This window comes from Ricinus communis, chromosome 8 (genome assembly GCF_019578655.1).
Source record: "Ricinus communis isolate WT05 ecotype wild-type chromosome 8, ASM1957865v1, whole genome shotgun sequence".
Taxonomy (NCBI): domain Eukaryota; kingdom Viridiplantae; phylum Streptophyta; class Magnoliopsida; order Malpighiales; family Euphorbiaceae; genus Ricinus; species Ricinus communis.
This window is the reverse complement of record NC_063263.1, coordinates 10443633-10565528: the sequence shown is the minus strand read 5'-3', so window position 1 is coordinate 10565528 and position 121896 is coordinate 10443633. Positions and strand designations below refer to the sequence as shown.

Sequence of the window (121896 nt, the reverse complement as noted above, 5' to 3'; positions counted from 1 at the left end):
AACTCATAACTTCATACCCCGAGAAGGGCCAATGTTTATATTTTCAGGCCATGGAATATTAGGTGAAGCACATGAGCAATGCAGCATCGTTTCAGATTTAAGCATGTATTTGTAATGTTTTGCCATCTCTAAGAAGTAAAGCATTAAGCATTATGGATGTAAAAAATGACCCACCAGTGAAAGAAGCTCAAGTTTATGTTGCTTGCTAACTTCAATAAAACTCGAAGAGAATTGGATTTACATGAAATATTGTTTACACTTACTCGCTGTTGCTGCTCAGTATACAAACTAATAAGTTGGAAGAGATTAATCTGTAATTGTTTACCATGTACTAAATTTACAGTAGGGAAAAAAATGAAAAGAATCTCCACTGGGGAGCGATCGAGTTTTCTTCAGCTCAATGCTGAGGAACATCAAACGATGCAATCGAAGTTGGCTTGGCCCTTAGGCCCGTGTCTTGAGGGGAACAAAAATTCTAATGGCTAATCTGAAACACAAAAGATGGCACATTAGTGACTTCAGATGTCAAGATCACCTAGTGAAGACTTCAAACTTAAAGGTTGTCTTTGAGCCATTTCATAGCGCCATTTGCAACAGACCTGTCAATATGATAATTTATTCAGTTAATGCATCTAAATATATAATTGATGTCAGAAATACATGCAAAGGGTTTTATTACATTTTAGAGGGCATATCATAGAAAGACTGTAAACAAAGTGAAAACACAACATCGTTATGGGAAAAACAAATCAAGTGGCAAACTTTTGCATGCCAGTGCTGTTAGACAAGCGCAAATAATTATATGCGCAGTTATGCATGTCATTTGCATAACCTAGACAAAAAACATCAAATAGAATAGAAACATGCCACAGTTGCCCAAGATCTTGAGAGTAAACATGTCAAAGAATGTGACAGCAGAACAGGAGCTGAAACTGATAAACAACCTTACACATTAAATAGCAAACAGTAGGAATCAGAACAAGAAACAAAGTACCCGGCTAAATCTTTTACTTTCTGCCACAGGTCATTTTCCTTCCCTGATTCCTCACTTTTCTCCTCTACAGTTTCCACTGGGGGGCTCTCCCGGCTTCTACCTAGAAAAGCAAAATATAGCGGTCACCTCACATTTTGAGCTTCAAGTCATATTCAAAACTTTAACCAAGTGTATGCACCATGCTTGCTTAGGAAAATAAAGGCCATGTTTTGTACACTTCATAATTGGGAATGAAATATCACTAAATTTTATTTCGATAAAACAAAAACAATTTTGGAATAGGAATCCTTGGACCAAACATTCATTTCCATTCCCATTCCCATTCCAAGGTGTACCAAACATGACCTTACAAGTAACAAACAGTCAGCAATTAATACATCATTACTTCAAATGAAAAATCATCAGCAAATGAGAAACAATTGCTTACTTGCAGGTGGAGTTTTGGTGCGAGTTCGAGATCGAGAACTGGTGGTATTACTCAGAGAAGCAAGCTCTTCAAGTAATTCACGCTCTTTCGCACTGTAAACGTGAACAGAAACTTAGGACATTAATCTTGAGAAGTTATATAAGTTAGATTGGGCATCACAGCATAACCATAGGGAATGTCGAACAAGTTTAGTACTTGGAAGTTATCTATTAATATGACAAGGTCGCAGACAATTACGTAAAATGTATAAGCATCAAACACATTGTCAATACTAAAAAGAAAAACAAAAGAACATTATCCAATGTTAGCAGTACAAAGATAAGTGATAAAGTATCACATATGCCGTGTTTGGTTAAAATCCATAAAATAATTCATTTTATTTGAAAAAAAAAAAGACATGAGAGAGAAAATAAAATGGAAATGATAAAATAGAAAAAGATATTTTGATCTTATGGAATGTATTGATTTACTAATGTGGAAACCATTTGAAAATTCTATCTATTTTATTAGAATTTAGTTTAACTATAACCAATTCCACAAAAATTTGATTATATAAAATACTACATTAACTTTTGCTCCATTTAAAGCATATAAATTTTAAATTCGCAAATAAATTCCATAAATTTTACGGATTTCGACCAAACACTATGTTAAAGTATTCATTACACTTCAGATATTAATTATAATCACCTTTATACTAATCTGCATCTAATCTTATAACAAGAGACATATCATTGTTTAAACAAGTGGAAACTAAATATTGCAAAATGTAACAGAGAGGGAGGTTGCGGTAAAGAAAAAGCTATTGAAGCCACAAAACATAACCAAAAGGCTAACCAACTTGAGGTGTCTCATGATCTATTACCCAAAAGCACCAGAAATCTAAAAGAACAAAACACAAGACAAATGAAAAACTACAGCAGAAGTGACAGACAGTTATCAATGAGAGCAATTAGTAACAATTGCATTGAGATCTAAAAAAGTAACTACAAGATATGAAGAAAATAAATGCATACCTTGTTCGACTTGGTATAGTAACTTTGATTGTAAATAAGTGATCACCGCGTATAGATGGTTTATTCAGCTTAGGTGCACCTTTTTTTGCCAGGACCAATACATCTCCAGGCTGTGTACCTGCCAGAATCTGAAGATCACTCATTCCTTCCACCGTCTTTACCTGTTTTAAATGTCAAGATATCAATTCAGTCAAGCAAGACAGACCATGCATTGTGGCTTTTAATGCTGCAAATGCACCTATGCAAGGGAAGGAACAAATGATAACTAGATAAAACTACATCTTTCAGCATAATATCTTTCTTTGCCTGTTTGAGTTATTTCAGGTAATATTGAGCTGACTGCTCTCTCTTTCTCACTCTCTATAGAAGTGGCAAGACACAGAAAGGACAGTTGAATTCCATGGAGTTTGCAAGATAATACAGCACCAAATTTAATTTTTGCAGAGTACACACGAAATAGTTTTGGCTATCAGAGGTACGTTCATCATAAATTTATGACTTATTTGAATAGCATATGTCCTCTTCTTGTGCATATCTATTCTGCAAAAAAGATGAAAGTGCTTCAAGTTCACACCACATCCACCAAGCTTAACAGCTAATATTAGATTGAAATTTGAAAGAACCGCATTAATAGGAAGGCGTACGTCTAATTGTTAACCAAAGAGCCACCTATGGAAGCAGCTGATTTTGGTCCTTGTTATGATTTACACCTATGCTGAGGTTAGTTTATGTAGTGTTGATGAAATCTAACACTATCTTTAACGCAGTACGAAAATAACAAGGAAAGTCGAACATTGCACTAAGGAGTTTCTAATTTCAATCTCAAAATAAGCGATTTGTAGCAGAAACATTTTGAACATTTAAAATGAAACAGCATGTTTTGTACCCTATAAAGAAAAACCTAGTCACTTACTTTTCTTCTGTTTAGAGAATAACTTTCATATATACTGTCGGCCCAATCCTCAATAGCTTATGCTTTAGGGACTAGCAACAAGCTAACAAGATTTCAGGTCCTGCATGGATGGATATCTCGATACCCCTACTTCGATGGAAAATAATTATTGGCTCTGTATCTCTTTTTAAATCTTTATGTTTTCTGGAATAGGGCCTTTTTTTATAGACTTTAAATCAATCAGAAAATGCAGATAACCAGAATTAATTTAAATCACTAAAAAATGACCTTAACTACAGCCCCCAGAATTGCATCAAGATAACTGATAGTTATTGTTGAGTTGAGATTTATGCCATCTCTCTGGATTCCACTTATTTCCTGGACATCAAGATACACAAAAAGATCTCCTGGGGGACCACTGCAGAAACCAGAATTAATTAGTGATTTAGAAACATGCAAATCAGTGAGATATCTAATTAAGATGTGCACATTGAGTGCAGTTGCTATTATGCAATCAGTGAGTGAGTATTATCAGAGGGAGATCATGCTTCTTTGAGACATTTAGTGCTTAAAGACAACAATGAAAGCAAAGCAGTAATATTGTTGAAGAAAGAATAAGCAAACAGGGCCAGGTAGTAGATTAAGAAATGTCAAAAGAACTGAGAAAGCTGAAAAAGCAGTTGGATGTCTGCTCCAATGACAAGAATGTGCTATCCAATAACTGGATTTAAGGGAAACGAGAAGCCTTCAATATTTTCCTAATCAGTCTTAGCATCTATACTGCGCTCATTTGTAGTAAAATTGCACAGTAAGTTATTAGAAGGACATCTTTTCTCATCAGAAACAGGAGCAAGCTTTAGTTTGTTGATTTGCAAACATGTGGGAAAACCATATGCTTATTCAAGCAAGTAATGGCTTATAAGATCCAATGCCAGCCCTATATGTGAAGGTATAAGTCCTTTCTGAAAGATGAGTTATTGTTTCTAATGGGAAAAGGCCAAAATGACGCTGAAAGGGACAATTAAAATTCCCTCCAACAAATTTACCGAATAACATAGTGAAGCTTCAAGATCTGAAAAGCAATGTTCAACAACATACCCTCTTGGTCCAGCATCCCCTTCTCCAGCCACTCTAAGAATACTGCCTGTGCTAACTCCAGGAGGGACTTTGACTTTGATATTTTTCCTAACACGAATTCGCCCTTCGCCGGAGCATTTTCGACAGTATTCAGAAATCACTTCCCCTTCCCCACCACATGTGGGACAAACAGAAACCTAACATATATAAAAAGATAGTAAGAAACAAGATATAGCAAGTCCTCATGTCAAAAGTCATGATCAAAGGACAAGCACAGAAAGGAAAATAAACAATTTTAAGTTCATGAACTTGTTGATATGTATAACAATTTAACTGCATATGAAGCCCGATAACTGTTCTTCAACAAGAACTAAAAGTTCCTTGGCATGGCATGATTATCATAATGATGGCATGGATGGTTGAAGTACAAAAATCACCATTCGTCACCACCACTATTATAGCATAAAATTTGGACTTGGCTTTCAGATGACTACTTCAGATGAATTTTGTGGCAGATAAGCAAATGGATTGGAGATCTACTTATTAGTTTAGTTTCCTTTTAAGCTGCTTTCATATGTTGCAGAAAACTTTGTTGTCTTGTTTACTCAGAATATAACATCTTTCCATCAGACTTCTATAACCATTACCTCAAGCCATATTGTATTCATGTGATCACTTCTTTTTTTATGCAGTTCACACTGGATAAATCAATTCTTCTAATTAAATAACATAACTGCACATAGTACAACTACTGCTGCCATTCAATTGTTACACCAATTTAATGAAATTGTCATTCTTGTTGCTACCGTATTATATGCCATGTTCGGTCTAATCACTCAATGCCCTCACCTTAATGCCCTTCTTTCATAAAGCTCACTAAACTTCCTATAAACTCATACAAGCAATCACATATCTACCATTCTTTTGAACAAACCAGAATATCATATTTTGGCTTAAAGCAGTGACAATGTCAAAAAAGCAACATTTTAAGAAAAAAATCTGGCGAATTCTTATGATTTGGATTTCCGTTCTAGAAAGGCCATGAATAGGGTAGAGGATGGAGGAAGCTTAGCACCTGTGAGAACAAGCCAAAGGGTGTTTGCTCAGTTCTCATGACTTGACCCCTACCACCACAAGTTGAGCATATCCTCATCTTGGATCCTATCTTTGCTCCAGTACCGGTGCAAACTTCACAAGTTTCCAGATGAGAAAGGTCAAATTCTTTCTCAGCTCCAAATATAGCCTCCGAAAATTCTAATGTAATGTCATAACTGCAACACGTTTAAATAGCAAGTCAAATATATTCTAGCATTTAACAGCTCATCTTGTAAAAAACATCAGAACAGCAAATATTGAGGACATGGCATCTTATGATCCACCCAGGATATACTACAGAGACTTGAGCACAAACACATAAAAGTAATTTATTACCACGCTGTTATAAGATCCACTTATGCAAATCAGCTAAGTTTATCGGGAATTCAGAAATTAGACGTGTATAAGCTTAACAAACAAAATAGAGACACAACACCATGGAAATACAAAATGAAAAAAATATTAGTCAGTACTAAGTTCATTGTTCTATCATTTGGAAATTTTTTCTTGAGGAGCCTTTACCAAACATGAATTTATAGGACTTATGATAAGATTTTTAAGAAAAATTGTAACCTACTGCAAAGAAAAAAGCATATTCCCTTTTGTACTATCCTAGAAAAATTAGACAAACATCACTTTGAACCCCACTTCAAAAAATGTGACAAAGAAATTTTAAATAAGCATATCGCAGAAAAGTTAAAAGTGAGGAAAAATGGAGAAATATGAGAGAAAATGGATAAGTTATAGCTTCTAGTGTTCATCCACTGAAACTTGCACCTAAACAAGTGAAGTAAATTCATAAGTAAGACTGCATCTGACCCAAAAGTCTAAGCTAATGAGGGATTAAGACACATGTCAGCCGAACAGAGTTAAAAGGCAATCAGTATCATTATTAGTTCAAACACAACATGCTTAATGGAAATAATAGATGAGGAACCAATTGTAAACTCCAATTTGTAACAGATGCTCATTCCTCAGCACAAAGTTTAACGCCAGATATCAGTTGTTTGAGAAGGGGGTATTGAAGAAATGAAGTAACAAAACCGAATATTTTAAAGCCTTCTCTTCTATACTTTTGCCCTTTACAACCACATTATGCTTAAAACAAGCAAGAATACCAGCATATCTGGACTTTTCTCCCTTCTACCCTCTCCTCACCCTCACCCTCACCCTCACCCCCTCCCTTTCTCTTTTTCCCTCTTTCAGATAGGTAAGTCCTAGATTACATTTAAATTAAGCATAGATACGAATTTACCTTGAGCACAACTAAACTACCATTTTATCAGATAATCTATAGTGCTGTACCATACTAGTGAGAAAATAACAGAGAACCAGAATACATCAGATAAAACAAAAGCAATTACCAATTTTATAACACTTGCTGCTGCGAAATGTTGATACAAACATTTTTAATTTAAACTTAACTCACCGTAAGTCTTCACCCTTAGTAACGGTACTACGACGGCGTGTCCCAAACCCAGTTTCCACACCAGGAAAACCACCCATGCTTGACCCAAAGAATGTCTCAAACAGATCAAAAGGATTAGTCTGCACGCAAAGAAATTATTTTGTAACTCTTAATTTTAGACATGCAGATAATGGTCTGTGCCAACTCAATTAATTTAAAGTTCTAAAAATTTACAGTTATCTATAACCTCTGGAAAGAACACTATTTTCTTCTCTCTCTCATTCATTTGAGTTCAGCAGTGACTAGAAACTGGTTTTTGATTTATACAATGGGAAAAACCTTCAATTTCATTATATCCATTTCACCCATATTCATTTATAAGATTGCTGCTTTCATATTCATCAAGAACAATAATGAAAAAAATAAAAACCTGATCTCCAAAAGAGTATACCACATACCAAAGAGTAAGGACTATAAATCTATAACAAAATAAAGCATACAGTACAGGTGAAGGATATATCAATTTTCTCGACTCCATACACCTAATCAAACATTACAGGGACGATGTAGTACCGTATAAGCACTTGATGCCCCCCCTACAGCACTCTTAACGCCAGCTTCACCATACCGATCATACATAGACCTCTTGTTATCATCTGATAGAACCTGACAGTGTTGTACTTCAGAATTCAAAACAAGGTATGACCAATACAACAAGTAGAACTGCACAACTACTTCACAGAAGCATTAGCTGACATTGCGCAGATAAAAAAATCAGAATCAAAAGAGGGAAAGGTATGAAACACAGGCCAAAGTGAATTCCTGAAAACTGGCCAGACCATGGCCACAGGTGCCATCGATTGTTAAAGTAAAAATTCTAATGCATACCTCATAAGCAGCACTTATCTCCTTGAACTTCTCAGTAGCTCCAGGTTCCTTGTTAACATCTGGATGATACTGGAATAAAAAAAAAAGAATTCAAAAAAATATATATTAAAATTGAGTATTCTATGGAAAAGTACACCAAAAATGTACACAATTCAGAAACCTCCTAAATCATAAAGGAAATTATATTAGATAACGAATGACACAGGACTACAACAGAATACCCACTTCAACTCAAACAAAAGAAATGTCATTGCAATACACAAGAACCCCATCATAATTTAGAATAATGAGCAATCAAATAGCCATAAAGAAACAAATCTTATGTGAATAGATAAATAAAACAAGCAAAAGAGAGAGGGAATGGGGAAATAGAATAGTACCTGGCGTGCTAACTTTCGATAAGCAGCTTTAATTTCTTTACTAGTAGCAGACTTGGGGACACCAAGAGTAGCATAGTAATCACCTGAAGCATTAATCTCAGGTCCGTAACGATTATTTGAAGAAGAAGAAGAAGAAGAAGAAGCAGTCTTAGTCTTGAACTTGAGAGGAGAAGTTAAAGCTAAAGAAGAGAATTTCTTGTGGGACCATAGGTGGTGGGTCCCACCTGTAAAGAATGAAGAAGAAGAAGATAATGAAGTAGAAGAAGCAGAGGATGATGATAATGATGATGAAGAGGACGTAGAAGTGAAACCAAGAGAAGGGAGGAGAGAGAAAGTAGTGGCGGTGGTTGCCATTGAATTGAAGAAGAGATTGATTAAAAGTATTGGGTTTTTAGTAAGACGAGTGTTTGATGATATTGATCATTACCAATGTTTGTGATGATAGCCTATGTTAAGAGAAGGAGAGAGACGGAGTTTTGAGTTTTTATGGTGAGAAGGAGAGGGAAGAGAGAATCGAAGAGGAGATTGTGTTTGTCTGTGGCGACTCTTTTCTTTTTTTTTTTTTTTACCACTGTGCACGTGCTATTTTCTCTACCTTTACTTTCTTTCTTTTTCCTTTTCCTTTTCCTCTCCTCTTGTTTATTGGCAAAAGGGTAGAGATGACCTTTTTCAATTCTTGGCAAAAATGTAATTAAATTTTAAACATTTTAAAATAATTTAATTATTCTTCTAAAACTAAAAGATGAAATAATTACATTTTTAATAAAAAATATATTCATAATACCTAATAACCTTCGGACTATATAACATTTATAGTCTCTTCTTATAAAGCTTGAACTCAAGACTTTTTATTTCTGAAAAATAATCACTTTTTAAATTTCAAGCGTTTTACATTCTTAAAATTAAACCTATTTATTTCATAATATAATAATATGATAATTAATTAATTAATTTTAAATGCTAAAAGAAATTATTTTAACTTTATCACATTTGTCTTGTAAAATGTTAAAAACATAAATGATAATTTATTTTTTATTTTAACCAAAAAAAAAAAAAGAATCAAACCACCACCCTAGTTAAAAAAGAGTATTTCAATGAGATATAATTGTTATATTTTAAAACTTTAAATATATAATTAAATTATTTAAAAATTTAATTATACGTTGACTAAAAATCTAAAGACTTATATATAGGACTTGCCATTTTTAATTTAGCTAAGTTGTCTTTCTTTCTTATATTATAGACTTAAATGCAAAGTCCCTTTTGTAAAGAAGCAAGCCAACGTGGCAGATCATTCTCTTGCTAGAGAATGCATGTTCTTATGCTAGCTTCTCCTCTTGGCAAATAGGAGTACGAATCTTTAAACCTTCTATCTAATTACTCTCCATATTTTAATTTTATATTAATAACATGTAAATTTGGTCGTTAATCTTTTCTAAACTACACATTTAAAGAAATCAACAATAAAAAAGTTATGAGGGCCAATTTAATTTCTCCAAAACTACATATGGAGAAATCAACAATAATCTTTTTTACACTACACATTTACAGAAATAAAGAATAAAGAAGTTATAAGGGTCATTTTAGTTTCTCCCAAACTACATATTTAAAGAAATCAACAATAAAGGAGTTGCAAGGGTCATTTTGATTTTAATTGATTTTGGGTTTGGCTGAATTGAATATGCTGAGAAGAAAAGGGATAGGATCCATTTAGTTGCCAGCTTAATTAAATATAACCAACATTTCCTCTATTTGATCTCCAACCAAAGCAAAAGCGCACATGTCTGTGGGGGCTTTTATAATACTAAATATTTAAAAATATCTTATATCTTAAAATCAATAACAAATATCGTTTTTATTGTATAAATTTTATTTTAAAATACTTTTGTTATTTTTTTAATACAAAAATAATCAATACTGTATTTAAAAAAAATAAAATACCATATTTTTAAAATTTTTACACAGAAAGTGAAAAAATAAAATAAAAATTTAAAAACACAGATTTTTTTTATTATTTTTCCTATTAAATATGTCCAGTTAAATATATATAAAAAAAAAAAAGTTAAATCTCTAAATTTTTCAGTAGCTTTTTAATTTCTATTTTATTCAATTAGTTCTCATATTTTCATTTTTATTCTGATTAAAAATCGCTAAATTATTTTCGATATATTGATTAGAAATTAGAATTATAGAAATCTCATTGAGCATGTATAAAAATTCTTTAATACAAAATTAAAGTAAGAGGATTCATCATATAATCTAAGACAAAGAAAATTAAGTCCTATCTCCCTTTCTGAAAGGAACAAACTAAACATAAGTTGTCAAAAACAAAAATGATTTAAGAGTTGCATCATAGAAGAACTACAAGATGCTATATTGTATGACAATTTGTATCAAAAGTAATTCAAAAGAAAAACCAGTAAAAATGTATATCCCTTGTGAAATGCCATACCAAGCTTGAGGCCACCTTTACACATAATAAGCCGCATTTATAAGAACTGAACTTTGACTAAAGCATATATTTGTAGATCTGTTATTGTAAATTGAAAGATATCTTTATTAAAAGACATCAGGATGGAAACGTCCTGGAATGGGGCTGCTTTGCTCAGCCTGCCTCAAATGCATCATCAGTGTATAGTTATTAACCTGTCATCAAAAACCATCAAAGCAGACTTGTTAGATGCTGAAAGCGTGAAATAAAACGTTCCTGCTACACAATGTTTAAACTAATCCCTTTCTTGCCTGAACTAATAATAAACCCTCAGTGCACATAAAACAAGATGTAAGATAGAGAAAGGGAAAATTTCTTTGATACTGACCTCAAGCGATTTCAACTGTTCTTGATATTGGGACACCAACTGCTTCAACTGCTGCAACTCCCGGTTTTTTTCCTCAAACTCTTTCTGGCGCTCATGCTGGATAGCTACAGCTCGTTTAAGTATCGTGTTATCTCGAATCAGTGCTTCAATTTGCTCTTTCAGCATCACACTTTCCTGAAATAGAAATGCCAGAATTGCAGATTAGTATAAAAATATTGTCATAAAGTCTTAACTATATTCTATAATTCTAATTGATATATCAAATAGTAATTCTGACCACAACTTCAACATGGTTTTCAAAGAATGTTCCAAGTACAAATTTTTTAGTTCAATATGAATAAATTCAATTAGGTGAAAATAATTTTTTGAAAAAAAGAGAAAGAGAAACCATAGGAGATATCATGATAACTACATTAGTAATTCCAATGCAGACCTTCAACTTTCTTTAAGAAGAAGAGGGATCACTAACACGACACTTCTATTCCTGCAGTTCCAAAAATGATATTCCAACAAGCTTGACAATAATCATATTTTGGAGAAGTTAAGAAACTGACATGTTCCCATCATTATTGTTGTCAGATGACTATCTTTGTGATACAAAAGACTATTACCAACATTAGTAGGGCGTCCACAACATGGCTTTCTCTCTATCAAAAGAAAGTTATGCATACATACCTTCTCAAAACTCTGTGCAGTCTCATCAGCAGCATGCATATGGATAGATTTCTCCAAAGCCTCCAGCACTCTTGAGGCACGAGATTTGGCGTCATCAACACTTGTAGCACTCATCATTTCCCTTACAAGCAAGTCCACCCATTCTGCACCATCCACAGGAAGGTTGGTTGGTGGTGCTACATTACCAGAAGCAGTAGCATCTCCTTCATCCGGCAATGCATCTAGCAATTTTTAAAACAGCAGTAAGCTTTTGTTCCCTTTAGTTGACATCAAATAAGGAAAGCATGAAGCAGAAACAAAAACCGCCTCAATAAAACAATAGAGTTCAACATTCAAACATATAATAGTTTCATTTATTATTGCAAGTAGAATGTTGCAAAGTAGAAATGACAAAATTGGATGCTACAACTTTCAGGAACATAAGATATTATGCAAAGATCATGTTTATTGGTTAGAAGTACTCTCGGTTTTTTATACCATCAAAATAAGGGTCAATAAAATTGACACATACCTTCCATCGATTGTTAATTCAAAATAAAGGAAGCAAATTCAGTCCACAAAATATCGCAAGACACACCCTTTGCCCATCAAAAATTCAAACTCTCAATGCACAATCAAGATTACTAAAAGATTGCTATATGAATATAAAATCATGGTTATCAACAAGTCCAAAGCCATGATGCCCGAGTAATACTGCTAACACAATCAAAGTAACATACCTTGAACGGGTTTTGGAGCAGCTTCTTCAACAAAACATGAATTCTGTTCATTCAGACTTTTGATAGCAGATTCTAAATCATTACCACATTCTTCCAGAGCCTTCTCAAGCAGCTGCAACGTTTTTCCTTTTTTTTTTTTATAACATTACATAATTAAAGAACCAAAACTATGATATTTCATATTTGCATATTTATTTATAAATTATTATCTAATGGATGGATATAATTTATATGTATATGAATATACCTGAGGATCGAGAAGAGGGAAAAGAGATTTAAGGTGGAGGAAAGGAGAAGGAGGAGGAGAGAAGCGAACATGAGGAGGAGAAGAGGAGCTGCAACGATGCCGTTTCGATACAGGTGTAGAAGGAAACTCTTCATCAAAGTAATAGTGTGATCTTTTGCTTCCACAAACAATCGCTGACATTTTTTCTAGGGTTTCTTTTCTTTATCGGAATTTCTGGCTTGGGGTTTGGGTTTCGTTTGGCGTTTCTCTCTCTACTTTTTAGTACCGTGTTTGTGTTTTGGGTTTGGGTTGGGGTGGGGTGGGGGGTTATTTATATAGATTGGTGCGATGGATTGATGCAGAAGAAATGAAAGAAAGCGGTGGTGCCCTCAAACTTTTTTAAATTCACCAGTCCTGGCGCGTGTAGTTGTTACCCGTTTGGGCACACTACAAACGGCGACGTTTCTATATCACGACATTCAACCGGCGAATCTTGAATTCAATTTGTCCGTTGCTGATATGGGCGGGTCGGAGCTGGAGCCAGTTGGTCAATGCATCATTAGAGAAAAGGAAAAAAAGAAACTTATTTTCAAATCTTATATTGTTTGCCGTTAAATCCAAAATTTGGAATTTCTTTTATCTTTTAAAAAATTTTAATTCTAAATTTAATGTCAATTTTATAGATTTTATTTATAATACATCTTACCAAACTTATGGACATATACATATTATATTGATGTATAATTTTATATTTCATAAATAATTAATTATTAATAAACAAATTGTTTTTTCCAATTATACAATAATTTTAATTTTAGAAATAAAATTTAAATTACAACTAGTGATTTAAATACCTTTTCATATTCATTACATTAAATAATTCTTGGTATATTAGGAATTTATTAAAAAATAATCTAAAAATATTTTCAATTATCATTGCTATTTAGAATATAATAAATATCAAAATTTATATTAAATTTTTAATAAATTTATTTGTATCATTATTTATAATTAGAATAATAACATTGATTAGATAATTAGTATATAGAAGTGTTAAGACATAAAAAATATTGGATACATATATTTATTTTTAATATAACTATTATGCTGATATATTTTTTTATGTTTTTTTGTATAAAGTATACCTCAAATATAATATCATTATTTATAATATATAATAATTTTAATCTTAATAACAATATCTACTTAATGTATATTTTTAAATATGACTATAATTCTTGATTATAATAAATATTAATTTTATTTTAATATTAATTTAATTTAGATATAATTTATATGCTAATTAATAAATTAGTAATTTTTTCTTATTTTATATGATATATTATTAATAACACTTTTAATAATTATTATTATATATTCAATTTATACTAGTTATTTTATATTTATGTAATTTTATGATATTAAAAATAATTACTTGTAAGCATCTTATAAGTTGAAAAATATCAATTTTAGATAAATTTTAATTAATTTAAAATTATAATTAAACCTACACTTATTCTTTTTTTTTTTAAAGAATTTTCTAATTTGATATCAATTTTTTTTATCAATCTATACATTGTTAAAGTATATATTTTTAACAGTTTAAAAAATATATAATAGGACCACTTCAAATTTTTATAATATACTATAATTATTATATGTTGTTAAGAATATATTTCATTGAATAATATATTAAATTAAATTTGTCTGACATGTCTTAATATTAAGGTCCAAAAGGTGCTAGAAAAAAATTGTTAAGCTCTAAATTGAAATGAGTTAATGTACTTATGATTTACTAACAAAAAGTACTAATTTGTAAAGATACTCAAATTCAGGGACCAATACATAATGTTTATATTTAAACAAACGGGTTAGGCTCCGAAATCGAGTAACGAATTTCTAAAACCCTCAAAAGCCACCATCACACCGCCATTAGCCAGCTGCTTCTTCCAAGTTCCGAAAATTCAAGGTAACATTCTTTCTCTTGCTCTCTTGCAAATCTTTCAAATTTTTATTTTATTGAACTTTGATTATATCATAAAACACTGTAAAAAGGGAAAAAGAAAAAAAGAGGATTTCAAGTGAACTCTGCAAACAATGCAAAGAACACTAAAAATTTTAATGTAGTTTGAAAATTTGAATATTTCCTAGCTCAATAAACCCTAAAATTTTTTTATTTTTTTTATTTTTTATGGCTTACCACTCAGGATTTTTCTAAAGGAAGAAATAGAAGAAAGGGAAAAATGTCATCGTTAAGGAATGCTATACCAAGGAAAGCTCACAAGGAGCGATCTCAACCGTGAGTTTTTTTGTATTCTTATTATCATAATCTTTATGGTTTCTCTTGTTATATTATTGTTACATTTTTTTTTTTTTGGTTATGAATTTCAATTTTTTGTAATGCAAATGTCAGGCAATCAAGAAAGAAATATGGACTTCTTGAGAAACACAAGGACTATATTGTCCGTGCAAAAGCTTTCCATAAAAAAGAGGAAGCTTTACAGGTACACTTTGCATTTTACCCCTTTTTAATTGTATTTAGTGTTTAAAATGTCTAAAATGCACTCAGATTGGTATCTATTTAGTCAATTGTTAGGCTAATTTGACATGATTTGCAATAATTCAATTACCGTAGCAGGTTCTTCCACATGATTTATTCAAAAGTTGGGCCTTGTTGTTTTATTGTTTCAGTAGCTAATCTATCTTTGCCTTTATTCATGGACGCGCTTATGGTTATGTTTTGCAGAGGCTTAAAGAGAAAGCTGCTTTCAGGAATCCTGATGAGTTCTACTTTAAGATGATTAAAACTAGAACTGTCGATGGAGTTCATCGGCCAGAGTAATATATTTTCCCTCTCAAAATTTTGTTGCTTCTTTCCTTCTTTTTAGTCATTGTTTTAATTTTTCTCTTGGCTTTGCACCTTTTGTTTTGTAGAAGTCAAGCAAATAAATACACTGAAGAAGAATTGTTGTTGATGAAAACACAAGATATTGGATACATTCTTCAGAAACTGCAAAGTGAAAAGAAAGTGTGTCATTGATTAAGTTTGCTGTTTCATTTAGGTTTCCAGTTAATTTGGAATTTTGGTTACTGTGTGATTCTTTGCTATATTATAGCCATGATGGAGATCATTTTATTTGCTGCAGAAAATTGAAAAGTTGACTGCCACATTGCACTCTCTCAAGAATCAGCCATCAAACAGGCATATATACTATGTAGAAGACAGGTTTGAGCTTTTCTAATCTCTTCTTGTTGCACCAGACTGTCATCTTCTCTGTTGATATTGAAATTTAAGTTTTGTTTATTAAACAGCACTCTAAGGAGCTGAACGAAGTGGCTTGTTGATATTTAAATAACATAGTATCCATGCTGTTTTGATTTAGCTCACAACATGCTTTTTGTTCAGGGCTATGCCTCATTTTATATACATGTCCAAATAGCATGTAGCACCACATCCTCTTGTGTTCTATTTCGTGCATGCTACTTATTTTTTGCTAAATGACCTATAGCCTTATATTCGATATCTTATTTTATTCTTCCTGTGAATCTTTGCAGGGAGGAGGCTAAAGAATTAAGATCTCAATCTTCAGCAAATGAAATCGTCCCTGCATTGGAACATGTTCCTGAACAAATTAAGAGGTAAAATGACTTGTTCACGCCACCCCCACAAGTGAAAATAAAATATTCTATTAAGAGCTGTATTTGGCATGATTATAGAACTGATACTGCAACAGCTTATGTTTCTAACAGGTTTGAAATCCACTTGTTTTGGTAAATAATTTTCTTTATATAGTTCTGCATGTTAAGTTGTTGACCAAGTATTTGGAGAAGACAAATTCTCCACCATCTCGCCTGTTTTCAGTTGTCCTTTATGCAAGCAAGAGGTGAATGAGAGCAGGGAGTATTCCTGCTTCTGTCATTCAACAAGTCACTTTTGAAGCTCTATTCATACTAGATTGTGTCATTGGAATGAACTTCTCTAAAATCCTTACTGAATGATTTCCGTGCTTGGACTTCATTGATTGGATTTGGTGCATAGCCACCAATATTCCTTCAACTGAAACTTGAAATGAGAAGTTTGGGTCATTATTCATGTTTTCTTCCTAATACTTGATTAATAGAGGGGTTAATCATGTGGCCTTGTAGATTTTCATTCTGGGAAATTTATGCTTTGGAGAGTCGGATTGTTGGATATATTAACATGAATTTGTCTTGCTTATTTGTCATTTCAGAATTATGCTCCCATGAATTACGTAACCAGAATAAATTACATGCATAAATGGTTTGTTCACTCAGTTGATTCTTCCTCCAATCACCTTATTTTATTTCTGTATCCAGGAAAATGAACAGTTCCTACAGAGAGCTAGAGGCTCGGAAGAAAAGGGCGAACCAGTTGGAGAAATTATATGCCGATATGGCTTTGCAGAAGGAATTACAGGTCTGAGTGGTTTAAACTTTCTTAGTTGTTACAGGATTGTTTGATTGGGTTATGCATTGAAGTTTCACACAAAAGTTGCTTCTTAATAATCAGAAAAAGGGTAAAAAGCGCAAACTACGTGAAGATGAAATTGTCTGTCCAACTTCCAAACCAATATATAAATGGCGATCAGAAAGAAAGCGGTGAAAGGTGTGTATCCTGTATTATGGCACCTCTGCTCATTTGTTTGCATACTTCTGTTATCCTTTTAATTTATTAATTTTTCAGGAATTACTGATTCTTGTGAATGAAGTCTGAAGATTATGTTTGAAACTCTGAAAGTTTAAGCTCTGAGTCAGCTATAAGGGAAACTGATGAGCCACCTAAACAGGTGGGATGCGATGACAATGCATTCAAATCTACCCATCTATTTCTAAATTTTGACTATTATACCATTCAACTTATTTGTCAGTTGGAAAAATGAGTTTGATCTCATTGTAGTTTACGAGTTCAATTTGCTGGCTATCCGATAAATTTGGACCTACTGCATATTTGTTTTTGGTGCTCATTAGGAAGCCTTCTCTTTATCTACGTTAATTTTAGTTGTTTTTGCAATTTCTTCTGGAATAGCAAAACAAAATATTGTGACTAGAATATTTTCAAAGCTAAGCTGGATGACTGTTCTTGCCTTGGAATTGCATCAGTGTGAAAGAAGCCCCAGCGCTGAATTAATGGCATTTTGAATTACTGATTACACCTCTCTCCACTGAAACAATAGAGTTGAATCTATGGCACCTACTGGTTTAGGAATTAAAGCTTGAGCATTTAAGAATCTTAGAGGGTGTTTGGTTTAACTATTCAGTGCTAGCTTGTTGTAGTTCAATGCCAAGATGCTGGTTGAAGAGAATTTGAGCACTGCAATTGACGAGACTAGAGATCTTTGAACTCTATTCAGCTGAAAACTCTAGAGCATGTTGGGTTCCTCACTTTAATGATTTTCCTTCTAGTCAGCTCATGAACACATTTTCTAGGATCAGACAGGTAAGGCCCATGAATTTATTTAGTTTTTTCCCGTTTTCCACGTTGGAGATTTCCAAGAAAAAGAAGCTTTAATCATTGCACTATTAACCCATTTAGGAATATCAATTATGCAATTGAGGAGATGTGAAATCTATTTGACAAATTTAAGGGCAAATGGCTACCAATACATGAGATAAGCTATCCTTAGCTTATCTTTGGAAGTTCAAAGAAACAAACATAATTCTTAAAAAGCATAAATACATCTTGTTGACACCTATTTTCTTGAAAGAAGGATATAGCAAAAAGGAGTAACCATCAGAAGGCAGGCGATCTCTGTTCAAAGTGGTGGACAATAAACGCCGCGTTATGGTAGTTTGAACTGTTGATTGTCTGCAATTAATTCTGTAAACTGGAGAAAGAAAGTGAATTGCCAGGATAAGAAAATTCTCAATATTATATCATGTCAAAATAAAAATGTAGTGATACATCTAATGTAAAATGTTACAAGTGTAATGAAATAAATCATTCGTTCCAGTTGGCTTCATAAGAACATGGAATTACCAGAACAATTTGTTCACTGACGTGGCTCCACAAGAATGTACAATGGCTTTCCATTTAGCCTGCACTGTCCCTGCAAAAGAAACAGTGATTCACCCTTAAAGCAGCATTCTGAGTTTAAATCAATGTACAAATTTCAGCCAACCAGGAGGTTGATTTAAGTTTGGATACATAAGAAATGAAAAACACACAGGTGAAAATAACACCGCCAGTACCTTAAACTCTGGCAACCCAATAACGCATGCACATTCGATAACTTCTGCTCCAACGCGTTCTAATCAATGGCAGTTTTGAATATATGAATCTTTTAGTCAGGAACTAAAACACTGACAGAAGTAGAAATGTGAGAACAGAAAGAAAGAAGAAATCAGCGAGTCCGCAGCTTTACCTAATAGTCTTATGGCTGCAGAGAGTGTGCCACCAGTAGCAACTAAATCATCAATGATGATGGCACGTTCCCCATGTTTGACAGCACCAATGTGCATCTCTAAACAATCAGTTCCATATTCAAGTACATATGCTTCAGAAATTACTTCTCCTACATAGACATGGTTAAGTACAGAAAGATTTAACTTGAAAATTCACACAAATTTGACCCCAAATCATCCAGAAGGTCTAACGTAGTTAAGCTTAATAACAACTGGCGTCGCATAATAAGTTATATCTCCTGGTTTCAGTTTCCACAGGAAAGACTGATGAACCACTCGATATATATGGCATTTCCAATGCACAACAGTCGGGAGAGGGTCGCCCATTAAGGGTTCTCAAGTGCTCAAATTACTTGGCTACTTGACATAAAATTAACCTTCCCTAGACAAATATAAATAGGATTATACAGTCTCTTTGAAATCAAGTTCATGCAAGTTTTTTGAGCCTAACTACCATGTATCAGAGATGAGGTTCAAGGTTCATGGGATTTCTGTGCTTCCTGTCCTTAGGTATGATTTATAAGAATTTCTATTTATGTGTACATTTTCAAACACTAAGTTTCCTCCTAGAGTGACGCTAATCCTATCCATCTGTTGCATGCCGTTACATTTCCTGTGCATACGCTGTTGCAGCTTTGAACCTACCTCAAGTTTTTGTACAAGTATCAAGACATCAGAACCCGGTTCTTTAAATTCATCTCTCTAAAGCTCAAGCATAAGAGGCTTTTTTGATCCTCACAATGCTTGATATATATATATATATATACTGATAACTTTGAGCAAAACAGAAAACTCTGTTAGCATTTTGACAAACAATCGTCGAAATGCCTCATGCTGTATTTTAACAAAACATGTACCCCCCACACCCACTCTCCCTTCTTTGAACATTCACTTCATCTGCCATAAAAATACTAGAATTTGCATGTAAGAGCATACCTGGCAATTTTTTAGGTTTTCGTAGAGGAACAAATTTTGCACCAATAGCTAATGCAATTGAAGGGCCAAATATAAAACCTCTAGCTTCCACTCCTAGAAAAAAAAAAAAAAAAAAAAACACTCGACTTTGTAACAAACCATAATAATAAGACATGCACCAAGATATGGCTACTGCAGGTTCCACAACAGAAGGAAATGTAAACAAGCATAGGGTTTAATTCCAGAGTTAGATGAGTCAATTAGGTAATCAAGATTGTAGCTCTATAGCAAGACCTTGCACAGGAATAAATAATATTAGGTACCATATTTTTGTTCATAATTCATTGAGATCTCTGCATAAGTATATTATTTTCTTGAATGTTTCTTCTCAGGGAAAAAACATTTTCTCTTGACTGTTTGGGCACAGCAATAATTCCTTATACCTTGATATGATAAATACTTTTCTTGGAAAACTAAAATGACATTAAATTTCATCTACGAGGACTGCATTTGGTTTCAATCAAAGAAGAAGAAGAATTTTACTTGGAGTTTGAGGGTACAATAAAAGAAAATTATGGACCAAAAAAAGAAAAGAAAATAAAACTTTTCCTTATGGAAAATAAATAAATTCTCCATCTTCCCCACTACAGATTATTTATGGACATCCCACAACACCAACTTGTTTGAGATAAAAAGAAAGTATATATAATAGCCACAACTTGACAAACATATTAATTTGCTGCCACTGTAAAGGGCAGACCAAGAGCACCCACAAATCTATAAAATATGTGACAGTGTGTGTAGGTGAGAGAGAGGGAGAGAGAGAGAGAGAGAGAGAGTACCAGCAACAACAGAGATATCCATATCTCTATAGCGATCAACAAAAATATCCACAGTGTATTTGAATGCCTTGGGATCAAGCAGAAGTGTAGTTATGTCTTGAAACATAATTCCTAACAAGAACACCATTAAAAGAACAAGAAAATTAAAACACACAACAAGAACATGTTTAACTACTAACAACCTTAACTTGGACACATTTGCAAACTGGGAAAAAAAACTCTTCAAGAACTGCTAGTTAGCTGCTTATAGCTTCTGCAAGGAAAAAAAAAGGAGAAAGAAAAGAAAAGCACTTTCGAACTCTAAAAAAATCAAAGAACCAAGATTCAGAAACATTACCTTGTTTTGGGAAGTGAGGGACTACTCTAATGGCATCTGATATGGCCTTCAATCTTGGGTCTCCTTGTAGGCCATTTTCAACTGCAAACATTTTTGTTGCTTACTTTTTGCTTTCTTTATTTTCTTGAAATGAATGTGGGGGTTACTGTAATTTTTTTCCCTCTATAATAAGACCAGCCAAGCAGAGTTGTTATGTTTCCATCTGTTGAATAGTTGTTTGACACAGGCAAGAAGAGAGAATGACAGTGTCATTAAAGAAAGTGTATCTTTGTTGGCCAAAGCACCACTGAAGAAGATCCAAGTGCTCAGTGCTCTATATTTATAACCTCACTCTCACTCACTTTCTTTATTGTTTTACTTCCTCATTAATTATTATTTCATCTTTATTATCAACTTTTATTATGTCAACCAACTGATCTATATTATATATATCATGCAAAAGGAAAAGTAAACAATAATAATAGTAATAATATATGTGCAACTTCACTTTATTTTAACTAACTAATAATTGATGTCTTAGGTTCTTAGTTAATTAATCTAATAGCAAAGGCAAGATTATTTGGATAACTTTAATTAATAGGATCAGATACAGATAACTAAAGATGCAAAAGTGGATTTAATAATAATAAAAAAAGTAGTCATAATTATATATTAAAATCATACCCCAAATTTAATTTTTATTTATACCTTAGAAAGGGACATCATCATCAAACTAGGCATGACCTATATATTAAAGCTAGTACCAATAAGAAAAAACTTGCAAATGTTTGTTTGACATTAAAATTATTCTTTTTTCTTTTGTAAGAAAAGAGGGATACATATTATTGAAAATATAAAGGAAGTTTGATTCAAAGGTATGATGCGGCTAATAATTATTTTTCATTGAACAGTTATATTAAAACGTTTGGTAAAAATTTAAGAAATAACAATCAACTGCTAATTCTATCAGCTCTATTTTAGAGCTTTTTCTCATAAATTAATAATTAATTTAATTTTTTTATTTATTTAGACACAATTATTATTATTAAAAGAATTATTAATAATAATTTATTGATCTTATATAATTAAATTTTTTTATTTTATAATAAATAATTTTTAATTTAAAATTATCTTTAATAATTAAATAATTATAATATTTATAATCATGATATTTGAAATTATAAATTTTTATTAGTAGAATTTAAATTTTTATTTTTAGTTTTAAAATAACTTTTATAAATAATTTTAATAATAAATACAATTGAGCTAAAAACATTAGCTATAATATGTATAATTATAAGTTATTTTTATTATTTTATATTATTAAATATAATATAATAAAATATAAAATTATATTTAACGATAAATTACAACATCTATAGTCATTTAACATACTAACAGCATCTGCTAATAAAATTTTACCAAATGACTTAATTTATCAGTCATCAGCTACCAGTCATCAATTATCAACACTAACTACCAGTTATATTTCAACATTTAGTCTTGTTTCTTTTTTCTTAAGAAATTATGAAATTTAAAATTTAGAGCCCATTTCTAAAATAGTGTCATGTTACTGTGGATTAAGACATTAATTTTTATTCTCATTTTTCTTATAGTGCCAATCCATTAAGAAAAATTTGATGTCCTTTTAAGTTTGTAATTTTAACAGAAATTTTAGAAAAATTTGATTGAGTAGGCTAACCCTACTTTTGGAAACAAATTTAGTGAGAAGGAAAGTGGAAAGAATGAAAGTAGAAGGGATAAAATTATTCTTTTGCTTTTGTTTGAATTGAAAGGAAAATGACAAGGGACGAAAATGAGTTTAAAGTTCTCTTTATGATAATAAAACAAAAGAAATTAACTTTTATATAATTTAAAATATATATTCAATTTCTACTTATTTTTCTCTTTTTCAAGTGAGAAATAGTGGGTTGTTCCTTTGGGTCTTTACACTCTACCTTTTTTATCACATTTTTCTTTATTGAATAGGATTTACCATAAAATTTTATACATTGCAATATTTAGATATTTTGATTAATATTGTCTTAATTTTTATTCACTCAATGTGACATAATATTTTTATAATATTATCATTTAATTTTAAAAAATAAAAAATTAGTAAATATATTAGAAATCATATCAAGCGAGTAAAAATTGAGACAAATATTAATAGATTGTGTAACATTTCTTTAAAAATTTACAATCAGAAAAAGATAAATCAATACAAAAAGATGGTTAAGAGTTTAAGAAAGATAAAAAATTTGAGAATTATTGAGTTTATAAATTTAGTTTCTTACCATAAAATTCAACTAAAAATTGGGGGGAATAACGATTTTTCCTTTATGGACAAGCAACCGGAGGTCAAATTGAGTCTTAAGGACACTAATAATACTGTAAGTAATAAATAATAAATAATAAATAATTTAAATAAAAATTAATTTTATTTAATGTTTAAATAGAAATGATAAATTATATTATACAACATTAGTTATTAATTGAGGATTAATGATTGAAATTTCTTATTTGATAAAAATTATTTATTTTTAGAAATTTATAGTTTAATTTTTCAATAAAAAGTAAATTATTTTATTCTAGATTAAAATATAATTTACTAATAATAATAATAATATTGTATTCATAAACAGCAAGAAAAAGGTAAATTTTTTTATTTAGATTGGGTAACTTCGAGAAATTACGGCTGGTGTGGTGGGATTAGTAAGTAAGCGAATCGAAGCGTCAGGGAGATTTTTTTTTGGACTGTTATGGTAATACCCAAAAAGATATTGATTCGATGACGTGGCATTGTTGGTATTGGTAATGGTAATGCGGGACCCTACATATTGAATGGTCAAGATCAACTGCAGATTGTTTCGACCGTTGGGCTCTGATTCTCTGTAGCATTTGATCATAAATTACTACGCCCGCATGCACATGATGCTTCATAAATGTTGTCCTTGCCATTTCTTTCTCCTCTTCCCACGACACTGTCGTTTAGTCATTTTATCTCTAAATGAGATACAACTTGAGATGTTATTTAAATTAATATTTATATTTATTATTGAATTAAAATTTTGAATATATAATATTTTTGATAACATTTTTAAACTCGACTAAATTAAAAAAAAATAAAATTAAAATTCAACTTAAATTTATATTTTATTCTCATAATAAAAAAACTAAATATAATTTAATTAGTATAAAATTATTAATTAATAGATATTTTCCGTTTTAAGTAATTATAATTAAAAGATAAATTCTCGTATTGTCAATTACAAAAGATATTTTGAATTCTATGAAAGGCATCGGCACATTAATTGATAATATAAGAAAAAACAAAAAATGAAGAGGGAGCTTTCCAAATAAAGAAATAAATACAAAATACAATAAATAATTACAATGGTAATTTCTTTGTATCCAACTGTTAAAATGCACGCGTGTGTACTATTTTTGTGATACGCACACGATTATTTGGATTTTTACCTTCTTTCCTTTTTATTTGTCATCATTCTCCAATTAACTCTTTTGGACACTGCACAATGCTGATTTCTCTCTATTTTTTTTTTTCTTATTTACATATTATATATATCTAAATTATTAAAAAATCTAAGTTCTGGGATCTTTATTAAATAAATTATATTAAAAGAATTGTTCATATTATATAATTCTAAATCAATATACTTTTTTTATAAACAAAATAAAGATAAATTAGGGGATGTATGCTCAAATACAATAGTGGATTCTTTTAGTTTGATAAATAACATAATCGGTTAGAGTGGTTAGTTTATCTACTTGGGTTACCAACTATAAACATAATATATATGTTATTGATTATTGATTAAACTAATGGGGGGACTCCATGCAATAAAAATAATAAGTAGTTTAGTCAACCTAATATAAGAGGATGTCAGGGTTATGAGTGACTATTGATGTCCAAAATCAAGTCTTAAGGTCTCAAAAAGAATATTAGTATTGATCATCTAAATAATACATAGAAAATTAACTCAAATATGGACCATTTATTTCTTCACTCAAATGATTTCTTTCTTATGCTTAAAAAAGAGTTAATTTTTCTTTAAAAATAAAAAAAGAAAAGAAAGAAACATGGGAGAAGAAAGGCACACGTAATGAAGCAACATAAATTAATAGGTGGTAGGAAGGAGTCCTTTCATGCTGTTTATCTTTTCCAACACAAGCTAGTGACATGAAATTTAGTCTTTCCAAAACAAAAAACCTTGAAGCCATTTTTATTGTATATACTCATGAATTTGAAGAAATTATTTGTAGGTATTGGATATGTAAATATATATATATATATATATATATATATATATATATATATATATATATATATATATATATATATATATCAAATACCCACAAATGATCACTAGATACGTGCATGGATAAAGAGATCTTGGTATAGGTACATTGGATTAAGCAAATGACTTAATTTTTAACTTTAGCAATCAATAGATCAAATCCAATTTCATAATGTTAGGGACAATAATCAACAAGTGATATCCCTAAGGATTTTGGTAGGTCCATAAATCCAATAGGTTTCTCATTTTTATAACTATGTTCAAACCCACAGTACTTAATTCTCTGTTTTTTTTTTTTTTAACCAATCAAAATAAAATAAAAAAGAAGACATCTTAGACATATGATAGCTATTGATATGCATTTTGGATTTCAATGATCCCACTACTTATGTTGCTCAGAAGATTTGAAAATGAAAGCTCAAAATCTTATCTCATGTCATGTTTACCTTAAAAAGACGAGCCTCCTTTGGAATTAATTCTATATATTTTATTAAAACTAATAGCTCCTAGAAATTTAAGTATTCATATTATATTGTCTTGTTTAATTCGTATATCAAATCAATGAATTTTAGTTGGAATAAGAAAATAGTTAGCAACACTTCTTTATTTGTTAAACCAAAAAAAAAAACCACTAAAATTCATTTTATACGTAAATTTTAAGAATTTTTCATTTTGAAAGTTCTAAATGAATTTTACAATATTATATTTAGTTGAAATTCATAAAATTTATTTATAAATTTAAAATTTAGATGCTAAATAAAGAAAAAATTGATTTAAAATTCTACATATTCAAAAGTTTATAACAACAAAACTAGAATTTCTAAATGAATTTTACATTACTTTATCAATATATTTCATAACACCAAAATATATATTTTTATTTTATTTTATCTCTCATGTTATTTTTTTTTTCAAATGAAATAAATTATTTAATAATTTTAACCAAAGATAATCATGCATTTTACATAATTCTTTTGAACAACTGTTCTTTATTTTGGCATTTGGAAGAAAAATATCTCAAAGCTTATGAGGTTATGCTTGATCTTATAGAATTTGGACTTCTAGGGATTTGTGGTCAATTTCTTTTAGCAATATTGAGGGATTTTTCTTTTTTCTAACCTTGTATTTGGTATGGTTTAGATAATAGTATGTAACACTAACAAAGAACAAAACTTCAAAATTATTTTAATTTTTAAAACTTCATGATTATTTGAATTATTTTCAATTCTCTTTTCCTTTAATCACTGAGTGGGAGAATTACTCTTAACTTAACTTTTATTATTAGGCTAAAACTTCGATTTTTGATGATTTAAAACATCAAATATTGGTTCCTTTTGTCATAAGAAGTAATAAGAGGTTCAATATAACCCAAATTGGAAGAGACAAGAGGTTGAGCATTTGTAATATTATGGTTGTGGAAGACCCTCTTGTTAACTATAAAGAAGCTATAGACCCCAACCAGTAGCTAGTGCCAAGGTATCGTTGCTGATATCCACATGCTCTAATGGGGAAAGCATGGCTTGAAGGCCCCCCACCCCACCCTACTCTTTGGTTCACAGTAGACTTTGACAGTAGACATTTGATGGTGCTATAGAAACATGAAAGTACCTTTTAGGCAAAACATGACTGTAAAAGTCTATGGTGTATGCCTTACATCAATACATCCCAGACATCTTTGGTAAAAGTACTCAACACCCTAATCCTTCTCAGAGAAATAAATTCAAACCTTCAAGATTTAGTTCCTTGCATTTGAAGTATCATCGAAGGATAATAAATCTCATTTCTTTGTTCAATCTGACTCTAACTTGGTACAAATATATAGGCACAAAAGAAGTTGCAGAAGGAAAAGAAAAAAGAGTTATGTGTTGTTAGTTACTTTCAGTTACAGGTTGAACAACAAGCTGTTATCCTGCAAGACAATATGTGCATCTTTCAGATGTTTTTAACTGCATACTACAACTAATAACAAGAGATTGAAATATCCGTTACTAATCTTTTGTGTCAAATTACTTGTATTTCTGATATAGATTCTCCTGTGAGCTGATTCTTGGCTTTTGGGTGCATTCTCCATGACTTTTAGGCTCTTAACTATGCGACAAATACTTGACATGGGCACTGGCTGGACGCTTTGGTAACTCCTGCTTTTCTGCAAATTGATGGATTAAATCCTGAATTCCCACAAATGCCACTAAGAACTCTGCTGCGTCACTTTGGTTTAACACCTTCTTCACTGCTAAGTCCAATGTCTTGAACCTGTGACACATATACATAACATGCAGTTGGTATAATGCTGGTAGTAATTATAGTTACAGCAAATACAACTCCACATAGATGTGCATATGTTTGGACTTGGTATACATAAATAAAAACCAGAGCAGAAACAACGAAAGAAAATATGAGAAATCCATCCAATAGAGGCATATAAATTGTGCTGACGTCTCTCTTACTCAAATTAGAACAGATACTTCAAATTTTCATGATTGCCACATTCACTGTGTTACGCAGTTTGGTTTCTGGATACATAACTAAAAGGAAAGAAAGTGGACCTGAGTTGTTGAGCCTTAGTGATGACCCTTTCAATCTTCTTAAACTCAGCTTGAATGCAACTTAATGCAGCATTATGTGATTGGTGACTGTTGAGAGGAGCAAAAGGAAGGTGAAGGACACATGTGGCTTGAATCTCAGCCATCTCTGCATCAATTATTGCCTCCTCAATGCGTATGTCATTAATAACCTGTGAGAGGAGCCTATCAGTGCCAGTTGAACCCCTCAGGGATGACGCCCATGAAGTTGATGAGGAGTTAGCCAGACCACGAAGGAGATGCAGGATAGCAGAGGGCCGCCACTCCCCAAGCCAAGTAAGGGCAGTCAGCTCATGTGGTGGGGCCCATTTAGGCATAAGGAACTCTGCAACATCCTTGAGCCTGTTTGGTACCATGGCACAGTTGTAATGGGAATTGAACCTATTCACTTGCGCCTGAAGTAGCTTCTCAAATTCCCACCTTGCCCTAAGTTGTTTCTGTAGCCTTGCTGCTCTAGTCTTCTGTTCTTGTCTCCACAAACCATACTTCACTGAGGAGAGCTCTTCACCTAATTACCATGTGAACTGTCAGCTTGCAAGGAGATCAATAGAAAATATCTATAATAGTACTACACATGCACAAAACCAACTACATGTACTATATATAAGCATAACCAAGTGAATGTCACACACCAAAATAATCTCATTAATAAATTTTGGTAAATGTCTAGCGCATTCTAGAGCTATGATTTTCATTCAACAACAGGATAAAGTTCTTAATAGTTGTAAATTTGACCAAATTAACTTCAAAGCATTGGCATGATTTGTACAGTGCGGTTCTGCCCTTGGAAAAGGCATGGAGGACCTAGGCTACTTTTACTTCAAAGAACATGTTCGATTCCATTGACAAATTGAACGTGTAATATTTATTGTCACAAAAGTATTTGAGGGGGGAGTGGGAAGTCAGCTAGAGATTAATTATATAACTGCATAGCCTAGTATTCTAGAATACAAATTTCATGTCAATACGAAATCTTCATCATTCCTAAAGCAAGAACATTACAAGGAGGTTTCCAGGCATTTTATTTCTACCCTAAAATCTGATTATTTTCCACGTTAAACTGAACAAACAGATGAAATGTGTAGGGTCTTACTCGTTTCAGCCCTGTGGAGAGTCATGCACTGTACTTTCTCATCCATACTATCCAACCCACCATCTTCACATTCTGTTTCTTCATCCTGTTCCTCATATTCACTCTCTTCCCACAGATTCCTAAAGAAAAACATACTGATTGATTAATAAGAAAAAGACAAAGAAAAAGTAAAGGTAAAGGAATTAAAGCTGCTTGGATATCTAAAAATAATTTTTCTAATACCCACTGTAGTGTTCTACTTTTATCTTCCTTTCTCACAAGAAAAGATAACAAGTTTAGTGCAAATGAATTAATCTTGCCACAAAAATTAATTGAGATTGCTGAAATTTCAATACAACTTCCCAAACAAAATCAGAGCCTTGCACATTTATGATCTCAACAAGAAAAGAGTACTTACAATTACTTATTTCTTGATATTCTTTATAGTTCTAAAACCCCACATTTTCCTCTTCTCTCCCATAAACTGAACGTAGATAAATTCAACAAGTAAATCTTTATACCTGTTTCCATACACTAACTCTCTTTTTCTTTCCTTTTTCGTGTTTTCTTGCCAAGAAAACACAAAAGTGAAACCTCAAATTTTCTCGTTAGTTTTTGCCTTTTCTTTTAAAGAAAAGAAACACATATACTAACGTGTGCATGCTTATAAAGAAAAAGAAGAAGAATGAGAAGAAGAAGAAGAAGAATGATGGGAGTTACATGAGTGTTTGCGGTACTGCTCCTTTCATTGTTGTTTCTACGTTGAGTATGTTTTCTTGATATTCTTCCCTTTCCCTGCTTTGCTCTTTTGTAACTGGAAATGAGAAAGTGACAGGAAGGACAGAATTTACAGATAAAATCAGGTTTAGTTCATTGTAGTTTGGGCCCATTTGGGTTGGGTCTCTTAATATACGGTCAGTCAAATAGGCCTTTGAGCACCATATTCGGGTTATGGTTTTTGCTCCGTTTATTTCACAGAAAATATGTTTTTATATTTTTCTGTGCTTTTTGCATCTAAAATAATTGATTAATGAAAAATATTCTACTCCCAAAAAAAAAGAGACCATTTTTAGAGATTTTTTTCAAGCTTTTAAAAACTATAGAACCAAGAAAAAACTACTACTAATAAAAACTATATATATATATATCAATTAATCAATTAAAGGTAATCATATCCGGGAACCCTCAATTACCATTGTGGCTGGCAATCGCACCGATCGTTGAAGAAGAGAATTTTAATATTGTTATTTTGTTGTGATTTTATATTTAATTTATATTAAAAATATAAACTATTGATGAGTTTTATATCTTTTTAATAGTCTATTTCTATAAAAATTCAAAAAGAAAGTAGTATTTTCGAAATACGATTGAAGACCAAAAATGATTTCAATATACATTTTCCTATACGAATAAACAACAAAGAAGAAATTGCTTTTCTAGATAATATTTTTCTGTAGAAAATATTTATGACGCTAAATAAAACGAAAGTCTGATAACCAGATGGACAATTCAGTCTAATAAATCTTAGCAGATGATCCCATCTCATAAGAAATGAGAAAATAAAAATTAAAAAAAAAGTTTGAACCCGGACTATTATGGTACTGGTAGAACTTTGTTTGTTGCAGACGTGAACTGAAGTTCACGTTTATACAGCATTGAAAGACAGGCACATACATTTAATCAAACATTCTGTAAGAGTATGTATTTACAGGGAGCATATAGCCATCTGTATTTACATATTTACAATGTCTTGGTAATTGTTCTTGGCTCCGGCCAGTTTTCTAGTTCAGTCTCTGAATATCTGCAGATGATAGGATAATTGCTCAAGGCTGGATATGTGTTAGTAGGTTACCTAACAGTAGCAGCAGGAACACCTTCTTTGAAAAGAATATTTGCAACTGGTGGTGGTAACCAGGCTGCATTGCCGCCACCCTGGCCATCCTGAGAATGGCCTTCACCTGATTTGCGGCCCTTCCTCAGTTTGGTGCTGATGCTTCGTCCAACAGAAAGGGTAAGCTTCATAGCAGTAAATAATCCCAATGCAATTGCAAGGGGCCTTACAGACCAGTGAAAATCCTCAACATGCTGATATTTCTCCATCACTCCAGGACACGTGTCAAAAGACACTACTTCCACTTCAGCTGGATCTGCAAGGAAGGTATTGGACTCGTCCCCAAACACAAGCCTTCCTGGGAAACTCACAATAAGACACCCATTTGAAAGGACTTGTGAAATCCTCCCGGTGGCCCATCCCCCTCCTCTTTTACGTGGCCATTTAAATCGGGCAGTAACCAAATTAGCCTTCAGCCTAACAAATTGTCCCACATAATAAGCTTTAGCCATTTGGAGATCAGAATAGGTTCCCATCCAGAGAGTCTCTAACCCTACAAATCCAACTGCAACACCTCCATCACGCTGCACAGAGTGTAGAATTCCCACAGGAGAATGCATGCTGGTTTCTTCCTTGAGATACACCCAATCTCCCTCTGCAAAGCCAAATGTGACTCTCTCCAGTGTCGACTCTTGTACTCTCAGAGGATTGTGCAATCCAGCAACTTTCACCAGCACAAAACCATTTCTATCATCATTACTATCTGGACCAACTAAAGTTCCTTTAGGGACATCCATGGTTTGAGGTTTGCATGCATTCAATGGCTTTCTTGAACGAACTGTGTCACCCAATTGCAGATTGTCTCTCGAAAGATACCATGCAGTATAGCTACCACTAGATTTTCCAGAAAGGGCTCTGCTTTCCAGACCAACCCACCCTTCACCACTGTTAACAGCATTCTGTGAGCTGCAAGGACATATTTAATTTATCAAAAACGCAATCTAGGAAAAAAGGACATGAAAAGAGAGAGAAAAAAAATGAAGGAGGAAACAAAATGTTTCAGTTCCACCCTTTCCTAGCATGACAGTACTGCTTAAAGAAGCACAATGACACGTAATTCTGAATAGTCTAAACACATCCTTCATTTTCTCTCTTGCTAATTCCAATGAAAACACACTAGTTAGCTATGTTCAAAATGCCTAATTTACCAAATCAGTATAAAGATATGTCCATCATGTACAACCATGAACTGTCTAAACAATTGTGTGCAATGGCCGCAAACAAACACCACTTTATTGAATCTTAGTTGAAACCAGTACAAACAAATAACAACTGTAATCCAAACAACGCATACATAGGTAGAGAACTTTACAGTTCTCACAGTCGGATAGACTGCTATTTAGTCTTCTATTTCATGGAGGTCCAGAAACCGACCCTTTGACCAACAGTAAAAAGAATTAACTACAAAAGCTACTATTGCAATTTTACAACCGGTTTTGAGAACTGCTCTTTGATAATAGTGCAGCGAGAATGTGCCAAAAGTTTATAGCTACGGATATTTATTCAGATAAAAGAAAATATATGATTATGATCATTTCAGTTTCAACTTGGGGATTTAGCAAACATAGCCAGGCTTCTGCTCTACTACAAGAAACATCCACATGAGATTAATAAAGCTTCACAAGCCCTTGATATCTGATAAAATTACTTGCTTAGGTTTCAGAGTATTAAATTAAACCTAAAGATATCCCTCTGAAATAGAAGGGTAAGTTTCACATTACATTTTCTTCCTACTTGACATAACTTTCTTTATCAACAGGGAAACTGTAAAAAACAATAAATAAAGAAAATGTAGAGACAAGTGACAAGGAAGAAAACAAACCTAGAAAAGAAGTCAATAATAGTAGGCTCAGATAACCTTCATACCACTAACACATGACATCATCTACAGCATCAAGGTTCTATTTCAGAGCATCTTTGATGGATAGAAACTAGTAAGAATGGTTAAAACCTTGTACCCAATGTTACAAACGAAATGCCCTAAGCCTGGGAAATTTCCCAATTCAACATGGTAATGTCACGAGAAGATTCAGGTTTCATCTTAGGGATGGAAAATCTTTAGGGAAACACAGAAACAGAACATTTAGACAGGACAGGATATTTTTAGCATTCCCAATCCTTTCTTATGAATTTACTGAGAATAATCCAGGCTTGCCTTCATTTTCTGAATAATTGCCGCTTGAAGAATTCCTAAAGGACCGGCATATTCAGGTCCAATACGTACTGAAGAAACGTCTCTAAACAGTTCTAGTAATGTGCAAAAATTAGTCACATGATGATGATGCACAAAATTAAGGAAGACAGTGACTCAAAATTTTTAAAATCCATTTAACTACAACAAGATCCGTGCAATTATCTTTTCAGTAGACTTTAACCAAAAGCTAATAAAAAGGAAATACCTATGAAATGCATGTAAAACATCTTCCATTAGAGGTCGGTTGCGAAGGTCATACTGAAAGCAGCCACCAAGAACATTCTCAACAGCAGGAGGCAAACCATTTGGAATCTGTGGTGTTTCTTGCTTGATCACAACTGACTGATATATTTCTTCAATAGATTTCCCAAAAAAGGGTTGGACACCAGTCAGCATCTCCACTATGCTACACCCAAATCCCCAAGAATCTGTCTCAAAAGATATAGGACCTCGAACTTCTGGTTCCCACTGTTCAGGAGCCATATAGTTTGGTGTTCCAAGTCTTAAAGCCATCTCAGAATTCAGCAATGGAATTCCGTGAAGTAGAAAAGAGATACCAAAATCTCCAAGAACTGCATGATCATGCTCATTGATAAGAAAGTTAGAAGGTTTAAGGTTCAACACCAGCAAACCAATTGAGTGCAGCTCCTGAATTCCTTTTGCTAAATCTATTCCATACCTGTAAATATCATCAGCTTCTGAGTATACAAATCTTTATATCCATGCAAGGTGCATCTAATGCAAAAGAAACAAATGCCATCACCTCAAAATATCTGACAATTGAAGCTTGCCCCCTTTCACTAAAGCTATCCGATCAGCAATTGATCCCTTGTAAAATTTCATAGCAATACAGATCTTCCGCGTGAAAAAAAAAAAAAAAAAACTAGTCTCATAATAATTTTCTGAAAGCAGTTATGGAAATGAAAGGATCTAAAAAATATGAAGAAAATATCAATAATGAGATTGAAACCAAATAGTACCAATGAGAAAAACTAAATTACTAGCAAGGACGTCACCTGTCCATTCATAATTGATATACCATGTAACCAACCAACACCTAGGATTTCTCGGCACTTCAAAAATAACTTCTCAAACTTATCCACAAATATCTGTGTGAGGTCTTCTTTCAATGGGTGCAACATCTTAACAGCAACTTCATGATACTCGTCAAAGTCATCCGACGACTGATGATGGGTTGCTAACCAAACATCTCCAAAGATGCCCCGTCCAATCCTGTGCTTTAGTTTCAACTCAGCTGGTTCAATCCATGGTGAAATCTGGGTAGGTGTAGCAACAACAGTTCTTAGGTGGTCGGGATCTCCTTCAAACAGCATATACTCGAAGGAAGTAGCTGGTTCAGGCACTCTAATCTTTTCGGCCATTTCCCCTGGTATTGAAGAAAGAATGATATTGCTGTAAAATATTCACTGATATGCTCAAATACACTAACCTAAACTAATAATACTAAAAAGATCGAAGATCCATTTAAAGACTCAAAGTTAACTAAGACTTAATCCGACTATGAATGTTAAATTCTTTATTATGCCATGTCTCTTAGAGATAAGTTTTGTGTACTTGCTTTTTTACAAATAAAGGATTATGTATCATCATATACATGCGTGTATATAAATTTTATTTTCTCTCAAGAATTTCACTTCTCTTTTGTGCCTCACCTCTCGCAGAGCCTTGCGCCTGATAGAAATCTTTCAAGAATGAATCTATCTACAAACTATATAGTTGTAGTATAGAAAGACATACAGTGAGAGACGTACAAGAGCAAAACCTTAGAAATTAAATAAAAAGCTTTGTTATCTTTGTGATCTTTACCAAATTGCATCAGAAACACCAATTAAGCAAAAACTTGATCAATAAAAAATACCTCCATATTTCACATAACTCGATGCTTATTGTACTTTTTATAATGAAAATAAGATCATAACAACATATTATAAGCGCTTTAGATGATCGAGATATGAACATGTCCAGAAAAGAGAATTAATAATAATAATAACAACAAACAGAGAGAGGGAGAGATTTAATGCTCGGACTTACCTCTGTTTGGTTGCCAGGAACAATCAGACTGTTGGAAATACGATTGTAAGTTTTAATCTTTATTTTCTGGGGAACCAAACAGACAGAGTATCAGCTTCGCAGTGGGAGGAGAATTTTTATGTGAGAATCAACAAATTCAAATTTTCCGACGCCAATCAAATCCTGAATAGTTTAAAAATATCTTATGTTTATGATTTGGTGACGTTAGGTATGATAGAGAGTTCAGTGCTGCCTGTCATCTCTTCGCCACGTCCACTACCTTCCATTTGTGACATCTGCTTACTGATTATTAATAGTGGTGGAAGGTGTTATCCCGCGGTTTGTCATATTAAGAAGAAAGGTGCATCTTTTGCTCCTCATGTAAATAGTTGAGGTGCACCATTTGCCCTTCTAACTATTTTTGGCCAATTAAAAATTGCAATTTAAGCCCTCTCCCTAATTCTAATTTAATTGAATGAATTTCCATTATTAAGGAGTTCACAAGTCTTTAATTTTCTTTGTTACTTTTACATTTCTTTCTTGCCAATCAAGTACCACTAACATTCATTCATTTAATATCGAAAGTTGAGATTTCAAGTTTGAGTGGTACAAAGAAAAAGAAGGGGCATGATTTATAGCAAAAAGACCGATTGAATTATAAATAGTTCTTTTCAGTCCAATAAAGTACTCAATCGCGGAGAAATGTGTTGATATAGGCCCTCATCAACGAAAAATAAGCTTCCGTAGCATGGGTTTTTCTCTTTCTTTTTTCCTCTGTAATACTCTCATTTTTCTCTCTCATATATAAACATTCTTTTCCATTTTCTTACAAACCAAACACTATTATTTATCAAAACAAAAATCATGACCTCATATCATCTAAATATTACCCAAATCAAGAATCAAAATTTACCCCTTTTTTTCGTTAAGTTTGTAATTATTTATGAACGTCCTCTCATTGAAATAACATATTTAAAGATACTTCGTAGAATCAAACGCTTTTCACTTGCTCTTTGTGGCACAGACATGCGGGGGAGAAAATGAGGTATAATATTGCCATTCTCTATCACTAGTGAAAGAATTTCCCAGAAAGAATCAAAACTAATCAACGTTTTATAATAAATTTAAACCTACATTTAATACAATGTCAAAAACAGTGATTCTTTTTAAGAGAAATTCAGCTACTTTCTTCTATCACTTATCAGTTGAAAATGAACTATTTCATATATTCATTTCTAAATAATGAGAAATAGAAGTGAAACATCCACTCAACTTCAGGGCCCCACCAAAATAACTATAGATAAGAGACCCATCATTTTAGTTGATACAATCTAATAATCTTTCAAAGATGTAAATGGAAATGGATAACATTTTGTCACTGTTAGGATCCTCACACATCCACTCTGAACTATTTTCTAATATAATGAATCTTGGCATGTCTGTTTAATTCTCCTACAAATTGTTTGCTTGACGCCTCTGCAAACTACAGTTTATATGATACATATCAGGACAAAACTACCGCTATCTAATCGAGTTGGCCAAGTTGCTAAAACTTGTGGATTGTGGCTTACTGCTAAAGACCTTCACAAATTCATATCTAACACCAGGTAAAACCAACGATTCAATTAAACTAGCTATATCTAATTATTGCTCTCTTGTACTAAGAAAGAAAGCTTACAAAAATGGAGCTCTAACTGGCAGTCACCTTCCTATACATGGAGTTTAACTATATCCACATGGTTGTTAGCTTAGCTTTGCAGTTTTATCATCCTTGGTCTGCCACCGAAGCACTCCAAGGCAAACTTTGAAGGCCGATTTTGACCTTGTGATCCTTTTCTTGAAGCAGTACCCCATAATCTAGAGTATGATAGCCACCCTCTCAAGAAGTGAGCTAATTTGAACTCTGATATCGGAATTTCCTCTTGATCTTCACAATAATCATATAAGTTGTAATCTTGGTTCTCATTCATGCTGGTGTGGTCCTCAGTTGTCTTCTGCTCTTTCTCTACATTAGCATCTTTGGAAGGTGGACCCCTTCCAAGGAAAGCTATTAGTATTATGAAGCAATGAATATTATATTACTAACATAAATGTAAACATTGTTAATTGCAATTCATAAAACAGGATGCAAATACAATTAACTGTAATCAACGCAATATAGAGAATCAGATAAATGATGTGTAGCTAACATTCAACATACATTTGAGCTAGTTGAAGGTTTTATGCAAGTATTCAAATTAATTACAGCACCCTATACCACCTCAACTTCATAATGCTTGATCTTGTTCCATGATTGCATATTATACAGATAGGAAGAAGGAGACCTCAGACTATATGAAAACCAAACGGCATAACATAGGGGTCGTAGCCCATTACATATACAGCTAATACAAAAAAAGAAAAAAGCTAACAACAAACTGCTGCTACATACCACAAAGATACCAAAAGAAATAATTAACTGCTGAAGTACCTTGTACAATTTGCTTATATGGGACAGAGAAAAAGTCCTTTTCATATTTTGGTTTAACATGTAACTATGTGACTGATCAGGTGTACAATTCGAGTAGGTAAGATTTTGGTAGTGGATTACCCTGACAGACCAGAAATCTCTACACAGAAGGTCATCTTTAGCCCAATTATCAGCATGAAAAATTCCATGTTTTTGCAGCACTCACGTATGAATATGACAAAACCTAATCAAATACTCACAGGGATTTGCGAACAGCATTTTGACTCGTAGATTGTCTTGAATTTGAATAGTTGATGGACATATGCCTAATGAATTGAAGCTGCATAACCCCAAAAAAAAAAAAACAACCTTTCTTGTAAGCAGCTAAATATAAATAAAAAAATAATTTAAGAATTGATGTATATCCCAAAGAGGAGACTAGAAAGAAAATCACGCAACAATACATGTATAGAAAATGGGGTAGCTACGTTTCTTTTACAAAGTAGCTACGTATAGAAAATGGGTGTAGCTACGTTTCTTTTGCAGCTATAGTAAAAGTAATTAACAAGCCTACAATTCAGATTTTGAAAAACCTTTTTCCCTTCTCTCTCTCTCTCTCTCTCTCTGAATGGGGTATAGAAGAGCACTAAAATGGGTTCCAAGTTATAGCACCTAGTACCTATCTCTTAAAAAAGTTTTATTCCAGTTCCTAGAAGAAGCAGTAAAAGACTTAAGAAGCAGAAGCAACTTGAACGGTATAAGGCTGGTTAGGGAAAACTGTCACTGGAAAGCGCAAACAAAGAACACTGAGTGCTGGCAACAATAAAGCTTATTTTTGCTTCTGTTTAATTTAAACAAAATTATAAAGAAATCACAAATGTAACTCATGAATGTTACAATGGGGCTCTGGCTATATTGATCAAATTCCATTCGCTAGAATTAGAAATCGTAACAATAATCATAGCATATGCCACCATCAATAACTGACGAATGAGCTTTTGTTTTCCGAGGGACATTTGGAATCCATGTCTACATCAATTAAATTCCTCCAAACTATAAATTCTGAACCTTGAAAGTGAACTTAGCAGATAAAAAAGACAAGGCAAAGTAACCAAAAAGAGCCTAAAACAAATAAGGATAGGCTAACCTGATCACCATCCTTGATCCCAAAATTTCGAATGCAAACTTTGTCATTAATTAGCTTCTGATTTTCATAGCTCAAGCAAAAATGTCCCCAAACAAGCGACCTGCGAGCAGAATTAACAACCTAGCTAATTCAAACTGTAACCTTAAAAGTTACGGAAAATAAAATCCACAAAACACAGTTAGAAATATATAATATCAAACAATATTGCTCTTAGTAAAAACAAGCCAGCCATTTTAACGTTTTTTATTCTTTTACCAAGAGATCTTGTCATGACCTTCCTCAGGTGACGAAGAAAAAATTTCTTCTACTGCTTGTTTCAGTTCTGCCACCGTGGCATTTCTCCCAATATTAACATCTATCAGGATAATAAAACAATCAAACTAAAATTCAAAATCCCATTTAAGGTATTGATAAGTTAATTTAATTGAATACAATTACCGAACGAAGAGCCATCAAGCTTGAGTACGGTAAGCTTGAGAAGCTGCTGTGGCAGTTTAAGATATGAATACCTCCGTACAACGAGCCCGCCATTTCCATTAACGGCGTCGTCTTCGTCGACCTTTAGAGACAGTGGAGACAAGCCGCAACGTCTCTCTATTATAACCTTTAAAATAGTATTGTTATTGTTATTGTTATTGTGATTAGCATCGCTGTTTCCTTTTCGTTGTTCTCGACCAAAAATTCTGCGCATAATCATAGAGCTCTGTTAGGGTAAGCTTCTGATAAAAGAATTTGCAGATTGGAAGAGTGAGGGAAGAGAGCAACAATATTTGTTTTGTTGGGTTGGTTTTTTAATGGGAGGAGAGCAGACCGTTACTCCTGGCGTGGGATTTCTGGTTTTGGGAGTTTGAGCGTACGCAGCGGAGGGACTGATAGTCGCTCTGTTATATTGACACGTGGTCAGGTGGCCATTTCCTTCTGTGTTTAACCGCTATTTTGGGTTTGGTGAAACTTGTCTTTTTTCACTTTTGTGTAGAACGGTAAGTATGGGATTTGACAGTTGAGTAAAAATTTTTGAAATGGTAATGGTACGATTCTGAATTAGGGCGTTGCCGAAGGTTGGATTTATTCGGTTCGGATAAGTTTGATTCTAAAAATCTGTATATAATATTAATTTTTAAAATTTAAAATATTTTTAATGCGGTATATCTGATTTTTAATATATAAAATTTTTATTTTAGTATATGTATTATTTTTTTATATATCAAATTTGAATTTATGTGTAAATTTATGATTTTTTCAATGAATTTATTAATTAATAAATTATATTTCTAATTAAACAATTATCATAATCTTAAAAAGTAATATATTAATAATAAATTAATTTTTTAATTAAATAATCATTAATTTTTAATTTAATAATTATTTAAAAAAATATTATATTAATTATATTTTGATATTATATTAATTAATAAATTAGTTGTCTAAAATTCTAATTATAGAAAATAATATTTTTATATATTATATTAACTAATAAATTAATTTTTAAGTATATAATAATTTTTAAATAAATTTTTTAAAATTAGAAATATTTAAAAATAATTAGTTTACTATTATTTCTTAAAGTATTATATTAAAAATTTATTAAGTTATATCCATAAATTTAATTTTATAATCAAAATAATAATGACGGTAGTGTAATGTACAATTAAATTATTAGTATATATTAATTTTTTATATTTAATTTTTTTGATATTTGTGCTTAATTTTTTATATATATAATTTTTATATTGACATGTATATTTACTTTTGACACATAATTATTTTTATTAATTTATTGATTAATAAATTACATTGCTAATTAAATATTTATTTTAATCCTAAAAAATAACATATTAGTGATAAATAGTTTTCTAATTAGATAATGATTAATTTTTTTATTAGATAATGATTATTTTTAAAAATGGCATATATTAATATATTTTAATATTATATTAATTATTAATTTTTAATTAGATAATGATTCTAATTATAAAAATAATATTTTTAAATATTATATTCACTAATAAATTAATTTTTAATTATATAATAATTTTTAATTCTAAACAATACTAATATCAATTATATTCATAGTATTAATTTATATAATAAATGAATATCTTCAAAATAATTTTTATATTATTGAACTAATAAAAAATTCTAAAAAAATAAAAACATTTAAAAATAGTTAGTTTGCTATTATTTATTAAAATATAATATTAATATTAAATATTAAATATTTATTAAATTATATCTATAAATTTAATTTTATGATCGAAATAATAATAACGATCGTATAACATACAGATAAACGACTAGTATATTTAAATCAAATGACTCTTTGCATCAAAATAATCTAAATTTAAGTTAGTTACTTCTTTTTTATAATATATATAATATATTAGATTTAAGAATGGAATCCATTAGGCTATAGGTTTAAGTATTGCAAGCAAGAAAAACATAAAAAGAATAAAAAAAAAAACAACAGTTGTGTAAAAGCTTTAATCATGTCAAATAATTTAAAGAAATAAAAATTACAAAGTTAGTGTTTTTATTTTTTATTTTTATATTTTAGTATTTAAACTATTTTTCATTTAATTAAGTATTTTAACCTATAAAAAATGTTCAATATAGTATCTCTATTTTATTTATTTGGAATAGTAAACTAACTTAAATTTCTTTTCTTAAAATTTTTTATCCAATTTTTACATTATATTTTTCTAAGAATTTCATTTGTTTCTTAAAAGATTAAAAGAAAAAGTAAGATTATTTTATTTTCTCATTCATTCAAACAAAAACTGAGAAAAATTAAATGTTATTTACATATTCTTTTATTAAAAATATAAATAAAAAATATTTTTCACCTCAAAACAATAAGATGGAAAAAATAAAGCATTAAGTGTTTTAAAAGATAAAAAATGATGAGTAGTTTTTAAAAAAATTGATAAAAATTAAAAGAATTTAATCCAACTGCTAAAAAAAAATTAAAGAGAAAAAAATAAAAAGATAAAGTAAAGAAAGGAAAGAATAAATAAAAAAATTATAAATAATGATGAATAAAGTTATTTAGATAATTTGATGTTTTTTAATTACTTAAAATTTATAAGAGATACTATATATATAAGTTAAATTTCACGTTAAGAGCACACTACCTCTAGTTGCCTGAGGTGTGCTAACAGCAGCATTAAACTCGATCTTAATAACCCCTGCAGAGAAATAAGAATCAAAGGCTGTAACTTGAAGTAGTTATTAAACCTTTCATATTGTGTGTGTATATGTATAGTTTGGATTAATTTGGCAACTTTCTTATTAGTTTTTTTATTTATATGGATTTAATTATTCTTTTATCAAAAACTAGTCAACAAAAAATTTATTAATAATATAAAATTAATTAAATTTAAATTTTATATTCATTGACCGTTCAATTTTAAAAAATAATACAATAATAAAACTCTCTTAAAATAACGTGACAGAACTCTAGCCATTTATTGACACTTGTATTTTTTGTTTTTTCTTTTGCTGTTGTCAGCGGTTTTTCTGTCATCGATGGTAGCTAATTTTAATTTTTTTAGTAGCTATTTTTTCTCTTTTCTCTTTTAGTAGTTTTTTCTAGTTATAATAACTAATCAAATATTATTATCATTTTATTTGTATGAGTTGGTCAGAACTTATATTGATTTTAATAACAAATATTTTATATTTTTTTAGTAATAAATTTGAAAAAATAGATGGCAAATAAAAAATGATGAAAAAATATCTTATGATTATTAAGGTCTCAACATTCAGAAATGAATCAAAGTCTCTTAACAATGTAGATGAATTTATTTGATTAAAAAATCGTTTAGGATTTTATGTTAGATTACTTCTTTTAGCTGTTTGTTATTTTCATTAATGAAATATTATAAGTCTTTCTTGATAGGAATTTATTATTTTTCATTTATAAGAATTTGATTGTCTTGCTTTCTGAGAGTTTATATGTCTTTCACTTTGAGAGTTATGACGAGTATGAATTTGATATTCAAAAAATCGGATCCGTTTAAAGACTCATCAAACGACAATAAAGTTGGTTTGTAATTCAGTATAGCCACCGAATAAAATGTGTTTATTGTCAATGCACCAAACGCTGCCAAGGTACTCCATACAGTTGTTCCACCAATTCGATCATTGAAACTTAAAGGAAAAACTCATTTTTATAGCAAAATCAATATGTATTTCTTCAACATAGTTAAGTTTACTTTTCCCACACAAATTGTACTTATTACATTATTAATGGAAGACTTCTTTTTGTTATTATTTAAAAGAAAAAAAAAAACAATACAACAAGCTTTTCTAAACATTTAGCTTGGAAAAAATTAAACCTAGTAAAATGTTCACTCAATTAAAGTCATGGTTCATGGTAGAATTGACTCGATTAGATTTGGCATGAGCATTTTAGACGGTTAAGTCCAATTTAGGCCAAGTGCCTCCAAGCTTTTTTTTCCACCATTATTATTTCTCTAAGTTCATCAATTATCGCCACATCATCGAATATGTTTGGATAACTTGAGAATCATATTTTAAATTGTTTAATTTTACTAGTATAAAGGGACAAAAGAAGGTCCTCTCTCTTTCTAAGTTTTTCTCTTTACTCCAATAATTAATATGTAGTTTGAGGGGGTGCTTTTTGCTAATTTTTAGCCCAAAAACTTCTTTTTCAAATTTTATTTTATTTTTACTTTTTTTTAATGTTTAGTTTATTATTATTAATTTTTAAATTTGGAGGGAGTTTATTAATATATTTTTTGGGCTTCTATAGTAGAGAAAATGTGGGATTTCTTAAGGTTCAATTTTTCCTTAAATTATGTCAGATTCAAATTAATTTTTTTTTTGACTTTTGGACTAATTTATTCCAAGATTTAATTATTTTAGTTTAAATTAGCTCTTAAAATAGGAAATGACTCTCTCTTGATTTTTTTTTAATTTTTTTATTATTTTAATATTATTTTTAACAAATTTTCTACAAAGACAAAGAGAGAAAATATGGGCTTTGGAATGCACAGGCCAATTTTCAATTAACCCAGCCCATAAATTCCAAAGGCGGTACTCTCCGGACTTGAGCTTCCTTCACGAACACCATAATCTACCACTCACGTGCCACCGCCACACTTATCACCAATCCAGTATAATATTAAAAAAGAAAAATCAAATATAATTTTGTAGCTCTGACTCTCTCTCCCCGCTCTTCTACAACACTCAGTAGTACTAGGAGAGCTTTCTTCTCTCCAAAACCCTAAAACCCTACTAAAACAAAAACTACAAATTGGAGCTTCTCTTCAAAATCAACATTTGAATTGTATGTCCAGATCTGTTGTTAAAATTTATCACTGCTTTATTTTAGTTCGATCTTGAACTAACTCACAACATGTGGAACAACAACGGAGAACCACATATAGCGCCGCCGGGGACGGGTGGTCCTTCAATACCACCGCCATCTGTGCCTGCTCAGCCGTCTTATACCGTTCTCGTACCTCAATCGCAAACGCCTCAGACTCCGGCGGAGGCGGAGGCGCTGCTAGAAGAGAAGGCACGTAAATGGCAGCAACTTAATACGAAGAGATATAGCGATAAAAGGAAGTTTGGATTTGTTGAGACGCAGAAAGAGGACATGCCGCCTGAACATGTTAGAAAAATTATCAGGTGACTTCTTAGGTGCCTTTTTTTAATTTGTGGGCTGTGTAGTTGTTCTTGTATCTGACTTACATTTGTGTCTGTGGTTTAGTTTCTAGTGGTGGTTTTTATCTCAATTTCTTGGTTCATCTTTTTGCATTTTCTTAAATCTACTTTTTGGTGTATTGAGTCCTTTTGTTTTTTCTTTGAATAATTAATTATAGGTATTGAAGGTCAATTGATGAATTTCTGGTCTAGGTCTTAGACTTTTCGTGTTTGTTCTAGGATTTCTTTCAAAAAGCTTCTAATAGGGTTGGTTCTATCTCATTTTTTATCAGGAGTATTTATTTCTATCAACTAGTGAAATTGGGTTTTGTAAGGCAATATTTTTATGCTTTTTTTAAAAGCATGTTTATCGTGTTAACTCCATATGGTATCTGCTGAAGAAGTTGGTATTTTTAGATGAAATTATTTTGAAGTGTGATATATGCGGTGACTATGCTTGTGAAGTAAATGTAGACATAGCTTTTCTATTCTTTCCCCCTTTTTTGGGTAGGATCTATTTGAAAAATCAAATTGCTTTAGTTTTTTAGAAGTCCATAAAGATGAAGAAATTATGATTTTATTTTACTGAACTGGTTGTGGTATGATTTTTTATTTTGTTTTAACAGAGACCATGGGGACATGTCCTCGAAGAAGTATCGTCATGATAAACGTGTATATCTTGGAGCCCTTAAATTCATTCCACATGCTGTTTACAAGCTTCTTGAGAATATGCCAATGCCATGGGAGCAGGTTCGTGATGTGAAGGTTCTATATCATATCACTGGTGCTATCACTTTTGTGAATGAAATACCATGGGTTGTTGAGCCTATTTACTTAGCTCAGGTATATTCTCTCTCTGTGCAGATGTACACTAATCCATGTTTGATTGTTCATATAAACTTTTGCTATTTCTTCTTTATCATGGCTGATTTTTTTTTAAATGTTACAGTGGGGTTCAATGTGGATTATGATGCGAAGAGAGAAGAGGGATCGGCGACATTTCAAGAGAATGAGGTTTCCACCCTTTGATGACGAGGAGCCTCCGTTAGATTATGCTGATAATCTGTTAGATGTTGACCCTCTAGAGCCTATTCAGCTAGAGTTGGATGAAGAAGAAGATTCTGCAGTTTATACTTGGTTTTATGACCATAAGCCCCTTGTTAAAACAAAGCTTATAAATGGTCCTAGTTACAGGAAATGGCATCTCTCCCTTCCCATCATGGCAACACTTCATCGGTTGGCTGGGCAGCTCCTCTCTGATCTTATTGACCGCAACTATTTCTACTTGTTTGACATGGAGTCGTTCTTCACAGCTAAAGCATTGAATATGTGCATACCTGGTACATGTTCTATATTTCTTCGTGTTCTCTGTTTGTGTGAAAGCAGTTGCAAATTCATATGTGTTTGAAGTTGATTCTAGTCATATAGAATGAAAATGAATTCGATAAGTTTTGCCTATGATATAAATTACAGGGCAGAGACTTATATTATGCTCTCAATTTCTCTGTCTGTCTATGATAAATTGGGCATAGTAATGCTCATATTTGCACCAGTTTTGTGCAGTCACTGTGATAAATATTTTGATGATAGATATGCGGGTTAAGCTGTAGATTGATGGTGATACTGCTTTTTTAAGTTAGCATTACCAAAGAGGAAAAAAAGATTTGGCATTTCTTTTTTGGTAATTCTACTGATTAACTATGATATAAAATTTAACTTTGTGGAAACTTTTGAGTTGTACTTGTTGCGACTGCTTTTTAATGTTTCTAACCTCATGTCAGAATTTTAATTACGACTGCTTTTTAATTGTTTCTAACCTCAGCAACTCTTGTTTTTACACAGGTGGCCCTAAGTTTGAACCTTTGTACCGTGATATGGAGAAGGGGGATGAAGATTGGAATGAGTTCAATGATATTAACAAACTCATTATTCGGTCACCTCTCAGGACAGAGTACAGAATTGCATTTCCTCATCTTTATAACAATAGGCCCAGGAAAGTAAAACTTGGTGTATATCACACTCCCATGGTCATGTACATTAAAGCTGAGGATCCAGATTTACCTGCTTTCTATTATGATCCATTAATACATCCTATAACCTCCACTAACAAGGAACGCCGGGAAAAAAAGTCTCAGGATGATGATGAGGATGAAGATTTCCTTTTGCCTGAAGGGGTGGAGCCTTTGCTGCAGGACACTCAGCTTTATACAGATACCACAGCTGCTGGCATCTCACTGTTATTTGCCCCACGTCCTTTTAACATGAGATCTGGTCGGATGCGACGAGCAGAAGATATACCCCTCGTGTCTGAGTGGTATAAGGAGCATTGGTGAGAGACTAATTTCTCTTCTGCTATGCACATCTATAAGTTATGTGTATTATATACTGAAAAAAACATTGTTTATTTTATTACCTTTTCAGCCCGCCATCATATCCAGTGAAAGTTAGGGTAAGTTATCAGAAATTGTTGAAATGTTTTGTTTTGAATGAGCTGCATCATCGACCGCCCAAAGCACAGAAGAAGAAGCACTTGTTTCGGTCTCTAGCTGCAACCAAGTTCTTCCAAACTACAGAACTTGATTGGGCTGAAGCGGGCTTGCAAGTTTGTAAGCAGGGGTACAACATGCTGAATCTGTTGATACACAGGAAAAATTTGAATTACCTCCATCTTGATTATAATTTTAACTTGAAGCCTGTGAAAACTCTTACCACAAAGGAACGTAAGAAGTCGCGATTTGGAAATGCTTTCCATCTATGCCGTGAGATATTGCGTTTGACAAAGCTTGTGGTTGATGCCAATATTCAGTTCCGACTGGGTAATGTTGATGCTTTCCAACTTGCTGATGGTTTGCAATATACCTTTTCCCACGTTGGCCAGTTGACTGGCATGTACCGATACAAGTATAGGCTGATGCGGCAGATTAGAATGTGCAAGGACTTGAAGCATTTGATATATTACCGCTTCAATACTGGTCCAGTGGGGAAAGGACCTGGCTGTGGCTTCTGGGCGCCAATGTGGAGGGTGTGGTTATTTTTCTTGCGTGGGATTGTGCCTCTTCTAGAAAGGTGGTTGGGGAATCTTCTTGCACGTCAGTTTGAAGGACGTCATTCAAAAGGAACGGCTAAGACTGTTACGAAGCAACGTGTTGAGAGCCACTTCGACTTGGAGCTTCGTGCTGCTGTGATGCATGATGTTCTTGATGCCATGCCAGGTAATACGTTCTCATGTTGTTTTTCCTTTGATGTTTATTTTGTGTTTCTACTTCTCTTTTTTGCTGTGTCATCTCTGTACCTAACAGGCAAGTATTGTAATAAAATTGCAGAGGGCATTAAGCAAAATAAAGCTAGAACCATATTGCAGCACCTCAGTGAGGCTTGGCGTTGTTGGAAAGCCAACATTCCCTGGAAGGTGCCTGGGTTGCCTGTTCCTATTGAAAACATGATTCTCCGTTATGTCAAGTCTAAAGCAGACTGGTGGACAAATGTCGCTCACTATAATCGTGAGCGTATCAGAAGAGGTGCAACTGTTGATAAGACTGTTTGTAGAAAGAATCTTGGAAGGTTGACTCGCCTTTGGCTTAAGGCAGAACAGGTATAACTTGTACTTCTCCCTTTTTAAAGTTAAAAAACTTTCCTCTATGTTTTATCGTCTTTGTTATTTGTCTTGCTATAATTTATTTTTCAATTTGTATGACCTTGTAGGAACGTCAACACAATTATTTGAAGGATGGTCCATATGTAACCCCAGAGGAAGCAGTTGCCATTTACACCACAACAGTGCATTGGCTGGAGTCGAGAAAGTTTTCTCCCATCCCATTCCCTCCCTTATCATACAAGCATGACACCAAGCTACTTATCCTTGCTTTGGAAAGGTTGAAGGAATCATATAGTGTAGCTGTGCGATTAAACCAACTACAGAGGGAAGAGCTAGGTCTTATTGAGCAGGCTTATGATAATCCACACGAGGCCTTGTCAAGGATTAAGCGTCACCTTCTTACTCAGCGCGCATTCAAAGAAGTGAGTTGATAAATTTAAAATTTCTCACTTCTGTTATTCTTTTCTGGTAGTTGGATTCCAACTGAGATTGTTCTTGACTTTCTATTCTTCTGTATTTTTATGCAGGTGGGCATAGAGTTCATGGATTTATATAGTGCTTTGATTCCAGTGTATGAAATTGAACCTCTTGAAAAAATAACAGACGCATATCTTGACCAATATCTGTGGTATGAAGGTGACAAGCGCCATCTGTTTCCAAACTGGATTAAACCTGCAGATTCCGAGCCACCACCACTGCTTGTATATAAATGGTGTCAAGGTATAAATAATTTGCAGGGTATATGGGATACAAGTGAAGGGCAGTGTGTTGTGATGCTTCAAACAAAGTTTGAGAAGTTCTTCGAAAAGATTGACTTGACAATGCTAAATAGGTAAGCATCCTTCGGATTTTATGTTAATTATATTAGTAGTTCATTTTGAAGTTCTTCATTTTGGATCTGATAAATATATGCTTATACAGGCTTCTTCGTTTGGTGCTTGACCACAATATTGCTGATTATGTCACTGCAAAGAACAACGTTGTTTTGTCATACAAAGATATGAGTCACACAAACTCATATGGCTTGATACGTGGTCTGCAGTTTGCGTCTTTTGTTGTACAGTATTATGGGCTTGTCCTTGATCTCTTACTTCTTGGATTGACCCGGGCCAGTGAGATTGCTGGTCCTCCAAATATGCCAAATGAGTTCATCACATATTGGGATACAAAAGTTGAAACAAGGCACCCTATCCGGTTGTATTCGAGATATATTGACAGAGTTCATATATTGTTCCGTTTCACTCATGAAGAGGCTCGAGATCTCATCCAGCGGTATCTTACTGAGCATCCTGATCCTAACAATGAAAACATGGTTGGATACCAAAACAAGAAATGCTGGCCTAGAGATGCAAGAATGAGGCTCATGAAACATGATGGTGTGCATCTATTTTTCCCTCCATAAGCTCCTTTCTTTCTAATCCTAGCTCTATGGAGCGGCTTTCATTTACTTAAAGTAATTTCTCTCTTCATTTTCCTTTCAGTAAATCTTGGGAGAAGTGTGTTCTGGGATATGAAGAACCGTCTCCCTCGAAGCATCACAACCTTGGAGTGGGAGAACAGCTTTGTTTCTGTTTACAGCAAGGACAATCCAAACTTGCTTTTCAGCATGTATGTGTCATCCTCTTAGTTCTTTTCCTGTTAGATTTTTATCCACTTCACCTATTTTTAGGTTTGCAATCAGTATAAGGTCTTAAACCTGCTAATTTTACCTGAATAATGATTTCAATAATTAATGCTGGTGTCCTACTGTACATGCTTTTGATTTTTCCTAAACATTGCCCATTCTAGAATATATACACACAGCATCACAGCTTTTGACTTTCTATATGGCCACTCAAAATTGGGAACTTTTCTCTAAGTCTAAATCCTTCTTTTCCTGCCATAAAAGTACATGTGTCTTTATGATGTTTGCTAACTGAACATAGTTCAGCTGTAGGGTATTCGCTTACATACATTCTTCAGGGCCATAGCTTTCCTTCCCTCCCTCTCTCCTCCCTCCTCCTCCTTATCTCTTAAAGCATTTGGTTCTGGTGAAATGTTATATGCCTCTAATTAATAGTAGATATCTGAAATGAGTTCGTGTCAATGCAAACAAAAAAAGAAAAGTTCACTGTCCCTTCATCATATGCTCTCTAGGTTTCTGTTCACACACTTCCACAGTTACAAATAATCTTACTTGTATTTCTCTGATTCCGGCTTTGATACCTTTTGTTTCCCTGTATAAAATCGTTGATGCACCTTTTTCTTATTTAGGTGTGGTTTTGAAGTTCGAATACTTCCTAAAATAAGGATGACTCAGGAAGCCTTCAGCAATACCAAGGATGGGGTATGGAATTTGCAGAATGAACAGACTAAGGAACGGACTGCAGTTGCCTTCCTTCGGGTTGATGATGAGCACATGAAGGTGTTTGAAAATCGTGTGAGGCAGATTCTCATGTCTTCAGGATCAACTACTTTCACAAAAATTGTCAACAAATGGAATACAGCCCTGATAGGTAATATATACTATCACTTTTAATCAGGTTGTGTCTTTTGCAAAATCCTATTTGCTGATTTCTTTTTGATTTCTTCCCTTCTATTTGTAGGTTTAATGACTTATTTCCGCGAAGCCACTGTACATACTCAAGAGCTATTAGATCTGCTTGTCAAATGTGAAAATAAAATCCAAACTCGCATCAAGATCGGTTTGAACTCAAAGATGCCGAGCCGGTAAACTTTTGTTGACATGGTTACTTTTATATAGTTGTGGATTCATTTGCATTATTGATTTTAATTTACTCTTTGTTTCAGATTTCCTCCAGTTATTTTCTATACTCCAAAAGAAATTGGAGGACTTGGCATGCTATCAATGGGTCACATATTGATTCCACAAAGTGACCTTCGATATAGCCAGCAGACAGATGTTGGTGTAACCCACTTCAGGAGTGGAATGAGTCATGAAGAGGACCAGCTGATTCCAAATCTTTATCGCTATATTCAGGTGGAGTGTTATGGGAACTCTTGTACATACATTTTCCATATTCATGATCTGCATTACTATTCCTTTTGCTTTAGGTTGGCATATTCTTATTCTGTGATTGGTTTCTGAACAGCCCTGGGAGAGTGAGTTCATAGATTCACAGCGTGTCTGGGCAGAGTATGCTCTTAAGCGGCAAGAAGCGCAGGCACAAAACCGGCGTTTAACACTTGAGGATTTAGAAGTAAGTATTACCCTTTTGTACGCTTCTGTTTTTGCTCTCTGGTTGGTTCCTGCACAATATGGTTCTGTTTCCTGTACTGAATTTGGTCACGATGCAATAGCTTTAGATGCTTAATTCAATATCTGATTCTTTTTTGGCACTTGGAGGCTTTATGAATTTCTTTTTCTAATTCTTTATCCAATTAATTTGACAGGATTCGTGGGACAGGGGAATTCCACGTATTAATACTTTATTTCAGAAGGATCGTCACACCCTGGCATATGACAAAGGATGGAGAGTACGCACAGATTTCAAGCAATACCAAGTTCTAAAACAGAATCCTTTCTGGTGGACACACCAGAGGCATGATGGGAAACTGTGGAACTTGAATAATTACCGAACAGATGTTATTCAAGCTCTCGGTGGAGTTGAGGGAATTCTTGAGCATACTTTGTTTAAAGGAACATAGTAAGTTTTGTTTTTTGCTCGGGCTATTATTGTTTCATGGTATTTCTTGTTTCATGTTATTATCATTCTTATTAGGAGTATCTTTCAGAGAATTAACTTTGTTATATTTGGCTTGGGCAAAGTCTGCTCCTTATTATATATTTGGGATGTGCACATTGTTCTGTAGACTGGCTTATGATCTGTTAACGACATATTAGCCAATGAGATCTATGAAATTCATTGGTTCTTTTCAATTTCCTTGGGTTTTCTGGGATTGCTAGCCTACTGTAGAATAGCAACTCGATATTTGGTCAAATAACAGTTTATAACTACTTTCCCTATCTTGTAATTTTAGTTTCCCAACTTGGGAAGGTCTCTTTTGGGAGAAGGCATCTGGGTTTGAAGAGTCGATGAAGTACAAGAAGCTTACCAATGCACAGAGATCTGGTTTGAACCAAATTCCGAACCGAAGATTTACTCTTTGGTGGTCACCCACAATAAATCGGGCAAATGTTTATGTGGGTTTCCAAGTGCAGTTGGATCTAACTGGCATCTTCATGCACGGGAAGATCCCAACCTTAAAAATCTCATTGATTCAAATATTCCGAGCACATTTGTGGCAGAAGATTCATGAGAGTGTTGTCATGGATTTGTGTCAAGTCTTAGATCAGGAGCTGGATGCTCTGGAAATTGAAACAGTGCAGAAGGAAACAATCCATCCGAGGAAGAGTTACAAGATGAACAGCTCCTGTGCAGACATTCTCTTGTTTGCTGCTCATAGATGGCCTATGTCAAAGCCTAGTCTAGTGGCTGAGTCAAAGGATGTGTTTGATCAGAAGGCCAGCAATAAATACTGGATAGATGTACAACTACGATGGGGTGACTACGATTCTCATGATATTGAACGTTATACCCGGGCCAAATTTATGGATTACACAACAGATAACATGTCTATTTATCCGTCTCCAACAGGTATTTTTGTCATCTGCTATTTGGGTTCTTAATTCAAGCTTTTAGTTATGTCTAAATAAACTTTTTATGTTTATTCTGTGCAGGGGTGATGATTGGACTTGATCTGGCTTACAATTTGCACTCTGCATTTGGTAATTGGTTTCCTGGGTCAAAACCGCTGCTGGCTCAGGCAATGAATAAGATAATGAAGGTACCATTTTCCTAAAATAAATGGTGTTTGCTTTGACATTTCAATCTTTTGGTTTATATGCTTAAGATAGCTTCTGTTGACTTCTGTTAATGGTTTGTTTTGATGTAGTCGAACCCAGCTTTGTATGTCTTGAGGGAGCGCATAAGGAAAGGTTTGCAGCTGTATTCTTCTGAGCCTACAGAACCGTATTTGTCATCCCAGAATTATGGTGAAATCTTCAGCAATCAGATCATTTGGTTTGTTGATGATACCAATGTGTATCGTGTCACAATCCATAAGACTTTTGAGGGAAACCTTACAACAAAACCTATTAATGGTGCCATATTTATATTTAACCCAAGAACTGGCCAGCTATTTTTGAAGGTATGTATCTTGTTTATTGTTTTTGTTTGAGATTTGTCTCTTACATGGTTGATATTTTGATCATCTTCTATTGTCATGATAATTTTGCAGGTTATCCACACCAGTGTATGGGCAGGACAGAAGCGTCTTGGTCAACTTGCTAAGTGGAAAACTGCTGAAGAAGTTGCTGCTCTTGTGCGTTCTCTGCCTGTTGAAGAGCAACCAAAACAAATCATTGTGACACGTAAAGGCATGCTTGATCCATTGGAGGTTCACTTGCTTGATTTCCCAAATATAGTTATTAAAGGAAGTGAGTTGCAGTTGCCATTCCAGGCATGCTTGAAGATAGAAAAATTTGGTGATTTAATTTTGAAGGCAACAGAGCCACAAATGGTTTTGTTCAACATTTATGACGACTGGCTGAAGAGTATCTCATCTTACACTGCATTTTCTAGACTCATTCTGATCCTTCGTGCACTTCATGTGAATAATGAGAAAGCAAAGATGCTTCTCAAGCCTGACAAATCCATAATTACTGAGCCACACCACATCTGGCCTTCTCTTACTGATGATCAATGGATGAAGGTTGAGGTTGCTTTGAGAGATCTCATACTTTCTGACTATGCCAAGAAGAACAATGTGAATACATCAGCCCTGACACAGTCTGAAATCCGTGATATTATTCTTGGAGCTGAGATCACTCCTCCTTCTCAACAGAGGCAACAAATAGCAGAGATTGAGAAACAGGTAATAATGTCTTCAAACTTCATTCATACATGTTAGTCTATCCTTGCTATTTATTAACCAGTAACATTCTGTTGACATTTTCAGGCCAAAGAAGCAAGTCAACTGACAGCGGTGACAACAAGGACCACAAATGTGCATGGTGATGAACTCATTGTCACCACCACAAGTCCCTATGAGCAGGCTGCCTTCGGTTCCAAAACAGATTGGCGTGTCAGGGCAATATCAGCTACAAATCTTTATCTTCGAGTTAATCACATATATGTTAACTCAGAGGATATCAAAGTATGCATATCTGCCTTCTTGTTTTGACTTTGCTAATTCCAATCCTTTAGTATTTGCTCACATTTTTTCCACATTGTTTACAGGAAACAGGATATACCTATATCATGCCCAAGAATATTTTGAAGAAGTTTATCTGCTTAGCAGATTTGCGAACTCAAATTGCCGGGTACCTGTATGGTATAAGTCCCCCAGATAACCCTCAGGTGAAGGAGATTCGCTGTATTGCCATGCCACCGCAGTGGGGGACTCACCAGCAAGTTCACCTTCCATCAGCTCTACCCGAGCATGACTTTCTCAATGACCTGGAGCCTCTAGGATGGATGCATACTCAACCAAATGAACTACCGCAGTTGTCACCACAGGTTCACCCATTTTCATTGATTCCAGACCTGGAGTCGTAACAGTTCTTTTCCCGTGATCTATTGCTTATGTCGGAAATTTTTTATGTTTGCAGGATCTCACTGCTCATGCTCGGATTTTAGAGAATAACAAGCAATGGGATGGTGAAAAGTGCATCATTTTGACTTGCAGTTTCACTCCTGGATCGTGCTCATTAACTGCATATAAGCTTACGCCAAGTGGTTATGAGTGGGGACGTGTCAACAAGGACACAGGAAGCAATCCTCATGGTTACTTGCCAACTCATTATGAGAAGGTCCAAATGCTATTGAGTGACCGCTTCCTTGGATTTTACATGGTGAGTACAATTTGATTGCTATCTTCCTATAACCAGTTATAGACTTCGGTTGTTAGTGGATTAAATTTTAATAATTCTGGTTATTGGTTTGGGAATTAGGCATTTCAATTGATTTATTTCTTCTTTTGCAATTTAGGTTCCTGATAATGGTCCATGGAACTACAACTTCATGGGAGTGAAGCATACAGTCAGCATGAAGTATGGAATCAAACTGGGCACACCCCGGGAGTACTATCACGAGGACCATAGACCAACTCATTTTCTGGAGTTCAGCAACTTGGAAGAGGGTGAGACTGCGGAGGGTGACCGCGAGGATACATTCACTTGAAAAGAATTGCATTTCAACTTCTCTATCTAAATATCGAGTTTTAACTCTATAACATGTTTCAAAATTAGATCCAGGTGTTGGGGGAAATACACTTGTGTAGTAATATTTGTACACTACATACCCAGATCACTTTTGTAAATCAGCGACTGTATTCTTGATGAGCTGTAAATACGTGTTTCCTAGAAATGGAAGTTTATACTTTGCAATTGAATTCCGAGCACTTGGTGATTCTGTATGCGAATGCTGTTGGATATGGTTTCCCAATTTGGCTTGGGTTAATAATTTGAAAGGCTTGTGATTGAGATTGGTAATTGTTTCCACAACATTTAAATAGCATCCCTCACTATTGAACTTCCAAGTTCTTGTGCTTGTCTCGATGTGTTTCAACATTCAACGGGAAAATTAAGATTAAGAATATTTAATTGAGATTTATTAGAAAATTTATTTTATTAAAGAGAAAATAGAAAAGAGTAAAATGAAAATAGTAAAGTAATAGGTGTTAGAAAATATATTAATTTACTAATATAAAATTTATTTGAAAATTTTATTTATTTTATTAAAATTTAATTATATGCAAATTTAACTGCATAGTTTCAATCAAAGTATCAGTTAACAAAAGAAAATAAGCTTATAATAACATTTAGGTAGGACTTGTATTGTTAGTTTTTAGCATTTGATTGGACTATTTATTAATGAACTATTGAGATATTAATTGGAAGATAAAACTCTGAACTTTTCCGTGACTCAGCTACATTTTCATGGGCTACAAAATGCCTATATCTGCGAATACATCAAGAAATGAATTGAAGATGCAAAGCGTGGACCTTAAGATTCACATCCATAGATCTTCTCACACCAAAACTTTTAAGAATACACAATCATCAGAATATGATACATAGGTATCCATGAAAACTGAAATACTTCCATGTATTGCAGAAATAAGAGATAAGATAATTCACATGCACATTTCTTGCAGCATTCGCAAGACATGCTTTCACAACAGTCAGTACCAAACATTCCTGACAATTCTAATAATTGTAAATGTATTGCTAGCACCACCCCGAATTCCAGGTAAAAAAACCCCAGTATTCCAAACCGAGTTTCATATCTACTAAACAGAAACAATAGTTTTTAAGCTGATATTTTACTGTTCAATTTGCTTCAGTTCTTGTCTTGGATCCTTCTCCTCTGAGATGAAGTCTGAACTGTCTTCCGCAACAGATGCCCCATCATTATAATCAGCAGGCTGGGGGGCCTTGAACAATTCATCACTCTCTAGTTCAGAAAACTTATCCTTGGATTCTCCTTTGAGTAGTTCTACCACGTCAAGCATTGTGGGTCTTTTCTCAGGCTGACTGTGGGCACACATGAGAGCTACAAGAACAACTCTTTTCAACTCTTGTTCTTCAAACTTTCCGTTCAGCTTTGGATCTGCCAGTTCACTGAATTTCCTCTCACACGCCAAAGGCAGAGCCCAATCAATAATTGTGCGTTTCATTGTTGCATTCAACTTCTCAAGGGGCTTCTTTCCACTGGCTAGCTCTAGCAAGAGAATGCCAAAGCTGTATACATCACAGCTTTCTGATGCTTTCCCTAACATAGCATATTCAGGGGCAAGGTAGCCAAGGGTACCTTTAACTCTTGTGGTTACATGTGTTGCACCATCAGGTATTAGCTTTGCGAACCCAAAGTCAGCAACTTGAGCCTGGAAATCTGAATCTAACAGCACATTGCTAGCTTTGATGTCTCTATGGATTATATGCGGGGTGGCATGGTGATGAAGGTAGCTGGCTTGGTCAAATTATGATGTTAGAACAATAAAGGAAGACAAGATAGAAGAGGAGACGGGGATTTGATACTTACACAATTCCCTCTGCAGAACCTATTGCAATATTCATCCGTCTCTTCCAGTCAAGAAGACATTCTGCTGAGTGCTGCCCATGAAGATGAGATAGCAAACTCAAATTTGGCATATAGTCATACACAATGAGACGCTCTTGTCCTTCAGCACAATATCCACGAAGGCTTAGCAGATTCTTGTGTCGAACACGTGCTAGGATCTCAACCTCAACGGCAAATTCCATATCTGCTTTATTACTCCAGACCTTCAACCTTTTAACAGCAATCTGCAATGAGGTCTCTATCAGAATGAAGATCTAGTTTAGGGGAAGGCTATAAAATGATGGATAAATAGTTGGGAGATTCCTGCCAGTGCAGAAAATAGAATATTCTACAAATGAATATATTTGAACTAAATGAAGTATGTTCAATCAGGACTATAAGGAAAAAGCGCAAAACCTTAGCATTTGGAAGCCTAAGTGTAGAACTGGGAAGTAGTATTTTGTGAATCCCCTACTCTTCAGCATTTCAGTATGAAATGGCAGCTTTCGTAAGCTCAACCCATACCCTTATGTTTGCAAGCCCAATACCTTTTCTATAATGCCAAAACAGCACCTAAGAGTCCAACACTACCAGAAAATATAATTAATAGCTACACAGCTACTTATGAGTTAACACGACCTTTTGAAGTCACTCATGGAAAAAGCACAAACCAACTACTGTTCCAAGGAAATCTGTAGAAGACACCATTGAGTTTCAATAAAATTATAAATTAAGTGACGAAAATGTTACAAACTTTAATACCATAATCTATTGGAAATACTGTTTCTGATGGCTGTACGATCATAAAACTGTTAACTCATTCTCCCTTCCCATTAGTTCTTTGATAGAGTTATCACCTGCTTTTCTGAACTAAGTTCAAATCCATAATCCATGTTAGGATTAAAAGATATTATGAAGCTGTCAGAAAGAGATTCTGAAGAACTATAATGTCACCCAAATTATTGACAGAAAATACCACATCTATACCAAACATTTGATTCTTTAGAGAACTATTTGTAAATCCCCATGGCTTGCCTGACAACCTGAGATGATTTCTGCGTCTTACTATTTTTGAGAATAAATTTCTTTGAATAAGTGGGCTAGACCTGAGATGGTTACAAAATTTTCTAGATATGTCATCTGTCTAAATGTGTTTGCTCCAACTTAATTTCACCAGTTCACTTTCAGCTTTCTGTGCATATATCCTGTTTAGTTTGGCACCAAGAAAGGTATAGCAAATACATTTTCTATCAGATGGCAGGAGGGTGGATGTCAACTACTGCTTAAATCAGACTACAGTAGGAATAACCTTAAACAATCAGAAAAACTTTCATAATTCTTATTCTAGCAGTACCATGGAAGCAACTTCAATATCCAAGGACTGGGATGCATTTTGAAATATGCAGGTAACACACTGGATGGATGTCAACAGACAGGACAGGATCAATAAGGGCTTTTATACTCATCATTTTGTCTATGCACTAGTACACCAAGAAAATCCGGATCCACTACATTCTTAGTGGTTGTGCTAGCATCAAATTCTTGTTTAATATAAGCATGAATAACTAATATAAAACCACCAATTGAAAATGATATTCAGATTCCAGACTCGTGTCTTAACCTAAAAGACTTAGAGCAAAAGCATTGAGGTTCACACATGAAAAAATTCTAAAAGAATACAACAAATTATGACTCTATGTTTGTCCCCTTCAAATGACATCAGTAAGAAAACCTGTTCAATATGATATGATTTTCTTTTGCACGATCAGCAAAATATAGAAGGCTAAATTGTTGAAATAATAAACATAAAATTGATTTAAGATGTGAAAGCTGAAAAAATTAAACATTACTTGTGATCCATCCCAAAGCTGACCCCAGTAGACACTGCCAAATCCTCCTTCTCCCAGTTTGTTATCATAATTAAAGTTGTTTGTAGCTGAATGTAGTTCCTTCAAGGAGAAGATCCTCCACTTTGGCTGTTTCTTGCTTCGCTCTTTCCTATACATTCATATATAACACGCATCAACCAATAATATGAATATCATAAACAAGTTGAAATGTTCATTCACTTGATTGCCTATATTAGCTCCTAACCATTCAAATTCACTGTTCTTAATCCATCTCAGTAAACCCATCTAAAAAAATCAATGAAACAGGATCCTACCGTTTCTGAGCAGCACGTCAATAAAGCAGTGCGAAGTCTCTAAACAAGCACCAATATGATTTTCGACACAATGTAAAACAAACCCAAATTCGAAATCTATTTGAATTCTCATTGGGGCAACACAGTGCCTTCAGTTTTATATGCTAAAGACAAAAAGATCTGTACTTTTCTTCTCCAATCATTTGAAATAAAAAAAGACAGTTATTTCTAACATCAACAAAACAAAAGGTCCCTAATACACATGGCTATAATACACGTCCAACATCTAACATCAAACCAAACCCGAATTCAAAACCCTCAAGAAGTCCCAATAGTTAAGAAAACAAGCACAACTACATCCATAAATTCAAAACCAGATTATCATTCAAAACATGTTTATATATTGAACCTAATTTGAAAACAAACTTACCGATCCGAGCCCTTTCCACAACAAAAGATAGAAGCAAAAGCCATACGAAACTTCACCAATCAAAAACCCACTACTCTTTAATTTCTCTCCCAAATAAAAAAGAATTCAAAAACTCAGAATAGACCCACTTATTCTTTTCTTTTATTTCCCTATCAAATGAGCTTCTTTTTCTTCTTGGGTAGTTTTATACAATTTTCTCTCTCTCTCTCTCTCACTTCTTTCTTTCAGGTTATAGCAACAGTCAGCTCTGTAAATGGTCACTGAGAGTGAAAAACAACGCTTTGAGAGACAAAGCTGACATGTTTAATGCTTGCTTGTGTTTTGGCTTATGTTTCGGTCATTGGGTAGTTTCTTAAATTTTTGTTTCTTGAAGACAAAATTGAAAAGACGAAAAGTGAAAGAAAGAAAGAAAGAGTGCGAGCTAAGACTTCTTTCGTCTTCAAATCAAAGAGATGGTTTTTATTATTATTATTTTTTTCTTTATGCTATTGAGTTGTATGTATGGTATTAGCTGTTTTCAATATTCAAAAATACACCTTTGTGGGACCCATTTTATGACAAAACAAAACAACCACATTTCTTAGAAAATTTTGTACAGAGTATGCATTGATTTTGTGTTATGTTATGGCATGAACTCTTTTTTTATTATTATTATCAAGAATTAATAAGGGCACATATATGAAGCATTGATCAAAGTAGGACAGTTAAGAAAATAAAATTTATATTTTAGAATTATATTAAGAAGATATACTTTTGAATTACAGTTGAAAGGGCCAAGTCTATTTTGATAGAAAGGAAATACTTGATTTTTTTATTAAAAATAAAAGAAAGATATATTCTATTATTTTCTATGCTCTATTTTTAGATAAAAATATTCTTTATATTAATAAAAATAGATCATAGACCTATCTTAAAGGACCCAATGCCAAAAAAAGTAAAATAAAAATAAAAATTAAGGACCTGTAAATGGCTTTTTCATATATATTTCCTTTGGAGTATCTCTTACATTTTGCTTGAATTGGTACCATATTAAATGAGAAAAGAGGAATTGCAATGGGATGTTCTTAAGGAAGAGAGAGTAGGATTTTGTTGTATCATAAGTAATTGCTAAACTTGGCTTATTACTTTGTTTTTAAGCATACATTTAGTTGGATTTCTAGTGTGTTATAGGTATTAATTACAATTAATTTTTGCTACCACAACTATTTTACTAAATACATCTTTAGCAAACACATGGCAATTTGATGTTATTCAACAACAACACATGTCACAAAATGAAATTAATTTATTGTGCTTCATTTTAATAATAAATTTAGTTGATTATCATTGAAATTAAATTGCTTTTTTCCATTATTTATTAGTTAGATTTTTTTATTATAAATAAATAGATAATCAAGAATAAAATCCTGAATTATTTTATATATACTGGCAGATTGATTATTTTATCTTTCAATAAATCCTAATTTACAAATAGGTTCGGAATTATCTTAAACTAAAATCAAAAATTTAAAATGTGAAAATTTATTCTCTTAAATTTTTAGTTAAAGATCTTTATTTTTCAATATAAATAAATATTATATATATATGTATATATAAAACTTTTTGGATATGATTTTTTAAAAAGATTATAAATATATAAAAGGTGACTATTATATAACGTCTAGTCAGAATTTTAACATATACCTAATATATTTTTTTTGTTCTAACAAAAGGTATAGAATTATAAAATATCAAAAAAATTTATTAGGTAAATTTTTGAAAATATATTTTAAATTGTTATCACTATATATATTTTTATTTATAAAAGATAAATTCATAAAAACTTTATATAAATTATGAAGTGAGTTGAAATTATATTAAAATTTAGTTATAACAAAATTAATAGCAACATACTAGCTATGTATAAGACCAATATTAACTACTCTTTTTTACTAACAATCTCAAGAGTTTTTGTAGAAGAGATAATAAAGTATTTTTTTAGATTAATTAAGGTTTTGAGTTTAAATTTTGAATATTCAGTCGCGTTAAAACTTTTGAAATAGTATTTTGCTATTTATTAGTATAATTATCTAATATATTATAAATTAGCTCTAAATATATTAAAAAAAGATGAGTGTAGAAAGAAAAATAAAATTGTATGTAAGATGCTTCTAAAAGTAAGTGGAAGGTTATCCTCTTTATTGGAGAGATGAACTCAATCCTACCCTTTGCATGCATGCTTAATATCATTACCCACAAATGTAAAATGGTAAACCTTTCACATTTTTCTCATCTAATCTTAAGGAAAGTCATCATGCTCTAAGTATTATGAATAATTGTAGGAATGGAAATGGGTATATTTAAGTATACTTCAATTTGAATCGATTAAAATATACATATTTAGACTAAGTTACATGTATACTATCCGAACCCGATTAAAATCTATTTAAATTAAATAATTATTAAATATATTTATAGATATTTAAATGAATAGCGGGTCCCCCATCCGTTTATATAAATATTCGGGTAATTAAATTGGTATCCGATTATCGAACCCATTTACAATAATTAAATTTTAAAATATATTAACAAAAATTAATATAAATAAAAAATAAAAAATATAAACTAATCAAATTTAAATATTCATTATATTAATACAATCTAAACATAAATTAGTAAAATTTAAAATAATATTCTAAATAATAAAAATATAATATAATATAATAAATTTTAATATAATCGGGTTTGGGTAACGGGTACTCGCAAATTCAAATCCAAACTCGACCTGAATCCGATATAGATAGTAAAATCAAATTGCAAACCTATCCCAAATCTGTTTGTTATTACCCGAATCCATCCTATTAGGATTCGGTCAGATCAGATATCTAAAAATATCCCGTCGACTGCCATCCTTAAATAATTGCATTAACTACTATAACCAAATTAATTATTGTATTAGACAATAATATTGCTAATCTTATAATCATTTGATTAAAACAGAACCTCTATAACTAATAATCTACCCACCAATGTAATAAGTTTGTTTTTTTTTTCTTTTTTGGATAATGATATGATGAAACAGGCTTGCCTTATTATAAGCTAATGAACAACATAGATTCTGTAAAACACATGCAATTTAAACATATTATTTTTAGCTCTTAATAAGGAATTTTATTCTCCTTCTGATTTTTTTTTTGAGGAAGTGAAAACTGGCAAAAGTTATAAATTGTTGGCAAAATGGTTCAAATTCAAATAACTTGGCATTAGCTTGATTTTTTTGAATTTGAAACTAAGAATGCAGTTTCTAGACTTTGGATTTGTTTGGATAAGTTTTCAGATTTGGAATCAAAGCATTATTGAAATGTGAAATGTAGTGGTGGGGCTCTGAAATAGTTGCATCAAGATGACTAAATATCTTTTAACTACTTATACATGAGTGGTCTTTTTCATGCATTAATGCAATTAAGGAATCCATCATGATTGTCTTTGTTAATAAAGTTAACAAAATCATGATTAAAAGTAAACAACATGAAGCTCAAGGGGAGTTTAATCCCCTTTAATTTATGCCCCCCATTATATGCATTGGACTTCTTGTTTCACTTTTCTCACGTTTGATTTGTTTCATTTTAACAAAAATAAGGTTATTGAATTTTTTTAATTCTAATTCATAAAACCAATACTTAATTATTTAATTAATAATTAAAAATATGATAATTGAATTTAAAAAAGCTTGAACTATTAGACTACTTTTATGTTTTAGTTTATAAATACTCGATTAGATTCGAACTTGCAATTTTATAGTATTAGAATGTGTGTCTTATATAAGTCTATGCGTTAACAATTAATGTTGAAATAATATCCAATAATTCACCTCTTCAAAATTAATAAGTGAATTATTCAAAAACTGATAAAGAACACAAATACAGACAAAAACAAACACTTGAGGATCAAAAGAAACAGGAAGAAGAAAAGATGCCCATACGGGAATGTTTGGGTATTCTCCAAAATGGAACACAAGAAGATCACTACTTGAAAATAATTAATAGGAATATGATCAACATGGTCTGGACACTTGAGGCCTGGCCTTTTGTGCATGCACGTGATTGCTACTATAAGTGGGGATAAGAATTCCAACAAACTTGTGCAAAACTACAATAATGTGAAGGCCGCACTCTAAATCATCCAATGTTGATGCAGACATTGAAAATATTAAGATTGTGGATTTGGTATGATCAATTTAAGGACAGGTGTCGGCATTAGAAATAAGAGTATGCTAAACTATATACCCCAGCATGTTTAGATAACATTCATTGTCTCACTCTTAGGTTATAATTAAAATTGGTCCCATTCCTTTTAGTTGGTAGGCCTACCAAATGATTGATGTCAGACAAGGGGTACTTCACTAGTTTTAATTTGGCAACTGTGGTAGGTGTTAGAAAAAAAAAACAAAGTAGATTTAGATTTATTTTTTAAATTTTAAAAGATGGGTAATTTTAATTTTTTTATATATATTCTTTTTTATCAAATCTGCTTCTATAAAAGTATTTATTTGTTTATTTTATTGCACAAGATTAGTTTAGTCCAATAAGTAGAAGATTTTAGATAATTAAGAGTGTAGACCTAATATCAAAATCCTTTTCTTAAATGCAGAAATGAAAATTCTTAAAAATGAGTTGTAAAAGCAAAATAAATATAAATAGCTAAATCTTTGATTTTATTCTTTCCTTATAACCTTTAAATTTATGATACAAATAAGGAACATTAATAAAGAATCCAAGGATACATTTGAATGACAATTTGGTTTGAATTAAATAATTTCATTAAGAAGCATCCCCAACAGAGGCATCAATCAAGAAAACAGAAAGAAAAGAAAATCTGACAACCTATCATGGGTTGTTTGTGAGGACTCCATCTACCATAACCAGCTGAATTGCGGGGATTTGCATATGCAAAATAGATCTGTCAGAACACAAATTTCACTGCTCAAAATTGTTTCCTGGAAGAAAAAAGAAGAAAAGAAAGGGCAGCAAATATGGCTTATAAAAAGAAGAAAATTGAAGCCAAAGATTGCATATATGGCTTCTCAAAATATCCAGTATATTCAATATAAAAGCATATAAAGAAATGGCGAGAGAGGGATGAACTACTGAGAATCTGAGATGAAGGAAATAAGAATTTGGCAACAAATAACATTCTTGCAAAGAAAGTAAATTCAATTTCTAGCTTTCACACTGCAGATGACTGAACAACAATGCAGAAAGGGCTGCATATGCATTCAAAAGCATATGCATGACACCTTCATGCAGTTTCCATTGTTAGCTATCCTCAAAACAAGCAAGGAAAACACATTTATTTGAATTGAATTTTACTATTGAAAATCGGGCATAAGCAATAAGAACCTATACTTGCAAGGATACGTACCACATGTTTTTGCCCAACTAATCAATATTCTTCTAGACACTTAAAGAACGAGCTTCCAGTTTAATTGATGAAACAATTTTAGGATTTCCAGTACTATTAGAAATTAAGACCAAAGAGGATTGAAAGATGATGCCCACGAAAGTAACCATCATTAAGAATAGTGAACATTTTATATTGGCCTTGAGAAGGCTGTAGACGTACCTTATAGTAGCTTAGGAGAATGAATTGCTGAACACCTGAAGCTTCCCAGGAGAATGGACTGCACAAAGCAGCTGAAGCTTTTTCCTCTTTTGCATATGCAATGAGCGAAAATGGGCTTTTCAGTTATCCAGAAAAAGAAAGGCTCCTAAAAAACAGAGGAATATATATATATATATATATATATGGATCATTTGATCTCTTGATATACTTTTTTAACTAGTAAAATTCCACAATTCATGTACCTGTATTCAGGTACAAAACTGTTCAATGCATATAATTCTTCCATTATAAAAGAAAAAAATATGGAGAACCTGCAATAAAGATGAATGATTCAATTATAAATAAAAGGACATACACAGTGGCGGAAGTCAAAGAGTGCACATATGAATGAAACCTAGCTTCGTTGTAAAAGCAATAATGATGTTACATATTTAACTTATAGTTCACTGAAGATTAGAGAGATGTATGGTTACATAAATTTCATACTTTTGTTATGTACACACACATCAATGTCTCAAATGTGGTCAGTATTTGTGTTTTATGGTGAATATATACAAACAGTCAATGTTGGTACCTGGACCAGTACAGAGTAGGTTCTGAACAGAATCAACTTAGTAGCCCCAGTTTCCTGTTTAGGAAGAAATACAGAAAATCTTTTTACATCTGCTAAGAAGCCACAAACACTGTATACAAGAAAACATAAGAACTTGAAAAGCTGAAAGAAGAAAATATGTGTTCTGATCTAATAATACCTGATCGTGTAGAAGTAAATGAAACAAGAGAAGATTCATCCGCACTTATATCTCTATCGAGTGAGACCCTATCATTGATCAATGTTCGGTCAAGGCGAGAGATCATTGTCGGGACTTTCTGACCCCCACTCATATGTATTATTTCTTTCCAGCAAAGGACAATTTCTGATAACTAAAGAAGAAAGGGAGGAGGACAGCTCCTCCTCTGGCATGAATTGGAGCTTAGGACAATCTCTGATCATCAAAGTACTAAGAGAAGTGGGCAGCCCCTCTTCTGACAACAACTGGAGTTCAGGACAATCATGGATTTTCAAAGTTGTAAGACAGGTCAGATGCTGAAGCCGTAGAAATTTCAGTTTTTGAAAATCCTGGATTCAGAGATAGGAAAGCGATGAAGGCAACAGCGTCTCTTCTGGTAAGCTGGCCAGATCACTGTTCCCAGCAATTGTAAGTTGAGTAAAAGAGGGCAGAGTATGCATATCACATAGCATTAGGCAAGCAAGGAGTTTGTTGCAGTTTCTGATGGCGAGTGATTCTAACTTGAAGGGCAAGTTCCTGGTAAAAAATGATTCAAGCTGTGGACAATCACATATTGTCAATGTAACAAGGGAAGGTAGGAGGGCCAGCATACATTCTGGCATAGACTGAAGGTTAGGACAATGCTGGATGGACAGCTCTCTAAGATGTGTAAGCTCATTAAATCTGACAGATTTCAGAATTTGAAGATCCTTAATTGTAAGAAGGCTGAGAGTAGAAGGGAAACCACCTTCTGGACATGACTCAAATTGTGGACATCCTGCTATAATCAAATTCAATAAGGAAGGAAGGAAGGTATGAATGTCATCGGACAAGGAATTTAATCTGGAGCAATCCAACAAGCTAAGGAATGTCAAGTTTGGGGCTCGTAATCCTCCTCTCTGAAAAGATGCAAAATTAGGACAGTGGTGGATACTCAAGCTATTGAGAGATGTGAATTCTTCATCAGTGATCTCAAGGGATTGAAAATTTGGAAAATGTCCAATTTCAAGTCCTTGTAACTTGGGAAATTTTCCTAACTGGAAATACTTGAGCTGATCACAGACTTCAATTGTGATTTCTGCTGCTGAATTAGGGAAACCACCACTCAGTAGCCATGTTTCAATTTCTTCTAGGGAGTAGAACCTCCTTATGTGGAGACTGTACAACCCAGAACTCTGTTTGCATAACCTCACATCACGAGAATTGTCTTGTAACGACATTGTATGGATTGTCAAAGGCCTTGGAAGTGAAAGCAGGTGCAGCTTCTTACATCCATAAATGCAAAGCTCTTGTAGCAGTGGGAAGTTTGAGCAAACCTCTGGTAATGAATCACTTTTTTCCTTGTTTTCTGAGGAAATTGTCTCGGGTGTGCACAAGGATTCAAGATTAAAACAGTGATATATTTTGAGACTCTTTAACTTGGGGAAAAACTCTAGCCAGAAGTTCTCGAGTCTACAGCAGCCAGTGATTTCGATTGCTTCTAAGTTGGTGAAAGCACCAGTCAAACTTTGCCCCTGAATTTCTTCAAATAAGTGGAAATGCTGAACTTGAAGACTGCACAACTTAGAAGGCAATTTGCTCAACTCCATCTGACTACGTCCCCAAGAAAATAACTTTATTGATTGGATAGTTGGAAGCGCTAGAAGTGAAGCTACACATAATTCTGGACAATCAATAATGTAAGCATGTTGGATTGGAGGGAACTTTGGATCGGGATAAGATATTAAATTGGAAGGATCCCTGATTGCAGAGTAACTTGTGGAAGCCACCTCAGCCGGAAAAAAGGATTTGAGACGCGAACATTGTCTGACATTAAGTTTCTTCAGGTTAGGGAATGACTCCACTGGTAAGTATATGAGCGAACTATCATTGCTGATATGGATCTCTTCTAAAGCAGTGGAAAGAACCTCCATTTGCTTTACTGGCACTTGGGAATACTCTTCAACTTGAAGACGGTAGAGCCCAGAAGATAATTTATCTAACATCACCTTATTTAACCTTACTTTCCAAAGTGTTGCAGCACTTGGAAGTGAAACCACCAGTTTATGACATCCCTTGATCCCCATTGTAGTTAAGGAAGGCAGGCGACTGGGCAAGGACTTTGTCAACTCGGGACAATCTTTGATGTAAAGCTCCTGGAGGAGAGGAAAAGCTCCATCTACATCACTCCAGCTTTCCCACTGTGGCATCCTTTCAAATCTTAAGATTTCCATGGATTTGAAAGGAACCGAGGTCTTCGGACGTGCATAGAACTGAAGATCAACATTTCTAACTTTTTCAAATGCTGTGATTGAGAGGTCTCTTAAACTTGGTAATTCTCCAAGTGATGGCAAGCATGAGCAGTTTTTACGTCCATTTAGCTTCAAGGACACTAAATTTGAGACAGAAGAATAGCCAACATCTATCCAGTTTGGAAATTCTGTACCCCCATAGCCAACTATGGAAAGACGTTCCAAGTTCTCATGAGGCTTTAAACTTTTAAGGACTCCATATGCAATCTCTGATTCAACCTCAGCGGCCCACTTGAAACCCAACTGCTTAAGATGCTTCTTTCTCTCCAAACATGCTGCAGAAGCCTCTATTGGATTTTCAACATGTTGAAGATTTTCGATGCTAAGCTCTCCCCTTAGATGGTCAAGATTCCTCAATTCTCTAATGCTAGAGCTGCTACTTTGTTTTCTAGTTCCGAGAACAAATTTACTTAACATTCTGAGTTCTGTTAGATTACCCATTCCTGGTGGCATCTTTTGCAAATTTGTTTCTCTAACATCAAGAAAAAGCAAATTCGTCAACATTGCACTGCCGGTTGGCAGCGCAATGAGTTCTTGACACTGGTTTAAAATTAAAGTTTGCAAATGATACAAACAGCTCACAGATTCAGGTAACTTCATGATTAATGCCCCAGTAAGATTTAAATATCGTAAGTGCTTCAATTGCCTATTGAATCAGGCAATTTAGTTTCACAACCCCACCTAGGTAAAGATAGTACCCTTAAACGATTGAGTAACAAGAATGAACCATACTTTTTCCAGGAAGGCGAGCTATCATACATCCGACCTGGTCTAACATATAACAAGGTCCGTAAAGGTAAATATCCATCCATCCCCTCAAGTTCACCATACTCGCTCCCATGGGACAAATGACGAGTCCTTGATGGAATGGCAGATGAAGGGAACCTTAAGCAAAACTCTCCAGATATGAAGTTAGCCAAGTCATGGATGAGGTCATGCATGACAAAGAAGGGCATATCACAAGTTGATTGCTGAAAAAAAGACCTGGATACAAGCTCACAGAAATACTCATCACCAATAAGCTCTATGTCCTTGTTACAGCCTTTAGACTGCATTAGAAAGCCCTCTGCCATCCATAGACGGATTAACTCATCCTTCAAGAACTTATAACCCTTAGGAAACACTGCGCAACAAGCAAAACACCGTTTTAGATGTGAAGGCAGATAATGGTAGCTCAATGCGAGTGCTGGAAGGATGTTGTCGCTCACCAAGTCCCACATATTGTTATTCAATACCCTTTCCCATTCATCAACATCTCTTTTGAGGCATAAGAGACTCCCTATTGTTTTTGCAGCTAATGGAAGACCTTTGCATTTTCTAACTATTTTTCTACCAACTGTTTCCAAGTCCAAACGATTGTTGGAATCTCCATCATCAAATGCATGTTCTGCGAACAATAACCAGCAATCATCATCACTTAATTCATTCAAGCGATATAGTATATCTTGGTCATCCATCATTGAGGATATGCTTTCATTACGTGTAGTAATCACAACCTTACTTCCTTGTACCCCAGTTTGTAAAGAGCTGCACAAAATTCTCCAATCACAATAATTATCATTCCATACATCATCCATAATAAGTATAAACTTTTTCCCCTCCAATCTCTTCTTCAACTCAAAACCAAGCTCATTCTTAACATTAAGAGTCTCAAGATTGCAACTATCTGTGGTGACCTCCTTAAGAATATCTTTCATTATCTTAGTCTCATCAAATTCTTCCGAAACATGAACCCATGCTTTGACGTCAAACCATTCCATTATCCTGTAGTCATTGTAGACAAGTTGAGCAAGGGTGGTTTTACCTATACCACCCATGCCCACTATGCAAATCACACCTAAGCCATTGCAATCGGTCTGAAAGGACCTTAAGATGAGTTCCTTGTCCTCATTCCTGCCCCGAATACCATATTCATCATCTAGCATAGCAGTAGTCCGTGTTTTCTGTGATGATGGTTTTTGGCCAATTCCCTTTCTCATGCTTAGCCCAAGGGCATCCATTTGTTTTACTAAATGTTCAAATAAATCAAGGATCTCTTCTATTTTTGCATTCACCTCTAGTTTATTAACTGGTTTGGAATGATGGAAAAAGAAAAAGTTGCGCACCTTTTGTCCGGTGGATGTAAATCCCACTTCAAACTTGGAATGCAGAGCTTCATAAGCAATCTCATCCAACAAGTCATCAGCTTCATAAACAGCATCTTTGAGCTCGTTGAGCCACTCTTTCACAGCAGACACAAAAATTTGCTTCTCTTCAGCATGATCAAGCAACCCATTAACAATGATCATTGTTATCTTCAGCTTCTTCAACAACACATGGTTGAGTTTTTGACCCTTGAAGAAATGAACGAGCTGTAAAGAATCTATCCTCTCAAGTAGGAATTCAAACAAACTTGACAAAAATGCTCCTGCTGCCACCTCTGCCATGGATATATAGCTTATTCTCTTTTTAATAGTTTTTCTTTTCTTTTTTAGAGTAAACAGTTCTAGGAAAACAAATAAACCAGAAAACCACCAAGAAAGAAATGCTCTGTGACTCGAGCACTTCGGTGAAAAAGCGAAGGTAATTTCCGGGAGAGCTATAGATATTTTTGTGCAGGTTAGCATTAGTGACCCATTTCCATTTTCAATGACGTCTCTTTCCGAAGCCACCGCAACCACAACACAGTTTACATTTTTTTTATTTGATAATTCATATTTAATTTATTATTTAAATTTAATAAATATAGATAAATTATGTTTCAATTTGGTGTATAAAAAATTACATGTTTAAACCATAAGCAAAAGTTTTCTTAAAATTAATTAATATACCTAAATTATTCATCGCTTTTGTATCTCCGCTTTTTTTCTTTTTATTTTGTAAAATATCCTTTATACCATCCTCACTCTCTCTTTTCAGTTCTCTCTCTCCTCTCTCTTCTCTTTTCTTTCACTTTCCTATCAGCCAAACACTTTTCCAGAAAAAAGAAGTTGTAAAATTTCATTTCATTCAAAAGAACCAAAAGCAAAGCTTTCTGGACAATGGTGACCCATCACCTCATGGCAGGAAGAAAATTATCTGAAAGCTTTCGTATGGTTAAGAAAACGAAATATGTACAATGCTTCATCCAATCAAAGGCCAATCTCAAATCATCTGCCAAACAAGAACAATTTCACATCAGTTGAAGGGCAATTTAGATACCTCCCTAGAATCATTCAAATTTACAAGCAGAACAGAGTATCTGCTAGGACCAACTTTAATTATGTACTTGTATAGGGTCTGTTACTTAGCCTACTTTCCTTTATGCAAGCATGACCTGTTGATGTTTGCTTCTACGGAGAAGAGGAAGATTGAAGAGTTAAATCAACAAATCTCTTATTTTTGAATTGAAGAAAAAACACTGCTAAATTAGCATTGGCTTCTGATGTACTTTTCATTAGAAAAAACTGTGCGAGTTAAATTAGCTTCCAAAATCCTCATTTCCATCTCAACTTTGACTTCCTACCTGTACTTTTCATCAGAATACAACTTTCTGATGTAAAATACAAGAAGTCTGGTCTGCACGGTGCTTTTGCTGCCAAGTACAAGCAGGTTGGAGCTACAGGCCGAAGTTCATATTCTAACATTTTCTTTCTGGTATAAACTTGAGTCTCATGCATGCAGTGGCCACAACCCTTTGCCTAATTTTAACTTTTTGAGCCAATCTCCAGATTCAATTGGCCAAATACATCTTAATAAGCTTGAAATTGTCAAGTTTTTAGTGCCCTTATTTTTATTTTGTTGCTGCAACACATCTATCTCTTCTGGGTTCAAAAGCTCCTTATAATCACTTTTACTAGACCCGAAGTTACATATGCCGTTAATTCTGTATGTCGACATATGCATGATCCGTTGGATGTTCATTGGCAGTCTGTTAAGAGGATTTTACGCTACATTAAGGGCACTTTTTCATTGGCAGTCTGTTAAGAGGAAGTCCAGAAATTGGATGCCATTCTTTGCAGAGATGTGAGTGAGTCAGCTCTACTGTTATTAATAGATGGGTTCACAGTAATGACATCGTATTGGACCTGGACAATAACTTGGTTCAAAAAGGAAAGAAGAAAAACAATTTAGGAAAGCTGTGTATTTCCTCTAGCTATAAGTACAAAACTAACTTATTTATAAGACATTTGATAATAGTGTTACACTCTATGTTACATGTGTTCCTTTCTCACCTTACAATAAAAAAACCAGAACAACAGCTAGGCTTCCTTGGAGCAACCTAATAAAACTTGAATCTTTAAGAACTGCACCAGATGATTTATTAACTATAGCTGGCATTTCTTTTTCAAGGGTAGATAGATGCTGCACTGTTCTTGATGAACCGGGTCTAGGTGTATTACATACACCGATACCTGACGAATCCAGACCATCTCCAAATCCACTATTAGCATCATAACATAATCCTGTATTATTGTGTAATCTAAGCTTCCTTCTCATCTTCCATACCATTTCTCTCCCAAATGGAACTGGTCCAGATAACTGATTATCATTTAGTTTTAATTCACCAAGATTTTTTAAGTTCCTAAAAGTTAGGGGAATTGAACCGTTTAAGCGATTTCCATCCAAATGAATGACTCTTAAATTTATTAATCGGCCTAATGAATCAGGAATTAAGCCCTGTAAGTTCATATTGGATAGGATTAAGACCATTAAACTCTTCATGCCATCGAATTCATCACTAGCAAGAGTAACAGACATCGGATTTCCTTCAAGAATGAACGCTTGGAGAGAATTTAAGCTTCTGATTGTTTTAGGAAGCGGCTTTGATAAATGGTTATAACTTAAATCCATAAGGATTAGCTCCCTTAAGCCACTAAAAGAGTCGGGAATCGAACCAGTGAATCGATTATGACTAAAATCTAATTTAAGTAGAGATTGACAGGAACCAAGGCTGGACGGGATTGGACCAGTTAGAAAATTTCGGCTCAAGTCCATGACATTTAAAACTGGAAAACTTAAACTGGGAATGGAACCGGTTAATATGTTCCCGCTCAAATCTAACGACCTTAAACCAACCAACCGACCCAAGGAAACCGGAATTGAACTGTTGAGTCTATTTTTGTGAAGATCAAGAACCTTCAGACGGGTAAGATTGCCCAATTCACAAGGAATAGAACCCACATGACCATTTTCCCTAAGCACCAAAGTTTGCAAAGTCGAGCCCAACTTCCCTAAAAATGAAGGGATAGGCTGCGGGTTATTACTAAGACAACGGTAGAAAAATAAAGTCCTAATATGAGGAAGCTTAGTAATAGACTGCGAAATATAAGACTTTGTTGTGTCACACGTAGGGAAGGCAGTATCGTCAGACAATGCACCAAAAGACAATGAAACAACATGGTAAATATCGTCTTTGTCTAGCATACACTCTATGCCATGCCACCGGCCGCGGCAAACATCAGGAATGTCGGTGGCCCAATCGTTGCCTGTAGCCTTCATTATGTCGTAGACAGCTTCTTGCTCGTGGGCTTCTGTTCGAGCTCCGCTCATGTTCATTGAAAATCCATTTCGTAGCCCGTCTACTAAGGCAGACTGGTTGCTGGAATCAGAAACAATGACTGTGAAAGGCATAGTAGTGAGTGGTAGTAGGAAAAAAATGAGAAGTGCAAGTAAAAGTGTTTGTGTTGGTGACATTTTGAGACAGCTATGGAAGAGCACAGAGGAGTTGGAAATTGTGGGCTTGTGGGATTAAATAGGGGGAGGAGTTAATGAGATGGGTCAGGGAAAAAGGGCCAGTTGGTGCATAAAATAATGGGAAGCTAATTATGGGTTCACGAGAATAGGGAGGAGCAGAAATAAATTGATGTTGGGAATTTTTATAGCATTAATGTCTTTCACGGGATTTTTCATCACCAATTAAATTAGATTCATATGGATGAGAATAGTTAACAAAATTTAGAGATGGAGAGTTTTGTCCAATTTGTCTAAGACAATTTTTTTGGTGGAAGAACAAAGGTTTAAAAGTGGGGATTGGTGGTAGTAATCCCATTTAACAGTGATTGTACAAATTCTGTAGCTAGTACATAAAACTCAAGCAGTGTTACTGCAATATTAATTTTAGACTCAATTAGAAAGATTCAATTAAAGCGTTGATTTAGATGCTCTTAAAAAAATATATTTAAAAATAGTTTTTTTTTTTTTTGATAAAACTGTCAAAGCAATGATTTTTATAAAAATTATTAAACGAAATACAACTGAAAAATATGTGTTAAATTTTAAATTAATATAATATAATTATGATATATTGAGTTATGATAAATCATAATATAATTATTGATAATTGACTAAAATATAGACCAATCATGAAACAATAGGCAGAGCATGATAGAATAGACCGACCATGAGAGAATAAGATGACCATGAAAGATTAGGCCGAACAGACAAAAGTATGCTGAGTATGAAAAAATAGACTAAGCAAACAAGAATAGGCCGAGCATCAAATGATAATCGAGTATTGCGTATCGAGTTGTCATAACCAAGAAACACGGAGTTTATTAAGTTCAAATTCAAGCACAACAAGAAATCAGACTCTAGTTAAAAATCTAACTCGACATAGAATTCTGTTGTATGACAAAAAAGACTAATTCTACTAGAATTTAGACACTTTACATTCACAAAGTTCTACTCTTATAGGAATATGAGACTTTGAGTCTTTATATAAAGGATCGTAACACAACATGTTCGGTACATTCATTTATTCCATAATTACTACATACTTTACAACTTAAAACTATTACTAACTTAGTCATTAGAGTATGTGGCCGGACAAGTCTGTCCGACCCTTTTTAACTTATAGATAGAATATCGGTCACCCTTTAAAAAATCTTGTTGATAACTCAATTATTAGCCGAGTTATTATATACTTTTTTTTTTATTTTATATTTTATTTAGTATCAAGTAAAATTAAAATAAATTTAGTTTTTCGTAATAATTCAATCATTTAATCATTAATCGAATTATCGGATACTCTTTCTCTATTTTTTATTCTATTTACAATCGAGTAAAACTAGAGTAAATTTAGTTCTCCTTAATAACTCAATCATTTGACCAAATTATCATGTACTTCTTTTCTGTTTTTTTTTTCTTTCTATTTAGCATCTAAGTAAAACTAGAGTAAATTTAGTTATCCGGAACAAAGTGCATGAAGTGAAACTTAAAATTTTGAAATATCCAAACACACAAAAAAAAAAAAAAAAAAAAAAAGAGCAGCACAGAGAGATGTGGATGTGGGGTCCTCTTCTCGTGAAAAGTTCCCAGCTATGCGCACCGTTTTATATGAATGTAGTATCGCGGTTATAATCCACGTCATATGAAATGGTTCACCGTTAACTTTATTCTAAAAGATAAATCTTTTTCATTATATTTAATCGAAAAAATATAAAATATCTGAATCAACAACTGTTTATATATTTATTGTGTTGAGAAAAATTAATACTTTTTTGGGCCGTTGGTTGTTGAATGATAATTTATGGTTTTTTTAAAGTTTGTTGAATGTTAATTCATGGGTTTTGAAAGTTTACTAGCTTCAGGATTCTGCTCTGCCTGGTGAATTCACTTGTTCTAGGACACACTATGATGTTAATTTATGGTTCGCACTTTAATTCTAGATGACGATGAGGAGTGTTCATGGAAATGTCAATTTAGAGACAACACTGACTTTCTATATCATATATTAATGATAAATATTTTATTATTTTAGAGCGAATTACGATATAAATAAAAATTAAAATGTATTATAAATTAAAATTAATATTTTTTATTTTTTTATATTTTAATCAAACTCGTACTTGTATACAATAATTAAACTACATGTCAAATCTAATATATCAAGTAAAGTCTAATTAATAAAAAGAATTAAAAAATTAAACATAGTCAAATTTAAATTTCATAAATTCTCTACATATAATCAGAAAAAGCAAACTCGAATCAAAATATAAGTTTTAATAGAAATCATTGGAATACAAAAATGAGAGACTTCCTCATCAAGACCCACTAGCTAGAAAACTCGAGTCGAAATCCTTCTAAGAAGTCGACGAATTCGAAATCAAAATTGAGGCCCCCGTACATAGAGGCAAACTCCTCTGTAAGAGCAAAAAGGTTGATGCTTGATGCAGTAAATTAAGACGGTAAATAGTTTTTTATATTCATCGGACAGCTAATTAGCTGTAAACTCTTATTTAAGATCAGGCGCTCTAACCGCTCCATTTAGTGCTAAATATCATATATCCAAAATGTCACTACCAGTGTGCCACCTGAAGTTCTATCCACAAAGAATCCTTTCTTATTCATGCAATTATACACCACTTGTCGAAACAACGTTAGCCATGCAATGATACCTTTCTTAACTCGCTGACACGTACATGTTCAAATAACCAAATATAACTCTGTTCTTCAACTCAACACGAACACTATGAATTTGATGCAAAAGAGACCCTTGACACTCTTTACTTTAGCAAAACAAAAATCCCCAAGAAACATGCAAGAACAGAAATTATATCTCAACACATCCACCAAAAGCTTACCTTCCCAAAATGAAAGGCTTAAAGACAGGAGAGTGAAAGACCTGATGGTCGATAAGAGAAGGCTAGTGGAGGTACCCTACACAGCCTCCTTAGCTCACACAATGAACACGTTGGTTGCTAACCAAGTGGTGGCAGTGCCGGTGGCTGCACCACCAGGTCATTGGATTGGGGCTGGTGGGTCAATGATCATGGAGTCTGATAAGCAGACTGGGGCTGTAAGGAAACATTATATAGGAATGGTTACTATGCTTGATATATTGGCACATATTGCTGGTGATGATCAGATGAACGGTGGTGATGATGATGCTTCTGATCTTGATAGGAAGATGTCTGTCCCAGTTTCTTCTATTATAGGGCATTGCCTTGAGGGGCTCAGTTTGTGGACTCTAAATCCAAACACTAGGTCAGCTGTTAATGTATATGGACCTATATTTCAACAAATTCCTTATATGTTTCTTTTTTCCAGTAATTTATGATGATTCAATTGGGAATAACATAGGAACGATCTATTTATCAGAGTTTTAACTGGAATATTGTAGTTTAAAGAACTTATCATTTATTCCCAAAATTTTGCACAGAAATGGTCAAAAGATTGATGTGCTTAATTTTTGTCCATGTCTAGAAAAATATGCAAGTTGGAACAAAGGCAGGGCGTTTGTGTTTGTGTATACAGGATAGGTGGTTTGCTCATGTAATTGAGTTGAAGGGATGGTTGTTTAAACTTGCGTTTAATAATTTGAGGGTGAAGATTATATAAGACTAAATTAGTTTTTACCATGTTACAATGTTAAGGCACAATATATATATATATATATATATATGAATTACATGGCCTACCATATCATATGTACTTGCAGCATCTTAGATTGTATGGAAGTATTCAGCAAAGGAATCCACCGCGCATTAGTGCCCCTTGACAGCCACATGGAGAACATCTCAGGGGTAGAGCTTGTCGAATCAGCCTCGAGCTATCGGATGCTTACTCAAATGGACTTGGTCAAGTTCTTGAAGGAGCATGCTTCTGAACTGCAAGGCTTCATATCGCGCCCTGTGAGTGAGATTGGAGCAGTAAACGAGAATGTTTATGCCATAACTGGTCACACAAAAGTCATTGATGCCATAAAATGCATGAGAGCTTCTCTGCTGAATGCTGTTCCTATCGTTGTGGCCTCTGATTCACTTGAAGATTATTCCAAGAAACTTATAAACGTAATCCTCTACTCCTAATTGATCATGATCTTGATTAACCTAATTATCATTGGCTAATCTCCTGAATGCTGTTTCTATTTCTGTATGAGATCTCAATTCTAGCAACAGTATCATTTGGTATCTTACAACTAGAATCCTTGTTCTTCCTCTTGTCTCTCCTGTGATAAGTTTGAGCGTACTCTGCAGGGCAAAGGCAGGATGCTGATTGGAACATTTTCTGCAACTGATTTGAGGGGTTGCCATTTGACTGCATTGCAGACTTGGTTGCCCCTAACTGCACTGGAATTCACAGAATCAGTAGCATCTGCCCCAATATATGCATCTCCAAATGCGTCAAATATGCCGCCTAGGGAACTTGTAACTTGCTATCTTGGTTCGCCTCTTGAAGAAGTGATCGACAAGGCTGTAACGAAACATGTGCACCGGGTTTGGGCTGTGGATCAACAGGGTTTTCTTGTTGGACTTGTGTCTCTAACTGACATAATCAAAGTAGTCAGGGCATCACTACTATCAGATACCCATGTAGCATGAATGATCCAAGAATAGGTGCGTTTTGATGTGCTCGTTACGAGTCTTCCTTAACATGGGTGTTAATAGATAAAACTTTTTCTGTTCAGTTTCATTGGATTGCAGTTATCCTTACTTATATATCATTAAAAACTTGACAATTTCACTTGTAACGTTAATTATAACTGTTGCATGATGCAAGTCGTATGATAATGGAACTGTTGAGTTAGAAGAATCATGCACTTCCTTCGCTCCTGGAATAGTTAACTGGCAAGAATCTTTCCAGCTAAACATATTTAGTAGCATGGTCTGGTGAATTACATTCTCTGTAAAAACTAATTTCAGTGCTTGTACATATGGAGCTGTATGATCACCTTGGAATCAAGAGCGTGATCATTAGTGGAGTTGTAAAAATTGAACAAGTATAGCATGGTGAGAACTCAATCGACTGCATCCATTTTAAAGTCCTGAAATAGTAGCATCACTTTCCAGTTAGCTGGTCAGTGGCTTCCTTCCAACAGGATGATTTTGTCTAAGGAAATGTCCTGTGGATGTCTAATGTACAGGGCCATTAGGTGCTTCAAATCCATCTCCTGAGCCCAGTTTTTAATCAACTGGACTTCTTTTAACTTCAACCATAGTTTTAGTGGAGAGAAAATGGCATAGGCTTGCGATGGCTTGAGTTGCAGTTGCAGCTGCAGCAAATGACTTGGATACTCCGAGGTTATTATTATATTTAGGAGATATTAACTTGTTTTTATTACAATAAAGTGTGAATTTGTTAAAAAACGGCAAATTGGTATTTCAACTTCCAGTTATTACAATAAAGTGTCAACCTGTTAATCAGATATAAATTAGTGCTAAGAGCAAGTTGCGTTTCAGTTTCCTTCGATCGAAATCATACATCGACATATTGAGGAGAATCACGAATACAGAAGGTGAAATACGAAGTAGCTATTAAAGGATGAAATGGTTCTTGATTTACGAAGGAGAGTGACTAATATAGAAGATGAAATATGAAGAAGCTATAAAAAGGAAAAATGGTTGTGGGCATGGACAATCTTTTGACCTTGGGTGATTATTTTCAAATAATGGGTGGTTTGGTGGTTAATGTTTAGTGTAACCAAATGTTTAACTTCTTCTAGCTTATTAACTCGTTTTGTTATCTTTAGGTATAATATCCGTTGTGATGTATTGATGATCAGCATAAAACGCACTTGAATAGTAAAATCTAATTGAAAATAAAGTAAATCTGTTGATCGTGTCATAGTTTCACTTTCCACAATAATTATGCACGTGAAAGTCATGTGCCTATACTTCAAAGATTTTGTACTCCACGTAAGTAATAATGTTATGATAGTGGGTCTCAACATGTCCATCTCATCGCTTCTAGAATGTCATATGATGTTAACGCTAATTTGTGTTCTGTTAGCAGATTGACACACTTTATATTGTAATAAATACAAGCTGAAATACCTAACTTATCATTTTTTAAACAAATTTAGACACTGTGAGCGAGCGTGATTATTCATTTAATTATTGGAGGAATGACATATTTTATAGATTGCTTATTGAACCGGTCCAACACAATCAACTCAAACTGGAAATCATGATTTAAAGTGTGGTCAACATATTGGTGGTAATACTATCTCGTTTTATTCAATCAAATCAAATTAAACTGAAAATTACGATTTGAGTGAGATATTTTATATGGTTATAATATCGTCTATTTTGTAGTTTATTAAGCGAGATCACTAATAATAATAACAATAATAGTAATAATAATAATGAGGATGATGATGAATGTTACAACGTTTTACTTGTCGCACAAGCAATTCCTTCTTAGACTATGAGTGTCTTTTTGCTTCGTGTTTCTCTTTCTCAAGAGTTAGAAAAAATTATGAATTCTTTCTGGTGGGGTACGAAGGAGGGGGATAGGCGTAGGATTTATTAGTTATGTTGGGGGAGAGAATATGTGTTCATAAAGATGAAGGGCGTTAGGATTTCGAAACTTCAGTAAGTTTAACCTGGCAATGCTTGGCAAACAAGGATGGAATTTAATCTCTAAACCATGTACTCTTGTTAATAGAGTGATCAAAGCTAAATATTTTCCAAGAGGGGAGTTTTTTTTATGCTTCATTGGGGCATAGGCCAAGTAATACTTGGAGGGGTACATGGTCTTCTCAATCCTTTCTGAAAGAGGGGTGTCGATGGAGGATACGAGATGGGTCTTCTATAAATGTTTGGCGAGATTCATGGTTAACAATGGATGCTCAGTTTAAAATTTAGACTCCTATAATTCCTGGTCTTGAATATTTGCGAGTCAGTGATCTTTGGATTCCAAACTCTAGAGAATGGGATGTTGAATTCCTGAAATGAACTATTTTTGGAGGATGATGTGCATAATATTTTGAGGCTTCCCATTGCTACTGCTATGTTTTCTGATTGTGTTATATTCGTTATCAGAAGAATGGTTTGTATTCTGTTAAATCTGGTTATAGGGTGGCTATGATGATTGGGAATAGGGTTTAACTGGGTGTGAGACAGGGTGAATGGTCCAAGATGTGGAGTCTGAACATTCCTCCTCGTGTTAAGTTGTTTCTATGGAAAGCATGCAGAGATGTTTTGCCAGTCAGATCTGCTTTTACTTCGACGTGGTATTCATTTAGATTAGGGATGTGTCATCTGTGGACAAGATCGGGAAAGTTTATTGCATTTGTTAATTAACTGTCCATTTGCCCAGTCCTGTTTGCTGGAGCTTGGAATTCACCTTACTGCCTCAGCTTATGTCTCTTTTAATCAGTTATTTTCTTTCGTTGTTCTCTGTTCTTTATTGTTCTAAGATTCATGAAATTGCAGCTGTTTGGCGGAGTATATGGAAGCAAAGAAATTCCTAGCTATGGCACTCGTTTCGGTCATCTTCAGGTGCAACTATAGTTAATGGCACTTCTCTTTTGCAACAATGGCAACATGCAAAGAAGAAGGGTGGAACTGGTTTGGTTACATCTGGTGAGATGGGACGTCACAGATGGAGTAGACCAAGTTTAGGTTTTGTGAAGTGTAACTTGGACGCAGCATTGTTTACTTAAAGTCAAACATTGGGTATTGGTTGTGTTGTAAGGAATCATCAGGGGCTGGTTTGAAGCAATTGCTCTTCGCGAAGCCATTTTATGAGTTTCAATCTCTAGATTATTCAAAAGTTATTTTTGAAATGGATCACAAACATGTTCATGCGGAATTTCAGAGTTGGATTTATTAATTCATGATTGTAACAACTACCTAAGTTTTGAACATAAATTTTCTGTTCGTTTTGAGTATAGGCAAGCCAACACTGGTGCTCATTCCTTAGCAGGAGCTTCAGTTGATTATGCAAGTCCAACTGTTTGGCATTTGGCTCCTTCCTTCATTGGGCCTATGCCGATTGCTGATGACTAATAATATTCTCTGGTTTTGGTTCAAAAAGATAAACTAACTTGTGTTGTTCTTTTCACGGAGAAACAATTCCGTTGGTACGATAACGGCCTTTAACGTATGCACAATTTGAAATGTATTCTTTTGTGGTACACTTGAGTGTGGCTAATGTCTGTGCTCACTGGGCAGCCAATGCTATTTGCCGTCCTCAAAGCATTTATAGTGCATCAAAATGTATTATCATAAAATCTGATTTTTATAAATCATCTTCAGGTATTTCATCCTATTTTTTAAGAAAAAGGTTTACATGCAATAAAAATCACAAAAGATGAAGAACAGAGGGACCTTAATGCCATTATATATCCTTCTATTTCTTTTAATTTCCTTGTGACAATTATTAAGTATAAAATAAATAACTATTTATATTTAGATTTAGCATTATAAGCGATTTTAGGGTTAAGATAATGATATAATTTTTAAATTATATTAATTACTTCTTAATTATATTATAACTAAAATATACAGAAAATATAAAAAAAAAAATCACATTTTATTTATTTTATCAACTCTGCTGAACTAAGAAGAAAGAATATAGAAAGATCTACATTTTATTTATTCTATAAATTCTGGTGGTTTAAAATATTAATAGAGTCCAACCTCTAGAATTAGTTTTAGTTATTTTTAATATTATATTTACACTAAACGAATTATTAATTAATTTAATTAATTAAAAGAACTAGAAAACTTTTATTAATAAATTTGTTTACTATTATTTTCATATATATATATATAAATAATATGATATATAGTAACGAATATTTTGCTACTTCCAAAATAGCTTACAAACTTACAATTTGAAGCATTCTCTTCATATGCTTTGACCACGTCTCCATTAAAAAGATGAGTTGCGTGACATATCATTCTCGTTTTCTTTTCTTTCTTCTCATTATTCACGGGGTATCATGCATAAAATACATGCCACGTTTTTATCATTATCCATTTACCACCGTTGATTAGCTTGGGGTGTAACTTTGGAATTCAAATGACAAGAGCATTGAGTTTAATTCTTTTATTATGTTTTAGATGAGTTAGTGTAAAAGATTATTATAAAATTTTTATCTAGACTTGATATATAACAGTGACATGTTTCATTTTAATATTTTAGATAATTAACACATATTTTATAATTTAAAATTAATAAATATATCAATTATTTATTAATTTTATGTATACGTAAAAACCAACTATATAAAAAAAAAAAATGGCGAGTAATAAGAAAGGATGACTGACTCACATCTCCATAGATAATAAACTTAATTAAGCAGAGTGCCTTTTATAGATGGGATAGATGATCGACTCATATCTTCATAAACAGCTCTAACCGCGACGAGGGAAGTGAAAGATTCCCGAGTTTGACAGAGACAAGACTTCGTTGGTGTTTGGAGCGGACTGCAAATTGCTAGCCGGGGAGTAGAACCTCGGTCCCAGACCATAAAATCATAAATGTTAATGAGGAGACGACCCGCAACATGAGCTGTCGCCTCTGGCTGATATAATAAACGATGATAATTTTGCAGTGTGTCTTACTTTTAACCTCTTTGTCTTTGTATGTATTTCTTCTGAGGCTAAGGATCTCCTCAATCTAACATTCTGTTGTATGGATTATAGCCAGTGTCACTATTCTTTTTGAGGTTGATGAAGAAGCTTTGAGATTCCCATATCCATCCTCTCTCTCTCTCTCTCTCTCTTTGTATTCAACTGGATCATGTGGTCCTTTCTTCTCTCTTTCCTGCTCCATTTTGTAGTTTTTGATGTTCTGAAAACCATAATCCTTATAAATACCAAAAGAAAGCAATTGAAAAATTTATAATTTACTCACTCTGTAAGAGCAGTCCATACTGAAAATGGCTTGCCTATCATGTCTCTCTCTACCATGAGTTTATTCAACAGTATATCTAAGCACATTATGTGACATGGCATTAAAATTAAGAAATTTGCTAGAGTAACTCTGTGTTACTGTCATCCCTATAATTAGTTGATCCCCTTTAAAGTTCTCTTGTTATCTTTTTAACCCGTACGACAATAAATATTTTATTATTACTCTCTAAGTATACTATAAATATACCTGTGCACCCATATTAAATAACTTGAAAAAAATAGTAATAAATTTATAATTATAATTAGCACTAAGCAGAGAAAATGTGCATCAAAATTTATAATTCATAATTATCATATATATTACGGATACAGATTTCTTATATTTATGTGAAATGAAAAGTGAGATCAGGACAAAAATAAAAATAAAAATAAAAAAAAGAGATCCTTTTGGGATCCCGCTATTCAATATTTATCAACCTTTCACATGAAATGATTTATGTATTTTGTTTTATTGAATTATAGGGTGAATTTATAGCTTCTCCCTTGATAAGGCAGTCGCTTTAACCGATTGTACTGTAATCTCAAGAAAATTTAAAAAGTTTTTATAAATTTATTCATTTTGTTTAATATTGCCCACATTATTTTTATGTAGAAATACAAAATATTTCACCAATATATATTTTAATTCTTATATAATGTGGCATATAATAGCCTTAAAATATTAAAAGAGAATTTAGTAAATATATTATATACTATATTAATTAGAATGAATATTGATGCACCATGTAATATTACTCTTATTTATATGATTACTACATCAATAGCATCTTAAATAGATAAAAATCATCATATTATAATTTTAAAGGGTGTTCTTAGAATTATAAATTTTATGTATGAGTATCAACCTTGATTTAGACTAATGATTTTTGGTAGGACTCAGTTCGCCACAAAGAATACTTCTCCATGTTAGAATTTGAATGCTAAGAAAAGAATTTATTTTTATCCATCGATAAAGATATATCAAACTTTCAATTAGCCAACTATCACTCGTCAACACCTGATCGAGTAATATTTATACGAATATGTGGATAAAATGTCACCAGCTATTATTTGATCTAACAAAAATAAAATAAACTTCATGGAGTTTATAAATGTCTCATCCACCCAAAACCATCAAAATAAATAATATTCCTAAAAAACTCATATACATATTCCTAAAGAATTTTGTGAAATCCTCATATTTTAATAAATGATAGATTATTCTAACTTTTTGTTTATTGTATAAATATTCCTAAAATTTATTGATTGGCATGATACTAAATAAGAGAATATAAATGAATTTATTAAATTAAAAAATTTATAAAATTCTGATTTCTTACTTTCTATTTTTTTTAATAAAATTTATGAATTTTAAAAAGCAAAAGAAACATTTTTCTTAGTTATTTAAGACAGACAGTACATTCTCGTCATTATCAGGGCATCATTTTTTGGTTTATTTGAGAAATCTTTGTAATTTTTTTTTCTTGATATATTTAGATTTAGTGGGTTATCCCGCCTGATCTAGGAAGCAATGCCCTTAAGACAATATTAAGGTCTCAGAAGTTTTCTCTTGGCAGACAAACGCTCACGATAGTGTGAGAGAGCAGTTGACATAAGGATACAAGTGCTGATGAATACTAAACTCAGGAATGTACTTGTTTGAGTTTCAAAACTAAAAGGGTATAGCTGTAGTTAGGGTTAAAAAAAGGTAATTGCTATAGAAATTAGTTAACAAACAGCTGCTAAAAGGAATTCACCAAAAACAAAAAGTAACGATTACATACTTTCCAAAATAAAAAGAGAACGAAATCCATTAAGAATATGAAAAAGAAATTTTTGGTTTTCTAAACGTATAATATTATATAGTTAATAAGTAAATTGAAATCTAGGACACCATTAGGCTTGATATCAAATAAGACTGATTTTATGAATTAATTAAGATTTTGAAATTATTAGATCAGTCTAGAATTACTATTTAATTAAGTAATTCTATGAAATAAAAAGAATGTAATAAATTTCTTATTTTCCACATGTAGAATATTATATAGTTAATAAACAAATTGAAATATGAAACACTATTAAATCAATCTCCATTATATGTAATATAATACTATAATTTAATTAAGTAATTCTATCAAACGGAATGTAAGAGATTTCTTAGTTTTCATATGGAGAATATTATATACTTAATAAACAAATTAAAAAATGGGACACCATTACACGTCTCTCACTATTTATAAAGAAAACTGTCAACACGTTTATTAGCAGAGGAAGAAGAAGCAAAGCCCCCACCACTCGACTCCACATTACAAAAAAAGAAAAAGAAAACCTGTCGAATAATTATGATCTCTTGTTTTTAATTCCTAAATCCCAAATATACAAAAGAATACAAAAAATCTCCTTATACATGAGCATTCTTCTCACCCACCCATTTATAATATTTCTCTTTGTTAACTCCGCCACTGTCGCCTGATTCTCTCTATATATAATGATGCATTTTTATATAGAAAAGCATACCCCTTTTACCTTTTCTATCACCCAGCCATGAAATCCACCGTCCCTCCCACCACCACAACCACAACCACAACTACTCTTTACAAGCGCAAGAAAGACATCAACTTGACCTCCGTCAACGACAGTGTTGACATGGTTAGCAACAAGAACTTTGCTAACGGTAATGTTAATGGTGGTGGGGGCTACACTGCTTTTAATAGGTTTGACCCATCGTTCATGAAATGGACGACTCATGATGTGGTCAATGTAGTCAAGTTTCATTGGTTACCGTGTGTTTTTGGACTTGGGTTGCTATTCTTTATGGCCGTTGAATACACTCTTCGCATGGTTCCGGCTTCTTCTCCGCCTTTTGATTTGGGGTTTCTGGTTACGCGCCACCTTCATCTCTTGCTTTCTTCTTGGCCGGCGCTCAACACTTTGTTGGCTTTTCTTAATACGGTATGTTCAAGATTTCATTTTTAGTCAATACCCGGTTGCCATTTTCTATATATATAAATGGGTTAATTTTATTTGCATGGTGTTGATGATTCTTAGATCTGATTTTAAAAAAATAAATTTCAAAGTTATCTTCATTTCTTGTAAAAGATTTTAACTTTTTCAGAAGATATTATAGAAGTCAAGGTGGCATGGCTTTGTGGTATTGAGTTTTCTTGAAAAGATAGTGTTTAATTGAATTTTTGATTTTAAATCATAGATGGCAGGCGGAATTTATTAATTTTCTTTCATGTGGACTTTTTGTTTTTCGGATTAAACTTTTGATATCTACTTAGATCTGATATTTTATTTTTCTTAAAACAGAAAAAGATCTTATATTTTTGCTAAACTCCTATGGTTAGGTGTTTGTTTTGATGCAAACCGCATATATATTGTGGACGTGGCTAATAGAGGGCAGACCAAGAGCTACAATTTCGGCTTTATTCATGTTCACTTGCCGTGGGATTCTTGGCTACTCCACTCAGCTTCCACTTCCTGAGGTCCACTTTTGCTAAATTCTCTTCTTTTCTTTTCTGACTTGCTGTCTGGTTGTTCTAACTCTTAGTTAAGAAGATACTTCTTAATTACTCCGATTAATTTCAGTTGAAAAATTATAAGTTTGACATGATTTTCCAATCGGGTGTACCTCAATTGGCACTGAAGCTGTGTTTTGGGTTTCAACTTGAGTCGGAGGGCACTAGAACCAGCTTCAGAACCATTAGTACTAAGTCGAAACCTGAATTGGGGGCAATTAAGAAAGTAAAGAAATAGATGAATAGAAAAAAAATGTAATAGTTAGACAGCTTGCTGCAACTTGAAAGAGTAATTTCAATCCTCAAAATTCTAAACAGGCTGTTATATATAAGAGTGTAGATATTGATGTTAAAAGTGCTTTCCTGTTTCCATTACTTCAGGGATTTCTGGGATCAGGAGTTGATTTTCCAGTAGGAAATGTGTCATTCTTCCTGTTTTTCTCCGGCCATGTCGCGGGGTCTGTGATAGCATCGCTCGATATGAGAAGAATGCAGAGATGGGAATTGGCATGGACATATGATGTGCTTAATGTTCTACAAGCTGTGAGGCTACTAGGCACTAGAGGCCACTATACAATCGACTTAGCAACTGGTGTAGGTGCTGGCATTCTGTTTGATTCACTTGCGGGGAAATATGAAGAGAGCAAGAGAAAACAGGCTGTTGTTGCTAAAGAGTCTTCTTTGTTTAGTTAATGTAAAATGCAGGGAATGCCCAAAATTTATGGAAAAGAAAGAACATATGAGCAACTATAGCCTGTAACCGTAACATTTTTTTGAAAGACCTGTAACCATAACTTTTGAAATGTCAAAAGAAATGGAAAACTGGTTATTGTGCATGTAAGGGGGGAAAAAGAAAGAAAGGGCGTAAATGGGCAGGTTAATGTAGCTTGCTTCTTTCTTAAGCTCATTGCTTCCTTTTGAGGCATTGGCTTTATTGGTTTATTTTAAATAGATGGAAATGGGTGCTACCGATTCTGTTTGTTCACAGCTTTGAATAACCAAAATTCCCACTTCATGATGGGATAATCATCTAGTCAGAAAAAGAGAAAAAGAACTATCAGAATCATTACCATGTGAGAAAACGTTCCCAAGACAGAGTTCCTTAAAGTACTTGGAGCTGCCAATGGCAAATGGGAATCACCTTTTTCGATTGAACTTGAATGGTGTTGAACAACATAGCTTTGCTGAACTCTTATTAGCTGTGTCCAAATAGTCTAATCTGTAACTATTTCTGTTGTTTTTCTTCAATGAGAATTCTGATACTGTACTGAATCCATCTCCTCGGTCCGGATCAGTTGAATCATAGTTTCATGAATTTTAATTGATTGTTTCTGCTCTAGGTATCAAGATTAGCACGAAAAGCTGAGCAGTAATTTTAGGAACATTATGTCCTTGTACTTTTATATGGACATGCCTATATGTGCTGTAAATGTTAAAGGGTGTTACAGTATTATAACGAAAGGGTAAAGCTCCCCTTTTTACAATTTGATTGTACTAGAGGCAAATGGAAGGCAATGCTAATCCTCCAAGTCAATTGCGCAAGATCCATCATCTACATTGGCAAGGGGGTTGTACAAGTGTGAGGCAGTATCCATGCATCCTGGAACTAGATCAAGATTGCAGCGATCACCCTGAAAATATTTTCGCATTTACAAAAGTTAGCAACTTGTTTTGACACTAGAATTCCAGGAAGATTGAAATAAATGAAACGTAACAAAGGTGATGAAAAGAGCATAAAATTTACTTACTCCTTCAATGGACAAGTTCCCGATCATAGCACATCGGTCGATAACTATATTAGTGTCTGGAAAAATTGCTCGGTCACATGCTCCTTCTTTACTAAGCTCTTCTGCCAGACCCTGCCATATGGGAACAAGTTTGAATTGTTTCTGTCAAAGAACCACATATCCTCAAAGATCAAGTCTTTTAGTCAGGTGGCTAATTTTATCTAATAAAAAAAAAAATCTTTCTACATTCCGGCAAACAATAAGCCCAATCGTCGTGGTGCATTTTAGGTTTAGCCAAAGAAGTTTATTCTCACAAAATCAATGTGAGAGGTTTGATAAATGCACTTGGCTGTCAATCTTGAGGCAGAAAATCCAAACCAAAAGAAGTTTAAATGCCTTATTACCTCATTAAAGAATTCAATTGGTCTGTTTTGCCAACCTTTAGGAACTTGAAACTGTAGTCTGTAAGGGCCATCCCATTCAACTCCATTTGTGAATGAGAAGATCAAGTTCACAGCTGCAGAAGAGATTAGAAATTGCAAGTTAGTGGAATGGAATCCAATGTCTTATTAAGAAATACAATTTTGGGGACTGGTTACTGACCATGCTTTGGAACGCATATTTGGATAGTATATATTGGAGGATCAGCTTTGCCTCGAGTTTTCTTGAGCATTGCCCTTGGCTCACCACCACACATAATGGGCTGATTAAAGCCTCCTGCAAGCACATCTCAGGAAGTTAAAAAAAATGAATATTCACCAAGTGCTATACAAGACAAGTCCAACAAATTGTGCCCTTCACCCCATAATTCACCAGGATGAGAAAAAACAAAAAAAAAGAAAAGAAAAGAAAGAAGAGCAAACATTGGATTTCAATAACGAAAATAATCACAAATCATGGTGGTTTCTGCTCAGAATATAATAAGCAGCCAATATCATTGTCACCCATCAGAAAAGTTACCATTGAAGCCAATCCCAAACTCTTTGTTTGGATTTAGTTTTTTTGCAGCTGGATTGTAGAAAAGCTTTAGCTTCTCCCCCTGTCAGATTTGAAGTGCACAATCATTAGAAGACTGCTGATATATACATAAGAACAAAATCCAGTGAATTCTTCAACTTACAGAAGCTGGAGGAAGACCATTCATGGTTTTCCAGTACACAGGAGCCCTCCCAAGTTCAAACATAGCCCAAGAGGGAAGTGCATACCTGAAAGGAACTAACTAACAATCAGATTACCCCCATGATTACTGTTTAGCTCCTTACAAGTAAATCAGTATCTGTTATCTGGACTAAATCCAACACAATTTTAGCGACGAAGGTGCCAAATGGTAGCATGCTTATGAGAAATCGTGAGGTGACAAAATGGAAAGAAGTGGAAACTCATACTCGGTGATTTCCTCTGATGGCGTTGGCGCAACAACAACTGCAGCAGTCACTCTCCTACTAATCTTGACTGTTCTATTCTTCTTAGAAGAGCTAACTTGCAATGAAGCGCCAATAAAATTAGTGCCTGCATATTGAAAGATAGCAAATGATATGTATCTAAAATAAACTTCCTGCAGCTTTCGTTCTCGTCCTCTTCTGGAAAAGAATCAAGCATCCTTGCAACATCTACACATGTTTTAATACAGATAGAACACAGTAGAGCCTATTTGCAAGAGATCTCAACATCGAAACTAGAAGCACGATGATTCCATAGCTGAGTTATAGAATCATGATGGAGTACATAATAGCGTTTACCAATTTAAAAGAATATCCACATACACAAAACTCTGAAGCACCCAGATCATTTTTACCAAACCAAACCGATTTCAGGATTTACAGGATTCTTTTTAGGTTGTAGTTCAAACTGTATGACATAAAAGATCTATACTTTGTAAAGGGAAAAAAGGAATTTAATTCTAAATTCACTGAACAGATTCAACTGAAATCCTAAATTTCCAAAGATTATTATTCAAGCGCAACCTTAACAGAGTTCACTTCCAAGTTATGAAGGTTAAATTGCCATATAAACCAATCTTTAAAAAGCAGAAACGTTTTCATCGGACTAGATTCTACTTAAAAAACAAAATTCAGAGACAGGTAACAATAGGGAAAAAAACAAAAGCAAAAGGAAAATAATGAGGTAAGCATGCACGGTTGAAGAACCTCACCAAGAGAGTTTGAGACAGATGGATTTGCAGGAATTAACCTCGTGGCGGAGTAAGGCTGAGTTGCCAATTTAAAGAGTGATGCACTTGTCGATGCTGCCATGACTCACACTTTTTGTGATGAAATACCGACCCGGAAACAGAAAGTGAACAAAAGAAATGAAAAAGCTCAAGTTTTAGGATTTACTAGAGAGGCAAGCGTCTGAGATAAAGCTATATATAGAAATAGAGCAACCAGAAGCACAAATTAAGCACAGAAATATCTATACAAAGTGCCCGGTAAAAGACAAAATTCAAGCATCACTCTATCTTCTACAGCTATTAAATATCTGGATTTTATTTTCTCTCTTTCGTATCAGAAATCTTAAGACAGCCCCCTATACCCGACAAGTCCCCAACCGCCTTATCTCTCTCTTTCTCTCCCCACTTGGTCTTTCTTGCACTATAAATTAGCCATTTTTTAACACACACAATTCGCACCACAATTCTTTAACTATGCATTCTCCTACAGCAACTAAAGAACCCATCAATATAAGTCTCTTGCAAAGCCAAGTTGCATGACAGAACCCAAAAAAAAAAAAAAACAGTCGGTTCTTTCAATGGCTCTAGTCACCTCTCCAGTAGCCAAATCCAAACCCTACCCTTTCTTGCCTATTCGCTTCTCGAAAGCATTAAAATTATCTTCTTTAGTCCTAAATCCTTCTGATCAGAAAAATCCAAAATCCGTTCATCTCAAAACCCACTGCAAACGAGAAAATTCGAGTCTTTTTGCATGTTCAAAGAAGAATACCCGCAATGCAGCTGCTCAGGCAATAAGAGGTGATGATGGTTCTTTATTTGAGTCAGAGGCAGAGGTAAAGAATGGCATGATTGGTAGGAGAATTCTGTTATCGGATGTGGTGGTGAAAAGGGAAAGGAATGTGTTTTTGGGGAGGAAATGGAATTTACTAGACATAGCTACGGCTGGTGTTGTATTGGCAATGCATTTGCTTAGTTTGTTTGCTCCTTTTTATTTCAATTGGAGTGCTTTTTGGGTTGCTTTTGGACTCTATGTTATCACAGGACTTCTGGGTATTACTCTTTCTTTTCATAGAAATCTTTCTCATAGGAGTTTCAAGTTGCCAAAATGGCTCGAGTACCTTTTTGCATATTGTGGAGTTCAAGCACTTCAGGTGAGTCTCTTTCTTTATTTCTTTTCTGAAATATGTTCAGTTGAATACTCATATGGCTGTGGTGATTGCCTTTTCTTTTTTTCTTTTTTTTATCAAGGTTGTGGTGGCTGCTGCTTTAATGAAATTGAGTTGGTATAATTTGGTGGTTGCAGGGAAATCCAATTGATTGGGTTAGCACGCATAGGTATCACCATCAGTTTTGTGATTCTGAGAGAGACCCTCATAGCCCCATTGAAGGGTTTTGGTACAGTCATATGAGTTGGCTATTTGATACCAATTCTATTATTAAAAGGGTACTAGATTCAGCTTTGTTCTTTCTTCTATTTTTACAAAGAAATTTTGTTCCTTATGACTGGTTTGTTTTGTTAACGGTAATATTGGCAGTGTGGAGAGCCGAACAATGTTGGGGATTTAGAGAAGCAACCCTTTTATAAGTTTATCCAACAAACATACATTCTGCATCCAATTGCCCTTGCAACTCTACTATATGCAGTAGGAGGGTTTCCTTTCCTAGTCTGGGGAATGGTGAGGAATACTCTTATTTTTCATTCTGGTTTTGATAATTAATTTTAATATTTTTGCTTTGTTTCTTTAATAAATTTTGACTAAGCTGTTTTTGCGAATGTGGGCCACCATTGATTATGTTGGCTATGCCTATTACTGTTCAGTCTTTTCAAACTCGAGCCCATTGGTTTAGTGGTGGGCCTTCTTTTTTTATGCACTTGTAGTCTTCAACCATTCAATTTGTGGCCACCGTTGCCCACAGTGAGTAGTTTGTCATATGCATTGCCGGACCATAAAAGCTGAGAAAGGCTTATCTTTGTGAATTTGGATAGCGGGTCATAATTGAGCCTCCATGAATTCATGTCATAACTGTCTCTATCCTCTAATAATACATGGAGTTCTCAAGTTGCTAGAAACTTGGAAGATGAATGGTTTATTATTTACAATGAGAATTGTCAGACACATAATGGTCTGGTTATAGACTTCAGGCAGACACTGTTTCTATTTCTTCAAACAAGCATATATTTTTCCCCAAAAGATATGCTTCTCTTGACTGGTGACTGGTGACAACAGATTTGAAAAATATGAAGTTTAATAATCTTACAGAGAGTTGTATATGGGAGTCCTTTTAAAATCAAAATCTAGAGATTGTATATCAATAATTTCTATAGCAACTTTGAAAAAGCATCATTCGTTGTCCTTCCTTTTTGTTTGTTTGTTGGTACTTGAAACCATTTCAGGGAGTGAGGATTATATGGGTCTTCCACATCACTTGGCTAGTAAACTCAGCTTGTCATGTATGGGGAAAGCAAGAATGGAATACTGGTGATCTGTCCAGGAACAATTGGTATTCAAACCTGCTTTTGTCATAAAAAATTTATCAATCGAAATGAATTGGTATTTGAAAATTGTCTCATACCGAGCATCCAAACTTGTTCTTAGGTGGGTGGCACTGCTTGCATTTGGAGAGGGTTGGCACAACAATCACCATGCCTTTGAATACTCAGCTAGACATGGCCTAGAATGGTGGCAGATCGACATGACTTGGTATGTTGTGAGGCTTCTTGAAGCTATTGGATTGGCAACTGATGTGAAGGTACCAAATGAGACACAAAAGCAAAAGAAGGCATTCAACAATTGAAGCATATAGCAATTTTTTTGTTTGGAAAAATAGGGTTTTGAAAAGGAGCAGCCTTGTTTAAGTCCTTGATATAAGAACTTGACCACATCTTTGTGTTGCGGCTTTTTACATGTGCATTTAACCATAGTGATGCTGCTTCATCATATCATATCATATATACAAATTTCAATCTTCATTCTTCCTTCTCATTGCTTTTAATTATTTTTGTATGGTACTTTGGCTATTTGACGCATGTTTCATGTGTGATGCTGCTAAGCTCAAGCTGCCTGCCTGATTAACGTGCGGTCGGTGCATAGATCTTTTGTTTCAATGTGTGAAACCTCCTACCCTCGAAGCTTTTCGAATATTTATGCTAAGTCAACGGAAAAGAAGGGTTCCCAATCCATACATTTGGAGGGAAAAGAAAATGCATTTTCTCACTTTTGAGATGTTAAATTAAGACGGTAAAAGTGAAGTTGAGATCTTTCTTCGTCATCTTCCCGTTGTTCCAAGGAACAAGCACCTGGTTCAAGAGATCTTCAAGATGCTTACTTGAGACTGGTCTGTTTCTCTTATCCATGTCTATTGGGAGGGCAACAAATGTGCCGACTTCTTGGAAAATTTAGCGTTTTCCTACCTTATTAGCTGTCACGTTTTGGATTCCCCTCCTTTTGGTCTCCATGAGTTGTTATTACAGGACTTAGCAGGGGTCTCACACCACGTATGTGGGAAGGTCTTTTCCTAGTTAGGAGATTTTAAAAAGAAAATTATCATTTTAAGGTAAAATTGTATAAAATTTCAGTTTTATAGTAGTTTTAAAACTAATTTTCATTTTAAGAGTCTTTTTTAGCTATGTGGACACTACTGAAAATATTAAAGAGTTGTCATCCACTTGACCAGATAAAAAAGAATTCAAAAAAAGAAATCCCAACAGCCTAATGGTGACTATATCTGCCATTATCCTATCAACTAAGCTCTTCTTCGTCCTTCCCCTGAAGCCGGAGGTCAAGAATCCGTCTATTCAACAATATCCCTCTTGGGCAAGCAACTTCTTTTTCATAAATAATGAAATATGGAATCTCTACCTACTAAAGTAAAGAGGCACTCAGGAAGCGACTAGTCGCTTCTGGCGAAGCTTCTAGAAGGCCGACCACTACATAGAGAGATCCATATACCAGTCATGAGCTATTGCTCATGCCTAGAGAGGCGGAAGCAGTAGTTTCTAGGACGAAGCCGAGCCGGTTTTTTCTTTGCTTGGGCTGAGGACTGTCAATCTCTTAAGAAATTCACATGGTGGAAGGAAGTTGGTGGAAAGCCATATATGAAGGTGCGGTTGGATAGAGCCTTGGCTAATGCTGAATGGCGTCACTTGTACCCGGAGGCATCTGTGAGACACTTACCGAGGGTATACTCGGATCACTGCCTAATCCTAATCGACACTACATAAAAAGAAACAAAAAAAGTTACCCACCAATTGAAGTGGTACATAAAAAAAAAGTTATTTACCAATTCAACTAGCGGACGGTGTTCTTTTAGAAAAATAAACTACCCTAAAACTAGACTTTTATAAAGTTTTGCTTTATCATGATAAACCCTATCACATCCCCTTACATTAAGATAAACCCTATCACATCCCTAAAAAAACGGAAAATAATACACTTACATAGAGATATCACATGCAGAAAATAATACTCTTAATAGAACGAAAAAGATAAGGTGAGATTTTTTTCTTTTTACACCTTAATATCTTGAATTATAGAGGAGAGAGATTGTCATTATTGCCAGCAAAAGGATGAGTCACCACGGACCACTATCATCATCCATGGGCTGAGAATCTTGCATAATAGCATTTTGTTGTTCAATGGTCAGACTTGGATCATCTAGTGGAGTCGGCAGTATAGGTAAAGTGGATCGTTCAATAATGGAGTATTCAGTCCATTGATTATCAGGTCCATTGTAAGTGCAGACAAGTGGTGTAGAAACATTGGTCCTTCCTAAATCATTTCTCAATTGTAGAGTGAGCTTCAATTTCCTTGTTATTAGCGGAGGAGCAAGATGCAAGGGTATTTCAATTGTTTTCCAATAATGACAGATGTTTTGGGTGGCATAGGTGTCTTCTGAGCTTGAAGTAAGGCCTGTGAAGAATATAGATGGCATATGATATCCTGAAGCTTTGAAGTCATTATCTGTGAACAATTTATTTTCATGAATGATTTTGAGGAGATCCTTTTTCCATTGGTATGGGGTTTTGAACCAAGTGAGATATTTCCATGGATATGTTCCTGCATTTGTATCAATATTGAAGAAGTATAGGAGGTCCATGACTAGCACTTCTATAGCATGATAACAAACTGTGGAAAGACACCATAGAAACAATAGTTCACTTTCAATTTGTGGATGAATAGGAGAAAGATGATAGATTAAGTACCAAGGGTAATCTAGATAAAAGAAATTGGGTTAGATGGGTAGTGAGAAGGTCTGTTGGATGATTGCCAAATAATGAAACATCATATTTTTGACAAAATTGTTGACATGTTTAGTTGTGAGACTTGTAGGAAGGTCTGGTGGTGAGGGAAGTTGTAGAGGGTTTTTGAAGATGAAGAGGTCATGAAGATTATCGGAAGATTAACTGTTGAGGTGAGGAGGACAATAGGTTGGGGTTTTGGTTGTGGCTTTGATAGTCTGGATAAGAAATCTGGGATGAGGTTTTTTGTTTCTTTTATATGCTGAACTTCAAAATCATACCTGCTAAACTATGATTTTAATTTCAATAATTGAGGTTCTGGTAAGGTCTTTTGGTTAGACTCAAGGATCTTCGAAAATGAAGAGTTATCCATTCGGATCAAGAAGTGTTGACCAATCAGGAAAAACTCAACTTTTTTATCCCATATTTGACTGCCAAAATTTCTTTATATGTTGAATGGTAATGCTTTTCTGATGCAGAAAATTGTCCTGATGCATATCCACACAGTTGTTCCTTGTTATTGAGATTTTTAAGAAGAATTGCTCCTCATGCATGATCATATGCGTCAGTCTGTAGGATAAGATGTTCTGTAGACAGAATGGTAAGGGGTAGAGAATTGTGGGCCAATTCTTTCAGTCTTTTGACAACTATTTTTTGTTCTGTTCCCCAAGAGGGAGGGTTCTTTTTGAGCATTTTGGAAAGATGACATGTGTAACTAGATAGATGTGGTATGGCTTCCCTGACATAGTTGAGTATCCCAAGAAATTGCTAAATTTGCTTTAGAGAGAGATTTTCATCTGAAAAATAATCAAGCTCTTTTGTCCAAGTGTGGACCATACATATATTGTGCAATCCTGGATCAGTTCTTTCCGTCCTTAAAATGCATTCCAAGAAACTCTATCTCTTGCTGGCCAATAATACTTTTTTTCTGAAAGCATGATTCCGTACTTTTGGATGATAGCAAGGAATTGTTTCAGGAGTTGATGATGTTCTTCAGCTGTTTATAAGAATAAGAGAATATCATCAATGTAGATAAGGGAGGAGTAGAGGATATGCCCAAAGATCTCTATCATTGTTTTTTAGAACTGAGAAGGAGCTATTTTGAGCCTAAAGGGCATGACTGTCCATTGATATTGGACGTCTGGGATGCAAAAGGCTGTTTTGTATCTTTTTGAGGGATGGATGCCTAATTGCCAAAATCCAACTTTGAGATCAAATTTTGAATAGGATTGGGCCTTTTGAATGTGGACTTTTATGTTCGAAATGCGAGGAAGAGGAAACTTGTTGTCTTGCAAAAAATAATTCAGAGGCTTGTAATCAATAACAAGTCTATTTTTTCCTCTTAGTTTTTCAAATCTTTTTTCCACGTAAAAATCTTGACAGGCCCATTGTGACATCGTGGGCTCGATGAGGCCTTGTTGTAGCGGAGTCAGGCATTCCGATCTGGCAAGAGCTAGATCTGTAGGAGACATTCCTAGATGGGTGGCTTTTGTTGGATTGATATCTTCATTAAGCTTGAAAGGAAGGCTGATATAGAACTAGGGATTTTTCCACAAGGGTAGAGAGTGTTGAAAATGTGAATGGGATTCTGGACAGAAAGGAAGGAGTTTTTTCTTGTATTGCGGGAATGGTGGTTCTGTGTCTGCTATGGTGAACAGATTAGATGTATCTGTGTATGGACGAAATTTCCTCTTGAATTTTATTCCATTGGGAAGAATTTGAAGCCTTTGAGCTTGATGATAAACATCAAAACCTATTAAGAGGTCTTTATTTGGGAGATCTGAGCCAATGATGTGCGTCCATACCACACAACCAGGAAAAAAATGTATTCCGATTTTTTGTTTTTTTATCAAGGTAGTCTTGAAAGTTTGGTATTTTGCCGCTCTGAAAAACTGAATATAAGATTTCCAGTATTCAGATGGGAGGACTTCAGGATTTATCATGCTTCTCTGAGCTCCAGTGTCAAAGAAAACTATAACTGGAATAGGTTTTGCGTACCTTGAAGGTAAGACTTGTATAGGAACATAAGGAATTGGAGGAATCTTATTAGCAAGTTGAGATAACTCAAGAACTGGAGATGGAGAAAAAGGGTATTGCATCGCATTTGCCAGAATGTCCTTTTCTTCTTTTGAGGACAGACTGATCATCAAAATTGGAATTTCATTATCATCATAATATGAAGAGGACTCTTCTGAAGAACCAGTAGAGTCTGAATGTTCTTCTTCTATTCCAAAGAGACTTTCTGGAGTGAGATCGTTTTGTTCTGATAAGAGAGACTCTATATCTTCTTCAAACGAATCTGGTAGAGACATGTACATGCTAACTTGCTGTATCATTCTTGCTGCCTTTTTCGAATTTTGAGGACAATCCTTAGCATAATGCCCCTTCTTTCGGCAGATGTAGCATCTGTCTGATTTGTTGCCTTGATTCTTCTTTTTCCGGAAGTACCTGAATTTCTTTATATGTGGCCTTTTTCCTCTGAATTCTTTGCTTCTATGACAAGCATATTTTTAGAAATGGTGTTTGATTTTCTTCTTGTGAATGGAGCAAACACAATTGGAGGACTTGCATTAATCTTGAGGTGGCTTTTATTATAGGCCTTTTGAACAATCAAATCTCGTTGAGACAGTCTTCTGAACAATTCTTGCTGGTGACATAATCTCTTGATAGAGGAGAGAGTAAACTGCCAGATTTCTTCAAGAGTAATGGAGGTAACTGTCTTCTTTGTTGCGGCGATCATATTATTGACTTCTGGTTGTATCTCATCTGGTAATGAGGTGATGAAAGTATATTTCAACGTATCATCGCCGTCATGCCCTCCAATGACATAATATAATTTGGAAATTGCAGAATAATGTCTTTCCAAATCCTTGATCTTCAACGAACAACATTTTCGATTAAAGTATTCCTGTGTTTGTTGTATAATGAGATTATAGCTTCCAAGGAACTGGTTATGGAGGACTATGACCGCAGCTGATGGAGTTGGCAAAGTCACAAATTGGAGTTTGGTGTATTCAGGTTGTGACTGGAACCAATCTCTTAAACTGCCTGTGAATTTGTTACAAATTCAGCAAGGACCTTTTTGAGTGTGGCACCATCAAAATTCATTTGAAGATCAATCCATGCCAAAAATTCAGAAAGTTTATCTCTCCATTTTGATGGAGGCAAATTATCAAAGGTGAACCAAGGTCCCGTTCCAGTTGTGGATTTTGACCTTGGGTGTGAAGCTCCAATAGAAATAAAATATGACTGTGCATCCTCTGTGCCATCTTCAGGCTCTACTACTTCTGGGTTGGGTTCAGTAGTGAAGGTGTTCATGAGAATTTATGTTATATCATCTATCTCAGAGGTATTTAAAGAAGAATCAGAATCATAAGGGCTGATTAGTAATTGATCTGGCAATTTATTTTCTTTCGAGACTGGAGGATGTGGTATTTTCTTTTGTTGGGTTGTGGATCCTTTTGGGTAGAGGTGTGAGAAAGTACCAAAGGGTTGGTAAGGAGTTCCTTCTTGTTCTGGTTATGGAAGGAAAGGAAATGCAGAATAATATGAAAGAGCAATTGCAGAAGATGTAGCGGCCGCTGATGTAAAGGAAGGGATTGTAGGAGACTGATCTTTTCGAAGGTCATGTTCAATTTGATCAATCTGCCTTTTGAGCCTTGTAATTGTTTTTTCCTTCTGGATGAAAGCTGGTGTAATTGGTTGGGAAACTCAAAGCTCTCTATCCAAGGCTTGATATTTGGCGGTTAGAGAGGAATATAGTTGGAGTACTTCTTGAGAGAAAGTATCCAAATTTTGGTCGAACTTGTGAGCCAAATGGAGAGCCTGATCTAATTTTTCATCAATCTTCTTTAAATAAGAATTCTGGACTATGAAATTAGAAGTCTGCCAATTTAGTACTTCTTCTGGTGGAGTGAGAGGCTCTATGGATCCTGATGGAGTAACCCTTGAGGGGAGGATCTCTGATCTTTTATTTTCTAACTTTCCTAGGGGAGGAAAATTTTCAGGCTGGAACATGAAACAGCTTTGGATTGTCTGGGGTGTTTGGACTGCTGGCAAATCAGAGTAAATCTCCCGTCTGCAAGTAGTAGAAGGCTTCTGTCCAAAAATAATTCTTTTTTGAGCCAAAAATACTTTCATCTCATCAAAGGTAATGTCAATGACAGTCTTTCCTTCTTTTGTAAAAAGTTTCAAAGCTTCCTTATACATAGGAAAAGGAGATTTATCCTGCTTTTCTTTCTGTTTTTTGTGGATGCCAATCCAAGGACCATCTGGATCTCGGTCATCTTGCCTTGGTTTCGTGACTGAACACGGAGTTTCTGGAGACATGACTCTTGGAGTTTTCTTAGGGTGTTGAAAACATGGTTCAGCAAAATTAAGGTCATCTTTGCAGGTGCATTCTGATTTACACATTCCTAGGTTAATATCCCAGATGAAGTGTCCATTAATCCTGGCAGTGTAGATATGACGTCCAGAGGATTGAAAAGAATGAATAGGGATCTTTTCTCTAGGTCCGGACACAGGTTGAATCATCGAAGCCTGGAAAATAGAGGGAGCAGAAGAAGATTCTTCCGTTTTTGTGAAAATTGTTTTCACAGTACCATCCTTTTATGTGACAAAAAGAGGATCAGTAGCCTGAACAGGCTTGGCTTGGGATGCCTAGAGTTTCTCGTAATTTGTCACCCATTCAGTTGGGATTAACTTCTGCAGATCTTCTCTTTCCAGCTGCCTCGGGGCTTGGACTATTATAGGGACTTGGCTAGAGTCTGCCATGATAAACAGAGCATCAGAGGTGGCTTGGAAGCCTGGGATTTGTAGATTGAAGGCATGGTCTTGAAGTCTGTAGACAATTTGGTGGTGTAGGGTAGCAGAAAGAGCATCAGTCACTTGGTTTGCTCTAGTGATCTGGACTTGGACTTTGAGTGCAGTGGAAAAATAAGGATCATTAAGAGATAAATTAAAATTTGGAAAGAAAGTCAGAACAACACTTCCAGTGTTAAGTGTTGTAACAATAGTCTCGATTACTGCATGCTTGTATCTAAGATATCTGGTGTCCAAAAATGACATACGGGCCGTAACTAGTAAATCCATCCTGCCATAATAAGAGAGGACGAGCCTGACAACTCCAAAATGGAGATGTGTGTATCCATGTTTCTTCCATTGTTCTATAAAGGAAGTGGGAATCTCCAGAGTAATGTACTGCTCCTGAGTGGTAGAAGTAAGAGAAAATTGTGAGAGGGAGGAAGATTGAACATATTCTTTAACGGATAAAGGTTGTTTGTGAATGATTTGGTTGAAGGTTTTTCGGACAAAGTTCTGCTTCTTGAAAATGTTATATGGATTGATAATAGGTACAAGGGTATTTTCTATTTGAACATTTTCAGGAATATGAGAAATTTTCACAAGATGGTCTATCTTGTTGGATACAGTTTTTCTGCAAAAGGGAGAGAGTTGTAGAGTGGAGGTATGAGTAATGATTTCTGAAGTCATGATAGCGAGATCTTCTTCTCTGTCACCAAGGCTCTGATACCATTTGAAGCCGAAAGCTGTTCATTCTAATGATTCTCATACTGTAAACTCAAGGCAAGATAAATCCTCAAGCTAAGACCGTATGGAGGCACCTTTGCCATGAGAGGTCTTTGTGCTCTTTTGGATTCTTATAGCCGAGTTAGTCCTTTTGAATCATAGAAGAACAGATCGTGCAAGCTAATAGCTCATAGCCAATGGATCGAGAGGAAGAGATGAAGGGTTTAGAAAGCCATAAGGAGAATTTTATTTCTTGATAGATGAAAGAAAAACTTGTCTTACAATACTCAAGACTTCTCTTTATATAGAGGAGCCGTAAAACAATACGACAGAAAAGATAAGGTGGGAATCTTATCTTTTACACATATCTTTCTTAGAAGAAAAGATGAGATTTTCCCCTTATATTAAGATAAACCTATCACATCCCTAAAAAGACGGAAAATAATACTTACATAGAGATATCACATGCAGAAAATAATACTCCTAATAGGACGAAAAAGATAAGATTCTCGCATATGTGAGCTTGATTATCTTTTTACATCATCATTAATGTAACTTAAGCTGATTTGGGTGTCTAATGGGACTTAAATTCTATATAAAAATGTAACGTGTATATATATATATATATATATATATATATATATATGCTCCCCTTAATAGTAAAAACTTTTAATTTAAACATAATTTGTATATATATAGATAGATATCTAAAAACTAATAATTTTATATAAATCTTGATAATTATATGGATATTTATTGATCTAAATTTATTAAATAGATAACCCAAATGTTACGAAAAAAATAAATTTATTATTTGGACTCAATTAGGTTCAAACTTGCTTCTAGTACATTAATGTTTGTTAATTTAATTTGAGGTTGATTTGGAGTTTAAGTATTTCAAAATTCATTTTAAACTTAAACTCGAATTTAATTTTGTCAAAGTTTGACTCAATGGCCCAGATAACCTGAGAACCAGAATATGACAAAGATAAATCTAAAAGTTTTAGGTGAGAATGTTGGGGATAAGTAGGCCTGCTGCTGCTTCTGTTGGCATAGGAAATGATCTCATTGAGTTGAGCCGAAAATTACAAACTCAGATGCTACTGCCTTCTCCGTAGGAATACTCTATACGAAATAATTTTTGTACAGTAATAAAAATTTATTATCAGTATAAATAAAATTGATTTTTATTATTAATAATTTATAAATATTTTAAATTTTATCTTAAAAAAAATTTCTCTATATTATATTATAGTGTTTATTTTTGTCTTACTGTAATATTATTTTTTTCATTAATTTTATTTTTATATATAATAAAATTTATACTTATTTTATTTATGGTTTCTATTAAATTATGATCTCTTCATAGTTATAAATTTTATTTAATTCTAAATGTATGATTATAGAGAAATTTCCTTATATGCATGCTAATAGAAAATTATATAAGAGAATGAAATTAGTTTAATTTATTCAAAATTTCTTTCGTGAAAAATTTTATAATTACAAGACAGTGCTATAACTTTAAAATATTAGTTGTTAAAATTTAAAAATGTAAAGCACATATAAATTGCAAGTACTAAAACTAGTTAAAAATCGATTTTCAGCCTAGTTGATTAGTTTATTTATTTGAATAGTATTATTTTTATTAAAAATAATTAATATATATTACTCTCAAGGCAAATACTGTCGCTTTACTAAAATTTTAACTGTATTCTTTTTATCTCTTTTTATTTTATTAACTTTTTATACCGGCGGTAATCTTTTATAGTATTAATATTTTAATAAATAATTATTAGCATTTTTTAAAAAAGTTTTATGATTTTGCATTATAGAGTATTGAATTCTCTCTTTATGAAAATAGTAAAAAGAAAAAAAAAAAGATATGATCTAACATTCAAATAATTAAGTTTATCAAAAGATATTTATAGTAACTTAGTACCACCGGGTGGAGTGTTCTTCCTATAAAATTGTAATCTAATGCTCTGTCAACACGATTAATAATTACCATAAGTAATTTTTTTGTATATTTTTCTTGATGTTTAATATTTATTTTTATCTTTTATATCAAAGATATATTTTATTACCTACCTTTAAAATAATTTTTATAAATATTTTTAATGATAAATATAACTAGATTAAATAAAATTAATTATAATATTTTTAAATAATATAAGCTAATTTATTAATTTATATAATTAAAAACATCTTCGATAGTCATTGAATATTACTAATATTAATAATTAATAAAAAATTTATTAAACAGTTTAATTTACTAGTTATTAAACGGCACCAAACAAGTTTTAAAAGGTAAAAAGATAAAATATTAAAAGAAAAATAGCCATGGGGAAATCAACCAAATAAACTAGTTTTATTGGCAAAAAGGGTATCGGTTCTCTATACACAGTTGTTGCTGTACATGACTGTGATTACAATGATGATCAAGGTTTTGTTCAAATACAAGGTTGTGGGGATAGAGGAACCACGGTCCAAAGAATTTCATTTTTCTATGATTTTGTTTGGATTATTTATAATTGAATTATGAATCTCTATGGTAAGCCATTTTAATATGGCATTATCCAAAGCCATTTTCATGATATTAAGGAGCAGAAGTATAATCAGCACCATTTTCATTCCTGTATTGGGTTACGTCAATGGAAACCTTACTTTTAACTAATACTAATAGATTCCTTGAATCCTCTATTAGACGAGACAAACCTTGAAATTTGTATTAATTCACTTAGTTTTAGATAAGGATTATTTAATTTTATTAAACTATAATATGAAAGATTAATCAACAAATATCAAAATTAGGGAACTACAGCGCAGCACTCCTATGAACCAATCTAAAGGAGTAAAAGTGAAGACTCATGCGTCACTATCTCGAGCAATGAGTCCCTTCACCGTATTGTTGCATGTCAATGCCCAATAATACGTTTTGCATCGACACTAAGAGATATTCTCACTTAATTTATTTTTTTTAAAATTAAATATTCATTTTATCTAGCAAAATAGATTTTCCATGATGAATCTCAATTTTGAAAACCAAATGCGATGAATTGTTTTCCATAATCAGAAAGTTTCTTTATAAAATTTAAATTAATTTTATATAAAATATTGTAACACTAAAGTATTTTAAAAAGAAAGAAAAAGGAAAGGAAACGAACTGTCTTCCAACATTTGGAATTTCGAAGCAAAAAGAGAGGAATAAAGAAATGGTAAATAAGAGTAAGGCAAAAGAGAATGTATTGTTGTTGCAATAAGAGAATGGGTAATAGTAAATAAGCACGGGAGCACAAACCCACATAAAGCATGATTATCTAATTTTACTACTTTAATCACCTCCAAAAGTTTCTTCTCATTATATGCATTCAACTAATTAATCATTTTTAAGGTTCATTTCTCAATATTGTGCTTACGTCATTCCAAGGCCGCATGCTTCTTCCTCCTCCTCTCTAATTTCTTTATCGAAAAATACAGTTAGCATATTAGTATTATATTAATTTATTTATTTTTATTTTTATATATAATTAAAAGCAAACCACTATATATTTTTTTTAAAAGCTATTGAATTCAAGAGCTCAATTTCTGACTATATTTTGCATTTGATCCTTATTTCTGAAAATATTTAAATTTCCAATGCATTGATATTGTGTGAGGTATAAATTAGTAAATTTATGTACTACTAGTATTTATATGAAAATTTGATGGAGCGATCTCGATGAGTTTGATGTCTAAATTTATTTACTTAGATCAAAGCACAATTAAAATGAAAATCATAATTTTAATTTTTTTAATAAGCCTTATTTATCCCAAACATTTACTTAACAAGATTTTAAACTTAAGATTTATAAATAAAATAACTTTAATTATGGATTTTATCAAACGATTTTAAAAATATTTATTTATTTATATAAACTCGATACATTTTTTAAAATAATTATTTAAAGCATTTTTCAGAAAAATAGAGTATTTATCCTTCCAGCAGAAGTAACTGATATTTGATGCGAAGAAAGTGGGTAATATTATCCTACATAGGGATAAATATTTATGATATAATCATCTCACGAGTGACGATATGCATATATATGTATTAACAATTTTAGTGCACATATTGCTGACGTCAATAGAAAGCATGCTGTTGCAAGTGAGTTTGACGAGGACTGGAAAAACATTAATAATAATAATAATAAATAAATAAAAACCTTGCTACACATATGCAAATTTATATATGATTAATAATGCTATTCCCCATTACCTATATATATATATATATATATATATATAGGTAGGTAAATTAATTAATTAAATTTAATATTGCAGGCTTTAATCTCGTACGGTTTGAAATTAGAAGGTGTTGCAGAGCCATGCGTGGAAGCTGATATGCAAAGCTACCATAATAATTCAGTATTGTATTCTCTTCTTCCTTACTACATTTGGTTTTGTGAATTAAAGTTCCATTGAAGCGTTAAGCAAGCCCTTTTCATCAAAATTCTTTACCTTTTAAGGAATTCTACCCTTTTCATGAACAACAAAAGTTCTTGAAACTTGATTTGGAATATTCTTGCTTCTATTTCCTTTCTTCTTTTATTACCATTTTCCTTTTTTACCCTCTTTTTTTTTTGGTATTGAGGGAGATTGTCTATGTATTTTCTTTTCCCTAGAAAAGTAATTCTAGTTGATAGCCTAGATTTCAATTACTTTTTCTTTTTGTTGTATGCTCTATGGAATAAGAAGATTGATTTTCTACTCTTAAAAGCATATGTACATATTACACCACAATCAATACCTAATTACTGCAACGCATCCAAGCCAACAAGGAAAAAAGGGAAATGATAATAGATCTTTATAAAGTGGGTATCTTGATTATCAAAATAATAGTGCCCCCAAATTGTTTGATGGTCCAATTATTCACCCAATCTTTTTCAAATTTGTGAGCTCTTTCTCCATAGTAACACATACCCACTTAAGCACCATACTATTATTCTCTAACCCTTTTGTTGTTGGACAAAAAAGTTACGTCTCATCATTACAGCACAAAATTGATAAAAATAACCAGCCACTGACCCATTCTAACACGTGGCACCTACGATTCACAGCTTGTCATTACCACCTGGCCCTGCTGAGCCTTGTTTACCGGGCTCTATTTTTTCCCATAACCCGCAACATTTTTCTCGAGAAAGAGACAGAAAGTCAGATCAAAAGTTAAGGGAAAAAAATTAAAAAAGAAAAGTTGGATGGTAAATTTTCATTTTTTTAACAAAATAATAGTGAAAAGGTATTACTGATAAGTTAAATTATTATGCCAGTATGAATGAGATTAATTGTTTTAATTTAAGGATGGAGGTGAGGTGACTGACAAGTAACCGGCTGCAGGCAGTTGTCGGGTGAGAGTGAGGGTTTGCGCCGCACTAGTCTGCTAAAACAGGCAGCACGCGAGGTGACCGGTTAATGAGAGAACAGGTCGCCACTCCATTCTCTAGCTCGGTCCGGTTTATAACCCAACATTCACCTCGATTAGACCCACTCTTCAGGCCCTTAATACCATCTTCATATTTCTTTCCTACTCTCATCACTTGCGCTTGGATTTCACTTTTCCCATTCATTCAAAATTCAATCTTTTTTTCTTCTTCTTTTTCCCCCTTTTTTGTACCCAAAAGAAATCCACTCCTTTCTTTATTTTTCTTTCTTTAGTTTTGAGGGTTGGAAGAAATCTAATACATATGTACTAACATAATGATCATGACAAAAATGTAGCTAAGATATCTATATTGGATATCAATGATAATATTTCTCTAAAATACTTAACTTCCTTTTGAATAATTTGCACCAATTTAAAGATGATTTATTTTAATGGATGATTATTAACCTTGTTTTAATCTAATGATAGAATTCGATGTATCATTTACTATACAGAACTATTTTATTGTTTATGAGATTTTTATTTAAGTTTGATATATACTATAATCAATAATAGGAGAATACGATTTAAGGATTGACATATTTTTTATTATTTAAAATTTATGAATATATTAATTATATATCAATTTGGTACATTGACATAAATATGTATACTAAACTTAAATAAAAAATTTCTTATTATTTTAGGCATATTACCATTAATCATAATAGCGTAAGATAAATTTTGTATGCAATAATTTCAAGTAAGTGAATATATTAATTATAAATGATTGTATAATGAATTGTGATAATAATTAACAAGCAAATAGGATACTTACTATCTCTATTCATTTTAAACAGTTTTTACTTTGTTCTCTATTCATTTTAACAAGTTAACCTTTTTTTTTTATAATTGATGTCACTAATTTGTATTATTTTTTACTAAAATATCTTTGTTATATATTCTAAATATCAACCTTCGCATTATTTTTATTGAATTTGCTGACCCGTTCATCGTTATTCTATAATTTGTAGTTATTTAGATTTAAATAGAAAAGTAGTATTATATTGAAACTCAATGATGCATTTTATAAAAAATGAAATCTCAAATTAAAAAAACCGAAATTTAATATTAAATAATGATATTTATGTTAATAAATAGAATATTTTTATTATTAGTTATTTAATTAATAATTAAAAAGAAAAATAAACTTTCATTTAGGACTAAAGGAAAAGAAAATGAACTAAAAAATACCAAAACCAAACTCACAATTTGTCCAAACAAGTTTTCTATTTTTCATTTGTTTTCTTTTTAAGCTTTAAAACATATATTAATAAATGAATTTGTATCGGCGCGTACACAACACTTTTTTGACTGGAGAACATCCCTGTCGTACATTCTTAAAAGTATTCTTGGAGTCTTGAGTGTATGTAATGATGGGGGTCCAAGAAGAAGCCACCAATGCCACCCTTTAAATACACGTTATTACTTTCACTTAAGCCTTGTCTCCGCCTGGATATCAAAATCACTTACTTTCTTACACAAAACCCTAAACCCTCCAAAAAAAGAAAAACAAATACACCTGACGCTCATACAAAAAGAAAAAAACAACACTTCAGCTTCTTTCATCGAGTCATCATTTATCCTTAGCCAAAACGGGTCTTCCTGTGTGGATGCTTGGGTTCGGTGCGGATCGGTTACGAGCCGATATGAACCGATTACTTGCACTTCTCTTCCACCAGGTAATTATCATAATCACCTACCCTTTTCTTGTTTACTGCTTTCATAGCAATTAATGAAGATATTGTTAATGATCTTCTTTAACAGGGAGTGCTTGATGAGCAATTCTTGCAGCTACAGCAGCTTCAAGATGAAAGTTCTCCAAATTTTGTATCAGAAGTTGTTAACATCTACTTCCATGAGTCAGAGAAGCTGTTGAGAAATCTTAGAGGATTACTGTAATTCAACTTAACCATCCATCTCTTTTTTGCTCATCTTTATTATCTTTGTTTCTTCTTTTCACATGCAACATGCGCAGTGTAAAATGAAAAGTTGGTTCTTGATCTTCTTCTCAACTTATAATTTGTTTTTGCCTGTGCGTTCTTTTATTTTCACCTCTCCTTTTTCTCGGGGTTGTCTTCATTTTCTCGCACGCGCACAAGCCCACATTTTGACTTTTTGTTGCTCATTTAGCTTGGTGGGGTTTTGCGCTGTTTCCATTGTTTAACCGAACCAAATTAATAAATGTCTTCCATTATTATGAATTGTGAATTAATCTTTGTCAAGGGATTGATTAGGAGAAAACGATTACGTGTTATTATTATTTTTTATATACAGAGAAAAGAAAAGAAAATTATGTTTGTTTGACCTCCATGTCTATCTGTTATTTGAAGTACTATTAGTAGCGTACAAATGGAGTAAATAATGGTGGCAATTTTGATGGGACAGGATGGATAGAGAGTGCTCGGACTACAAGAAAATGGGAATCCATCTGAATCAATTTATGGGAAGTAGTTCAAGTATTGGTGCCAAAAGAGTCAGAAATGTATGTGTAGCTTTTCGCGCCGCTTCTGAGCAGAATAACCGTGCAGGGTGAGTCTTTCTACAAATGTACTTCAGGATTAAGTTCTACCAACACTATTATTTCTCACTTATTTACATGCCAACAGTGCATTTACTTACCAGTAATCATATGTATAATTTTATAATAATTAGTTAGGCAATTAATTTTTATGACTATATCATATCATATCATCATTCATTTTTGTTTTTATTTTATAAATATTAATTAGTCATTATAAATTTTACTTATATAATAATTTATATCATATGATTGTGTAGAGTTTTCTCATTCTCACTCCATTTCTTTTTAACCATATATACATATACTAAAGTCTATAGCTAAAGATGAAGGGAGGGAACAAATGTAGTGGTTTTTGACATGTGCAATATGGTCTCAACTGCACTTTTCAGGTGCTTGAGAGGTTTGGAGCTACTAGAGCATGAGTACTGCTACCTCAAAAACAAGTTGCACGAGCTGTTTCAAGTACGTTACAGAAACCAACTTTTTCCAACAATACTTTATGGTTTTCCTTTTTTTTTTTTTTAAATGTCTCTCTTTATCTATTCCTTCTTTCTTGTTTGGCGTTGTTGATACACAAAAACAACGAACTTTATTATTAATGACTTTCTTGTTCATATACACAGCTAGAGCAGCAAAGAGTACTGGCAGCTGGAGTTAGATACCCAATGCAGAATTGAAGGAAACAGCTATGGCCCATGATCAATTTTCGAGTACAATCTTCATCTGGGTTTTTGCTAAAAACCAAGCTAACATACCACGGCTACTCTACTGCAATTAGTCTCCTATTTGCGGAGCAAGAATGAAAAAAGAAAAAAAAGTTGCTGTAGTCCAGTCGTTAACAATTTATTTTTCCTTTTCTCTTTTCCTTTCTTTCGTTTTCTTTTGTTGAGATTTATCTGGTTGTAAGTTTGAATCTAAAATGAATGAATTGTAAGTGAGATCTACAGTTTCTTATTTCTTGTTTCGGTAATGGGTCTTAAGATCAGCTTTTATGGCTGCGTAAAATCGATGCTTGCTTCTATTTATGTAAGTGTCACCTTTTAACACAGCCATAGCAGCTGTGGCATTTTCTCCTTTTCGTATCAAAATCAACTAAGAACTGTGCAACGGTCTCAATCAGGCATAGATCATTGATCATTCAATCAATCAGTTAGAGTTGGGGTTGCTCGAGGAACAGGGATTATTATTTTCAAGTTCATGATGTTGTAAACTTTGCTTAAAGAAGGGCAGTCAGGTTCTGCAAAACCCTTGCTGGCTTTACGACTACTTTTAGCCAAAAAAATGTCGGTACTTTGTTTAGTGCCACGATGCAATACGTGACAAAAAAAATATATTTATATAGGGAAAACTTGCATTTCTGCTCCTAATTTTATAGTAAGGAGCAGATTGGCCACACAAAAATTCTTTTTTGCTCAATTAGGCACTCAATAAAGAAACCTTGAATCTATGCCTCTAACTGAAAAGAAAAATAAACGTCCATTATTTAAAGTTGATATATTCTTTTGGCTTATTTTAATAGTGGGACCCATCATAATACCACATCACTCGTACTTTTTTTTAATAATATTCTCATTTTGCTCTTATATTTATTTTATTCTAGTTACTTTCAAAATAAACACTCTTTATATATGCTACATTCTTTCTCAAACAAAACAATATATATAAATTTTAGGAAATAATGCCAAAGAAACCCATTATTTCTCTGGGGTTAAACAAATTAAAATCGGGTTTATTTTCACTAACTCATCGTATATATTTATAGAATTCAGTAAAATGATTTGTTTCATTCCCTATTCAAATCCAACACCACTCTTTCTCTTCCTCTGCTTTCTATGCAGTAAAACAAGAAATTAAAAGAGAAAAAGGAAAAAAGACTCCAACATTTATCTCTATTTTTTCCTGCTTTTAACTCCTATTTTTCTCTCGACTTCTATTTTCTCTCTCTACAAACATTTAAATTTTATTACCCTGATTTAGTTAAAATCATTAGTGGAGGTTTGAGTTGCAGTCACTGTTGTACTTTGAGGAAAGACTAAAGTTTTTTTTTTTTTTTCAAATCAACTTCTTTCTTTAAATTGTAAATATATCTAATGATCAGAATTTTGTTTGTTATTAATTACTTTTATTCATGGCTCCTCTAACCATCTAAAACAGGCTGAAACAATCTAAATAGAAAATGCTGTGTTAAAGAAACACCAAATTATACCCGAGCAATAAGTTCAGGTACTTAAATTGAATCTTATTCCTCAACCATTTTCTCTCATATATTCAGTCATAAAAAAATAAAAGAAAAAGAAAAGTGTCCATTATTCTTTATGCCCTAATTAATTGGAAAGGAAATGGGTCTCTATCGATGATATTCTGCTATGTGGCCCATATCAGCCCTGTCAAAACAAACACTCCACGCGCGCCATCAGCTTCGCATCCAAAAACGTTGCCACTTCCTCCTGTCACGAAGAACTGGGTGCAGGACTCACCTGATCAAATGACCTTGTTTTAGGATGTTTATGCACCAATTATTTGGTTCGAAAATTACGTTCGCGTACAATACCCTTATCAGAGCTCATGCCTCCTCTTCTCCTTCCCTTGCCTTTTCCCTTTTCAGTAACATGCGCCGAGCTGGCGTATCACCTGATCACTTCACTTTCCCATTTGTACTCAAAGCCTGTTCTCGCCTCCAAACTTGTAGTCAGAACCTCTATTCCCTTATTATAAAGCTGGGTCTTGACTCTAATATTTATATACAAAATTCTTTGATTAATTTTTATGGTTCTTGTGGTTTAGTCACTGTTGCTCTCAAGGTGTTTGATGAAATGATCGACAGAGACTTGGTTTCATGGTCTTCTGTGATTTCTTGTTTCAATAACAATGGTCTTCCACAAGAAGCTTTGGGTTTGTTTCAGCAAATGCAAATTAATGGAAATGTGAATCCTGATGAGGTTACAATGGTTAGTGTTGTATCGGCCGTTTCTAGTTTAGGAGATTTAGAATTGGGTAAATGGGTTGATGGGTACATTTCTAGAAATAATAATTTGAAGATTACTGTACAACTGGGTACTGCTTTGGTTAATATGTATTCTAGAATTGGGTCTGTTGATGATTGTGTAAGAGTGTTTAATGAAATGGCGGAGAGAAATGTGTTAACTTGGACTGCTTTGATTAATGGGCTTGCTGTGCATGGACGAAGTAAGGAGGCACTTAGGATGTTTGATGAAATGAGAAAAGAAATTAATTTGCGACCTGATCATATTACATTTAATGGTGTTTTAGTTGCTTGCAGTCATGGTGGTCTTGTTGCCGATGGCTGGCGAGTTTTCAAAAGCATTAAGCATGAATATGGCATTGAACCTACACTAGAGCATTATGGGTGTATGGTTGATCTTCTAGGCCGCGCAGGCAAGGTCCAGGAGGCTTTTGAATTCGTCAAAAGTATGCCTTATAAACCAAATGCAGTTATTTGGAGGACTCTGCTTGGTGCTTGTGTAAACCATAATAATATTGCATTGGCAGAGAAAGTAAAGGAAAAGATCAATCACCTTGACCCTTGTCATGATGGGGATTATGTGCTTCTATCAAATGCTTATGGTGAAGTTGGTAGATATGCTGAGAAAGCTAAGGTTAGAACTTCGATGCAAGAGAAGAGGATTAGCAAGAAACCTGGTTACAGTGTACTTACCATGGATCAGGAGACTCTTGAGTTTGTATCAGGGGATAGTTCTCATCCTGAATCAGAGGAAATAAGGAAAATCTTAGTTTGCGTCATTGATAGTCTTAGAGATGAAGGTTATACTCCATATACCTCTAATGCGTTCCATGACATTGAAGAGGAGGAGAAAGAGCATAGTCTTAGCTATCACAGTGAAAAATTAGCTGTTGCTTTCTCGCTTCTTCGCTTCAATGACAGAAGAACCATAAGAATCATGAAAAATCTACGAACTTGTCGCGACTGTCATCATTTCATGAAGCTTGTATCAGGCAAGTTTGATAAAGAAATTGTTGTGCGGGATCGAAACAGATTCCATCATTTTAGTAATGGAACATGTTCTTGCCAAGATTATTGGTAACAGATGCTCATGCTCCACCATACTCGGGCACCCTTCATCTTCCTCCGACATTTATCATTCCTAGAGCTGTAATTTTTGAAGCATGTATCTCATTCACAACCTGCAGAGGATTTTATCGTGCATGTTATTCAACTACTGATAAGTGGAATTTATTTGCATTATTTGGTAGAATTCATTTGTACCATTAAAAATGAAAATGTTCAGTTGATTCCAAACAAAGTACAAGTTCGTAAAATGAATTTCCGTGAGGTGCAGAGAAGAAATTAATTGGTAATTTACAAAAAGGAAAAAGGGAGGTACTTTAGAATACCTCTAATTCTTCTTCTTTCTCTTCCTCTTCTTACCTACCCTCGAACTCATGACCTCGGCACCACGAACATAGGTTTCTTGCCACCAAGGCAGTAAGGAGGGAGGTGTTTATGTTGTCATCCTTTATTCTGTAAAATATAGTTCTCCACTTGTTTATTATCAAGCAAAATTCTCCCGTTCAGTGATGGGACAATGGTGATAAAGGTTTCGTGTAGGGTTATGAGACAACGATAGAAAAATTATCAATAAATTTTTATATTATATTAATTTTTGAGACTTAAATTTTTTATGAAATGTGTATTTAACTTTTGATCCATATAATTTTTATCTTGATATATGTATTTATTTTAACACATAGAATTTAAGTTTATGTATAATTTTGTGGTTTTTTTTATTAATTTACTAATTAATAAGTTACATTCCTAATTAAATATTAATTCTAATCCTAAGAAATAATATATTAATAATAAATTAGCTTTCTAATTAGATAATGATTAGAAAATCTAATCCTAAGAAAAAAATATATTAAAAATAAATTTTTAATTAAATAATGATTAGTTTTTAATTAGATAATGTAATATTAATTAATTTTAATATTATATTAACTAACAAATTAATTTTTAATTAGATAATGATTCTAATAATAGAAAAAATATTTTTAAATATAATATTTACTAATAAGTTAATTTTTAATTCTAAAAAATAGTAATATCAATGATATTGATTTATTAATTTATATAATATTAAAATTAATTAATATATATTTTTAAAATAATTTTTATATTATTGCACTAATAAAACCTTAAAAAAATTGAATACATTTAAAAATAGTGAGTTTATTATTATTTTTTAAAATATTATAAATTAATATTAAATATAAAATTTTTATTAAATTATATCTATAAATTTGATTTTTTTATAATTGAAATAATAATAGCTATCGCAACTGACGGGTAAACGGCTAGTGTATGTAAATGTATGTTAATTAAAAATAAAAAATACAATATAGAAAAAAGGGATGTTAATTCTCAAGGGCATGTATTATGTCTGCTAAAAGTAAATAAATCAGATTCCAATCTACAAATAAATGATAATAGATGGAAAACTACCAAATGGGTCATTTAAAATTCAATTAGAAATGCTATTTTGGAAAAGGAAAAATATTATGAACCAAAGAAGAAAAAGGATAGGAAAAGCATTAGTGAAAACAAATAAAAGGGGAAGTAATTTAGAAAACATAAGTTTAGCATTGTACGAGTGGTGTTATAAAATTAAAGAATTTAAATTAGATTTACTATTTCCCAAATGAAAAGGAGTCAAAATCTATAAATCTTAAAATATTATGAAGATTTTCGAAATTGACTCTTACTAAAGAAACCATGTTGTAAAATCATCTTATCAATTTATTTAAAGTTGGTAGATTAGAGAATCCGTTTGATGCAAAGGAAATCATAATATTCCAGCAGTACCAAATCTCCAACACTCTTGACCTTTATTGTTTAAGCCGTAGGTTGTTGCCGCGAAGGCAACTTATTAGAGGTTGGTGTTTGTTGCTTTTAAGACTTGTGTAAGTGATCATTAATGCCTGCCCATCATCAAATTCTACAGGGCTGAAGAAGAAAAACAACACACAAAAAGGTACATAATTGCCATTTTTCCTCAACCAAAGAGTGAAATCCAAGCAATACGTGTCAATCAAGTTCCATGGTTTTAATTTTACATAATAATTGAAGAGCCATTTCGCTTTCTTGCTTTACCTCCAAAATCAGTTTTAGAATTCGTTATTCTAAACTTGTAAAAAATGTCAATACCAAGACAGTTCAACTAATTAGAGATCAAACTGTAAGAGGGTGCGTAGACAAAATTTACCTGCCCATTAGAAGCTATGGTTGAATTCCAAAAATTTGAGAGACTTGACAACTGGTGGGGTTAGTATCAGACTTAGACCTTAGTCTGGGTTAGAGATCAAAGAACAGCTAAGTAGTCGGTGGAAGTTATGGGGCTTTTAGCTTTCTTCTTCTTTTTGTATACTCTTCTTTGTCTTTTTCACACTGTTGCAGACTGCAATTTGCAGTCGACATTGTTGGGTCGGGTCAAGCAAGAGGTGGATGATACCTGATGGCTCAATTGTCTTCTCTATTCGGCTCCACTGCTTTTAACCTTTTGCTCTGTAATTAAAGAGGATTAGTGTTAGTGAGACAGTCAACAACTTTTAACCTCATTGTTTCTCTCAAATCAAACATCAGAAAAAGATGAGATTACGTAGCTTCTCCTTTTACTCCAATTTATATTATTCTTTTATAGCCATGAAACAACTGCTTAAATTATTGTTATTTTTAAAAAAGGGTATTAATTAATTAAAGACTTTTAAAAAGTTTTATAAATATTTCTAAATAAATTACTTTTATTCTATCTTTGAAATTTTTTTGCTTTTCTTTTCCATATTTGGATAAAGGTAAGAGGAAAGAAAATAAATGTACTTTTCTTCATTACAAAAGCAAAATATAGAAGGAAGAAAAATTATTATCTAATGCATTTACTATTTTGCCCATTATTTAATAGATGAAGGGATGTTAATAAAGAAGGGAAAGATAGTAAAACTAATATAAATAGTACAACTTTTTCTTTAATTATTTTATTTTCTCTTCATTTTGGGAGAAAATAAAGGAAAGAAAAGAAAAAGGATAATTTTCTCTTTTTATTAGTTTCTCACCTTTTCCAATCAAGGTAAAATTAAAATAAATCCTCCTTTTCCGTTCTTATTTTCTTTTCCTTCTTATTTTACCTCACTCTAAATATAGATTAAAGAATTCATAAAATTTTAATGACTTTTACAGAGCTTATAAATTTATGAATGACTTTTACATAATTTACTTAAAATTCTTTTACAAATGTTTATAGACCTTTTTATATGTTTATTTATTTTTCCAGACTATCATTTCTCTATAATTATTTAAAAATAAAATTAATTATTTTATTTTTATTATTTTTTCTTTTTTTCTGTGTTTATTTTAACTATTGTTCCACATAATGTTCTCTACAATTCCATACATAAGTAACGAACTTCATTTTATTATTATGTCAAATTTATATTTATTTTTAATTTTCTACCTCACAATATGTACACTATTTATTTTGTCAAGATAATAATTTTTTTATCACGATTTTTCTCCAATTAAACCATCAAATTCATGTTATACTCTCTATATTTTGTTTATTACCTATTTGATAAATACTTAAGCAATCACCCATTACCAATGAAAATAATTATCCAAATGATCTTCCTAATAAAACCTATAAATATATGGTGGAGTTGTTTGCTCAAAACAATCCTTTAAAATTCACTACACTTTTCATTTGAAATTCATATTTTTACGGGCATCCTTTTTAAAATTAGATTAAAAACTTTTGATAAATTATTTTCTTTTTGTATTTATGAGTATAAAAAGATATTTTTAATAAATAATTTTTAATCTTTGAATTTCATCCAATGTCTTATTTTTAAAAAAATAAAAAATAAAATAAAGTGGAATAAAGACGATAATGTAGGAGAATTTGAGAAAAAAAAAAGAGTTTTTAAAGAAAAATCTATTAAAATTTCGAGAAAAAGAGAAAAAGAATTATTGAGATTTTTATCTCAAAATAAATAAAAGTCAATAATTTTTTAAATACTAATTTACTTTTATAGATTTTACAAAAATTATAATTGAATAAATTTTGATTTTTGTAAAAAAATTTAAAATCTTTAAAAGTCAGTATTAAATATCTTATAACTTATAAACAATCTTTTAAAATTATTATTGAATTCAGTCTAACTTTTAAATTCATCTAAAATCTTTAATTCTATTAATTTAATATACCCTAAATCACATCTACTAACTATATTTTTATTTTCTTAATATAAGTTTAAACTAAAGGAAATGGACTCTTTTTTTTTTTTTCTTTTATCAGAATGGTAAGACTTTTTTTGGTTTATAAAACCTATAATTTAAAAGTTATTTTCTTAGTTTTTATTTACTATAACTGATAAGAAGGAACTTTATTATGATAAATTTTGATGCCATATCAAATTATTCCCTTGAAGGTGGTTGCCTTTTCTGATAATCTAATAAGTACATAGAAATAAGCAAATCCATAGCAATCAATCGAAGCCTTGGATTTTGAAAGAAAATTGAAATAATATGCAAATTGAAGTTTAAATAGAATTTTTGAGGTGCGAAGGTCATGAAAAGGAATTAGAGATGTATTAGTCAACAGTGGATTAATACTATAAATGGAACATAGATGTAACTTGAATCTGAATTATGGTTTTCCATAATTCTATCAGTATTAAGAAGTTATTTACGACATAGTTTCTATTTTGAGTTATAATTTTCCTTATCAAGGAGCTATTTATGATTCTCAAATTCAGTCTTGTCTTTTTGGGGAATAATATATATATATAATTGTGCACAAATAAATAGAACTCAAAGTGTCAACAAATCGAATTAGGGTTCTTTTTGACTTCGAAAATTAAATGCATCAATAATTTTCTCTTTCAATTTTTTCTTTTTTCTTTTTCATATTCAGACTTTTTTTAAGTTATAGTTTAAACTTCTTAAAGCCGTCAATTTTTAATCTTTAAATAATTAAAATATATTCATTTAAATTTATATACATGTCGTGCCGAGACTTTCATAAAATTTAAGTTGTATTTTAGTTTTCATAAACTAAAGCAAATCCTTGATAACTCAACTTTCAGTACAATTATTTTGTTAGAGGAAAAAGAAGAAAAGTGGGTCTTGAAATTGAAACCATCTTTGTATATTATATGCACACTTTTAGTAAATACGTGAGCATTTCAATTTATACTTCAATTCCGTGGAATTTTCATTAAAAAGCATGAAGCACAAATAAATGTGTTGATATTACAATTAAATTCCCTTTTTGAGCATACCATTGCCACTAATTTGTTTTATAGGAACATAATAATGTATGTCCATAGCACCCCAATTTTCCTTATTTTGGAGGATTCTATCAACAATAATTTTATATATATATATAATTATAGAGAAAAGGAAGCGAGCTTATACTTAAAATATATACACACACATATGCTAGTAGATTGATTGGAGAACAATATGTTCTTTGAGTGATTATTTGAGATTTGGATAAGATTAGTATCAAATAGTCCAAGAATCAATATTAAAGCTTAAAAAATATTATAAAAATAACGCATCATGCACGTTTCATTATTTTATATTCCCATTTTTATGATTAATAACAATAATAATAATAATGTTAACATTGAAAATTGAAAATGTAATTTAATTGTAATTAAAGGCAAGTGGGAGAAGAATAAACATGTAAAAGCAATGCTCAATTAGAAGAGTATTGACTCAATTGGAAACAAAAATAAAAAATCAGATTGAGATCTATTTTTTTAATTATTTATGTATTATATAAAACAAATACTTGAGATTACTTTGTTTAAAGACAAATGTATTTTTAGAAAGCAGAATATCACGTTTTGCATGACTAAGAAAAATAAAATAACCATTAAAACGACACAACATATCACTTGAAATGCGAACATAGTTTTGGTTTGCTTTATCCAAAGCAACATTTTAATACACAGCAACATTTTTCAAGTAGTTGGCCGAAAGTCCCCCGCCCATAATATTCCATAAGATTTAGTTTAGTGCTGATATTAATACCATTTTCCTTTTCCAAATTAAGAATCTAAGTTGGGAATTACAAATTATAATTTAAAACAACTACAAATAAAATCAAATTAACTCATAAGGAAAGGCTATTATAATAGTTACCCTTAAAGTTCATACTTTTTTTGCTGCTGTGTTTTTTCATATTATACTAGTTACCCTTAACATTTAAAAGGTATATTTTTTTTTATTATATAATTTTATACTAAAAGTCATTTTCATAAGAATTTTCATTAAATAACTGTTAATTAGGTCTGATTTTATACTATTTACTCTATGATGTTTGGTATAATATACAAATTGTCTTTTATAATTTATTTATTATATTAAAACTCTTTTATCTAATTTTTGTACAAAAATCAATTATAGTGTCTGTGCAAAAAATAATTAATTGATGTTCTTTAATTACTCTAATTTTTAGCATTATTAAATTATTAAAATTTAAATATCTTAAAATACTTATATTAATCGGAATATTGAGATTTCATAGAATTTAACTTTAAAATGATAAAATAAAATAGATCTTATTCTTATTATTAATTTTATTACAATAGAATTGTAACTTTAGTAAGAATTTTGAGGATTAAATCATATTTTTTATTAGTTTAGTTATTTAATTGTACTTACTTTCAAAATAAAAAAAAAAATTTAGTGCAATAAATGAATATAAGGGGCAATTTATATATTAATAAAAAATCAAGAAAAAAATAGTATAAAACCAAATCTAATTAACTATTTCCTAATGACGGAATGAGTTTTTAGTATAAAATTATAAAATAAAAAAATAACAAAAATAGTCTTTTAAATATTAAAAAATAACTAATATAATATGAAAAAACATATTACAATTAATACATGTTAAAGTATCTTATCAGTTAACAATATTTTGATTTATTACAATTTTATAAATTATTATATATGTTAAAATATTTTGTTTTTGAATTTATTTCATGTATTCATCAATTTTTTAAATATAAAAATTATTTACAAACAATAAATGATATTAAGGAAGCTAAAATATATTTTATTTCACTTAACTATATATATTGTGTAAGTATTGTATATATCAAAAGAATCTATTTTAAAAACTGGTCTTAGTATCTAAATTTCCACCAATATAAAAGTACTACAAAAATAAATTTCACAATTAATTTTTCTTAAATATAATTATGATTTGAAAATAATGATATAATGAATATAGAAAGATTAATTTATATGAATCTTAATAAGAATAATATAAATTAAATAAAATTAGCCATCTATATGGTATGAAGGAAATTGAAAAATAAATTTAATTATTATGAGCTATTGAGAGAATGCTTTGTTTAAGATTTTGTGCAACTGATACATATTCTTAAATAAACAACTGCATTAAATTGTTTGGTAATACTTTAAAATCAGCAACTGATAATTGATTTAGTTCCAAGCGGTCGTGGATTGCATTAGTTTTCTTATTAGTTGATAATTGATTTGTTTTTGTTTTTATTTGGACAACATTTATCTTTAATAATAAGTTATTCTAAATTAATCTCATTTAATAATCTTTTTATAATTCCTTATAAATAATTACTATTTTGAAATTATATTTAATAGTTAGATAATTATAATATTTGTAATTACATAATTTGAAATAAAGCAAATTATATTAGTGGAATATAAATTTTTATTTTTTTATTTTTAAACTAATTTTTAAAATATTTTTAATAA

The 121896-nt window shown here is 32.9% G+C and overlaps 18 protein-coding genes and 1 non-coding gene across 25 annotated transcripts; 7 read left to right on the top strand and 12 right to left on the bottom strand.

Annotated features, from left to right (window-relative positions):
• Window positions 1-210: 210 nt before the first annotated feature.
• LOC8282362 (chaperone protein DnaJ) lies at window positions 211-8974 on the bottom strand. The gene is made up of 11 exons (XM_002517615.4): window positions 8178-8974; window positions 7798-7866; window positions 7483-7575; window positions 6931-7049; window positions 5482-5677; window positions 4428-4603; window positions 3618-3747; window positions 2438-2598; window positions 1422-1513; window positions 995-1094; window positions 211-599 (listed from the first exon to the last, which is right to left on the bottom strand). The coding sequence occupies exons 1-11, from the start codon at window positions 8529-8531 to the stop codon at window positions 554-556; spliced, it is 1536 nt and encodes a 511-aa protein (XP_002517661.2). The 5' UTR covers window positions 8532-8974; the 3' UTR covers window positions 211-553.
• Window positions 8975-10377: 1403 nt separating this feature from the next.
• Window positions 10378-13087, bottom strand: LOC8282361. The gene is made up of 5 exons (XM_002517614.4): window positions 12638-13087; window positions 12391-12502; window positions 11672-11892; window positions 10997-11170; window positions 10378-10823 (listed from the first exon to the last, which is right to left on the bottom strand). The coding sequence occupies exons 1-5, from the start codon at window positions 12815-12817 to the stop codon at window positions 10737-10739; spliced, it is 774 nt and encodes a 257-aa protein (XP_002517660.1). The 5' UTR covers window positions 12818-13087; the 3' UTR covers window positions 10378-10736.
• A 1354-nt stretch (window positions 13088-14441) lies between these two features.
• Window positions 14442-17648, top strand: LOC8282360 (probable U3 small nucleolar RNA-associated protein 11). The gene is made up of 10 exons (XM_015718251.3): window positions 14442-14585; window positions 14824-14915; window positions 15030-15120; window positions 15363-15454; window positions 15551-15644; window positions 15763-15842; window positions 16172-16255; window positions 16955-17054; window positions 17148-17243; window positions 17322-17648. The coding sequence occupies exons 2-9, from the start codon at window positions 14860-14862 to the stop codon at window positions 17238-17240; spliced, it is 690 nt and encodes a 229-aa protein (XP_015573737.1). The 5' UTR covers window positions 14442-14585; window positions 14824-14859; the 3' UTR covers window positions 17241-17243; window positions 17322-17648.
• Window positions 17649-18165: 517 nt separating this feature from the next.
• Window positions 18166-21449, bottom strand: LOC8282359 (adenine phosphoribosyltransferase 2). Of its 2 annotated transcripts, none has more exons than XM_025157067.2 (7): window positions 21134-21449; window positions 20797-20907; window positions 19976-20068; window positions 19000-19098; window positions 18827-18885; window positions 18615-18684; window positions 18166-18462 (listed from the first exon to the last, which is right to left on the bottom strand). In XM_025157067.2, exons 1-6 carry the CDS (start codon window positions 21222-21224, stop codon window positions 18628-18630), a joined length of 510 nt encoding a protein of 169 aa, XP_025012835.1. In that variant the 5' UTR covers window positions 21225-21449; the 3' UTR covers window positions 18166-18462; window positions 18615-18627. The 2 variants fall into 2 exon arrangements, with proteins under 2 accessions (XP_025012835.1, XP_002517658.1); XM_002517612.4 differs by having other exon boundaries at window positions 19000-19149; window positions 21134-21444.
• A 5746-nt stretch (window positions 21450-27195) lies between these two features.
• LOC8282358 lies at window positions 27196-30089 on the bottom strand. Its single transcript, XM_002517611.3, has 4 exons — window positions 29806-30089; window positions 29107-29225; window positions 27978-28521; window positions 27196-27684 (listed from the first exon to the last, which is right to left on the bottom strand). The coding sequence occupies exons 1-4, from the start codon at window positions 29973-29975 to the stop codon at window positions 27516-27518; spliced, it is 1002 nt and encodes a 333-aa protein (XP_002517657.3). The 5' UTR covers window positions 29976-30089; the 3' UTR covers window positions 27196-27515.
• Window positions 30090-30651: 562 nt separating this feature from the next.
• Window positions 30652-35567, bottom strand: LOC8282357 (E3 ubiquitin-protein ligase KEG). Its single transcript, XM_015718334.3, has 5 exons — window positions 35223-35567; window positions 34187-34557; window positions 33934-34025; window positions 33376-33849; window positions 30652-31882 (listed from the first exon to the last, which is right to left on the bottom strand). Exons 2-5 carry the CDS (start codon window positions 34550-34552, stop codon window positions 30934-30936), a joined length of 1881 nt encoding a protein of 626 aa, XP_015573820.1. The 5' UTR covers window positions 34553-34557; window positions 35223-35567; the 3' UTR covers window positions 30652-30933.
• Window positions 35568-36598: 1031 nt separating this feature from the next.
• LOC8282356 lies at window positions 36599-39669 on the bottom strand. Of its 2 annotated transcripts, none has more exons than XM_002517609.3 (5): window positions 39236-39669; window positions 39053-39152; window positions 38798-38897; window positions 37911-37990; window positions 36599-37235 (listed from the first exon to the last, which is right to left on the bottom strand). In XM_002517609.3, exons 1-5 carry the CDS (start codon window positions 39492-39494, stop codon window positions 36950-36952), a joined length of 825 nt encoding a protein of 274 aa, XP_002517655.2. In that variant the 5' UTR covers window positions 39495-39669; the 3' UTR covers window positions 36599-36949. The 2 variants fall into 2 exon arrangements, with proteins under 2 accessions (XP_002517655.2, XP_025012816.1); XM_025157048.2 differs by having other exon boundaries at window positions 39307-39669.
• Window positions 39670-43962: 4293 nt separating this feature from the next.
• Window positions 43963-55457, top strand: LOC8282355 (pre-mRNA-processing-splicing factor 8A). The gene is made up of 23 exons (XM_048377991.1): window positions 43963-44452; window positions 45094-45310; window positions 45417-45807; window positions 46310-46796; window positions 46889-47679; window positions 47791-48059; window positions 48170-48484; window positions 48590-48894; window positions 48984-49438; window positions 49544-49670; window positions 50316-50557; window positions 50648-50771; window positions 50853-51042; window positions 51155-51262; window positions 51456-51709; window positions 52044-52660; window positions 52744-52850; window positions 52959-53213; window positions 53304-53939; window positions 54024-54221; window positions 54305-54583; window positions 54676-54918; window positions 55055-55457. The coding sequence occupies exons 1-23, from the start codon at window positions 44178-44180 to the stop codon at window positions 55244-55246; spliced, it is 7077 nt and encodes a 2358-aa protein (XP_048233948.1). The 5' UTR covers window positions 43963-44177; the 3' UTR covers window positions 55247-55457.
• Window positions 55458-56065: 608 nt separating this feature from the next.
• On the bottom strand, window positions 56066-60160 carry LOC8282354 (PTI1-like tyrosine-protein kinase At3g15890). The gene is made up of 4 exons (XM_002517607.4): window positions 59701-60160; window positions 58978-59125; window positions 57110-57372; window positions 56066-57033 (listed from the first exon to the last, which is right to left on the bottom strand). The coding sequence occupies exons 1-4, from the start codon at window positions 59742-59744 to the stop codon at window positions 56391-56393; spliced, it is 1098 nt and encodes a 365-aa protein (XP_002517653.2). The 5' UTR covers window positions 59745-60160; the 3' UTR covers window positions 56066-56390.
• A 4222-nt stretch (window positions 60161-64382) lies between these two features.
• On the bottom strand, window positions 64383-66141 carry LOC112534603. Its single transcript, XR_007216871.1, has 5 exons — window positions 66054-66141; window positions 65876-65929; window positions 65544-65612; window positions 65302-65387; window positions 64383-64638 (listed from the first exon to the last, which is right to left on the bottom strand). It is a non-coding gene; the product is annotated as an uncharacterized LOC112534603 (transcript).
• Window positions 66142-66185: 44 nt separating this feature from the next.
• Window positions 66186-68962, bottom strand: LOC125368572 (putative disease resistance protein At3g14460). The gene has a single exon (XM_048377541.1). It carries the CDS (start codon window positions 68960-68962, stop codon window positions 66428-66430), a length of 2535 nt encoding a protein of 844 aa, XP_048233498.1. The 3' UTR covers window positions 66186-66427.
• Window positions 68963-69000: 38 nt separating this feature from the next.
• Window positions 69001-71298, bottom strand: LOC8282352 (putative disease resistance RPP13-like protein 1). Its single transcript, XM_048377542.1, has one exon. The coding sequence runs from the start codon at window positions 70966-70968 to the stop codon at window positions 69001-69003; it is 1968 nt and encodes a 655-aa protein (XP_048233499.1). The 5' UTR covers window positions 70969-71298.
• A 1185-nt stretch (window positions 71299-72483) lies between these two features.
• Window positions 72484-74063, bottom strand: LOC8282349 (protein TOO MANY MOUTHS). The gene has a single exon (XM_002517602.3). It carries the CDS (start codon window positions 74015-74017, stop codon window positions 72557-72559), a length of 1461 nt encoding a protein of 486 aa, XP_002517648.3. The 5' UTR covers window positions 74018-74063; the 3' UTR covers window positions 72484-72556.
• Window positions 74064-76773: 2710 nt separating this feature from the next.
• On the top strand, window positions 76774-81859 carry LOC8282348 (SNF1-related protein kinase regulatory subunit gamma-like PV42a). 3 transcript variants are annotated; one of them, XM_048378625.1, is made up of 4 exons: window positions 76774-77308; window positions 77763-78114; window positions 78301-78660; window positions 81481-81859. In XM_048378625.1, exons 1-3 carry the CDS (start codon window positions 76794-76796, stop codon window positions 78643-78645), a joined length of 1212 nt encoding a protein of 403 aa, XP_048234582.1. In that variant the 5' UTR covers window positions 76774-76793; the 3' UTR covers window positions 78646-78660; window positions 81481-81859. The 3 variants fall into 3 exon arrangements, with proteins under 3 accessions (XP_048234582.1, XP_048234583.1, XP_002517647.2); XM_048378626.1 differs by lacking the exon at window positions 81481-81859 and adding an exon at window positions 79504-79888; XM_002517601.3 differs by lacking the exon at window positions 81481-81859 and having other exon boundaries at window positions 78301-78856.
• A 4380-nt stretch (window positions 81860-86239) lies between these two features.
• LOC8282344 (phosphatidylcholine:diacylglycerol cholinephosphotransferase 1) lies at window positions 86240-88455 on the top strand. 2 transcript variants are annotated; one of them, XM_002517597.4, is made up of 3 exons: window positions 86254-86901; window positions 87300-87437; window positions 87852-88455. In XM_002517597.4, exons 1-3 carry the CDS (start codon window positions 86494-86496, stop codon window positions 88161-88163), a joined length of 858 nt encoding a protein of 285 aa, XP_002517643.1. In that variant the 5' UTR covers window positions 86254-86493; the 3' UTR covers window positions 88164-88455. The 2 variants fall into 2 exon arrangements, with proteins under 2 accessions (XP_048234579.1, XP_002517643.1); XM_048378622.1 differs by lacking the exon at window positions 87300-87437 and having other exon boundaries at window positions 86240-86901.
• Window positions 88456-88833: 378 nt separating this feature from the next.
• LOC8282343 (protein POST-ILLUMINATION CHLOROPHYLL FLUORESCENCE INCREASE, chloroplastic) lies at window positions 88834-91637 on the bottom strand. The gene is made up of 8 exons (XM_002517596.4): window positions 91350-91637; window positions 90583-90706; window positions 90318-90402; window positions 90158-90236; window positions 89801-89914; window positions 89602-89714; window positions 89219-89329; window positions 88834-89101 (listed from the first exon to the last, which is right to left on the bottom strand). The coding sequence occupies exons 1-8, from the start codon at window positions 91447-91449 to the stop codon at window positions 88988-88990; spliced, it is 840 nt and encodes a 279-aa protein (XP_002517642.1). The 5' UTR covers window positions 91450-91637; the 3' UTR covers window positions 88834-88987.
• A 67-nt stretch (window positions 91638-91704) lies between these two features.
• LOC8282342 (palmitoyl-monogalactosyldiacylglycerol delta-7 desaturase, chloroplastic) lies at window positions 91705-94349 on the top strand. Its single transcript, XM_002517595.4, has 5 exons — window positions 91705-92518; window positions 92671-92811; window positions 92903-93043; window positions 93763-93869; window positions 93965-94349. The coding sequence occupies exons 1-5, from the start codon at window positions 91904-91906 to the stop codon at window positions 94161-94163; spliced, it is 1203 nt and encodes a 400-aa protein (XP_002517641.2). The 5' UTR covers window positions 91705-91903; the 3' UTR covers window positions 94164-94349.
• Window positions 94350-108766: 14417 nt separating this feature from the next.
• On the top strand, window positions 108767-111068 carry LOC8282340 (pseudo histidine-containing phosphotransfer protein 6). Of its 2 annotated transcripts, XM_002517593.4 has the most exons (5): window positions 108775-109272; window positions 109358-109488; window positions 109979-110122; window positions 110504-110576; window positions 110738-111068. In XM_002517593.4, the coding sequence occupies exons 1-5, from the start codon at window positions 109204-109206 to the stop codon at window positions 110789-110791; spliced, it is 471 nt and encodes a 156-aa protein (XP_002517639.1). In that variant the 5' UTR covers window positions 108775-109203; the 3' UTR covers window positions 110792-111068. The 2 variants fall into 2 exon arrangements, with proteins under 2 accessions (XP_048234171.1, XP_002517639.1); XM_048378214.1 differs by lacking the exon at window positions 110738-111068 and having other exon boundaries at window positions 108767-109272; window positions 110504-110731.
• A 920-nt stretch (window positions 111069-111988) lies between these two features.
• LOC107261146 (pentatricopeptide repeat-containing protein At4g21065-like) lies at window positions 111989-114339 on the top strand. Its single transcript, XM_015718296.3, has one exon. The coding sequence runs from the start codon at window positions 112616-112618 to the stop codon at window positions 114176-114178; it is 1563 nt and encodes a 520-aa protein (XP_015573782.2). The 5' UTR covers window positions 111989-112615; the 3' UTR covers window positions 114179-114339.
• The last annotated feature ends 7557 nt before the right edge of the window (window positions 114340-121896 follow it).

Bases quoted from the DNA above. Each gene is read 5' to 3' on its own strand.
- LOC8282362 (XM_002517615.4), bottom strand. From the start codon at position 8,531: ATGGCAACCACCGCCACTACTTTCTCTCTCCTCCCTTCTCTTGGTTTC. The intron at 5,678-6,930 runs GTGAGTTAAGTT...AACGTGTTGCAG, and splicing joins ACTAAGGGTGAAGACTTACG to TTATGACATTACATTAGAAT. The intron at 1,095-1,421 runs GTAAGCAATTGT...TTGCTTTTCTAG, and splicing joins CACCAAAACTCCACCTGCAA to GTAGAAGCCGGGAGAGCCCC.
- LOC8282356 (XM_002517609.3), bottom strand. From the start codon at position 39,494: ATGATTATGCGCAGAATTTTTGGTCGAGAACAACGAAAAGGAAACAGC. The intron at 38,898-39,052 runs GTAAAAGAATAA...TTCTGCTCGCAG, and splicing joins GGTCATGACAAGATCTCTTG to GTCGCTTGTTTGGGGACATT. The intron at 37,991-38,797 runs GTTAGCCTATCC...GGGGTTATGCAG, and splicing joins GGATCAAGGATGGTGATCAG to CTTCAATTCATTAGGCATAT.
- LOC8282361 (XM_002517614.4), bottom strand. From the start codon at position 12,817: ATGTCAGCGATTGTTTGTGGAAGCAAAAGATCACACTATTACTTTGAT. The intron at 11,171-11,671 runs GTATGTATGCAT...TTTCTATTTCAG, and splicing joins CTGCACAGAGTTTTGAGAAG to GAAAGTGTGATGCTGAAAGA. The intron at 10,824-10,996 runs GTCAGTATCAAA...TTTTGATGACAG, and splicing joins AACAGTTGAAATCGCTTGAG to GTTAATAACTATACACTGAT.
- LOC8282344 (XM_002517597.4), top strand. From the start codon at position 86,494: ATGAAATCCACCGTCCCTCCCACCACCACAACCACAACCACAACTACT. The intron at 86,902-87,299 runs GTATGTTCAAGA...TCCTATGGTTAG, and splicing joins TGTTGGCTTTTCTTAATACG to GTGTTTGTTTTGATGCAAAC. The intron at 87,438-87,851 runs GTCCACTTTTGC...CCATTACTTCAG, and splicing joins CTCAGCTTCCACTTCCTGAG to GGATTTCTGGGATCAGGAGT.
- LOC8282340 (XM_048378214.1), top strand. From the start codon at position 109,204: ATGCTTGGGTTCGGTGCGGATCGGTTACGAGCCGATATGAACCGATTA. The intron at 109,273-109,357 runs GTAATTATCATA...CTTCTTTAACAG, and splicing joins TTGCACTTCTCTTCCACCAG to GGAGTGCTTGATGAGCAATT. The intron at 109,489-109,978 runs GTAATTCAACTT...TTGATGGGACAG, and splicing joins AGAAATCTTAGAGGATTACT to GATGGATAGAGAGTGCTCGG.
- LOC8282348 (XM_048378625.1), top strand. From the start codon at position 76,794: ATGAATTTGATGCAAAAGAGACCCTTGACACTCTTTACTTTAGCAAAA. The intron at 77,309-77,762 runs GTCAGCTGTTAA...ATGTACTTGCAG, and splicing joins ACTCTAAATCCAAACACTAG to CATCTTAGATTGTATGGAAG. The intron at 78,115-78,300 runs GTAATCCTCTAC...CGTACTCTGCAG, and splicing joins ATTCCAAGAAACTTATAAAC to GGCAAAGGCAGGATGCTGAT.
- LOC107261146 (XM_015718296.3), top strand. From the start codon at position 112,616: ATGTTTATGCACCAATTATTTGGTTCGAAAATTACGTTCGCGTACAAT.
- LOC8282352 (XM_048377542.1), bottom strand. From the start codon at position 70,968: ATGCTAACCTGCACAAAAATATCTATAGCTCTCCCGGAAATTACCTTC.
- LOC8282357 (XM_015718334.3), bottom strand. From the start codon at position 34,552: ATGGCCGAAAAGATTAGAGTGCCTGAACCAGCTACTTCCTTCGAGTAT. The intron at 34,026-34,186 runs GTGACGTCCTTG...TTCACGCGGAAG, and splicing joins TATCAATTATGAATGGACAG to ATCTGTATTGCTATGAAATT. The intron at 31,883-33,375 runs GTATTTCCTTTT...ATGTCCTTGCAG, and splicing joins GTTTTACATGCATTTCATAG to CTCACAGAATGCTGTTAACA.
- LOC8282355 (XM_048377991.1), top strand. From the start codon at position 44,178: ATGTGGAACAACAACGGAGAACCACATATAGCGCCGCCGGGGACGGGT. The intron at 48,895-48,983 runs GTAAGCATCCTT...ATGCTTATACAG, and splicing joins GACTTGACAATGCTAAATAG to GCTTCTTCGTTTGGTGCTTG. The intron at 53,214-53,303 runs GTATGTATCTTG...ATAATTTTGCAG, and splicing joins CTGGCCAGCTATTTTTGAAG to GTTATCCACACCAGTGTATG.
- LOC8282358 (XM_002517611.3), bottom strand. From the start codon at position 29,975: ATGGGCCCAAACTACAATGAACTAAACCTGATTTTATCTGTAAATTCT. The intron at 28,522-29,106 runs GTAAGACCCTAC...CATGGTAATTAG, and splicing joins TCTCCACAGGGCTGAAACGA to GTGAAGAGCTCTCCTCAGTG. The intron at 27,685-27,977 runs GTCCACTTTCTT...TATGTGTCACAG, and splicing joins ACTAAGGCTCAACAACTCAG to GTTCAAGACATTGGACTTAG.
- LOC125368572 (XM_048377541.1), bottom strand. From the start codon at position 68,962: ATGAAGTTACCTGAATCTGTGAGCTGTTTGTATCATTTGCAAACTTTA.
- LOC8282342 (XM_002517595.4), top strand. From the start codon at position 91,904: ATGACAGAACCCAAAAAAAAAAAAAAACAGTCGGTTCTTTCAATGGCT. The intron at 92,519-92,670 runs GTGAGTCTCTTT...TGGTGGTTGCAG, and splicing joins GTGGAGTTCAAGCACTTCAG to GGAAATCCAATTGATTGGGT. The intron at 92,812-92,902 runs GTACTAGATTCA...TAATATTGGCAG, and splicing joins CCAATTCTATTATTAAAAGG to TGTGGAGAGCCGAACAATGT.
- LOC8282360 (XM_015718251.3), top strand. From the start codon at position 14,860: ATGTCATCGTTAAGGAATGCTATACCAAGGAAAGCTCACAAGGAGCGA. The intron at 15,121-15,362 runs GTACACTTTGCA...TATGTTTTGCAG, and splicing joins AAAAAGAGGAAGCTTTACAG to AGGCTTAAAGAGAAAGCTGC. The intron at 15,645-15,762 runs GTGTGTCATTGA...TATTTGCTGCAG, and splicing joins AACTGCAAAGTGAAAAGAAA to AAAATTGAAAAGTTGACTGC.
- LOC8282354 (XM_002517607.4), bottom strand. From the start codon at position 59,744: ATGGCTTTTGCTTCTATCTTTTGTTGTGGAAAGGGCTCGGATCG. The intron at 57,373-58,977 runs GTAATGTTTAAT...ACCTCATTGCAG, and splicing joins AGCTTTGGGATGGATCACAA to ATTGCTGTTAAAAGGTTGAA. The intron at 57,034-57,109 runs GTAAGTATCAAA...TGACCAAGCCAG, and splicing joins GGTTCTGCAGAGGGAATTGT to CTACCTTCATCACCATGCCA.
- LOC8282343 (XM_002517596.4), bottom strand. From the start codon at position 91,449: ATGGCAGCATCGACAAGTGCATCACTCTTTAAATTGGCAACTCAGCCT. The intron at 89,330-89,601 runs GTAATAAGGCAT...CCCATATGGCAG, and splicing joins CAATTGAATTCTTTAATGAG to GGTCTGGCAGAAGAGCTTAG. The intron at 89,102-89,218 runs GTAAGTAAATTT...AAATATTTTCAG, and splicing joins GGAACTTGTCCATTGAAGGA to GGTGATCGCTGCAATCTTGA.
- LOC8282349 (XM_002517602.3), bottom strand. From the start codon at position 74,017: ATGTCACCAACACAAACACTTTTACTTGCACTTCTCATTTTTTTCCTA.
- LOC8282359 (XM_002517612.4), bottom strand. From the start codon at position 21,224: ATGTTTGCAGTTGAAAATGGCCTACAAGGAGACCCAAGATTGAAGGCC. The intron at 20,069-20,796 runs GTACTCTCTCTC...TTTTTTTTCTAG, and splicing joins GGATATCTCTGTTGTTGCTG to GAGTGGAAGCTAGAGGTTTT. The intron at 18,685-18,826 runs GTACTGGCGGTG...TTTCTTTTGCAG, and splicing joins TTGGGTTGCCAGAGTTTAAG to GGACAGTGCAGGCTAAATGG.